Source organism: Oncorhynchus tshawytscha, linkage group LG13 (assembly GCF_018296145.1).
Source record: "Oncorhynchus tshawytscha isolate Ot180627B linkage group LG13, Otsh_v2.0, whole genome shotgun sequence".
NCBI classification, from domain to species: Eukaryota; Metazoa; Chordata; class Actinopteri; order Salmoniformes; family Salmonidae; genus Oncorhynchus; species Oncorhynchus tshawytscha.
Genome location: NC_056441.1, coordinates 13320644 through 13453269, shown reverse-complemented (window position 1 = coordinate 13453269; position 132626 = coordinate 13320644). Strand labels below are relative to the sequence as shown.

At 43.4% G+C, this 132626-nt stretch overlaps 2 protein-coding genes and 1 long non-coding RNA gene across 7 annotated transcripts; 2 read left to right on the top strand and 1 right to left on the bottom strand.

Annotated features, from left to right (window-relative positions):
- The first annotated feature begins 38005 nt into the window (after positions 1 to 38005).
- On the top strand, positions 38006 to 101941 carry LOC112264338 (protein tyrosine phosphatase type IVA 3). Of its 3 annotated transcripts, none has more exons than XM_042295205.1 (6): positions 38006 to 38141; positions 83599 to 84200; positions 85326 to 85418; positions 97120 to 97250; positions 99938 to 100012; positions 100292 to 101941. In XM_042295205.1, the coding sequence occupies exons 2-6, from the start codon at positions 84096 to 84098 to the stop codon at positions 100407 to 100409; spliced, it is 522 nt and encodes a 173-aa protein (XP_042151139.1). In that variant the 5' UTR covers positions 38006 to 38141; positions 83599 to 84095; the 3' UTR covers positions 100410 to 101941. The 3 variants fall into 3 exon arrangements, with proteins under 3 accessions (XP_042151139.1, XP_024296646.1, XP_042151138.1); XM_024440878.2 differs by lacking the exon at positions 38006 to 38141 and adding an exon at positions 82507 to 82719; XM_042295204.1 differs by lacking the exon at positions 38006 to 38141 and adding an exon at positions 82789 to 83035.
- Positions 101942 to 103860: 1919 nt separating this feature from the next.
- Positions 103861 to 126699, bottom strand: LOC112264337 (casein kinase II subunit alpha). 3 transcript variants are annotated; one of them, XM_024440877.2, is made up of 13 exons: positions 126555 to 126699; positions 112061 to 112195; positions 111373 to 111484; positions 109354 to 109557; positions 109203 to 109253; positions 109015 to 109074; positions 107328 to 107411; positions 106577 to 106687; positions 106053 to 106154; positions 105624 to 105724; positions 105231 to 105379; positions 104876 to 104965; positions 103861 to 104680 (listed from the first exon to the last, which is right to left on the bottom strand). In XM_024440877.2, the coding sequence occupies exons 2-13, from the start codon at positions 112159 to 112161 to the stop codon at positions 104568 to 104570; spliced, it is 1278 nt and encodes a 425-aa protein (XP_024296645.2). In that variant the 5' UTR covers positions 112162 to 112195; positions 126555 to 126699; the 3' UTR covers positions 103861 to 104567. The 3 variants fall into 3 exon arrangements, with proteins under 3 accessions (XP_024296645.2, XP_024296643.1, XP_042151137.1); XM_024440875.2 differs by having other exon boundaries at positions 109456 to 109557; XM_042295203.1 differs by lacking the exon at positions 126555 to 126699 and adding an exon at positions 126111 to 126218.
- A 4819-nt stretch (positions 126700 to 131518) lies between these two features.
- On the top strand, positions 131519 to 132117 carry LOC112265854. The gene is made up of 4 exons (XR_002955819.1): positions 131519 to 131587; positions 131727 to 131753; positions 131904 to 131936; positions 132058 to 132117. It is a non-coding gene; the product is annotated as an uncharacterized LOC112265854 (long non-coding RNA).
- The last annotated feature ends 509 nt before the right edge of the window (positions 132118 to 132626 follow it).

The window sequence follows — 132626 nt, the reverse complement described above, 5'->3', positions numbered from 1 at the left end:
AGGGAAGCCATGCCCCTTCCCTCAGCATTTCCGGATGGGATATTGGGGATCCTCTGCAGATGGAAAACACTATCTCTGTGTTGTTCAATCAATACTAGAACCAATACTAACTTCAGTTTGACCTCTGGTCAAAAGTAGTCCACTACATAGGGAATAGGGTGCTGATTGGGACGCAGCCATGATCTAGGGAGAGGTGCACTTGTACTTTTGTACTCTACTTGACTGATTCATACTGTATGTGGTCAATAACATTTGTAGCTTCTATGTCCTGATAGATCCTGTGTATACGATCATCCACACTTATTTGACAAATAACACAAATGTGGTTTCGTCCATAAACTGTTGAATTGGAATGACTGTGTGTCTGTGTAAAGTCTCTGGGGCAATACAATGCCTTCACTGTGGTTTTGTATCTGTGAGGCCCTCAATAGGAACACGTGGAATACAATGGATGCGTTGGATAGAAAATATAACCATTATGCTAATCACTAAGTCACTAAATACTAGACCAATAAACTGAATAAGAGCCAATGACGATAGATTCCTTACAACATTGTAGTTTCCCCGGCCACTTTCAAGTGTACTACAAATATAACTTCAGTGTTGAATAATGATTCTCAATAGATTTCATTTTTGATATTGTGAGTAGCTAATAGAAGTTTTAGGACTCTGTATTTGGGTCAAAGTGTCTCAACACTTGATAAGAATGGTGGACTTTTACCTGGCTGATTACAGTGTTTGTGAGAACATTCAGAAGACCTGTGTGTGTGTGTGTGTGTGTGTGTGTCGTGTGTGTGTGTGTGTGTGTGTCGTGTGTGTGTGCGTTGCATGTATGCATATGCAGCTGAAAGAGGGCTATGGACATGCCCTTGAAACCCACATACACTATCTGGTGTGTGACATGTACCAACACATGTCAGTGTGATATGTTAACCAGAGTCTGGGATAGTAGGACTTAGGTTATGTGGGGTGGTGTATATAACTTTATTATTTATTATTAATTATTTTATTCATCATCATCATCATATTGTAGTGTATGGCGGGAAGTGAACCTGATCGCTGGAGTGAAAGGCAAACACCCTAGCTTCATAGAGGATCAGTCTGTTTGAACTGTGAACACACTGGGTTCATTCATTCCTCTACTGCCTTGATCTTCACTGCAAATGCACTACATGTCCTCTTTGTCCCACCTCACCTCACCTCTCTCTGTAATGAGATGAAATATCTGTTGGATATGTAAGTTAACCTTTCTCCCCTCACCCCAGGTTCCTGGGAGATAAGGAAACAGGTTAACACTTCTCCCCTCACCCCAGGTTCCTGGTAGATAAGGAAACAGGTTAACCTTTCTCCCCTCACCCCAGGTTCCTGGGAGATAAGGAAACAGGTTAACCTTTCTCCCCTCACCCCAGGTTCCTGGGAGATAAGGAAACAGGTTAACCTTTCTCCCCTCACCCCAGGCTCCTGTGAGATAAGGAAACAGGTTAACCTTTCTCCCCTCACCCCAGGTTCCTGGGAGATAAGGAAACAGGTTAACCTTTCTCCCCTCACCCCAGGCTCCTGGGAGATAAGGAAACAGGTTAACCTTTCTCCCCTCACCCCAGGCTCCTGGGAGATAGAGAAACAAGTTAGAGTAGAGATAACCTTTCTCCCCTCACCCCAGGCTCCTGGGAGATAGAGAAACAAGTTAGAGTAGAGATAACCTTTCTCTCCTCACCCCAGGTTCCTGGGAGATAAGGAAACAGGTTAGAGTAGAGAGAACATTTCCCCACATCCCAGGCTCCTAGGAGATAGGGAAACAGGTTAGAGTAGAGAGAACCTTTCTCCCCTCACCCCAGGCTCCTAGGAGATAAGGAAACAGGTTAGAGTAGAGAGAACCTTTCTCCCCTCACCCCAGGCTCCTAGGAGATAGGGAAACAGGTTAGAGTAGAGAGAACCTTTCTCCCCTCACCCCAGGCTCCTAGGAGATAAGGAAACAGGTTAAACTTTCTCACCTCATCCCAGGTTCCTGTGAGATAGGGAAACAGGTTAGAGTAGAGAGAACCTTTCTCCCTCAACCTAAGCTCTTATGAGATAGGGAAACAGGTTTGAGTAGAGAGAACATGTAGGTCTTTAGTTTGTAGTACACTCTTAGAAAAAAAGGTGCTATCTAGAACCTAAAAGCGTTGTTTGGCTGTCCCCATAGGAGAACCCTTTAAATAGCCCTTTTTTGTTCCAGGTAGAACCCTTTTGGTTCCAGGTAGAACCATGTTGAATTCCATGTAAAACCCTTTCCACACAGTTCCCCTATGGGGACAGCCGAAGAACCCTTTTGGAACCCTTTTTTCCAAGAGTGTACTCTTCAGAGGAAGGATATTAATTCATAGACTTTTAGCAGACGTTTTTTATTCTTAAAGCAACTTACAGTAGCGTGTGCATAAGCCTGTCACAAAGTCATCAGGATGTCAGTTTTAGCCTGGATCAAACCAGCCATCAGCATTAAGAGGTAGAGTGATGCAACTGGGGTGTTACAATGACGAGGGCTTGTGACTCAGACACTTGTGACATGACAGTTACAATAGATTGCATTGTAAAAGCTGGCAAGGCCAATGGTGATAAGATAACTAATTTAGTGAAACTCTTTCCATTGATGGTACTTAGCATTTCCACAAGAACACAGAGACATCCAACATAAACAACCAGAGAAGGTGATTTTAGGGATGATGACACAGCAGTCTCTATTATTGTGCCATAGAAAACACATTTCGCCTTCACCCTATGACCTTATAAATTATGAATAGTGCCTCATAGACAATTCACCGTGCAGTATGATGTTCAACTGTAATCTCTACAGACGGATCAGCAGTTGTTGAGATTAAAAATGTGATATGTATGTATGCATGAGTATGTATGCATTCCAAATGGAACCATATTCCCTATGTAGTGCACTACTCTTCACCAGGGTCCTTAGGGAATAGGGTGCCAGTAGTGCACTCTGTCGGGAATAGCGTGCCAGTAGTGTACTATGTAGGGAATAGCGTGCCAGTAGTGTACTATGTAGGGAATAGCGTGCCAGTAGTGTACTATGTAGGGAATAGCGTGCCAGTAGTGTACTATGTAGGGAATAGGGTGCCAGTAGTGTACTATGTAGGGAATAGGGTGCCAGTAGTGTACTATGTAGGGAATAGGGTGCCAGTAGTGAACTATTTAAAAATATATATTTATTTAACTTGGCAAGTAAGCTAAGAACAAATTCTTATTTACAATGACGGCTTACCAAAAGGCCTCCTGCGGGGACGGGGGCTGGGATTAAAAATAAAATAAATAAAAATATAGGACAAAAAACACACATCACGACAAGGGAGACAACACAACACTACATAAAGAGAGACCTAAGACAACAACATAGCCTGGCAGCAACACATGACAACACAGCATGGTAGCAACACAACAGCAACATGGTAGCAACACAACATGGCAGCAGCATAACATGGTAGCAGCCCAAAACAGGGTACAAACATTATTGGGCACAGACAACAGCACAAAGGGCAAGAAGGTAGAGACAACAATACATCACGCAAAGCAGATGAGTGTCCATGATTGAATCTTTGAATGAAGAGATTGAGATAAAACTGTCCAGTTTAAGTGTTTGTTGTAGCTAGTTCCAGTCGCCAGCTGCAGCGAACTGAAAAAACGAGCAACCCAGGGATGTGTGTGTTTTGGGGACCTTTAACAGAATGTGACTGGCAGAACGGGTGTTGTATGTGGAGGATGAGGGCTGCAGTAGGTATCTCAGATAGGGGGGAGTGAGGCCTAAGAGGGTTTTATAAATAAGCATCAACCAGTGGGTCTTGCGACAGGTATACAGAGATGACCAGTTTACAGAGGAGTATAGAGTGCAGTGATGTGTTCTATAAGGAGCATTGGTGGCAATTCTGATGGCCGAATGGTAAAGACCATCTAGCTGCTCGGGAGCACCCTTACCTGCCGACCTATAAATGATGTTTCCGTAATCTAGCATGGGTAGTATGTTCATCTGTATCAGGGTTAGTTTGGCAGCTGGGGTGAAAGAGGAGCGATTACGATGGAGGAAACCAAGTCTAGATTTAACTTTAGCCTGTAGCTTTGATATGTGCTGAGAGAAGGACAGTGTACCGTCTAGCCATACTCCCAAGTACTTGAATGAGGAGACTACCTCAAGCTCTAAACCCTCAGAGGTAGTAATTACACCTGTGGGGAGAGGGGCATTCTTCTTACCAAACCACATGACCTTTGTTTTGGAGGTTCAGAACAAGTTTAAGGGCAGAGAAAGCTTGTTGGACACTAAGAAGGCTTTGTTGTAATGTGTTTAACACAAAATCAGGGGAGGGGCCAGCTGAGTATAAGACTGTATCATCTGCATATAAATGGATGAGAGAGCTTCCTACTGCCTGAGCTATGTTGTTGATATAAAATGAGAAGAGCGTTGGGCCTAGGATCAAGCCTTGGGGTGCACCCTTGGTGACAGGCAGTGGCTGAGACAGCAAATGTTCTGATTTATACACTGCACTCTTTGAGAGAGGTAGTTAGCAAACCAGGCCGAAGACCCCTCAGAGACCCCAATACTCCTTGGCTGGCCCACAAGAATGGAATGGTCTACTGTATCAAATGTTTTGGTCAAGTCAATAAAAATAGCAGCACAACATTGCTTAGAATCAATGGTGACATCATTGAGAACCTTTAAGTTTGCAGTGACACATCCATAACCTAAGCTGAAATCAGATTACATACCAAAGAGAATACTATAGACATCAAGAAAGCCAGTCAGTTGATTATTGACAAGATTTTCCAACACGTTTGATAAACAGGGCAAAATAGAAATGGTCCTATAACAGTTATGATCAGCTTGATCTCCCCCTTTAAATAAAGGATGCATCATGGCTGCCTTCCAAGCAACCGGAACCTCCCCAGAAAGTAGAGACAGGCTTGGCGATTACAGAGGCAGCAACCTTATAGAAGAAACATTTAAACCATCTGACCCTGATGTTTAATGGGGTTCAAATTTAAGAATCTCCTTTAGCACCTCAGAACCAGTGACCGCCTGCAAGGAGAAACTTTGTAGAGGGGCAGAGGAAAAGAGGGAGGAGCTGTGGGGTTAGTAGCATTAGAAGGGGTGGGAAATGAGGAAATGTTGGACGGACAAGGAGGCATGGCAGAGTCAAATAGGAATTCTGACTTCATGAGGTGGTGATAAAAGAGCTTAGCCATGTGCTCCTTGTCAGTAACAACCACATCATCAACTTAAAGGGACATGGGCAGCTGTGAGGAGGAGGGTTTATTCTCCAGGTCTTTAACCGTTTTCCAGAACTTCTTGGGGTTAGACCCACAGAAAGAGAACTGCTCCTTAAAGTAACTAACTTTGGCCTTCCCGATAGCCTGAGTGCACTTATTTCTTATTTGCCTGAACGAGAGCCAGTCAGCCTGAATATGTGTGTGCCGAGCCTTTCACCAAATGCAATTCTTGAGGTGGAGTAACTCTGCAAGGTCACGGTCGAACCAGGAGCTGAACCTGTTTTTAGTTATCATTTTTTTATGGGGGTGTGTTGGTTAACAATATCACTGAATATATTAAAAGAGAAGGTCCAAGTGTTTTCGACAGAGGGGGGATCAAGCTGATTCTGTACCAGGTCATGAAGGAAGGCTTGCTCATTAAAGTTTTTTAGCAAGCGTCTATGAAAAATCAGGACAGGTCGTTTCACTGAGCAGCCATTACGAACACAGGCTGTAAAACAGTGATCACTAAGGTCATTACAGAAAACACCAGACTGATACCTATCAGGATTATTTGTGAGGATAACATTGAGGAGAGTAGCCTTCTCTAGGTGTTTGGAGTCATACCTTGTGGGATTGGTAATAATCTGAGAAAGATTTAGGGAGTCCCATTGCTTTAGGACTTGGTCAGGTGGTTTAAGTATGTCCCAGTTTAGGTCACCAAGGACAAATTCAAACTTAGTGTAAAGGGACCAGGAGAGAGCTTAGGGCAGGTAGGGTACAGGCCGGTGCTGATGGAGGACGATAACACCCAGCAACAGTCAACAAAGAGCTAATTGAAAATTTAATGTTTAAAACCAGGAAATCAAATTGTTTGGGGACAGTCTTGTTGGAGACAACTGAGCACTGAAGGTGATCCTTGGTAAAGATTGCCACTCCCCCACCTTTGGAAGATCTGTCTTGCCGAAAAAGGTTATAACCAGAAAGGTTAACATCAGTATTCAAAACACTCTTCCTTAACCACGTCTTAGTAATGACCTACACATCTGGATTGGAACTGTAAACCCACACTTTCAGTTGATCCATTTGAGGTAATAAGCTTCTAGTGTTAACGTGCAGAAAACCCAGGCTTCAGAAATCAGTGAATCAGATATCAGAGCACAAGTGAGAATTGGGGCTAGCTACTGTAGATGATGGGCCAGGGTGTACATGCACATTTCCAGATATTATCAACAGTAATACAATCAAGGCACGGCAGAGGACAGGGAGAGCTCCGCAGTGTTGATTTATAACATTTGATTGTGCATTAGATGGCAACAATATCATATCATACAACAATTTCATCAGGTAACAAATGCCAGCAAGAGGTGGTTAGAATAGGATGGGAGGCCAAAAGTCTGTGTAACCAATAGAGAGTCAGAGTCCCGAGTGTGGGAACAAACAGACTGTCCCACGGTTGGGTAAACAAGAAAGTTCATAGTCAACAAAGCACGCAGGAGGCAATGAGGCAAATAGCAAAATGCACAATAAAAAAAAATAGATATATATTTCAAATATATATAACGACTTGGGGCTAACCATTGTAAGTTCAGAGTCACTCGCCCCAACAGTGCCTGTGTGCCCGGAGGCGAGCGAAAGCTGGGGAGAGAGGGGGGGGGGGCGTGTGGTGGAGGTACCTGTACCAGACAGGGAGACAACCAGGGCAGACGGTGAACAGATCGCCAGGTGGAATTTAAGCAAGCAGGCAACAGGAGTAGGTGTCATACCCACTTGGAAGAAACTTTTATTTCTGAAGGCAGAACTATGTAGGGAATAGGGTGCCAGTAGTGCACTGTGTAGGGAATAGGGTGCCAGTAGTGTACTATGTAGGGAATAGGGTGCCAGTAGTGCACTATGTAGGGAATAGGGTGCCAGTAGTGCACTATGTAGGGAATAGGGTGCCAGTAGTGCACTATGTAGGGAATAGGGTGCCAGTAGGTAAGCAAACAGATTATGCAATAGATTTGGCCAGATGTAGGTCACATCTAACTAGTGTTGTAAATGATGTACCAGGCAAAGCGTGGCCAAAACCATGTCCTTTTGTCAAAGATCAGGACGTGTGAATCATGTATTGAGGGAAGTCTGAAATAACCTTTTGATTTGCGCAATATAGCCTAATCATTTCACTATAACCGTCCTACTGATTTGTGAACAACTATGAGCAGGACATGACCTGTGTGTGCGGGTGTAAACCAAACTAAATATATGAGGTAAATAGGTTGTCAGTGGTGGTCTAGATGGCTATTACACACATACCTAGACCACAGGAGGCTGGTGAGGGGAGGACAGCTCCTAATAATGGCTGGAATGGAGTAAATGAAATGGTACCAAACACATGGAAACCATGTATTTGATGAGTTCGATACCGTTCCACTTATATCTTTCCAGCCATTACTATGAGCCTATCCTCCCCAATTAAGGTGCCACCAGCCTCCTGTGACCTGGATGGATCTGAATTTGACATTGATTCCTTGAATAAAGCTCTAGCTATGATTAAAAGGATAACGCTAGCTAGGCTAGAAGCCAATTCCCTATTTTCTTTTAGATTTATGCTTGTAAGTTACTGAATGGCTAACCTTGCTTGTTATTTTCAATCATGTACGACTGTAGTATCATTAAACCGTATCAAACTTTAAAGACAATTGTTTATCTAGATAGGGGTATCGTGTGTCAAAGAACTAAAACACACACACCGCCTGCTGAAATGTATGTCTTGTTTAGTTGAGCATTGTCACCTCTTGTGTATCCTCTTTAACAGTGTGTTAACATGCAGAGGTCTGAGTAATTACATCACATTTGAGATTAGATTTTCAGTTATCAATAAGACCTATTGTGAGATTCCGGTTTTGTGCCCAAGCACTGGTGTGTCAGCATCGGATGCATCCCAAATGGAAACCTATTATTCCTTATATAGTGCACTAAATGGGCCCTTGTCAAAAGTAGTGCACTAAATAGGCAATAGAGTGCTATTTGGGACACATGATCATATTTCTAGATAAAAAATGCCAGTCTGGTGACATTCTGCAGCAAGTAGGACTGATGACTCAGTATGGTCAGAACAGTCCACCAACAAAGGCCCTTTTGTTTTCACCCAACAGAATCAGATCAATATGTTGGTATCAAACAGAGTTAGAACACATGGTCAGAAAGGAAAGAAACTAAAATGGAATAATATCCAGGATTTTATGGCTGGTTTCCCAGACTTGAATTAGGCTAGATTAAGCATGATTCTGTGGGGGGCATGCTCAATTTAGACTCTCCACTGAAATATAATGTCTTTTTCAAGACTAATCTGGGTCCGGGAAACTGTCCGTAAGGGGGTTCTAACCAATATATCGGTTCACCAATATTATCGGACGATATTGGCCTTTTACAAATACATCTGTATCACCAGATAGTTATCGATATTTGATAAATAGTATGAAATACACCAACAAAAAAAATCCAACTTTATTATTACTGTTAGGAGGCTTAAACAGGAGGTTACCACAGGGATAGCGGGAAGTCGCTATCTCAGCAAAATCTCTCACAGACCTAGCCTGGTTCCAAATCGGCATGTGCTTCAGGGAAGAGAACAGAGCTGTGAAGGAGTGAATCCTGAAAAACACTGAGAACTGAGTGGCAGGTGAGGATTTGTGGTTAGGAGGGTGTTTATATTACGCCAACTGGAATTGGCACTTTTCCAGTATTATAAAAAGATAGTGTGTCAATATAGATACAGAGCTATGCTGGACTGTGCTAGTCTAGGATGGGATGGGCAGAGCTATACTGGACTGTGCTAGTCTAGGATGGGCTGAGCAGAGCTATCCTATGCTGTGCTGGACTGTGCTAGTCTAGGATGGGCAGAGCTATGCTATGCTGTGCAGGACTGTGCTAGTCTAGGATGGGCTAGGCAGAGCTACGCTATGCTGTGCTGGACTGTGCTAGTCTTTGATGGGCTGGACAGAGCTACGCTATGCTGTGCTGGACTGTGCTAGTCTTTGATGGGCTGGACAGAGCTATGCTGGACTGTGCTAGTCTAGGATTGGCAGAGCTATCCTTTGTTGTGCTGGACTGTGCTAGTCTAGGATGGGCAGAGCTATGCTATGCTGTGCTGGACTGTGCTAGTCTAGGATGTGCACAGCTATGCTGTGTTTAGGGCCCTCCCTGTCCTGTTTCAATTAAAGGGACAGGACCCATGTAAATCACAGAGGATAGACTAAGATAATAGGCCCCGCTGAGCCATGGGGTGGGATTCTGTTTTCTTCTCATCGCTCAAACTGGAAAATGACTATTGATCTGGGAAAAATACTTGATATATTAACACTGGCTACAGCTGGGCACAGTTCTCTTTAGTGGTCAGCACGAATGAGCGGGACTGGCCGAAATACCAGTCCCCCTGAAGACAGAGGGACACTGAGGGGGACAGATGGAGAGGATTGGGAGGGGGGACAAACCAGGGACCTTTATTTATTTAACTAGGCAAGTCAGTTAAGAACGACGGCCTAGGAACAGTGGGTTAACTGCCTGTTCAGGGGCAGAACGATAGATTTGTACCTTGTCAGCTCGGGATTTTGAACTTGCAACCTTTCGGTTACTAGTCCAACGCTCTAACCACTAGGCTACCCTGCCGCCAGGGAGAGAGTGGATACAAGAGGACTGAACACAAGCCCCCCCTAAAACAAATATAACAACAACAACAAAAGAGAAAAAAAGAAAGGGGGCCCCTAAAGAATGAGAGGGTCATGCCAGCGTAGCCTAGTGGTTAGAGCGTTGGACTAGTAACCGGAAGGTTGCGAGTTCAAACCCCCGAGCTGACAAGGTACAAATCTATCGTTCTGCCCCTGAACAGGCAGTTAACCTACTGTTCCCAGGCCGTCATTGAAAATAAGAATGTGTTCTTAACTGACTTGCCTGGTTAAATAAAGGTTTAAAAAAATATATATATATATATATATATATATATATCTAAATTGAAGACGGGGGTCGAGAGTACAGTAGGATGTTTTGCTAAACTGAAGCTGTAACCTGAGAGTCAAAGGTCAAATTAGGTGAATTTATTTAACTAGGCAAGTCAGTTAAGAACAAATTATTATTTTCAATGATAGCCTACCGTGGCCAAACCCTCCCCTAACCCAGACGATGCTGAGCCAATTGTGCGCCGCCCTATGGGACTCCCGATCACGGCCGGTTGTGATACAGCCCGAACCAGGGTCTGTAGCGACGCCTACTAGCACTAACATGCAGTGCCTTAGACGGCTGTGCCATTCGGGAGCCATAAATGTGAATTAGATAACGACTCATTAATAGCCGTCAATTCTGATACTGAGCAATATAACATTACATTACACAAAACAATGGTAACCTATTGTAATCTGGGAGATTCACTACTGCAGCCCTCGAGGACAAAAGAGTATATTGGTTTTCACTACAGCCCTTAAATCCTTGAAAATAACTGGTTTTTTTCCATCTTTGATGCACTCCATGTTATTCAGTAGATATGGATACAGACAGCCTTAACTAGTTTGTGACGGTGTTAATGATTACAATTTGGGGAGGAGTCGGTGGACACTTGGGCATTTGACCTAGATATTAGAAGAGACCTGTTAATGATTTTATTAACCTGTCCTAACCTCACAGTCATGCGATGCTTTGAGGTGTTTTTCACTCCTCTGCACACACACACACAAGTACACAAAACATGGTGACATGTATCACTGTGTTATAAACAAGTTGTAAATGTGAATACTATTGATAGAAGCCAATGGCTTCTCATCTCAAAATGTGACCATGTGACTTCCTTTAGACCTGCAGACACAACATGATGTTACCTAGTTCATGTTGTTGGAAGCAATTAGTGTCAAAGTCCAAACAAAAAGCCAATTCAAGTCAACATAATTGTAATTGTGCTCCTCATCTTTCAGCACTGAATATATTATTACCACGTCTCTAAGCAGCATTGGGCATTGACAAGTGTGAGCAACACATAGGCCTACATTCGGTTTATGAAAACATACAGTATAGGTAGCATAAGTAGAAGACAGAGTGCAGTAATTATAAGATTGTGATCATCACTGTTGGACTCTTCACCGCTTTTACGATGTTTCCTTTTATGGCCCGTGCAAATGCGCACGGCAGTGGGACAAGTTATAATCGATCTTGGAACAGATACGTGACATCTTTGTAACTCGCTCTCTTATTACACTGGGAAGCAACTGCGAGTGATTCAGGATGAGGCGTTGTCCCGACGTGAAAGACGTGCGCAACGTGACTGCCTTCTGTGCAATACTATTATTGGGCGGGTCGCAAAGAAAGCGCGTGTTTGGTGTTTATCCTGTGGCGCAACTCGAGGCAGTCGAATAGTACTTGCCCAGGTAATGGGTTCGGTTCATGTGTTGTATCAAATGTAACTCCTACATTCATAAGAAATGGATTAAAGGCAACCATTGAGATCATACCTTCAGCAGCCAATTGATCATACTATACGGACATCGTTCACAGGAACAGGAAGTTGAGAACTATTGTGTTATCACATGATAAAATGTTCATGCTTTCAAGAGTTTAATTATAATATTATTGAGTTGAATTAATCAATCACATTTATTTTATTAGGACCTTTTGCCACACCCTGACCATAGTTTGCTTTGTATGTTTCTATGTTTTGTTTGGCTACCTAAATAAGGTTCCCAATCAGAGACAATGACTAACACCTGCCTCTGATTGAGAACCATATCAGGCCCAAACACAGAAACAGACAAACTAGACATCCAACATAGAATGCCCACTCAGATCACACCCTGACCAAACAAAACATACAAACATACAAAGCAAACTATGGTCAGGGTGTGACACCTTTTTACAGAAAATATCTTTGGTTAATTGATTGATCTCAATAATAACAATTATGATATTATTATATAGGCTACCCAGTATGGTAATACATTTAATCCAGAGCCATCCAGTGTCATCCTATTACAGTGTCATCCCATCATTCCAGTGTCATTCCAAGCAGCAGTATTGTTCCATAGCCTACTTCTGTAGCCTATGTGTTGTTTGGTTTGACCCAGTTTTCCCACAGTTCGCTACAAGGACATGAGCAACAAATACAGTGAAAAGGAAAAAAACTACAGGTTTACTGCCAAAATGAGAACTATACTAGACCCTACTACACAACAGTAGCCTCTCCATTTGATGTTAACAAACTGAACCACAACAGCTGTCTTCAGATAAGCCAGAGTGGAACACAGACATGGGTCAGAGACACAAGCCAAAGCCATGGGTCTGGCCAGTCACAACCAGGTAATCAACTGACCAGTCATATAACAGATCACCATAGGCCCAGGCGTCAGGAACGTAACACAGCACAGAGCCATTCATCTCTCTCTCTCTCTCTCTCTCTCTTCTGTCTCTCTCTCCTCTCTCTCTCTCAGTCCTCGCTCTGTAAATCTGTCATTCTTCTCTCTCTCTCTCTCTCTCTCTCAGTCCTCTCTCTGTAAATCTGTCATTTTCTCTCTCCTCTCTCTCTCTCTCTCTCTCTCTTTCTCAGTCCTTGCTCTGTAAATCTGTCATTCTCTCTCACCCTCTCTCTCTCTCAGTCCTCACTCTGTAAATCTGTCATTCTCTCTCACCCTCTCTCTCTCTCAGTCCTTGCTCTGTAAATCTGTCATTTTCTCTCACCCTCTCTCTTTCTCAGTCCTTGCTCTGTAAATCTGTCATTCTCTCTCACCCTCTGTCTCTCTCAGTCCTTGCTCTGTAAATCTGTCATTCTCTCTCACCCTCTCTTTCTCAAATCCTTGCTCTGTAAATCTGTCATTCTCTCTCACCCTCTCTCTCTCTCAGTCCTTGCTCTGTAAATCTGTCATTTTCTCTCACCCTCTCTCTTTCTCAGTCCTTGCTCTGTAAATCTGTCATTCTCTCTCACCCTCTGTCTCTCTCAGTCCTTGCTCTGTAAATCTGTCATTCTCTCTCACCCTCTCTTTCTCAGTCCTTGCTCTGTAAATCTGTCATTCTCTCTCACCCTCTCTCTCTCTCAGTCCTTGCTCTGTAAATCTGTCATTCTCTCTCACCCTCTCTTTCTCAGTCCTTGCTCTGTAAATCTGTCATTCTCTCTCACCCTCTGTCTCTCTCTGAGTTCAGTTTAGAGGCTGGCATTAACTGCTCAGTATAAAGTGCAGGCCAGGGAAACAGATTAATGGCTGAACCAGTTTACAGACAAACCTGTAACAGGCCCTATCATCCCTGAAGGAACAATAGGGGGAATTGTTTCCATTTACTGTGATTGTTCAATTACAGTTAATACGTTGGAATAACCATGGCTATTTTCCAATTGAATTCATCTGGATTGGATTTGTTTTGCTAAAACAAAGAGCTCAGAGGGCGAGACCCATCTGGAGAGTAACACATCTCATTAATACGGTACAATGTCCAGTATCACATCAGCAAGACCATGGAACCAGGGTCAAAAGTAGTGCACTATATGGGGAATAGGGTGCCAGATCAGAACATGTACGCATTATAAGGTGGGAGCACAAATGGTTTTAACCAGGCTTTTTGGATAGGTAGGGGATATACTGTAATAATAGCGTGTGAAAAATACAGACCCAATAAAAATGTTGTGAGAGAGTGACAAAAGGGGGAGGGGGTGTAAGCGGAGAGAGGAAAGTAACAGAGCGCTAGAGGGGGGCAGGAGGGAGGAAAGTAACAGAGTGCTAGGGAGGAGGGAAGTAACAGAGCGCTAGAGGGGGGGGCAGGAGGGAGGAAAGTAACAGAGCGCTAGAGGGGGGGCAGGAGGGAGGAAAGTAACAGAGCGCTAGAGGGGGGCAGGAGGGAGGAAGGCAGAAGGGCGAAGAAGTTGGCGGTGTCAATCTAGGTCTGCCATCAGTAATCTCATAGAATCTCATAGAATGGAAGTATACGGTGGGCACAGAGTGCTGACTGACCGCACCACTGCAGTACCGTGACTAGCTCCCTCCACAGTCACACATTCACATGAAGCAGCTAAAACTATCAATAGTCTAATGTTATGCCCACAGATCTCTGTTCATTATAGGGACTGGTGTGTGGGAAGTCTTTCTTTTTAACTCACCCTTTCCCAGTCCCCTCCCACTCACAAGGCAGGCAATACGCTGACCTCATCTTTACTAGAGACTGTTCGCCTACTAGTCTCACTGTAAGCCCCTCTCCGGGTCTGTGATCACCAGGGGTTGGAACCGGTTCAGAGAACAGAACCGAAAACCAGAATATAACAAAAATGTTCTAGGAACAGGAACTGAACCGGGAACGAAAGTGACCCATACTGTCCCGGAAAATAACCGGTATTTTAAAAGCATGGAAACTGGTTAATAACGTTAGTCTACATTCCGGAATTGTTTTTCTAGTCCAACAAAAAAATGCTACAAACCGCCTATGCAAAGTCCTCACTCAGAAACGTATTCCAGCATCTGCCTGCAAGCTGGAAATCTTTGCCAGAGTGTGTGCATGTTTAGGCTACCTGCCCCTCCCCCCTCCGAAGCATAAGCAACTGTACTGACGTTACCATAGGCTACTGTACTGATGTTACCATAGGTTACTGTACTGACGTTACCATAGGCTACTGTACTGACGTTACCATAGGCTACTGTACTGACGTTACCATAGGCTACTGTACTGATGTTACCATAGACTACTGTACTGACGTTACCATAGGCTACTGTACTGACGTTCCCATGGCTACTGTACTGACATTACCATAGACTACTGTACTGACGTTCCCATGGCTACTGTACTGACATTACCATAGACTACTGTACTGACGTTCCCATGGGTACTGCACTGACGTTACCATAGGCTACTGTACTGACGTTACCATAGGCTACTGTACTGACGTTACCATAGGCTACTGTACTGACGTTCCCATAGGCTACTGTACTGACGTTCCCATGGCTACTGTACTGACATTACCATAGACTACTGTACTGACGTTACCATAGGCTACTGTACTGACGTTCCCATGGCTACTGTACTGACATTACCATAGACTACTGTACTGACGTTCCCATGGCTACTGTACTGACGTTACCATAGGCTACTGTACTGACGTTACCATAGACTACTGTACTGACATTACCATAGACTACTGTACTGACTTTACCATAGACTACTGTACTGACGTTACCATAGACTACTGTACTGACGTTACCATAGACTACTGTACTGACGTTACCATAGACTACTGTACTGACGTTACCATAGGCTACTGTACTGACGTTACCATAGGCTACTGTACTGACTTCAAGACGGGTCTCTCAACCAAGACTGCTCTTCTCCTGTCATTGCTATGCGGATGACCCTCAACTCCTTTTCTCCTTACCCCCCCGTTCTGCAGCTCCGGCTTAGCCCAGTCCAGCTCTTCTCTGTTCTGGCCCCCGCACTTGACTCTTTTTCCCCTTACTAGCTCTGACTTTGCTGATAGATACTTTATTGAGGAAAAATGTACTTACTTTGACTGTGATGTGTGGTTATCCCACCTAGCTATTTAAAGACAAATGCACTAACTGTAAGATACTCTGGATAAGAGCGTCTGCTAAATTACTAAAATGTCAATGTAAAATGTAGTCTCTTATACCAGGCTGACATCAAGGCTAATATATGGTGTAACAAGAAAAACATCAACAGAGATGGGATAGGTGTCATAATATAACATCTCATTCAGTGTTTGATTGTTCGTGTTTGTGGGTTCAATTCCCGCTGTAGCCACCGATATGAACAGTGTATGCACGCATGACTAAGTCGCTTTGGATCAAAGTGTCTGCTAAATGACATACATAGTTTGAAAGTCATTGGCTGAATTTTGTTCTTTCTGAGGATATTCAAACATTTCTCTGATATTGTTGTGGAACAAGATCTCCTACATGTACTGTAAGGTAGGATCGCTGCTCTTTCGTGAGATGTATCAATCAACCCAACTTTATTTATATAACACATTACTTACAGAAAATACAGTGCAAAGTGCTGAACAAATAAAATGGTAAAAGGTGAGACAGATAAAAACACAAAGGTGTGATGCATCGTGAGCTGCAGCCAACTAAGCCCCACCTGTGGACTGAGGCGAACAGCCAATGTACCAGTTAGCACAGATGCTGTTGTAATGTACACAAGGTAGCAGATACGTCTGACGCTGCTAAAGGCTTTGTCCCGTATGGAACCCTATTCCCTATATAGTGCACTACTTTTGACCAGCGTCTATGGGGCAATATTGTAAGGTGTCGTTTGAGATGCAGCCAAAGTCTCAAATAAGGTCATAAATATCAACGACATCCTTGATTGTGACTTTATAGCAGGACATTGACGGACAGGGAAACTTTATGATACATCCCACCTGTCACCTGTGGGATTGCAACTTTATCTTCTGAACAGTGGATGAGTAGGTCTACTGTACGACTGTATTATCTGAACAGTGAGTGTCAGAACAACAAATACAGTAACTGTAGGCCTACATGCCGTATTGGCATACACTAATGGAGAAAGGCATGTTTCTACATTTGCATTGCTCGCTGTTTAGGGTTTTAGGTTTGGTTTCTGTATAGCACGTTGTGACATCTGCTGATGTAAAAAGGGCTTTATAAATACATTTGATTGATTGATTTTGGGTTGTTTTAGGCATACATTTTAGTTCTTGACCTTCGGCCCTTGCACCTTCTGGCTGAATTAACTCTTGCATTGACCCAGCAAAGTTTGGTGTCATTCAGGAAGTGGTTGCATAACAGACTGCAGGCATAAAAGCACAGGTACAAAGGCACACTCACACACAAGCACAATGCCCTTCTACCCTCTCCAAACTCATCTGGCCTACAGTCCATATGAGGTCAGTGGGTGCAGTGCGGCAAGTTTCTGACCATGTACACACCGCACAGACAATTCTAGATAGAACCGCAAATACAGATTTCACTCACTCCATATTTGCTAACCTTGATGGTGGTCAGGTGGTCAGTCAACTTTGAATTATAACATCCTTCAACAGGATTGATAACTGGAGCCAAAAAATAACATTTCATCAAGTAGAATGTTCAGAAATTACGTCCTAATATTCCAGGAGGTTGCTAGTCTGGTACCAGTCTGTTTAGCTATCGTTCCACTAGTCTGATACCAGTCTGTTTAGCTATCGTTCCACTAGTCTGGTACCAGTCTGTTTAGCTATCGTTCCACTAGTCTGGTACCAGTCTGTTTAGCTATCGTTCCACTAGTCTGGTACCAGTCTGTTTAGCTATCGTTCCACTAGTCTGGTACCAGTCTGTTTAGCTATCGTTCCACAAGTCTGGTATGTCTGTTTAGATATTGCTTTGTTGCAAAATAGGAAGCCTAACAAGCCTAACTTTGGATTGGAGATGTTTGATGTGAGTCTGGAAGGAGAGTTTACAGTCTAACCAGACACCTAGGTATTTGTAGTTGTCCACATATTCTAAGTCAGAACCGTCCAGAGTAGTGATGCTGGACGAGCGGGCAGTTGCAGGCAGTGATCAGTTGAAGAGCATGCATTTAGTTTAACTTGTATTTAAGAGCAGATGGAGGCCACGGAAGGAGAGTTGTATGGCATTGAAGCTCATCTGGAGGGTTGTTAAAACAGTGTCCAAAGAAGGGCCAGAAGTATACAGAATGGTGTCGTCTGCGTAGAGGTGGATCAGAGACTCACCAGCAGCAAGAGCGACATCATTGATGTATACAGAGAAGAGAGTCGGTCCAAGAATTGAACCCTGTGGCAGCCCCATAGAGACAGCCAGAGGTCCGGACAGCAGACCCTCCGATTTGACCTACTGAACTCTATCAGAGAAGTATTTGGTGAACCAGGCGAGGCAATCATTTGAGAAACCAAGGCTGTCGAGTCTGCCGATGAGGATGTGGTGATTGACAGAGTCGAAAGCCTTGGCCAGATCAATGAATACGGCTGCACAGTAATGTTTCTTATCGATGGCGGTTAAGATATCGTTTAGGACCTGGAGCGTGGCTGAGGTGCACCCATGACCAGCTCTGAAACCAGATTGCATAGCAGAGAAGGTGAGATATGGTGAGATTCGAAATGGTCGGTAATCTGTTTGTTGACTTGGCTTTCGAAGACCTTAGAAAGGCAGGGTAGGATAGATATAGGTCTGTAGCAGTTTGGGTCAAGAGTGTCCACCCCTTTGAAGAGGGGGATGACCGCAGCTGCTTTCTAATCTTTGGGAATCTCAGACGACACGAAAGAGAGGTTGCACAGGCTAGTAATAGGGGTGGCAACAATTTCGGCAGATAATTTTAGAAAGAAAGGGTCCAGATTGTCTAGCCCGGCTGATTTGTAGGGGTCCAGATTTTGCAGCTCTTTCAGAACATCAGCTGACTGGATTTGGGAGAAGGAGAAATGGGGAAGGCTTGGGCGAATTGCTGTGGGGGGTGCAGTGCTGTTGACTGGGGTAGGAGTAGCCAGGTGGAAGCATGGCCAGCCGTAGAAAAATGCTCATTGAAATTCACAATTATAGTGGATTTATCAGTGGTGACAGTGTTTCCTATCTTCAGTGCAGTGGGCAGCTGGGAGGAGGTGTTCTTATTCTCCATGGACTTTACAGTGTCCCAGAACTTTTTTGAGTTAGTGTTGCAGGAAGCAAATTTCTGCTTGAAAAAGCTTGCCTTGGCTTTTCTAACTGCCTGTGTATAATGGTTTCTAGCTTCCCTGAACAGCTGCATATCACGGGGGCTGTTTGATGCTAACGCAGAATGCCATAGGATGTTTTTGTGTTGGTTAAGGGCAGTCAGGTCTGGGGAGAACCAAGGGCTATATCTGTTACTGGTTCTAAATTTCTTGAATGAGGCATGCTTATTTAAGATGGTTAGGAAGGCATTTAAAAAAAAAAAACAGGCATCCTCTACTGACGGGATGAGATCAATATCCTTCCAGGATACCCCAGCCAGGTCGATTAGAAAGGCCTGCTCGCTGAAGTGTTTCAGGGAGCATTTGACAGTGATGAGTGGAGGTCGTTTGACCGCTGACCCATTACGGATGCAGGCAATGAGGCAGTGATCGCTGAGATCTTGGTTGAAGACAGCAGAGGTGTATTTAGAGGGCAAGTTGGTTAGGATGATATCTATGAGGGTGCCCGTGTTTAAGGCTTTGGGGAGGTACCTGGTAGGTTCATTGATAATTTGTGTGAGATTGAGGGCATCAAGCTTAGATTGTAGGATGGCTGGGGTGTTAAGCATGTTCCAGTTTAGGTTGCCTAGCAGCACGAGCTCTGAAGATAGATGGGGGACAATCAGTTCACATATGGTGTCCAGAGCACAGCTGGGGGCAGAGGGTGGTCTATAGCAGGCGGCAACAGTGAGAGACTTGCTTTTAGAAAGGTGGATTTTTAAAAGTAGAAGTTCAAATTGTTTGGGTACAGACCTGGATAGTAGGACAGAACTTTGCAGGCTATCTTTGCAGTAGATTGCAACACCGCCCCCTTTGGCAGTTCTATCTTGTCTGAAAATGTTGTAGTTTGGGATGAACATTTCAGAATTTTTGGTGGTCTTCCTAAGCCAGGATTCAGACACAGCAAGAACATCCGGGTTTGCTGTTCTTTTTTTTAAGCCAAAGGACTTGCTTTATGTTATGACTGAACCAACTTTAAAAATATATAGCATACTCTGCCAGGGCTTTGTTGAAGGTTGTGGTAAAGTGTTCAAGTAGGCTTACTACTGCCATCTAGTGGTTAATCATATTACATGCAGTTGCAGTTTAGGTAAATAGGCCAGGCATATTACACATGACAAGACAGAATAGGCCTACTGAAATAGTATTCTCAGCCATAGAACATGTTAGCATAGGGAATTGGTGTTGGCAAACTAACTTGAACTACATTGTATAGGCCCTGTGATTGAATCAAGACTTAATCTATGGGTTGATTTTAATTTGTCCTACCCCATTTATCGGTTCAACAGTTAAAACAGGCTTAGTGATTATGCTACCTGTGTGATTTGCATGCAGTAAATATGTAAACGTTTTTCACAGGGCTATAACATTGGTACGTTTGGAATTTACAGTTTTGGCCACACCCACCTTTTGACTAAAAGGTCAAAGGACTTGAGTGGACGAATTACTGGGACATAGATGAATACAATTCTTGTCACGAGACCAGTTTTCCCAAAACAGAATTACATATACACAGAATTAATCATACCTCGATTACAAATTACATCATAAAGGAAAACGTCCCTAGCGGGCGGAACAGATATGACAGCTGGAAGGCTGAGGGACAAAGGGAGAAGCTGTGCTATACAGTATCTTATGCATTCTAAAAGAGACGCGTTCTGTCTCCTGGAGATGAAACCACTTTGGTGCGAAAAGTGCAAATCAATCCCAGAACAACAGCAAAGGACCTTGTGAAGTTGCTGGAGGAAACAGGTACAAAAGTATCTATATCCACAGTAAAACGAGTCCTATATCGTCATAACCTGAAAGGCTGCTCAGCAAGGAAGAAGCCACTGTCCAAAACTGCCATAAAAAAACCCAGACTGTTTGCAACTGCACATGGGGACAAAGATTGTACTTTTTGGAGAAATGTCCTCTGGTCTGAAGAAACAAAAATAGAACTGTTTGGCCATAATGACCATTGTTACGTTTGGAGGAAAAAGGAGGAGGCTTGCAAGCCGAAGAACACCATCCCAACCGTGAAGCACGGGGGTGGCAGCAACATGTTGTGGGGGTGCTTTGCTGCAGGAGGGACTGGTGCACATCACAAAATAGATGGCATCATGAGGCAGTAAAATGATGTGGATATATTGAAGCAACATCTCAAGACATCAGTCAGGAAGTTAAAGCTTGGTCGCAAATGGGTCTTCCAAATGGACAATGACCCCAAGCATACTTCCAAAGTTCTGGCAAAATGGCTTAAGGACAACAAAGTCAAGGTATTGGAGTGGCCATCACAAAGCATTGACCTCAATCCTATAGAAAATGTATGGGCAGAACTGAAAAAGCGTGTGTGAGCAAGGAGGCCTCCAATCCTGACTCAATTACACCAGCTCTGTCAGGAGGAATGGGCCAAAATTCACCCAACTTATTGTGGGAAGCTTGTGGAAGGCTACCCGAGATGCTTGACCCAAGTTAAACAATTTAGAGGCAATGCTACCCAATACTAATTGAGTGTATGTAAACTTCTGACCCACTGGGAATGTGATGAAAGAAAGAAATGCTGAAATAAATTATTCTCTCTACTATTATTCTGACATTTCACATTCTTAAAATAAACTGGTGATCCTACCTGACCTAAGACAGGGAATTTTACTGGTATTACATGTCAGAAATGGTGAAAAACTGAGTTTAAATGTATTTGGCTAAGGTGTATGTAAACTTCCAACTTCAACTGTAGCCATGTTATTTTCTACTCCCAATATATAGCCATGTTATTATCTACTCCCTATACAGTGGGGCAAAAAAAGTATTTAGTCAGCCACCAATTGTGCAAATTCTCCCACTTAAAAAGATGAGAGAGGCCTGTAATTTTCATCATAGGTACACTTCAACTATGACAGACAAAATGAGAAAAAGAAATCCAGAAAATCACATTGTAGGATTTTTTATGAATTTATTTGCAAATGATGGTGGAAAATAAGTATTGCAGTAACTCCATGTGTCTTCCAATGGTGGCTCCTTGCAGGGAGACAGCATTGTGCAGTTGATCTGAGTCTGCTGTGTCAGTCTTTACTTTAGTCTGCTGGCCAGTTTTTACTATCACGTTTCAGGTAAGACACAGATGCAGACAGTGTTGAAGTAGCAAAAGTGTATTACTAATACAGGGGCAGGCAAAACAACAGGTCAAGTAGAGGTCAGTAATAGATAGGGTTCAAAAGGTCTAGAACGGAGGCAGTCTCAGGGTCAGAGCAGGCAGGGGTCAATAATCCAGTGTGGTGTGGCAAGGTACAGAACGGTAGGCAGGCTCAGGGCAGACAAAGGTCAATACCAGGGAAAAACTAGAAAACAGGAACTAGAACAGACAGGCAACGGGAAAACTGCTAGTAAGTTTCACAAAACAAAACGAACTGTCAACAGACAAACAGAGAACACAGGTATAAATATACTGGGGATAATGGGGAAGATTGGCTACACCTGGAGGGGAGTGGAGACAAGCACAAAGACAGGTGAAACAGATCAGGGTGTGACACATTTCATTGATAGTCTACTACTGTTGTGTATGAAGTATGTGACTAATAAAATGTGATTTGATTTGAAGGAAGAAGCCACATGGAAGAAGTGGTAAGCAATTTAGGTTAACAAAATCGTTTCAACAAGTCAAATTAATTTATTGTGTTAGAGGTTTCATGATGCTTGTATCTAATCCAAAGTAGATCATTTTAAGATTGTTCTATAAATCAATTGGGGTCTCTATAAGCTTTAATGTGAGGTCCTAAAGCTAGCATAAAAGTGCCTTGTACTTATCTGTGTGGGCCATTGAGCCAATGGCCATGGGGTAAGTTGAGCAAATTTAAGTGTTTTCCTTCCAGGCAAAATGCAAGGCATTATCGCTGACATATGAGGTAAGACCAGGGCCTGGCCTGTGTTAAAAGTGATTTAAAAAGTACAAGCTTCAAGTTTTATTAGTTGCATGTACAGGATACGCATGGTAAGCATCGCCCAACGAAATGCTTACTTGCAGGTTCCTTGTCGACAATGCAACAACAATATGAACTAATAAAAAATAAGAATACGAACACAAAGTAACTGGCTCAGTAGAATAGAATAAAAAAGTGTTTGTTAAGTGTTAAGCCTGTATTAAAATATGATTAAAAGTGATTGTGTTGATTTGTTGATTTGGGAAATAAAGATAGACATTGTTTTAAAAAGGAAGTGGTAATATTTAATTCAGTACAGAAATTGGTAGGCATGGGGTAAACTGTGCCAAGAGACCACTTTTAAAAAAGCTACGTTTTCAAAACTTTAATGTTTACATTAATTCAGATTAATGGGGGGGGGGGTGGAAGGTGTTCCTAATGGCTTGTATCCTCATTGTATTTTTCCAGTTTGTGAATGTGTGATATGCGGTTGGGAGTCGTTACAAAGTAAAACTTTTATAAACAATGGGAACACTATCATGTTTCACTGAGCCTTGCTGTTGGAAAACCACATCAGTGTCTGACTTTAGGCTGTCAGATGCACCACACTTCACTCTTCAACTTTCTTCTGCAGTCGTTTGCTTCAACCCAATGTCATCACTTTTTCTGCTTTGCTGCAAGATGTATTACTCTTGGTCAGGTCATTAATGTAGAAGAGAATGGCCGTGTACGAGAGCATTAAAACGACTGCAGGCGACTGCCGACTGACTGATCTACAAATCTTCTTGTATCATAAATAACATTTAATTATTATTTGTATTGGTCAGTCTCACAATTTACCCATGATACACTGCTGTTTTGATCCTCTCGAACATGACCCATGTGTTCTCAATGACTTGTCTGCTTAAATAAAGGCAAATAAATCCAGAATTTATAGTTATGAGATGAAGTATGCTGATGTTTAATGTCCCCTTTTTGGCATTTAGGCCTAGAAATTGATCCCAAATTAGTGTTAGTAGTGTAAAATAGTATATTTATACCAATACAGCCTCCTCAAATCCCAGGGATGATGTGATTTGGGTAGGCTATTTTCCACAAACTAAGTTGTTTGTTAATGTAGCCTGAAGGCCCTACCCACATTCCAATGATTCTCACCCCATTTATCAGTTCCATTTTTCCAGGAGAAAAAAAAAACAGGACACTTTTCTTCAATTTTCATCTGAAATGACATACCCAAATCTAACTGCCTGTAGCTCAGAACCTGAAGCAAGCAATGTATATTTTTGATACCATTAGAAAGGAAACACTATGAAGTTTGTGGAAATGTTAATGTAGGTGAATATAACACATTATATCTGGTGAAAGATAATACAAAGAAAAAAACATGCATTTTCCATCATCTTTGAAATGCAAGAGAAAGGCCATGATATCACTTAAGAGTCTAGGCGCAGTTTAGATTTTGGCCACTAAATAGCAGCAGTGTGTTTGCAAAGTTTTAGACAGATCCAATGAACCATTGCATCACTGTTCAAAATGCTGTATCTAGTCTGACCAAATGTGCCGAATTGGTCAATTGATACATTTAAGTTTACACTCTCCCAGGAATGATGGATAATTAGCTTCCCTACAGAAAATACACGAACCTTCACACATCTAGATGGATTGGCCCTCAGGATGACAAATCAAAGCAAGATTACTGAATGTAAGTACATTATTTACCTTCAGAGGTGAATTTATCAAACCAGTTGCTGTGATAAAAGTTTTTTGTTGTGCACTCTCCTCAAACATTAGCATGGTATTTTTCCATTGTAATAGCTACTGTAAATTGGACAGTGCAGTTAGATTAATACGAATTTAAGCTTTCTGCCCATATAAGACATGTCTATGTCCTGGGGAATATTCTTTACTTAAAACGTCATGCTAATTACATTAACGCAGGTTATCTCATGGAATGTTTGTAATTCACAGCTTGGCCTAAATCTAACCCAACCAGATTAATTACCGGTTTTTCTTTAGTATTTAGGGACAATTATCGAAATAAGACGTTTGATCATACTACAAAATAAATGTAGGCTATAATATCTTAACAGCCTAATTGAAGGACAAACAGGTTGTTACGCACTTGGGCCGGGTGTATAGGTCTTATTGTAATTTTGTTTTTTATTTTGCACATGATTATCACACGCAGACATTCTGTATCACTGAGGTCAGTATCCTCATAAGAAATTTGAGTTCATGAATTCAATCAGACAAAATGTCCCTATTGCGCTGGGAAATTTCTGTTCCAACTGATGAAAATGGAAGAACCAACCAGGGGGTGGGTTTGGCTCGCCTCAGTTTGCTATGTGGCTTGACTCTTTGTACTAAACTACATGTTTACCCAAAACAGTGTGCTCCGCTTTTCAACATGCTTTGAGGTACGTTTCGTCTGATCAATATGGGTGTGACCATCTGAAATCGTAAAACTCGTGCAGCACACCATATGTTAATTTCCCTAATCACAACAGTTTTTCAACTGGTGGTTCAGTACAGTATTGTTTCCGTATTAGCAGTTAGTTTAGTAAAATAAACTTACATTTTGAGAGGACAAGTACTGATTACTGAACAACATGGAAACTCATTCCCACACGACGTGCCTAGTGAAAGCCATTACAGCTATGAATCATTGTGAATAAGATTCGACCAACTTTGCACATCTCTTATAGGGATAAATGTATCCATTGCTTCTGTCAAAATTGCTCAAGCTCAGTACATTTGGTTGGAAATCATTGATGGACAGCAATATTCAAATCATGTATCTGATTTTCAAGCAGATTTCAGTCAGGACTGAGAGTGGACTGCTCAAAAACACTCAAAACCTCTTGGAACACTTATCCATAACATGACGCTGCCAGCACAATACTTGAAAATATAGTGTTTTACTCTGTGTTGTATTGGATTTGAACCAAGCCTGTAGTTTTTATTAAAAAGATATCAGTCTTCTGAATACCTAACCCTGGGATAGAGAACCCAGCAGGATAAGAACACAAATGTGAATACCAAAGACATACCAGAATGGCTTTCCAATAGGTGTTGAGTGATCCCGAATATCTTTAAATTTAAATCTGATTGAGAAAAGAAAAAGCCCTCCCATAGATCTCACATTGAACTTTTTAAAAATGTCACTTTTGCAGGCCTACCCAAATTAGACTAAATGTGGGGTGGGCAGACTATAAACGGCCCCATACACTATATTTTCATATTTGAATATGTGAATTACACTATACATTCTAATATTTTTTTTTTGGGGGGGGGGAATTTAATCTTTATAGCTGTGTGTGTATCACCAGAGTAAAAAAAAAAGCATTGGGATACAAAATGTTTGATAGACTTTATATATCTTGGACAGGCTTAGGAAAAGTTCATACAAAATGTAAGAACCAAGTACTTAACCTAAATTTTCTCCTAAAATGACATACTCAAATCGAATTGCCTGTAGCTCAGGCCCTGAAGCAGGGATATGCATAATCTTGGTACCATTTGAAAGGAAACATTTTGAAGTTTATGGAAATGTGAAGGGAATGTAGCAGAATATAACGCAATAGATCTGGTAAAAGATAATACAAAGAGAAAAAAACAATGTTTTTTTGTATTTTTTTGGTACCATCATCTTTGAAATGCAAGAGACAGGCCATCATCTATTATTCTAGCCCATGTGCAATGTAGATTTTGGCTACTAGATGGCATCAGTGTCTGTGCAAAGTTTTAGACTGATCCAATGAACCATTGCATTTCTGTTCAAAATGTTGTATCAAGACTGCCCAAATGTACCTAATTTGTTTATTAATAATTTTGCATGTTCAAAATTGTGCGCTCTCCTCAAACAATAGCATGGTATTCATTCACTGTAATAGCTATTGTAAATTGGACAGTGCAGTTAGATTACAAACTTCCGGCGCCGACAGAAATGGCCGCCTCGCTTCGCGTTCCAAGGAAACTATGCAGTTTTTTGTTTTTTTACTTGTTATTTCTTACATTAGTACCCCAGGTCATCTTAGGTTTCATTACATACAGTCGAGAAGGACTACTGAATATAAGATCAGCGTCAACTCACCATCAGTACGACCAAGAATATGTTTTTCGCGATACGGATCCTGTGTTCTGCCTTACAAACAGGACAACGGAGTGGATTCCATGCAGCGACCCAAAAAAACGACTCCGAAAAAGAGGGAAACGAGGCGGTCTTCTGGTCAGACTCCGGAGACGGGCACCACTCTCTAGCATTCTTCTTGCCAATGTCCAGTCTCTTGACAACAAGGTTGATGAAATCTGAGCAAGGGTAGCATTCCAGAGGGACATCAGAGACTGTAACGTTCTTTGCTTCACGGAAACATGGCTCACTGGAGAGACGCTATCCGAGGCGGTGCAGCCAACGGGTTTCTCCACGCATCGCGCCGACAGAAACAAACATCTTTCTGGTATGAAGAGGGGCGGGCCGTATGCCTTATGGCTAACGTGACATGGTGTGATGAAAGAAACATACAGGAACTCAAATCCTTCTGTTCACCTGATTTAGAATTCCTCACAATCAAATGTAGACCGCATTATCTACCAAGAGAATTCTCTTCGATTATAATCACAGCCGTATATATCCCCCCCAAGCAGACACATCGATGGCTCTGAACGAACTTTATTTAACTCTCTGCAAACTGGAAACGATTTATCCGGAGGCTGCATTCATTGTAGCTGGGGATTTTAACAAGGCTAATCTGAAAACAAGACTCCCTAAATTTTATCAGCATATCGATTGCGCAACCAAGGGTGGAAAGACCTTGGATCATTGTTACTCTAACTTCCGCGACGCATATAAGGCCCCGCCCCGCCCCCCTTTCGGAAAAGCTGACCACGACTCCATTTTGTTGATCCCTGCCTACAGACAGAAACTAAAACAAGAGGCTCCCACGCTGAGGTCTGTCCAACGCTGGTCCGACCAAGCTGACTCCACACTCCAAGACTGCTTCCATCACGTGGACTGGGACATGTTTCGTATTGCGTCAGATAACAATATCGAGGAATACGCTGATTCGGTGTGCGAGTTCATTAGAACGTGCGTTGAAGATGTCGTTCCCATAGCAACGATTAAAACATTCCCTAACCAGAAACCGTGGATTGATGGCAGCATTCGTGTGGAACTGAAAGCGCGAACCACTGCTTTTAATCAGGGCAAGGTGTCTGGTAACATGACCGAATACAAACAGTGCAGCTATTCCCTCCGCAAGGCTATCAAACAAGCTAAGCGTCAGTACAGAGACAAAGTAGAATCTCAATTCAACGGCTCAGACACAAGAGGCATGTGGCAGGGTCTACACTCAATCACGGACTACAGGAAGAAATCCAGCTCAGTCACGGACCAGGATGTCTTGCTCCCAGGCAGACTAAATAACTTTTTTGCCCGCTTTGAGGACAATACAGTGCCACTGACACGGCCTGCAATGAAAACATGCGGTCTCTCCTTCACTGCAGCCGAGGTGAGTAAGACATTTAAACGTGTTAACCCTCGCAAGGCTGCAGGCCCAGACGGCATCCCACGCCGCGCCCTCAGAGCATGCGCAGACCAGCTGGCCGGTGTGTTTACGGACATATTCAATCAATCCCTATACCAGTCTGCTGTTCCCACATGCTTCAAGAGGGCCACCATTGTTCCTGTTCCCAAGAAAGCTAAGGTAACTGAGCTAAACGACTACCGCCCCGTAGCACTCACATCCGTCATCATGAAGTGCTTTGAGAGACTAGTCAAGTACCATATCACCTCCACCCTACCTGACACCCTAGACCCACTCCAATTTGCTTACCGCCCAAATAGGTCCACAGACGATGCAATCTCAACCACACTGCACACTGCCCTAACCCATCTGGACAAGAGGAATACCTATGTGAGAATGCTGTTAATCGACTACAGCTCGGCATTCAACACCATAGTACCCTCCAAGCTCGTCATCAAGCTCGAGACCCTGGGTCTCGACCCCGCCCTGTGCAACTGGGTACTGGACTTCCTGACGGGCCGCCCCCAGGTGGTGAGGGTAGGCAACAACATCTCCTCCCCGCTGATCCTCAACACTGGGGCCCCACAAGGGTGCGTTCTGAGCCCTCTCCTGTACTCCCTGTCCACCCACGACTGCGTGGTCACACACGCCTCCAACTCAATCATCAAGTTTGCGGACGACACAACAGTGGTAGGCTTGATTACCAACAACGACGAGACGGCCTACAGGGAGGAGGTGAGGGCCCTCGGAGTGTGGTGTCAGGAAAATAACCTCACACTCAACGTCAACAAAACTAAGGAGATGATTGTGGACTTCAGGAAACAGCAGAGTGAACAGCCCCCTATCCACATCGATGGAACAGTAGTGGAGAGGGTAGCAAGTTTTAAGTTCCTCGGCATACACATCACAGACAAACTGAATTGGTCCACTCACACAGACAGCATCGTGAAGAAGGCGCAGCAGCGCCTCTTCAACCTCAGGAGGTTGAAGAAATTCGGCTTGTCACCAAAAGCACTCACAAACTTCTACAGATGCACAATCAAGAGCATCCTGGCGGGCTGTATCACCGCCTGGTACGGCAACTGCTCCGCCCTCAACCGTAAGGCTCTCCAGAGGGTAGTGAGGTCTGCACAACGCATCACCGGGGGCAAACTACCTGCCCTCCAGGACACCTACACCACCCGATGTTACAGGAAGGCCATAAAGATCATCAAGGACATCAACCACCCGAGCCACTGCCTGTTCACCCCGCTATCATCCAGAAGGCGAGGTCAGTACAGGTGCATCAAAGCTGGGACCGAGAGACTGAAAAACAGCTTCTATCTCAAGGCCATCAGACTGTTAAACAGCCACCACTAACATTGAGTGGCTGCTGCCAACACACTGACAATGACACTGACTCAACTCCAGCCACTTTAATAATGGGAATTGATGGGAAATGATGTAAATATATCACTAGCCACTTTAAACAATGCTACCTTATATAATGTTACTTACCCTACATTATTCATCTCATATGCATACGTATATACTGTACTCTATATCATCGACTGCATCCTTATGTAATACATGTATCACTAGCCACTTTAACTATGCCACTTTGTTTACATACTCATCTCATATGTATATACTGTACTCGATATCATCTACTGTATCTTGCCTATGCTGCTCTGTACCATCACTCATTCATATATCCTTATGTACATATTCTTTATCCCCTTACACTGTGTATAAGACAGTAGTTTTGGAATTGTTAGTTAGATTACTTGTTGGTTATTACTGCATTGTCGGAACTAGAAGCACAAGCATTTCGCTACACTCGCATTAACATCTGCTAACCATGTGTATGTGACAAATAAAATTGGATTTGATTTGATTTGATTAGCACGAATTTAAGCTTTCTGCCAATATCAGATATGTCTATGTCCTGGGAAATTTTCTTGTTTTCTTGTTACTTACAACCTCATACTTATCACATTAGCCTACGTTAGCCCAACCATCCCGTGGAAGGGACATCGATCCTGAAGAAGTCTACCAAAGCGTATAATGGGAAACAAATCAACCATACTAAACGCATGAACTAGTTCTAGACAATAGCTATTAACATTATGAGTTTTGAGTTAACAGGCTTGTACGTTTGTCATATAATAATGTATTTATTTAATCATTAAAATTCTAGTATAAGACTGATTAACTAAAAATAAGAAGATTCTAAAGAGAAGGACAAACTGGACATCTACACCTCAGGGCCCTGTCCTGTTGAACACCTTCTCCCTGGTATTGTTCCAGCAGGACATATATTGAGAGGTTTGGGACTGCATCGTTCTAGATCCACAGTTCCACTGAGGAAGGTTCTGATATCAGTGCTCCGTGTGTGACTTGGTGTGAGAAGACCTCAACGAACAAGATGGAGATCATGACACAGGACATCAGGGGAACTCTCCTACCTTTCCAGGCTCCATCCAACAGTGTTCAGCAAAGGTAGAACCAATGTTAGGGCAAGAAGAAGCACACTACCGATCTGGGACTGATTGCTTATGTCATTCAGGACTCTCAAGACAAGATGCTGACATTTAGTCAGGTAAAACTAATATATTTTTGTAACCACTGTATAATTTCACTGCTGATGTAAAAATGAATATTGGTGGGTATTGATGAGTGCTAATATGGAATGTTATCATTTGCAGTTGATGGACAAGTTGGGGACATTCCTTGTAGGAGACAGAAAAGACATCAAGAACAACATTTTTTATTATTTTATTTCACCTTTATTTAACCAGGTAGGCAAGTTCTCATTTACAATTGCGACCTGGCCAAGATAAAGCAAAGCAACACAGAGTTACACATGGAGTAAAACAAATATACAGTCAATAATACAGTAGAAAAATAAGTCTACATATATATATGAGGTGAGATAAGGGAGGTAAAGGCCATGGTGACGAAGTAAATACAATATAGCAAGTAAAACACTGGAATGGTAGATTTACAGTGGAAGAATGTGCAAAGTAGAAATAAAAATAATGAGGTGCAAAGGAGCTAAATAAATAAATACCGTAGGGGAAGAGGTAGTTGTTTGGGCTAAATTACAGATGGGCTATGTACAGGTGCAGTAATCTGTGAGCTACTTTGACAGCTGGTGCTTAAAGCTAGTGAGGGAGATAAGTGTTTCCAGTTTCAGAGATTTTTGTAGTTCGTTCCAGTCATTGGCAGCAGAAAACTGGAAGGAGAGGCGGCCAAAGGAAGAAATGGTTTTGGGGGTGACCAGAGAGATATACCTGCTGGAGCGCCTGCTACAGGTTGGTGCTGCTATGGTGACCAGCGAGCTGAGATAAGCAGGGTCTTGTAGATGACCTGGAGCCGGTGGGTTTGGCGACGAGTATGAAGCGAGGGTCAGCCAACGAGGGCGTACAGGTCGCAGTGCTGGGTAGTATATGGGGCTTTGGTGACAAAACGGATGGCACTGCAATTTAGTAAATGACATCGCCGAAGTCGAGGATCGGTAGGATGGTCAGTTTTACAAGGGTATGTTTGGCAGCATGAGTGAAGGAGGCTTTGTTGCGAAATAGGAAGCCTAACAAGCCTAACTTTGGATTGGAGATGTTTGATGTGAGTCTGGAAGGAGAGTTTACAGTCTAACCAGACACCTAGGTATTTGTTGTTGTCCACATATTCTAAGTCAGAACTGTCCAGAGTAGTGATGCTGGACGGGCAGGCAGTTGCAGGCAGCGATCAGTTGAAGAGCATGTATTTAGTTTTACTTGTATTAAAGAGCAGTTGGAGGCCACGGAAGGAGAGTTGTATGGCATTGAAGCTCATCTGGAGGGTTGTTAACACAGTGTCCAAAGAAGGGCCAGAAGTATACAGAATGGTGTCGTCTGCGTAGAGGTGGATCAGAGACTCACCAGCAGCAAGAGCGACATCATTGATGTATACAGAGAAGAGAGTCGGTCCAAGAATTGAACCCTGTGGCACCCCCATAGAGACTGCCAGAGGTCCGGACAGCAGACCCTCCGATTTGACCTACTGAACTCTATCAGAGAAGTATTTGGTGAACCAAATTTCGGCAGATAATTTTAGAAAGAAAGGGTCCAGATTGTCTAGCCCGGCTGATTTGTAGGGGTCCAGATTTTGCAGCTCTTTCAGAACATCAGCTGACTGGATTTGGGAGAAGGAGAAATGGGGAAGGCTTGGGCGAGTTGCTGTGCGGAGTACAGCGCAGTTGACCGGGGTAGGGGTAGCAAGGTGGAAAGCATGGCCAGCCGTAGAAAAATGCTTATTGAAATGTTCAATTATAGTGGATTTATTGGTGGTGACAGAGTTTCCTATCCTCAGTGCAGTGGGCAGCTGAGAGGAGGTGTTCTTATTCTCCATGGACTTTACAGTGTCCCAGAACTTTTTTGAGTTTGTGTTGCAGGATGCAAATTTCTGCTTGAAAAAGCTTGCCTTGGCTTTTCTAACTGCCTGTGTATATTGCTTTCTAACTTCCCTGAAAAGTTGCATATCACAGGGGCTGTTTGATGCTAATGCAGAATGCCATAGGATGTTTTTGTGTTGGTTAAGGGCAGTCAGGTCTGGAGAGGACCAAGGGCTATATCTGTTCCTGGTTCTAAATTTCTTGAATGGGGCATGCTTATTTAAGATGGTGAGGAAGGCATTTAAAAAAATAACCAGGCATCCTCTACTGATGGGATGAGGTCAATATCCTTCCAGGATACCCGGGCCAGGTAGATTAGAAAGGCCTGCTCGCTGAAGTGTTTCAGGGAGCATTTGACAGTGATGAGTGGAGGTCGCTTGACCGCTGACCCATTACGGATGCAGGCAATGAGGCAGTGATCGCTGAGATCTTGGTTGAAAACAGCAGAGGTGTATTTAGAGGGCAAGTTGTTTAGGATGATATCTATGAGGGTGCCCGTTTTAAGGCTTTGGGGTGGTACCTGGTAGGTTCATTGATAATTTGTGTGAGATTGAGGGCATCAAGTTTAGATTGTAGGATGGCTGGGGTGTTAAGCATGTTCCAGTTTAGGTCACCTAGCAGCACGAGCTCTGAAGATAGATGGGGGCAATCAGTTCACATATGGTGTCCAGAGCACAGCTGGGGGCAGAGGGTGGTCTATAGCAGGCGGCAACAGTGAGAGACTTGTTTTTAGAGAGTTGGATTTTTAGAATTAGAAGTTCAAATTGTTTGGGTACAGACCTGGATAGTTGGACAGAACTCTGCAGGCTCCTTCTGCAGTAGATTGCAACACCGCCCCTTTGGCCGTTCTATCTTGTCTGAAAATGTTGTAGTTAGGGATGGCGATTTCAGAGTTTTTGGTGGTCTTCCTAAGCCAGGACTCAGACAAGGCTAGAACATCCGGGTTGGCAGAGTGTGCTAAAGCAGTGAATAAAATAAACTTAGGGAGGAGGCTTCTAATGTTAATATGCATGAAACCAAGGCTATTACGGTTACAGAAGTTATCAAAAGAGAGCGCCTGGGGAATAGGAGGGGAGCTAGGCACTGCAGGGCCTGGATTCACCTCTACATCACCAGAGGAACAGAGGAGTAGTAGGATAAGGGTACGGCTAAAAGCTATGACAATTGGTTATCTAGGACGTCCGGAACAGAGAGTAAAAGGAGGTTTCTGGGGCGATAAAATAGCTTCAAGGTATAATGTACGGTCAAAGGTATGGTAGGATGTGAATACAGTGGAGGTAAACCTAGGTATTGAGTGATGATGAAAGAGATATTGTCTCTAGAAACATCATTGAAACGAGGTGATGTCATCGCATGTGAAACATCAGGGTCTGCTTATCATCCAACGACTGTTTTGTCAAGGTACTGTATGTCCACAACAATTGTTAGGCCTATATCAGATATTATTTCTAGTCTCTTTCATTAAATCACCCTGAGGTCAACATACATTAGACGTGTTTATCTATTTCAGGTTCTAGTCAGTCCATATATGCCACACTCAAAGAATAACTTCTGGAAAGTAGACGAGAGTCTAATTAAAGCAAAAAAATTGCGACGCCACTTAAAGGGCATTAATGGACCAGTTCCGCAAGTTGTCCACCATTCTCCATCGAATCCATCCTGAACAGAGACATTACTTCTCTTCTGTGTCCAAAACCAACCCCGTTGTCGTTTGTGTCTAGCGCGCCACCGGATCAACTGCCATTGCGTGCGGAGAGAGGCCTTGGAACCAAGAAGAGGATGAGCTGGGACTCTCCGCCGGGGGAGATACACATTTTTCCATGTAAAGGTGTCGGTTTCCCCAGCTACGCCACAGGGGGAGCCACAGTCCATGGTCTCATTGGTGATGATGGTGGAAGACCCATCATGAAGATACGAGTGTGTGCTGAGCCCTCCTACCTGATCTACTCCAGACCCAGCGTCGCTCCTCGTTTTGCCAACCCTTCAACTATCTGTTATGTGAAGAACCCTGTGCCTACCTACATATGCTTATGATGATCACCATTTTAGATTGTAAAAAGTATCTTTCACTTTTAGATTGTAAAAAGTACCTTTCACTTATTATTGTGCACTTTTAACTTGTTAATATGTTTTCAATAAGGTTTACATAAAAAATAATGTAGCCTAGGCCTACTATTTTATAAGAATACAAGAAGTATTTATAAATCAAATCAATTATTATTCACATTCACATATTTGGCAGATGTTATTGCCAGTGTAGCGAAATACTTGTAATATGTATTCATCCTCTCAAATTGTGTTTATTTTCTTCCATTCTAGAAAAATAACTGGAAATGTTTATCAAATGGATGATTTCATTTGGTTCGTCTGCTAATTTCCACAAAGCAAAAAAAGAAAAAAAGAAGTGGTGCACATTCTAACAATTTTCACCTCACTCATCTCTGCCATTGTCCCAGGTTATTTGTTATTTAGCTACAACAAGGGCTTCTTTGGCATTTGCATCCACTAAATATGTATTGGAGATTCACAGGATTATGACATTGAAATGTTGTGAAGTGCTGCCTGCCTGGCTGGACACTCATTCATACTTGAATCCCATAGTAGAAGGTCTAAATACAATTACACCAATTACAGTTTTAAAAATGCTTGGCTTCTTGCCTGGATAGTTTAGACAATCCTGACCCATATAGTCTTCTCCATTCTGACTTTTCTATTGGGTGTGACACGAGATAGAAATGTAGGAAAGGACAGGAGATTAACTAATCAGACAAAATTAACCTAAATTCTAGACCTATACTGAGATGTTTTATAGGCTGATTGAAAGGGCAACTCTGCAGTGACGTCCAGTCTATAACTCATTAACATTATTTATTGATTCATTTTTCAAGACTATGAAGACTGTGTTTTGGAAAGCTCTAGGAAAAAATTTATTGAACCGGCTTGAACCCATCACATTACTCGGCTGTATTTACAGATACAGATACTGTAAATATCCATTGTCCGCTTCGAGTCTTATCTGGCCCACATAATAGTCCAGTCCAACCAGCCATTCGAATTCCAGCTCAAGCGACTTCATGCTTTTCCCATTTTCAGACATTAGTGTCATGTTGCACTCTCTACAACTACTGTGATTATTATTTCACCCTGCTTTTCATCTATGAATGTTTAAACATCTTGAAGAACAATCTGGCCTTAATGTCCATGTACTCTTACAATCTCCACCCAGCACAACCAGAAGACTGGGCCACCCCTCAAAGCCTGGTTCCTCTCTAAGGAGTTTTTCCAAGCCACCGTGCTTCTACATCTGCATTGCTTGCTGTTTGGGGTTCTAGTCTGGGTTTCTGTACAGCACTTTGTGACTCAGCTGATGTAAGAAGAGCTTTATAAATACATTTGATTTGATTGACAGGCCATTGCCTAGGGCCACCAAACATTTTTTTTAGGAACTAAGTCAGGTCTCAACCAATGACATATATATATATATATATATATACTAGATGAATGACAGGGGGCGCTTTTTTGAAGACACCCTGCCTGCATCTTGTAGTGCTGTGCGATTAACTGAAATGTTGGTTATTTTCTTGTTTTTAAACAAGTAGTTGACCAACAAAAGGAGTTATAGATTACAACTGGCCAGTATTCTACATAGTTTAGCGCAAAAAAACGTGATAATTAACTACAATGATCATAATCCATTGAGCATCCATTTGTCCGGCCTGTGTTTCTTTTACACCTGCTACAGGAGAGACAGAAGAATGCGCAATGATGAGGGTATATACAGTGCTTTCGGAAAATATTCAGATCCCTTGACTTTCCACATTTTGTTAGATTACAGCCTTGTTCTAAACTTGATTCAATGGTTTTATCCCTCATCAATCTACACACAATATCCCATAATGACAAAGAAAAAACAGATTTTGACATTTTTGCAAATTTTGTCAAAATAAAACTGAAATATTACGTTTACATAAGTATTCAGACCCTTACTCAGTACTTTGTTGAAGCACCTTTGGCAGCGATTACAGCCTCAAGTCATTTCTCTCTGCAGATCCCCTTAAGCTTTGTCAGGTTGGATGGGGATCATTGCTGCACAGCCATTTTCAGGTCTCTCCAGAGATGTTCGATCAGGTTCAAGTCCAGGCTCTGGCTGGGCAACTCAAGGACTTTAAGTCTTCTCCCGAAGCCATTCCTGCATTGTCTTGGCTGTGTGCTTAGGGTCATTGTCCTGTTAGAAGGTGAACCTTGCCCCAGTCTGAGGTCCTGAGCGCTCTGGAGCAGGTTTTCATCAAGGATCTCTCTGTTTTTTGCTCTGTTTATTTTTGTCTCGATCCTGACTAGTCTCCCAGTCCCTGCTGCTGAAAAACATCCCCACAGCATGATGCTGCCACCACCATGCTTCACCATAGGGATGGTGCCATGTTTCTTCCAGACGTGACGCTTGGCATTCAGGCGAAAGAGTTCAATCTTGGTTTCATCAGACCAGAGAATCTTGTTTCTCATGGTCTGAGAGTCTTTAGTTGCCTTTTGGCAAACTCCAAGCGGGCTGTCATGTGCCTTTTACTGAGGAGTCCAAACTTCTTCCAGTAAAGAATGGTGGAGGCCACTGTGTTTTTGGCGACCTTCAATGCTGCAGATATTTTTTGGTACCCTTCTCCAGATCTGTGTCTCGACACAATCCTGTATCAGGACCTCATGGCTTGGTTTTTGCTCTGACATGCACTGTCAACTGTGGGACCTTATATAGACAGGTGTGTGCCTTTCCAAATCATGTCCAATCAATTGAATTTACCACAGGTGGACTCCAATCAAGTTGTAGAAAGGGTTTGAATACTTATGTAAATAAGGTATTTCTGTTTTTTAACATATTTGCTAAAATAAAGAAAAATAGTTTTCACTTTGTCATTATGGGGTATTGTGTGTAGATTGCTGAGGATTTTTATTTATTTAATACATTTTAGAGTAAGGCTGTAACGTAACAAAATGTGGAAAATGTCATGGGGTCTGAATACTTTCTGAAGAGCAGCTGTTGCTTTGTGAGGTATGTGTACCTGAAAATACATGATCTTAGTGATTGATAGGTGGTATTCAGTAGTCATAAAAGTATGCCTTGTTTACTTTGAAGAACTACAAAATAGTGAATTTGTCAGACAGCATGGGCAGCAGCTCTATAGAGATGAGTTGATGACTTGGAATGACATTTTAAAAAGTCATCAAATAATAACCACATCTCGTCCATGGCCCCCAAAAACTAGGGCCGGCCCTACCCATTTGTCCCGACATCACGCTCTCAGAGTCCTGCCTGATGCACGTAGCCGGTGGGAGGAACTTCAGTGCACATGAACCCACTACTCCGTCCGCCTTGGTATTGCTAACCAATGGACCTACCGGTAGTTTCAGCCCAGATTTGATCGGCAGGAAAACGACTGGTGAGTAGACTACTAATCATAAACCTACAGCAGTACGCTACTAACTTGTTTAGACACTACTGTGAATAAAGAGTCTAATGCAGGTCAAACTGGTGCATTTAGCTCGAAATATAACGGTATGATGACAATTTCCAGCAGCCATGCACTAAAGACATCGCCATGCGATCTGCACAGGGTGTGTCTTCCTGCTGCTTGGCCAAGCAGGGTAGCCTGGCAACAGCTGTATTGTTGGCAAGCAGGTCTGAAATGATACAGAGTAATTAGATGGCTACTTAATTTGAGATTGTATCGCCTACTCGCACGAGCTCCAAATCACGACTTTTCGAATGCGGCTGATGCCGGACAACACCGGCATTCTAGTTCTGTCATCTAGTTTGTCGAAGTAACTATAGCAGCAGTGCGATAATGTGACATTGGACGGGTAGTGGAATGAATGTCTAGCTACTTTGTAACCATGTATAGTCTGTAAGTGTTTGATTAGGCTATGCATGACATTGTTACAATCATTGTCAGTCAAGGCAAAAGCAGGGAAGTTCTTGCAGGTTATTCAGCGACAAGACGAGTAGATCCTACCCAGCGGTGGCCCGCCCATTAAGGGAGGGCGAGGTGTGATTGTTTTTTACCCAACACTTATGATTGCTAAAATATATATATAATATAGTTTAAAAAATGTATATATACAGTGGGGGGGGGGAAAGTATTTAGTCAGCCACCAATTGTGCAAGTTCTCCCACTTAAAAAGATGAGAGGCCTGTAATTTTCATCATAGGTACACTTCAACTACTAACTATACAAAATGAGAAAAAGAAAATCCAGAAAATCACATTGTAGGATTTGTAATGAATTTATTTGCAAATTATGGTGGAAAATAAGTATTTGGTCAATAACAAAAGTTTATCTCAATACTTTGTTATATACCCTTTGTTGGCAATGACAGAGATCAAACGTTTTCTGTAAGTCTTCACAAGGTTTTCACACACTGTTGCTGGTATTTTGGCCCATTCCTCCATGCAGATCTCCTCTTGAGCAGTGATGTTTTGGGGCTGTTGCTGGGCAACACGGACTTTCAAATCCCTCCAAAGATTTTCTATGGGGTTGAGATCTGGAGACTGGCTAGGCCAGACCTTGAAATGCTTCTTACGAAGCCACTCCTTCGTTGCCCGGGCGGTGTGTTTGGGATCATTGTCATGCTGAAAGACCCAGCCACGTTTCATCTTCAATGCCCTTGCTGATGGAAGGAGGTTTTCACTCAAAATCTCACGATACATGGCCCCATTCATTCTTTCCTTTACACGGATCAGTCGTCCTGGTCCCTTTGCAGAAAAACAGTCCCAAGTGATGTTTCCACCCCCATGCTTCACAGTAGGTATGGTGTTCTTTGGCTGCAACTCAGCATTCTTTGTCCTCCAAACACGACGAGTTGAGTTTTTACCAACATTTCTATTTTGGTTTCATCTGACCATATGACATTCTCCCAATCTTCTTCTGGATCCTCCAAATGCTCTCTAGCAAACTTCAGACGGGCCTGGACATGTACTGGCTTAAGCAGGGGGACACGTCTGGCACTGTAGGATTTGAATCCCTGGCGGCGTAGTGTGTTACTGATGGTAGGTTTTGTTACTTTGGTCCCAGCTCTCTGCAGGTCATTCACTAGGTCCCCCCGTGTGGTTCTGGGATTTTTGCTCACCGTTCTTGTGATCATTTTGACCCCACGGGGTGAGATCTTGCGTGGAGCCCCAGATCGATGGAGATTATCAGTGGTCTTGTATATCATCCATTTCCTAATAATTGCTCCCACAGTTGATTTCTTCAAACCAAGCTGCTTACCTATTGCAGATTCAGTCTTCCCAGCCTGGTGCAGGTCTACAATTTTGTTTCTGGTGTCCTTTGACAGCTCTTTGGTCTTGGCCATAGTGGAGTTTGGAGTGTGACTGTTTGAGGTTGTGGACAGGTGTCTTTTATACTGATAACAAGTTCAAACAGGTGCCATTAATACAGGTAACGAGTGGATGACAGAGGAGCCTCTTAAAGAATAAGTTACAGGTCTGTGAGAGCCAGAAATCGTGCTTGTTTGTAGGTGACCAAATACTCATTTTTCACCATAATTTGCAAATAAATTCATTAAAAATCCTACAATGTGATTTTCTGGATTTTTTTTCTAATTTTGTCTGTCATAGGTGAAGTGTACCAATGATGAAAATTACTGGCCTCTCATCTTTTTAAGTGGGAGAACTTGCACAATTGGTGGCTGACTAAATACTTTTTTGCCCCACTGTATGTGAGCCTTCCTGGGTAAGTCTTTATGAGCTTTGCACACCTAGATTGTACAATATTTGCACATTACTCTTTTAAAAATTCTTCAAGCTCTGTCAAGTTGGTTGTTGAATGATGCTAGACAGCCATTTAAGTCTTGCCATAGATTTTCAAGCCAGTTTAAGTCAAAACAGTTACTAGGCCACTCAGGAACATTCAATGTCGTCTTGGTAAACAACTCCAGTGTATATTTGGCCTTGTGTTTTAGGTTATTGTCCTGCTGAAAGGTGAATTTGTCTCCCAGTGTCTGTTGGAAATCAGACTGAACCAGATTTTGCTCTAGGATTTTTGCCTGTGCTTAGCTCCATTCCGTTTCTTTTTATCCTTGCGGATGACACGCATACCCATAACATGATGCAGCCACCACCATACACTCAGTGATGTGTTGTTTTGGATTTGCCCCAAATATAACACTTTGTGTTCAGGACATAACATTAATTTCTTTGCCACATTATTTGCAGTTTTACTTTAGTGCCTTATTGCAAACAGGATGTATGTTCTGGAATATTTACTAGTCTGTACAGGCTTCCTTCTTTTCACTCTGTCATTTAGGTCAGTATTGTAGAGTAACTACAATGTTGTTGATCCTTCCTCAGTTTTCTCCTATCACAGCCATTAAACTATGTAACTGTTTTAAAGTCTCCATTGGCCTCGAAGTGAAATTCCTGAGCGGTTTCCTTCCTCTCCGTCAATTGAGTTAGGAAGGACGCCTGTATCTTAGTAGTGACTTGGTGTATTGATACACCATCCAAAGTGTAATTAATAACTTCACCATGCTCAAAGGGATATTAAATGTCTGCTTTTTTACCCATCTACCTATAGGTGCCTTTCTTTGTGAGGCATTAGAAAACCTCCCTGGTCTTTGTGGTTGAATATGTGTTTTGAAACTCAATGCTTGACTGCGGGACCTTACAATTATCTGTATGTGTGGGGTGCAGAGATTGGGTAGTCATTTTAAAATCATGTCAAACACTATTATTGCACACAAATGAGTCCAACTTTATTTAGGCTTGCCATATCAAAGGGTTTGAATACTCATTGACTCAAGACATTTCAGCTTTTCATTTGTAATGAATTTGTAAAAAATTCTAAAAACACAATTCCACTTTGACATTATGGGGAATTGTGTGTAGGCCACTACCAATAAAATCTGAATTTAATTAATACATTTTACATTCAGGCTCTAACACTTTCAAAATATGGAAAAAGTCAAGGGGTGTGAATACTTTCTGAAAGCACTGTATATCTTCTCAAAGAAACTAACGTTAGTTCGATAACTTGGCCTCATATTTCTGTCTTACTGCTTTGTTGACAACTCCAACCACCTAGCGCCCCAGGTATTCAGCCAATCAGCAACCCAGATAGTAAAACATTTCCTCTCGCTTGCTATTTGCCACTTTCCCTATGCCCAAAGCTATAACTTTCTACCGCCAGCGGGCAAATGGAGTTGTCATACAAGACGTGATTTGCATATTTGGCGTTTAGCGTCCACTCAGAGAACAGCTATAAGCCCTAGGCAAGCCATCTAGCCATGAGTTTATTTGAAAGAAAAGAGCAAGGAATTTCCCTAATCTCAAATTCGGCTAACCACAGCCAGCCAGAGGATGCAAGCTGTTTTTGTTGTTTCTATAAATACCTTACATTTGTTGTGATTTTAATTTGATTTATTTGCCAGTCTAAAAACACAATCCAACCACATGTAGACATTATGCATTTACAATCATTGAGGATGACACAAAAAACTGATACCCCAATTTTTTTTACTGTTTAAGTAGAATAATGATGTGTTGATTATGCCCCAAAATAGCCTGCATTTTTGCCATTGGTATAATCAAATCAAAACTTATTTGTCACGTGCGCCGAATACAACAAGTGTAGACCTTACTGTGAAATACTTACTTACAAGCCCTGAACCGGCAGTGCAGTTCAAGAAGGGTTAAGAAAATATTTACCAAATAAACTAAAGTAAAAAATAATAAAAAGTAACACAATAAAATAGAAATAACGAGGCTATGTTGACTCAGTACCGAGTCAATGTGTGGGGGTACAGGTTAGTCGAGGTAATTTGTACATGTAGGTAGGGGTGAAGTGACTATGCATAGATAATAACAGAGTAGCAGCAGTGTATAAAACAAATGGAGGGGGGTCAATGTAAATAGTCCAGTGGCCATTTAATTAATTGTTCAGGACTCTTATGACTTGGGGGTAGAAGCTGTTAAGGAGCCTTTTGGACCTAGACTTGGCACTCCTGTACCGCTTGCCGTGCGGTAGCAGAAAAACAGTCTATGGACTGGAGTCTCTGACAATATTTTGACCTTTCCTCTGACGCAACCTATTTTATAGGTCCTGGATGGCAGAAAGCTTGGCCCGTAGTGCGTACTGGGCCTGTCAGGATGCTCTTGAGGGTGCAGCTGTAGAACTTTTTGAGGATCTGGGGACCCATGCCAAATCTTTTCAGCCTGGGGAAAAGGTGTTGTCGTGCCCTCTTCATGACTGTCTTGGTGTGTCGCCAGCAAACTTAATGATGGTATTGGAGTCGCGTTTGGCCATGCAGTCATGGGTGAACAGGGAGTACAGGAAAGGACTAAGCGCATACCCCTGAGGGTCCCCAGTGTTGAGGATCAGCGTTGCAGACGTGTTGTTGCCTTCCCTTACCACCTGGGGGCGGCCCATCAGGAAGTCCAGGATCCAGTTGCAGAGTGAGGTGTTTAGTCCCAGGGTCCTTAGCTTAGTGATGAGTGTCGTGGGCACTATGGTGTTGAACGCTGGTCTGTAGTCAATGAACAGCATTCTCACATAGGTGTTCCTTTTGTCCAGGTGGGAAAGGGCAGTGTGGAGTGTGATTTGAGATTGCATCATCTGTGGATCTGTTGGGGCGGTATGCAAATTGGAGTGGGTCTAGGGTTTCCGGGAGGATGTTGTTGATATGAGCCTTGACCAGCCTTTCAAAACACTTGATGGCTACCGACGTGAGTGCTATGGGGCGGTAATCATTTAGGCAGGTTACCTTCGCTTTCTTGGGCACAGGGACTATGGTGGACTGCTTGCAACATGTAGATATCACAGACTCAGTCAGGGAGAGGTTGAAAATGTCAGTGAAGACACTTGCCAGTTGGTCCGCGCATAATATCGGCTACTGTAAGTATATTTGAAGCAATACTGAAGCTTCCTTTCTAAATGCCACTGAAACAGAGTTGTTCCGTCCCTTTCCTCACCCCAACCTGGGCTCGAACTATCGCTCCACAAAGCGGCGGCCCTTGCAGAGCAAGAGAAACAACTTCTTCAAGGTATCAGAGCGAGTGACATAACCAAATGAATTGCTACTAGCACACACTACTAACTAGCTAGCCATTTTACACTGGTTGCACCAGTCCCCCAAGTGTTGAGCGCTACCTACAGTAGGTGGTGGCACTGGTTAAACACCACAGAAGAAGCATCAACAGGAAGTTATCATTGCTCCCATCCTCCATCGTGTTTTCAAACCTGTCTTTGATGCTTGACAGCTAATTTATTTTGCTACAGATGACAATTTTCATAGCAATGTCACTGGATGAAGATGCTCTTCTGAATTTAGTAGTGTGTGGCAGAGTTCCCCCCTTGGTGCACATTTTGGTTTTTGCCATAGCACTGCACTGATTCAAATGACCAACTCAAATGACCAACTCGTTATTGACATATTAGTAATTTTAGCAGACTCTCATTTTCATACTTGTTTATATTGGTCCTCGGAGGGAATTGAACCCGCATTCTAAGTGTCATGCTCTACCAACTGAGCCACATGCTTTGAGTATTTGAATCAGCTGTGTAGTGCTAGGCCAAAAACCAAAATGTGCAGGGGGGGTGCCCCAGAACTGAGTTTGTGAAACCCTTGTGTATGGAATGATTGTTAATTCTGTTACAGTCTTAGAGCAATAATGTGAAATTAAATTGTGAGCAACATATAGCTGTACACGTCTCTGAGGTGACAACGCTTCTAAAGGTTTCTACTGTAATGATCCAAAACGCATCAGTGCATCAGCTTATGGAAAAGGAGGAGTGCGATTTCTCAATACACATTCTGACGAATCAAGAGCCTGGCTGTGTCCTTGTCAGTGGCCATATTAGCATGTAAATCTTGGTGGGGCAAACTCAAATTTTGCCATCAAAGAAAAATATTTACAACTCCGAGTTAGACGACCATTCAAAACTTATTTTCACAGTCTGACTTCCAAGTTGCAATGCTTGCGGTTAGCCACTGTCACCGATTCCTTCCAAACAACTCATTGTTGAAGTTGCGATTTCTAACTTGTTGTGTAATGTTTATGTCCAATGGCCGATAAGCACCGATACGTTTTATCTATATTTTCTCTTCATTATTTCTCTTCGTATGACAAGGATTAAAAATAATTTGCCAGTAGACTTGATTCACGATGATGACTGCTAGTTAAGATTTTGAAAGTATGATGTTGACGTGATCAGTCCAATCAAAGCTAATGTACATATAACGTGATTTGACTTAATTTTATCTGTGGCCAATGACCTTGAACCTTCTTGGAAGGGCACTTGTAATATAACTCTATGGTAGGACCCAAATGGCTGAAATTTTGGGTGTCTACCATTACTAAAGGACTGAAGCTTGGCGAATGTGCAAGGTCCCCATGAGTGACAGAATACTGAGCCAATCACGGCGCAATACTCCCATTTTTTGCTGGCCCGCCCCACCACCACAGAATGCACTGAGCTAGGCTGAAACACCTGCATTTTGGAGCTGCTTTACTCAAGAAAACAAAAAAGAGACCATGGTTGTATGTAGCTTTATTAACTCAATTATAAAGATACATTTTTACATTGTTTGCAAACTGATATGTGACACGTATTAATGCCAAAATAACATGTAAGCCCACCCCCAAAATATTATTATTATTTAATCATTTAAATGTGGGTCTCTAACAGGCTCTGCCCCACCTGCCCTGAATGACGGGTCGCCACTGGTCCTTGTGCTCTTAGATAGTTAACACTTGGAGACTGGAGAGAGTAAGAAAATTATATTTGTATATGGAAATGTGATCTCTACAAATATAGACAAATGCATATTTTGACATTCCAGTGAGAATAACTTGACTACTATAACATATTCTACACTTCCACCACGAGAGGGACCTCATGAGTCTCACAAGGAACTATACCAAGTGCTTTGGTCCTATCTGTAGAGCCAATGAGAATTCAGCTGCTTCTCGCCTTCTGCACCGCCACCCTATCCACCCCGCAGCCCCACATCGCTCTCCTCTGAAAGGGTCCCTAAATAAATACTTCCACATGACCCCCTGTCCCAATGCCAGAGGAAGGAGCGATGGTTTTCTCCACTTGATGTGTGGGTGATGTTGTCGGAGATTCCTCCAGCCGTCTGCTGGCGGTTGTGTTCGAGGTCTTGGCTTGACCAGGTGCCTGCTGCTGCAGTTGTAGTTTAAGCCTAGGGTCATATTCAGTTGGCACAAAACAGTATAGAATAGTGAGACACAATATGGAATAGTGAGACACAGTATAGAATAGTTAGACACCTTTCCAAAACACTGGTTTTAATTTTCCCTTATGCCCTAATGTACACAGCCCTGTATTTTAGCCTCTGGTTGTGGAGTTGCTGCTCTACATTCAGCTCCTGGAGGAAATATAGGGACTCCCAGTCCACACAAAACCAGGAGGCCGCATATAGAAGCCAAAGATGAAGATAGGCTCTCCTTCTGAATATCAAACTGTCAAATGAATCCACTGTTATAACAGCAGTCCTGGGTTTAATGGATTTTGGATTTAAAAATAAACCAGCCCTAGAGTGGTTTGTTAGTTTGTGTTTTCCTATAGTGAAGGGCATTCTATCGTATAGGACAGAGCCTTCAATTTAAATAAAAGGCTTGTGTGTAGGACAGACCACAGTCTTTTGCAACCACATTTTTTTAATGTGCCATGCGGTCGCTCACATACTTTTATGGTCACACTAGGTGCCACCTGTGGAAAATGAGAATCATAACAACTATTTACATGGCCCCAGTTGCGTTTGCATCCAAATAATTTTTCTGTGTCAATTCAACATGAATGGTTGCACACATACGGGATGATGTTTGACGTAAGCAGTGAGCAAAATTAACCACAACATTTCAAATAGACAGGAAGTGGGATTTCCAAGAGAAAGCAAAGACCCATGGGAACTTTGGGGCAGAGATTTTCATGCTCCAGACTTTATAATATTATCAGCATCCCCAGACCAAGAGAATGGGGGGTTTGTTGAGTTGAAGATTGTGTGGTGGTTGCTTCACTGTTGGTCATCAAAGATGAAATTGTATCAAATCAAATGAATAATTTCCGATTTACCGCCCATAATAGACTTTTTAAATTGAAATTATACAACAGCTCATACTTCTCTCTGGAAATGCTGCTTACATGATCTAGATATGAATATGAATCATTATATGAATCATTCAAGGGTGTTCAGTTCAAGGAGGCAGGCTACTGAATTAAAACAAAGGTGTTTTTCTTATTTTCTGTGCAGCTGTTGTCTTTTATCTAAAAGTGAGACTAGCTGCTGCTGTGGAGATCAAGGTGAAGTGATACAGGCAGGACTCCCTTTCACACCAGTACTTTTGTTGTCCCTGCCTCTAATTCATTATTATTTTATCCAAGAATAACTAATGCTACTGTTATGAACCAGTTTGCCCTCACTGCTTTGCTTTCTGACCAGAGTCTTCCACGGTAGCCTGGGCCCATCATCTGCTTGTGCTGCCTTGCCAACTCCTCCTATAGTCATTGTCACACCAAACATCTGGGACCAGCTTATGCCACAGTGGACCCTGAAGGGGAGTCCGTTGTGCCCCTCTGTGCCCACAATGTCAGAAGTGGTGCCAGTGGTGCTGGCATTGGGTCAATACCCTTCTCTTTAGGAAAGACGTGGCATAGCAAAATCAGATGTTGAATCTGTTTAGAAAGTCCCCCCTCTTTCTTCCTTGTGGACTCGATCCCTATCGGCCTCCACAGAAAGAGAAGTAAGTAAACATTTTTCCTCCACTGGCTTTGAACCGTCGGCCAGATCTGATTAGCATCCGTAAGCACTTGACCCCGGGAACGTTTGAGGTCACGTGATACGGTGTTGATAAGAGGTGATTAGCCACACGCAGAGCTGAGTGGAGAAGGAAGCCATTGGACTGGAGGACTAGTGATGGGGGTGGAAAGTCCATACAGTTACATATTGCAATATTATTTTGGACATTATTATATTGATACTTTGACTCCAAGTATCGATCTGTAAATGTTTTATTGTTGTTTATTATATTTATTTATTTTGCTAGGTAGCGTTAGCTAGCGCTAGTCGGCTGTACCTGCGCCAAAACTCTGGTATTTTTCATCCTATAACATCTTTTTAAATAGTGAACTAAGCATGTTGTTTTAGCACTTGTACTTCTATGACTGATCCCCCCCCCCAAAAAAAAAAATCTCATGTTCTCTCTGTAGCAGACATATAGCAATAAGTTTGGAACATCAAATCTCAATAAAATCGCAGTATCTAATCGTAATACATATAGAATCGTGAGAATCACAATACATATCATATTGGCACCTAAGTATCATGATAATATATTATCGTGAGGTCCCTGGCAATTCCCAGCCCTATGGAGGACTTGAGGCAAAACTTTGCACCTTTTTGTGTTGTTAACTCCCTAGGACAGCAGGTAGCCTAGTGGTTAAGAGCGTTGGTCCAGTAATCAAAGGGTTACTGTTCCAAATCTCAGAGCTGACTAGATGGAAAATCTGTCAATGTGCCAATGAGCAAGGCACTTAACCCTAGTTGCTCTAGATAAGATCATCTGCTAAAATGTAAAACAATTTTGTATTGGAGGTGAGCCCTGGGGTAGTACAAAACGTATGCGACCCTAGAGTCGATCTTCCAACCTGGTTTTAATGTAGCCTATGTTACTGTTAGCCCTACAGGGACTCTTGACCAGGTTGGACAACACTCTTATGTCCCATGATTTCTCTGAGTTTCATCATGAGGTCTCTCTCTCTATGGTTTCCCGGGAAATGTGTCCCTCGGGACTTGTTGCCGTCCAACCAAGAACGGTCAGACCTCCGTTCCCTGAAACTGTAATTGACTTGCCCCTCCACCAAGCAGGAAAGAGTTGATGATAACAAATAAACAGGTTGAGAGATCAAATCCAAACATGACCTTTGACACTAAGTTAGGTGAATTTCAAAAAGGGGAGGGTACTCAAAGATTTTGGTTATCATAAAGGAAAAGGAAAAGCTTTCAAAAAGGTGCATTTTCAAATGTGTCAAAAGAAAACACATCAAGTAGCCCAACTTCTTCAGATTTCTTTCAGAGCATTGGTGTCCAAGTAACGTTTGTTGTCCCCAGCGTAGTTAATGGTATCCTCCGTGTTGTCCCCAGCGTAGTTAATGGTATCCTCCGTGTTGTCCCCAGCGTAGTTAATGGTATCCTCCGTGTTGTCCCCAGCGTAGTTAATGGTATCCTCCGTGCTGTCCCCAGCGTAGTTAATGGTATCCTCCGTGTTGTCCCCAGCGTAGTTAATGGTATCTTCCGTGTTGTCCCCAGCGTAGTTAATGGTATCCTCCGTGTTGTCCCCAGCGTAGTTAATGGTATCCTCCGTGTTGTCCCCAGCGGAGGTAATGGTATCCTCCGTGTTGTCCCCAGCGTAGTTAATGGTATCCTCCGTGTTGTCCCCAGCGTAGTTAATGGTATCCTCCGTGCTGTCCCCAGCGTAGTTAATGGTATCCTCCGTGTTGTCCCCAGCGGAGGTAATGGTATCCTCCGTGTTGTCCCCAGCGTAGTTAATGGTATCCTCCGTGTTGTCCCCAGCGTAGTTAATGGTATCCTCCGTGTTGTCCCCAGCGGAGGTAATGGTATCCTCCGTGTTGTCCCCAGCGGAGGTAATGGTATCCTCCGTGCTGTCCCCAGCGTAGTTAATGGTATCCTCCGTGTTGTCCCCAGCGTAGTTAATGGTATCCTCCGTGCTGTCCCCAGCGTAGTTAATGGTATCCTCCGTGTTGTCCCCAGCGGAGGTAATGGTATCCTCCGTGTTGTCCCCAGCGTAGTTAATGGTATCCTCCGTGTTGTCCCCAGCGTAGTTAATGGTATCCTCCGTGCTGTCCCCAGCGTAGTTAATGGTACCCTCCATGTTGTCCCCAGCGTAGTTAATGGTATCCTCCGTGCTGTCCCCAGCGTAGTTAATGGTACCCTCCGTGTTGTCCCCAGCGTAGTTAATGGTATCCTCCGTGTTGTCCCCAGCGTAGTTAATGGTATCCTCCGTGTTGTCCCCAGCGTAGTTAATGGTATCCTCCGTGCTGTCCCCAGCGTAGTTAATGGTATCCTCCGTGTTGTCCCCAGCGTAGTTAATGGTATCCTCCGTGTTGTCCCCAGCGGAGGTAATGGTATCCTCCGTGTTGTCCCCAGCGGAGGTAATGGTACCCTCCGTGTTGTCCCCAGCGTAGTTAATGGTACCCTCCGTGTTGTCCCCAGCGGCGGTAATGGTACCCTCCGTGCTGTCCCCAGCAGAGTTAATGGTACCCTCCGTGTTGTCCCCAGCGTAGTTAATGGTACCCTCCGTGTTGTCCCCAGCGTAGTTAATGGTACCCTCCGTGTTGTCCCCAGCGTAGTTAATGGTACCCTCCGTGTTGTCCCCAGCAGAGTTAATGGTATCCTCCGTGCTGTCCCCAGCAGAGTTAATGGTACCCTCCGTGCATAACAAGGCCTAACAGGACACTAGGGAGGACGTCCTCTGGGGGTGCTGGTGTGTGTATACGGCAGGCTGTTAGGGTGATGATGATGAAGCATGTCTTAACTAGGCTCTTATTAGGTGGCCTGATTTATAAAACTACATTCTGTGTGTGATCATTTAGTAAAATATTAGTTTATGTAATGTCTACACCCATTCAAATAGTTGTATTGGTCACAAATAAACATGTTTAATTTATAAATTACATATTCAATGCTAAATCTATGTAAATAACATATTTTCATGTCATGTTCAAGATGCATTTCGTCGTACGAAAGTTTTCTAAACAAAGTCCCTGGTGCATCTTGCTCCTTATCATCAACGGCTGAGGATGAGTGGCTGGTATCACTATTGAACCACCGTTGGTTTGGCTGCATGTTTATTGGACTCAGCCTACAGTGACAAGAAAAAGTATGTGAACCCTTTGGAAATACCTTGATTTATACATTTTCATGTCTTTATTGAAAACACCATGTAAACATTCACAGTGCAGGGTGGGAAATGTATGTGAACCCTTGGATTTAATAACTGGTTGACCCTCCTTTGGCAGCAATAACCTCAACCAAACATTTCTGTCGTTGCGGATCAGATCTGCACAAGGGTCAGCGGGAATTTTGGACCATTCCTCTTTACAAAACTGTTTCAATTCAGAAATATTCTTGGGATGTCTGGTGTGAACTGCTCTCTTGAGGTCATGCCACAGCATCTCAATCAGGTTTAGGTCAGGACTCTGACTGGGCCACTCCAGAAGGTGTATTTTCTTCTGTTGAAGCCATTCTGTTGTTGATTTACTTCTGTGTTTTGAGTGGTTGTCCTGTTGCATCACCCAACTTCTGTTGGCCTTCCGTAGACTTGTCAACAGAGATGTTAGCATGTTCCAGAGATGTCTGTAAGTTTTTAGCTGACACTCTATGATTCTTCTTAACCTCATTGAGCATTCCATCTTTATAGGACGGTGACTCCTAGGGAGAGTAGCAACAGTGCTGAACTTTCTCCATTTATAGACCATTTGTTTTACCATGGACTGATGAACATCAAGGCTTTTAGAGATACTTTTGTAACCCTTTCCAGCTTTATGCAAGTCAACAATTCTTAATCTTAGGTCTTCTGAGATTTCTTTTGTTCGAGGCAATGCTTCTTGTGAAATTCTTGTGAAACCTCAAATTTTGAGTGTTTTTTATAGGGCAAGGCAGCTCTAACCAACATCTCTCTCGTCTCATTGATTGGACTCCAGGTTAGCGGACTCCTGACTCCAATGAGCTTTTGGAGAACTCATTAGCCTAGGGGGGTTCACATACCTTTTCCATCTTACACTGTGAATGTTTAAATTATGTATTCAATATAGACAATAAAATTAAAATGTGTGTGTTATTAGTTTAAGCACACTGTGTTTGTCTATTGTTGTGACTTAGATGATGATCAGATCAAATTTGGTGGCCAATTTATGCATAAATCCAGGTAATTCCAAAGAGTTCACATACTTTTTATTTTTCAATTATCTCTCCTACCTCCCAAAGTGTGCACTATTTCACTTCCATTCGCTTATTTGAAAAGAAATGACTGGTAGAAACAATATGGTATGAACTCCCCCTAGACTATCCCGTGCCTCCACCAAGACAATGCTTTAGATTTGTGAAAATAAGTGAATAAGTCAGTGCAACACTTCAGGCGGAAGAAGATATTATTGGGAGATAACTTAATGCTCGGAGGAAAGGATGTGGAAGTTGAAAAGTCTGGCTGTAGATTACAAGCAGTTACCATAGTGGAACGTTCCATGGTGAGCTCAGCCTTTCCTTCTGTCTTCTCTCCAGAATTCAGTCAGTTTGGCCAGATGGCTGTCATCCCTTGTATCTGATTCAGACCTGGGTTCAAAGTCTTAATTCTATGTGAAATCTTTTGAAATACTTGAAATACATTAAACCTCTCTCTAAAAGCCTCCTTTGTACCAGAATTGTATCAAAATCCAAATGGGTTTTCTAGTATTGTACTAAGAGAGGCCCATCGTATGTTTAAGAATGGGCTCTTTGCCTTTTTGAAGATTAAAACCAGACATTTACGGTGGATTGACAATAGATCACTGTTTACAGTGTCCCCCGTTTTTACAGAATTGGCTACAATTTAAATGTCATCTTCTTCTGTCATGTACTGACAGAGAAAAAATACATATTGGAAAAAATACATATTGGAAAAAATGTGCAAGAATGGTCAAATATTTATGAAGGACATTTTAAACAAAGATGGTAAAATGATGTCACACAAGCAACTAACAACAGCGTATGGAGGTGTATGCTCAATACAAAATTGTAACGAACTCATCACGGCCCTGCCACAGAATTGGAAGAAAGAGATAATTACTTAGACAAATTATTTAATTTCTTCTTTGTCTGCCACCCATAGAAAATCGTAAAAGGCTTAAAATGATTAGTAAAAATCAAAACATTTCAAAAGGTTTGTCAGCGATGCCATATATAATTTACGTCCGTATGGAACAGGTCTTTAATGTCCCAATACTTTGGCATTAGGTCTATAAACTGACATATAAAACAACAATTGACACATCAATCTGTTTGTTTCAATTGATGCTATTATATAAAATACTTGCAAAAAAAAGAATGCTCTATATATGGGGCATTGAAAAGTCAGCCTTGTGCAGACTCTGCCACGAGGAAACAGAATTAATAAATCATATTTTCTGGTACTGTCCATCGGTGTCTCGCTTTTAGAGTCTGGTCCAGGAATTGTTGTTATGCTAAACTATCAGGGTTCAGATGAACCTGCAAACTGTATTGTAAGGGGATATGAAAAACCAAACCAGTCAATGGGAAATATCATTGGATAAACTCTACTCTTGGATAAAGTATTTATTTTTTGGGCAATATCAGTTGAGATGTTATAAATAAGGAGGTTCAGGATCCCCGTAAGACATCATAGAAAAATGTATTGCAAAAGGAAATGGCAAAATGGCATTATACTAGGAAAGATGGGTTCATCTGTGTACATCAGACGGTTGGAGTTCAGATCAGAATGAATGGTGGATTGGCCACTGTGGGTGAAAATCCAGCACTTGCACAAAGAGGAAATATTTGTGTAATTATGTAACTACAGGTACCGTACATGTGAGCGAAAATAGCTGAAAGTAGCAGTAGAAGTATTGTTGTCTGTTAGTTGTCTGTTATTCCAATCAGAGGAGGGGTGGTAGGGTTTGAAACACACACTCTCTGGCTCGTGCCAGACAGCCCTATGTTTTAGCCCAGTATTTTTAACCATCACCAAAGTTCTGTTACAGTATGATGTCAGATCTTTGGGGTTAAAAGTTCTGCAGTGAAACGTGGGGGTTTGTGTGGCACAGAGGATGTGTTGCGCTAGAGTGAGATCTCAGACTGGAGATTTAAACAGCTCTGGTAGGATTCCCCGAGGAGTTGGCCTCTCCCCTTCTCCCTCGCCCTCCAAGCATTGTAGATCACCAGTTCAACTCTCAGACTTTGGGGCACAATGAAGTAGACTGCACACACACATGAATAGACGTATACATACACTCAAGATAATTTCCAGGAAAGTGAATACATTCCTAAACTCACTTTGAGGAATGAGACTTGGCCTTAATCCTTAAAGCCAATTTTGAGGAAGCAGAATAAATGCAGATTTGAGGTGACCCTCCCCTCCAACAAGGCAGTACTGGGGTGAGGCTGTGGGGAGAGAGACTGGAGAGTATGTCTATGTTTCTCTGAAGTTCAAACAGACAAGGGGCTGAGGAGGGGGGTAGTTTCCCCGCTGCCTGGTCCTGGTCTTTTCCCCTCTCTCATGATGTGTATCCCAAATGGCAGTCATGGTGTTTTCTCTGCAGATTGGGGCTCCAGTGGCTCCAGCTGTGACTCTCTGAGACAGGAAGCTCTGTGACATTAGCCTAGCTTTGTGTGTGTCATTTGAAATCTTCCAGCTGCAGATGCAGGGAATGGGAATATCCCCTTGAAAACACAGCAGGAATGTGAGCTGCTTCCTTCGGTTTCTGAAGCAAAGCTATAGTGTAGCCCAAAGCCGGTGCAAGTGGGAAGTATTGGTGAGGTTGAGTTATCCTCATGTCCACTGAGAGGAATAGGACTATTTTAATTCTCAGTAATGCTGTTTGGTAATTGTAAACATTCAAAGTAATGTAAATATTTATGGTTATTCATACCAAATTAAAGCATTTTAACTTCTATTCATGTTATTAATTCATGCAAATAAACATGAATTCCCATCTGATGGCCTTTCTGTGATGGTGTGTGACAAGGCTAGCCCTCTGTGATGGTGCGTGACAAGGCTAGCCCTCTGTGACGGTGCGTGACAAGGCTAGCCCTCTGTGACGGTGCGTGACAAGGCTAGCCCTCTGTGACGGTGCGTGACAAGGCTAGCCCTCTGTGACGGTGCGTGACAAGGCTAGCCCTCTGTGACGGTGCGTGACAAGGCTAGCCCTCTGTGACGGTGCGTGACAAGGCTAGCCCTCTGTGACTGCGTGACAAGGCTAGCCCTCTGTGACGTGCGTGACAAGGCTACCCCTCTGTGACTGTGCGTGACAAGGCTACCCCTCTGTGACGGTGCGTGACAAGGCTACCCCTCTGTGACGGTGCGTGACAAGGCTACCCCTCTGTGACGGTGCGTGACAAGGCTACCCCTCTGTGACTGCGTGACAAGGCTACCCCTCTGTGACGGTGCGTGACAAGGCTACCCCTCTGTGACGGTGCGTGACAAGGCTACCCCTCTGTGACGGTGCGTGACAAGGCTACCCCTCTGTGACGGTGCGTGACAAGGCTACCCCTCTGTGACGGTGCGTGACAAGGCTACCCCTCTGTGACGGTGCGTGACAAGGCTACCCCTCTGTGACGGTGCGTGACAAGGCTATCCCTTGGTACAATTCCAGGGAAGCCTGAGGGAGAGAATACTGTACAAGGAAATTCTCATAGCTGCTAATGAGAACCTTGACGACCTTGTACCTAGCCGGTGGGGATTCCAGTGGGGTGCCCCCACTCAGGCAGTGGCAGTGCAGGCAACACTAGCTGCAGTAACCCATGGGGAGGGGGGGGGCCCACCCAGACAGTGGCAGTGCTGGCAACACTAGCTGCAGTAACCCATGGGGAGGGGGTCACACTCGGACATTCAGAGAGGGGGTACATTATTGTGACCCTGGTGGCACAGAATCAAAGTTGGACTGCATGGAATATGGTCAATACGGGTGACCGTATTGTGGGTGTTTCAGGGTAGAAGTGTACATTTGACCTCCATCATCTAGGATGTGACAATGGTAAATAAAATCTCTTAATTGCCTAATTTGTTGTGCGGTCTTGCAGGCCTTCTCGTGCAGCTGCAACTGCGAGTACATTTGTAATTCAAGACCTGTCTTGAGTTGGGATCTGGGGTGGTGCAATTGTTGAGTAAGTGAGCTTATGGTTGTCTAGGGGTATGGGTTGAGTGTGTGTGGGTGTATGTGTGTATCCCACAACTGTTGCGAAGAAGTAAAAGATGTTAGGGACAATAGAGGATGATCCACAGCTATATATAATACAAAGCGAGGTGAGGGCAATGGAAATGCATTTGGCAGTTAATCTACTTCAATTCGGTAAATGGCACTGTGTGCTCTTTCCAAAGGATGGAGCCCAGTCGGTTATGGGTTATGGGATACAGGGGGTCGAGGGTGGTCTGCCGGGCATTGGGATGACAAACCAACTCGGGATGAGGAGGGCTTTTAGCGGGTGGAATAGTAGGGACCAATTGGAGGTTTACTTAGTAGAAAGGCAAAGATCATGGTACAGCTATATAGACACTCCATCATCATGTTACTTTTTAATGGTATGTTTACAAACATATATTTTGATGAATAGAATTGAAAGTTGTGTCTCATTATGGTAAGTGGTGAAATAAGTATAGCCAGTTACAATTGTAATGGCCTAGCAGATAATAAGAAAAGACAATCAGTATTTAGCTGGCTAAAAGAGAAGGAATATAATATTTATTGTTTACAGGAAACCCATTCAACAGTTTTAGATGAAGTTTTGTGGAAAAAGAACTGGGGGGGGCGAAATATACTTCTTCCATGGGCAAAGAAATTCAAAAGGGGTGATGGTTTTAATTAACAATAATTTTGATCCAAATTTTTTTATTTTACCTTTATTTTACTAGGCAAGTCAGTTAAGAACAAATTCTTATTTTCAATGACAGCCTAGGAACAGTGGGTTAACTGCCTGTTCAGGGGCAGAACGACAGATTTGTACCTTGTCAGCTCTGGGATTTGAACTTGCAACCTTTTGGTTACTAGTCCAACACTAACCACTAGGCTACCCTGCCGCCCCAAATGTGCAAATCGTCCAAACAGATCCTCAAGGTAGATGGATTTAAAATATGTTATTGGACAATAAACAGATATGGCTTATTAACCTATACGGTCCAAATAATGATGATCCAAGCTTCTTGAAAATATATATAAGAATCTATCAACTCTACAAGCAACACTAGACTCTATTATTATGGTGGGAGATTTTAATACGGTCTTAAATACCTCTATGGACCGGAAAGGAAATCACACTACAAATGATCACCCTCAGGCACTTAAGGAAATCATGAATGTCATGGATATATTGGAATTAGTGGATATATGGAGACTTAAATACCCTGACCTAGTGAGATATACATGGCGGAGGATTAATCAAGCTAGTCAAATCAAATTTATTTATATAGCCCTTCGTACATCAGCTGATATCTCAAAGTGCTGTACAGAAACCCAGCCTAAAACCCCAAACAGCAAGCAAAGCAGGTGTAGAAGCACGGTGGCTAGGAAAAACTCCCTAGAAAGGCCAAAACCTAGAGAGGAACCAGGCTATGTGGGGTGGCCAGTCCTCTTCTGGCTGTGCCGGGTGGAGATTATAACAGAACATGGCCAAGATGTTCATAAATGACCAGCATGGTCGTATAATAATAATAAGGCAGAACAGTTGAAACTGGAGCAGCAGCACGTCAGATGGACTGGGGACAGCAAGGAGTCATCGTGTCAGGTAGTCCTGGGGCATGGTCCTAGGGCTCAGGTCCTCCGAGAGAGAGAAAAAAAAGAGAGAATTAGAGAGAGCATATGTGGGGTGGCCAGTCCTCTTTTGGCTGTGCCGGGTGGAGATTATAACAGAACATGGCCAAGATGTTCAAATGTTCATAAATGATCAGCATGTTCAAATAATAAGAAGGCAGAACAGTTGAAACTGGAGCAGCAGCACGGCCAGGTGGACTGGGGACAGCAAGGAGTCATCATGTCAGGTAATCCTGGGGCATGGTCCTAGGGCTCAGGTCCTCCGAGAGAGAGAAGGAGAGAATTAGAGAACGCACACTTAGATTCACACAGGACACCGAATAGGACAGGAGAAGTACTCCAGATATAACAAACTGACCCTAGCCCCCCGACACATAAACTACTGCAGCATAAATACTGGAGGCTGAGACAGGAGGGGTCAGGAGACACTCTGGACCCATCCGAGGACACCCCCGGACAGGGCCAAACAGGAAGGATATAACCCCACCCACTTTGCCAAAGCACAGCCCCCACACCACTAGAGGGATATCTTCAACCACCAACTTACCATCCTGAGACAGGGCCGAGTATAGCCCACAAAGATCTCCGCCATGGCACAACCCAAGGGGGGGCGCCAACCCAGACAGGATGACCACATCAGTGAATCAACCCACTCAGGTGACACACCCCTTCAAGGGACGGCATGAGAGAGCCCCAGTAAGCCAGTGACTCAGCCCCTGTAATAGGGTTAGAGGCAGAGAATCCCAGTGGAAAGAGGGGAACCGGCCAGGCAGAGACAGCAAGGGCGGTTCGTTGCTCCAGAGCCTTTCCGTTCACCTTCCCACTCCTGGGCCAGACTACACTCAATCATATGACCCACTGAAGAGATGAGTCTTCAGTAAAGACTTAAAAGGTTGAGACCGAGTTTGCGTCTCTGACATGGGTAGGCAGACCGTTCCATAAAAATGGAGCTCTATAGGAGAAAGCCCTGCCTCCAGCTGTTTGCTTAGAAATTCTAGGGACAATTAGGAGGCCTACGTCTTGTGACCGTAGCGTACGTGTAGGTATGTACGGCAGGACCAAATCAGAGAGATAGGTAGGAGCAAGCCCATGTAATGCTTTGTAGGTTAGCAGTAAAACCTTGAAATCAGCCCTTGCTTTGACAGGAAGCCAGTGTAGAGAGGCTAGCACTGGAGTAATATGATCAAATTTTTTGGTTCTAGTCAGGATTCTACTATGACTACTTTCTTATACCATTCTCTCTGGCACTAAAAGTTTTTAAAAAGTGTTGATAGGGGACAGAATGCGGTCGGATCATCACATAATTGGCATATATATTTCTCTTACCTTAATTTCCATGTGGGCGAGGATATTGGAATTATAATATTGGAAATTATTGGAAATTTTTAGCCTACTAAAAATCACCCTGATTAATTCCTTAGTTATATCACAGTTTACCTATTTGCTTATGGTTTTACCTACACCTAGTGACCTGCTTTTTAAATTATATGAACAAAAAATATTAAATTTTATTTGGAACGGCAAACCAGATCAAATGAAAAGGGCCTATTTATATAATGAATATGAATTTGGAGGCCATAAATGATTAAATATTAAAGCATTTGACCTCTCACTAAAGGCATCAGACAAAAGTTATACTTCAATCCAAACTGGTTCTCTAGTCAATTGGTACGAATGTCTCATCCTATATTCAGGAAGGGCCTTTTCCCCTTTATTCAGATTATACCTGCTCACTTTCGGTTGTTTGAAAAGGAAATAATCTCCAAAATATCTTTATTTTTTAAACAAGCCTTAGAAAGTTGGTTGCAATTTCAGTTTAATCCACCTGAAAGGACAGAACAAATAGTACAACAAATATTGTGGTTAAACTCAAATAAACTAATTGATAAAAAAAACTGTATTAATCGAAGAAATGTTTAAAAAAGGTATAATTTCTGTGAATGATATCATAAATAGGACTGGTGGAGTTATGTCACACATGCAGCTAACACAGACATATGGAAATGTCAGCTCTACCCAAAATTACAACCAACTAATTGCAGCATTAACACAAAAATGGAAGAGGCAAGTAGAAGGGGAAAAGTAAGGAACTTGTATGTCGGCCCTGCATTAAAGAACATAAATAGTTAACGAAAAGTGTGATAAATAAAAACATATGCCAATTTAATTTAAGGACCAAAAGACTGACAGCTGTGCCATATAAATGGGAATATAGTTGGTAAGAGATTTGCGATGTACCCGTTCCATGGCACATGGTTTATGAATTGATATGCAAAACAACGCCAGATTCAAAACTTCAAATTTTTCAATATAAATTACTATACAAAATTCTTGCAACTAATAGAATGTTATATATATGGGGGATACAATCTTCACAGCTCTGCAGATTCTGCTGTGAGGAGGCAGAGTCATTAGATCATTTCTTTTGGTATTGTCCATATGTAGCTCATTTTTGGTCACAGGTCCAGGAATGGCTGAAGAATTGCAACATTTACCTAGAACTAACACTACAGATAGCAATACTGGGTGATTTGAAAAGCCATAGTCAATCAATCAATAATATAATAATTATTTTAGCAAAAATGTTTATTTTTAATTTACAATCTGTAGAAGCTGTGAGAATAGAAAGTTTCAGTACTTTTGTGAAGCATCACAGCACAGTTGAAAAATATATGGCAAATAGAAATCTGAAATGGATGATGTTGAGAGACAGATGGGAGGGGTTGAGTGGGGCTGAAGGGTGGGACTAATAACAAGATAAACAATGTAGGGCATAAGGGATCTGTAGAATGTATAAAGGTTCAGAAATGTTGTGAAATAGCACAGTTACAAATAGAAATCAAACTGGATGGACATCAGAAATAGAGGAAGGACTAAGAACAAACAAGAGAGAACTATTGTAAAGTAGACTGTGTCTGTAGAGTATCTGTAGAGTGTGTATAAGATGTATGGATTGAAGGTAGAAGTAGAAGTGTTTATTAGTTTACTCCAATTGGGGGATCGGCGGAAGGGTTTGCAGAGAATAATAATAAAGGTATATTATTTTTAAAAGTATGTATGTCTATATAGGTATGTGTATGTATATATGTGTATATATATGCATGCGTGTATGGATATATATATATTTACCCAAAAAATATGGGGGATTGGAAATGATGCAGGCAATTACATTGGAAGCAACATTTTTTCCGCAATATTAAGCTGATCCACCCTAAGAAAAAATAAAAGAAAGCCTGAGCAGCTCTGTGTAGGGAGACTTAGGCCTAGTAGTCCTGTTGTGAGTTCAGCTCCTCCTATCGACCAGTACTTTCTGTAGCTCTCTGGGGATGCTGGCCATGATGACTCGGGACGCACTGTTGACCCCTTACTGACAGCACGAGGGGGGCGAGGGAAGGGTCTGAAAGGGGACTGAGCGGGGACTCAGGGGGGTCTCTCTGCGGTGTGTCCATGAGTGTTGCTGATGTTTCCCCTAGGACAGGCAGAGGGGCTTCCTGTGGTGTGGTTATCCTTCCCTAGACCTCCCTAACCCCTCCACCCACCAAAACCACGATGGGACAATCATGACCTACTGATTACTGTGGGAATTCCGAATCCGAGAGCAACAAGGAAAAACATTCATTAAATAGAAAAAAAGGTTTTGATTTTATAATACAGATTGATAAAAATCTCTCATTGTCAAATCCCCGGCCCTTTCCTTCTAGCCTACATAACTCCTCTCCATCTCTTTCACTTTCTTTCCTCTCCCATCACTCTCTCTCTCGACCCCCTCTTTCTCCCTCTTCCTGTATTTCTATTCTCCTTCCTCCATACCTTCACCCTTTGCCCCATACCCCTTCCTCTCGCTCGCTCTCTCGCTCTCTCTTTCTCTCTCTAGGGGAAGCGGTGCTCTGCTGTTGTCTGGTATATAGTGTGTATGCCTGCCAGTAACTCTGGACCTGTTCTTCTGCACCAATAGCCTTGACTTTGACACAGTTCACAGTCAAGTGAGCACGGGGTTAAAAACAATTTTGATTCAAAACAATGACTGGAATCGGCATCAGATTTGGCTGTCAAAAACAAACAAAAAAAGGACGTGCTAGGTAGGCTTAGGCGGTATATCTTATATACCTGGTATTTGGAAAAAGCCACAAAGGTTTTTCAGTACTGTCAACACAAAAAAAATAATAATAATATTATTCAAAAAATATTTGAAGTTTTCAAATACATTTGAATATTTGTAGCTACTTTCTAAGTTAGTATCTGCAGTCAACTTGTGTACTGCATTAGGAGATAAAGCAGATTGCGTTCTTCATTTCACCTGTCACATTATTTTACATTATGAAGCTTACCGTAGTTCCCCAGAACAGTTAAGCCAGTCACTTGTTTGTTTGTAAATAGCATGTTGTCTGTACAACTGCCATTTTCCCCCTCTGCTTCATACTAGTGTTTATTTTCTTCTCCCCCTGCTCAGTGTACACATGCAGCTCTTCCTTCAGAAAAGCATGCATCACAACGTTGTTCATTTGCACACAAAAAAAATGGTTAACTTTCGCTTGTAGATGTCCACACTCACTGAAAATGACATTAGCTACTAGCTATGCTTGTATATATACACATATATACATACAAAGACAGGCTGGATTTGCCTGTCTTTGCAATTTAGTTTGTTTGTTTTCACTTGTTAGCATTTAGCTAACAGCGTCTATGTGATTTCCCTATTAGTTTATGCATTTTTCTTTTAGCGTTCCACCAACCATCTTCTAATTTTAGTGTGATTTGATTTCCCCTGGTACCTCTGCTGCTGCGAGCGTTGTCGTGTCAGAGATCTGTTTGCCGTTCTGCTCGCACATGGAGAGCCAGTTCCGTAATAGCTGACTGAATTGACATTCATAGAGGGGGAGGGAAAGAAAGCAAGGGAGAGGGAAACGAGAGAGAGAGAGTGGTGGGGAGGGGAGGATAGAGGGTGAGAGAGTGGTGGGTGTGGGGAGGGGAGGATAGAGGGTGAGAGAGAGAGGTAGAGTGGTGGGAGTGGGGAGGGGAGGATAGAGGGTGAGAGAGAGAGTGGTGGGAGTGGGGATGGAAGGATAGAGGGTGAGAGAGAGAGAGTGGTGGGAGTGGGGATGGAAGGATAGAGGGTGAGAGAGAGAGAGTGGTGGGAGTGGGGATGGAAGGAGGATAGAGGGTGAGAGAGAGTGGTGGGAGTGGGGAGGGGAGGATAGAGGGTGAGAGAGAGAGAGTGGTGGGAGTGGGGAGGGGAGGGGAGGATAGAGGGTGAGAGAGAGAGAGAGTGGTGGGAGTGGGGAGGGGGGGAGGATAGAGGGTGAGAGAGAGAGAGGTGGGAGTGGGGAGGGGAGGATAGAGGGTGAGAGAGAGAGGTGGGAGTGGGGATGGAAGGATAGAGGGTGAGAGAGAGAGAGTGGTGGGGATGGAAGGATAGAGGGTGAGAGAGTGGTGGGAGTGGGGAGGGAGGATAGAGGATGAGAGAGAGTGGTGGGAGTGGGGAGGGGAGGATAGAGGGTGAGAGAGAGAGTGGTGGGAGTGGGGATGGAAGGATAGAGGGTGAGAGAGTGGTGGGAGTGGGGAGGGGAGGATAGAGGGTGAGAGAGAGAGAGTGGTGGGAGTGGGGAGGGGAGGATAGAGGGTGAGAGAGAGAGAGAGTGGTGGGAGTGGGGAGGGGAGGATAGAGGGTGAGAGAGAGAGTGGTGGGGGAGTGGGGAGGGGAGGATAGAGGGTGAGAGAGAGAGAGTGGTGGGAGTGGGGATGGAAGGATAGAGGGTGAGAGAGAGAGAGTGGTGGGGATGGAAGGATAGAGGGTGAGAGAGAGTGGTGGGAGTGGGGAGGGAAGGATAGAGGGTGAGAGAGTGGTGGGAGTGGGGAGGGGAGGATAGAGGGTGAGAGAGAGTGGTGGGAGGGGAGGATAGAGGATGAGAGAGAGAGTGGTGGGAGTGGGGAGGGGAGGGTGAGAGAGAGTGGTGGGAGTGGGGAGGGGAGGATAGAGGGTGAGAGAGAGGTGGGAGTGGGAAGGGAAGGATAGAGGGTGAGAGAGAGAGAGGAGGGAGAGGGGGGGGAGGATAGAGGGTGAGAGAGAGAGGGTGGGAGGGGAGGAGAGAGTGGTGGGGAGGGGAGGATAGAGGATGAGAGAGTGGTGGGAGTGGGGAGGGGAGGATAGAGGATGAGAGAGAGTGGTGGGAGTGGGGAGGGGAGGGAGGATAGAGGATGAGAGAGAGAGTGGTGGGAGTGGGGACGGGAGGATAGAGGGTGAGCGAGAGTGGTGGGAGTGGGGAGGGGAGGGTGAGGAGAGAGAGTGATGAGAGAGGGAGGGGAGGATAGAGGGTGAGAGAGAGGTGGGAGTGGGGAGGGAAGGATAGAGGGTGAGAGAGTGGTGGGAGTGGGGAGGGGAGGATAGAGGGTGAGAGAGAGAGAGAGGGGGGGGAGGATAGAGGGTGAGAGGAGAGAGAGATGGGGAGGGGAGGAGAGAGTGGTGGGGAAGATAGAGGATGAGAGAGTGGTGGGAGTGGGGAGGGGAGGATAGAGGATGAGAGAGTGGTGGGAGTGGGGAGGGGAGATAGAGGATGAGAGAGAGAGTGATGGGAGTGGGGAGGGGAGGATAGAGGGTGAGAGAGAGTGGTGGGAGTGGGGAGGGAGGGGAGGATAGAGGGTGAGAGAGAGTGGTGGGAGTGGGGAGGGGGGAGGATAGAGGGTGAGAGAGAGGGGGAGGAAGGATAGAGGGTGAGGGGTGGGAGGGGGAGGATAGAGGGTGAGAGAGAGAGAGGTGGGAGTGGGGAGGGGAGGAGAGAGTGGTGGGAGTGGGGAGGGGAGGATAAAGGATGAGAGAGAGAGTGGTGGGAGTGGGGAGGGGAGGATAGAGGAGAGAGAGTGGTGGGAGTGGGGAGGGGAGGATAGAGGATGAGAGAGAGAGTGGTGGGAGTGGGGAGGGAGGATAGAGGGTGAGAGAGAGAGTGGTGGGAGTGGGGAGGGGGAGGATAGAGGGTGAGAGAGAGTGGTGGGAGTGGGGAGGGGAGGATAGAGGGTGAGAGTGGGGGAGGGGGGAGGAGGATAGAGGATGAGAGAGAGTGGTGGGAGTGGGGAGGGGAGGATAGAGGGTGAGAGAGAGAGGTGGGAGTGGGGAGGGGAGGATAGAGGGTGAGAGAGAGAGAGTGGTGGGAGTGGGGAGGGGAGGATAGAGGGAGAGAGAGAGAGTGGTGGGAGTGGGGAGGGGAGGATAGAGGGTGAGAGAGAGAGTGGTGGGAGTGGGGAGGGGAGGATAGAGGGAGAGAGAGAGAGTGGTGGGAGAGGGGAGGATAGAGGGAGAGAGAGTGGGAGTGGGGAGGGGAGGGAGGGAGGAGAGAGTGGTGGGAGAGGGGGAGGATAGAGGGTGAGAGAGAGTGGTGGGAGTGGGGAGGGGAGGATAGAGGGTGAGAGAGAGTGGTGGGAGTGGGGAGGGGAGGATAGAGGGTGAGAGAGAGTGGTGGGAGTGGGGAGGGGAGGATAGAGGGTGAGAGAGAGTGGTGGGAGTGGGGAGGGGAGGATAGAGGGTGAGAGAGAGAGGTGGGAGAGGGGAGGATAGAGGGTGAGAGGTGGTGGGAGTGGGGAGGGGAGGATAGAGGGTGAGAGAGAGGTGGGAGTGGGGTGGGAGAGGGTGGGAGGGGGAGGATAGAGGGTGAGAGAGAGAGGGTGGGAGTGGGGAGGGAGGATAGAGGGTGAGAGAGAGTGGTGGGAGTGGGGAGGGGAGGATAGAGGTGAGAGAGAGTGGTGGGAGTGGGGAGGGGAGGATAGAGGGTGAGAGAGAGAGTGGTGGGAGTGGGGAGGGAGGATAGAGGGTGAGAGAGAGTGGTGGGAGTGGGGAGGGGAGGATAGAGGGTGAGAGAGAGTGGTGGGAGTGGGGAGGGGAGGATAGAGGGTGAGAGAGAGTGGTGGGAGTGGGGAGGGGAGGATAGAGGGTGAGAGAGAGAGTGGTGGGAGTGGGGAGGGGAGGATAGAGGGTGAGAGAGAGAGAGTGGTGGGAGTGGGGAGGGGAGGATAGAGGGTGAGAGAGAGAGGTGGGAGTGGGGAGGGGAGGATAGAGGGTGAGAGAGAGAGTGGTGGGAGTGGGGAGGGGAGGATAGGGGTGAGAGAGAGATGGGAGTGGGGAGGGGATGAGGGTGAGAGAGAGGTGGGAGTGGGGAGGGGAGGATAGAGGGTGAGAGAGTGGTGGGAGTGGGGAGGGGAGGATAGGGGTGAGAGAGAGTGGTGGGAGTGGGGAGGGGAGGATAGAGGGTGAGAGAGAGAGTGGTGGGAGTGGGGAGGGGAGGATAGAGGGTGAGAGAGAGTGGTGGGAGTGGGGAGGGGAGGATAGAGGGTGAGAGAGAGTGGTGGGAGTGGGGAGGGGAGGATAGAGGGTGAGAGAGAGAGGTGGGAGTGGGGAGGGGAGGATAGAGGGTGAGAGAGAGTGGTGGGAGTGGGGAGGGGAGGATAGAGGGTGAGAGAGAGGTGGGAGTGGGGAGGGGAGGATAGGGGTGAGAGAGTGGTGGGAGTGGGGAGGGGAGGATAGAGGGTGAGAGAGAGGTGGGAGTGGGGAGGGGAGGATAGAGGGTGAGAGAGAGAGGTGGGAGTGGGGAGGGGAGGATAGAGGGTGAGAGAGAGAGGTGGGAGTGGGGAGGGGAGGATAGAGGGTGAGAGAGAGTGGTGGGAGTGGGGAGGGGAGGATAGAGGGTGAGAGAGAGGTGGGAGTGGGGAGGGGAGGATAGAGGGTGAGAGGGGAGAGGGTGGGAGGTGGGGTGGGGAGGGAGGATAGAGGGTGAGAGAGAGGGTGGGAGTGGGGAGGGGGGGGATAGAGGGTGAGAGAGAGAGGTGGGAGTGGGGAGGGGAGGATAGAGGGTGAGAGAGAGAGGTGGGAGTGGGGAGGGGAGGATAGAGGGTGAGAGAGAGCTGTCAGTGAATCATGTTTTTTGTGTTCAGTCACGACTCAGCCTGACTGACCTGTTTTTCCTCAGACTACGTAACGTAGTCGCACACAGAGAATGAATCACACACACGCTGAATAAGTCAATGCCACTTAGATGCACAAAGCCCCCCTGTTTAACACACACCAAGTCATTGTGAGGTGTTTTGTCTGAAAACGCCCTCCTGGCCTGGGGACGAAGGCCAACTTGCCAAGTAGAGGTTTTAATATGGTCCTGTGGCGTGTCTGAGGCACTTGGCTATAAACAGAAATTAGCCACTAGGCTATAGCTGTTAAGCCAGTGTTTTTAGCCTCATAACAATATGAAGGCTTATCCTGGTGTAATGTCAGGCACATCCTAACTGGGTCTAGTTAATCACCTTAGGATGTTTTGGTTTTGGGTGGAAGGAGTATATTAACCGTGATTGTGTTATAAGATTGAATTGTCACCTTATCTGCTAGGTTGCAGTGTCAGGAGTGAACATTTACATTTTTAAGGAGAAGTGACATTTTAAGTGGATCCCTGCTGTAAATGAGTGGTTTCTATAAAGTCACTCCTGTCTGCAGAAGCTACTAACACCTCACAGCAGTGGTGTGTTCCAAATATCTCTCCTTTCTCTTCTAAGTGTGCACTTGTTCACTTCCGTTAATGGATTTGAAAGGAAACTCCCGCTAGCCCCATGTAAACACCAATCCAATTAGTTTAATAGTGTGGGGATTAGTGAATGAGTGCAGACTTCAGGAGGTAGGAGAGATGATTTGGATGCATCCACTGTCTGCCTCACAACAGGTTACAGACAATCTCCATTATGGGCCTATGAAGGCAACCCTATTCAGATCAGTACTTATGGCCTCCCAATCACCATCATTACTCTGGTAATTTAATCAGCAACGATGACTAATGTGTTTCACTGTGGGTTGCTTGCCAACTTGGCCTACTCAGTTTACTATGGAGGACATGTTGTCTTCATCTGTTTAGGACATGGACATACCATGGCTGGTCTTTTGCACCAGTTCTGTATGTTGTTGATCGATGGCGGGTGTCTTTTTTGTTGCCCTCGTGATGACAGTCAGTTGAGGACTGCCTCAGTTGGGAAAGGTCACATTCAAAGGTCAAGGGTCAAGTTATGTAAATGTCAGATGAGGGAATTCGGGAGCCATGTTGAGGGGATGAAAGCCAAAACCATTTTCGCCTGAACCCCGAGTCCCGACTGGTAAAAAGGACTAAAAATACTAACCCCCACCATGTGACAGGTTACATAAGGCATTTAGGTGGCCTAGTTCAGGGCCATGTTCAGCAGGGCACACCATAGTGAAACATTTTGCAATAGAAGGCCAGAATCTGTGTGGATTCATAATGGATCAATTCAGTTAGTCCTAGTCGAAGTCCATTTTCAAAATGTCCTCTCCCCTCTGCACACGACCCAGCCATATTGTATATTTCAGATCTTCTGTCATTGCTCGAGACCGGTGCGACTTAGAAGTAAAGCGTCACTTTGAATGAAACTCACCTGTTTCGTATCAATAAGAGAGGATAGGAAACAAGACAATATGGTGGCGGTCACATGGTTGGTTTACCTCATGGAGTAAAAATGGATTACATTTAATAACAGAGCATTTTGTACATTCTTACGTTCCACCTGCAATTGTCACTTCCTAGTTGAGAGGAAGTAACGTTATCGTCATGTTCATTTTAGACGAACAATTCCTTCCGAGGTGTTACTCATAAGGGAGCATCACCTATCCCGTTACAATTCTGTAGCTAGTCCTGAACATGTTAGGTATTTGATGAAAATGAGGATTTGACCCTCCATTTGAGTCTCCATTTCCATGCCAATAATATTAATTTTCTAATATCCCAGTTTAGCCTATGCCATCTTAATTTTCACTTTTTCAAAAGGCAGTGGTCAGTGGATTGCTCAAACTTCATGGAGCGCATCTTTGATTTCAAAACAAGTGCACACACACACACACGCACTCCCCTCCCCACTCTCCCATGCTATCTCATACTGTGCAGCCCTCAGCTTTCTGTACCCGCAGGCCTAAATGCATCAGAAAGCAGCTGCCAGGTTTATTTTTAGTTCAGTTTCAGTCGAGAGAGCATCAGGTCCCCGTTCTTCAAAATAGCCTCACTGAAGTGCCGGGTGTCAAAACAACCCTGTTGAACATGGAGGTTACACACTGTAACACACACACTAGAGGTCGACCGATTACGATTTTTCAACACCGATACCGATTTTTGGAGGACCAAAAAAGCCAAGATTTTTATTTATTTATTTGTAATAATGACAATTACAACAATACTGAATGAACACTTATTTTAACTTAATATAATATATAAATTAAATCAATTAAATCAATCAATCAAGTAAATAATGGAACATGTTCAATTTGGTTTAAATAATGCAAAAACAAAGTGTTGGAGAAGAAAGTAAAAGGGCAATATGTGCTATGTAAGAAAGCTAACATTTCAGTTCCTTGCTCAGAACATGAGAACATATGAAAGCTGGTGGTTCCTTTTAACATGAGTCTTCAATATTCCCAGGTCAGAAGTTTTAGGTTGTAGTTATTATAGGAATTATAGGACTATTTCCCTCTATACCATTTGTATTTCATTAACCTTTGACTATTGGATGTTCTTAAAGGCACTTTAGTATTACCAGTGTAACAGTATAGCTTCCGTCCCTCTCCTCGCTCCTACCTGGGCTCGAACCAGCAACACAACGACAACAGCCACCATCGAAGCAGCATTACCCATGCAAAGCAAGGGGAACAACAACTAGAAGGCTCAGAGCTAGTGACGTTTGAAACGCTAAACGCTAACTAGCTAGCCATTTCACTTCTGTTACACCAGCCTCATCTTGGGAGTTGATAGGCTTGAAGTCATAAACAGCGCAATGCTTGATGCACAACGAAGAGCAGCAGGCAAAACGCACGAAAGTGCTGTTTGAATGAATGTTTACCCGCCTGCTTCTGCCTACCACCGCTCAGTCAGATACTTAGAAACTTATATGCTTGTATGCTCAGTCAGATTATATGCAACGCAGAACACGCTAGATAATATCTAGTAATATCATCAACCATGTGTAGTTAACTAGTGATTATGATTGATTTTTTTATAAGATATGTTTAATACTAGCTAGCAACTTACCTTGGCTTACTGCATTCGAGTAACAGGCAGTCTCCTTGTGGAGTGCAACGAGAGAGAGGCAGGTCGTTATTGCGTTTGACTAGTTAACTGTAAGGTAGCAAGATTGGATCCCCCGAGCTGACAAGATGAAAATCTTTAGTTCTGCCCCTGAACAAGGCAGTTAACCCACTGTTCCTAGGCAGTCATTGAAAATAAGAATGTGTTCTTAACTGACTTGCCTAGTTAAATAAAAGGTATAAAAATTTTAAAAAATTCAAAATAAATCGGCAAACCGGCGACTGTTATGAAAACTTGAAATCGGCCCCAATTAATCGGCCATTCTGATTAATCGGTCGACCTCTAACACACACACACACACACACAGGCACCCAAACCACTTACAATCAGTACAACTGTCACCCTACCGCATGATGCTACACTCACTTGTCCTTACACCTCTCATATCGTGTGTCTCCACAGCGATTAAACCATCACACTTTGAAGAGGTCACTCTCATAATAAGAAACGGCAGCATTTTAAGGAGGACACCATCTCGGCACAGTCATATGACTTGGCATTTCAAAATAGCAAATCGACCTATCGGACCAACCACACGCCAAGTCTGAGTGTCCTCCAAATTTAGAAAACAGATTCTGAGCTGAGACCTCCAGGCAGGCCTCTCTGTGACCATCACCACCGTCAAGGTGCAGAAATATATATCTCCAGATTCCATAGGAACACGTTGCAGCAATGTGACATGGGTGCACGAGCACTAGGGATGCATCTGTTCCTCCTCTTCCTCTTACTCATCCTCCTCTTTCTCCTCATCCTCCTTCTCATCCTCCACCAATCCCCTATCTCTTTCACGTTGAGGTTTATTTAAGGTTCATTTAAAGTTTATTTGAGGTTTACACGTTCACGGTGAAGTTTATTTAAGTGCTGTCATACCCGGGTCCCTGATACCAACAGCTGCTCTTAAAATGGTCACTGTAAATATTTATTCATGTTACCCTTGTGGGAAACAGCTGGGTAATTGTCCTGAGGGAGGAATAGACTGCCAGTCCGTTTTATTAAGGGCGTAGGAGCCCAATGGAGGATAATGCATGTGTGAGTGGGTGTCTCTACAATAGTAATAGAATGAAAAATAACTCATTCTAGTTATGTGGGTTTAACACCCCTAGATACTTAAAGCTGGAATCCTTAGTAGTGAAACAGCCCCCTCCCTCGGACATCCTTGCACATGCGATAGAACAGCAGAATATATACTGCAATTTGTTTACCATGTTGGATGAAGCTCCTCACATCCGCTTCGTCAACATAAACAGTAACAACGGCCTTGGGGTGGACAGTGGCACTATTTCCTCTACCGCAGATTCCATCTATTCATTTAGCCAGTCAGTCCACCTGTTGTTTGTGTGCACCCATCACCCTTGTACCTTCTAAGGATGTTTACTGATCTCTGTCCCGCTCTCTCTCTCTCCTGTTGATTGCATGTGACCCTTGAGTCTAACTGGTACAAACACACATCACAGCAACACACAATTAAGCTCCACCATAGTTCCCGCTGTACTGCACTGACTTCTGGGAACTGGGCCCTACTCTGGGACCTCAGCCTGTAATTGTGTTCTTCTGTTTGTTTAATTTTGCCTGTTCTGCTCATCTACCCACCTAGAATCCCAGTTTGTCACTTCACTTTAAGATTATAGGGCTGGGACTTCATTGTTTACTCAAGCATCAAGCATGATTGTCAGGGTGGTATAGAGTAGTTTTTCTATTTACTTGTGGTTCAGCTGCCTGGGCATGCAAGACGGGTAGAGGCCAGGCCTTAGAACTGTATGGCTGATGTTTAGACAGGGAGCTAAGGGGAAAAAGAGAGATCTGCTGGACAGACGAGGCATCGAAAATCACAGATGGGAAAGTTAGATCACTTTACTCTCATTGTTTATTTAGAGTGCAAATGACCAGCCAAACATGTAATGGATTTTTTTGGTGGAGGACCTGACCCCTTAATTGACTGTTTTACTGCTCACTCCCAGTGCTCTTTTTAAGGACAGGGTGTTTTCCCCTGAGCCCTCATGAAATGTCGGGTCAGCATCTTTCTTCAAGCAACCCAATTCCTTATTTAGCTTAATCTAGCATGAGCTGTCATATCTCCCTTCTTCAAATTTACTTTACTGGATATTTGTTCATTTATTGGGTCCAAAGAGGCACTTGTAATGTTTAAAATGGGACCTCTTTCAATAATATCTCATTCACAAAATGTCTGGAATTGATGTGACATTGCCACAGATATTAACCATGCTTGGGAATGTAGAGTCATTCTCCATTCAGAACTTCACTCTCTCATAGTTGCAAAGGTTGCAAAGGGTCGTAAACTTTCTGGTAAATTTCTGGAATGTTGCCTGAAATTTTCCATGGGAAGTTAAGCCCTGGAATTTGGGGAATTTTGCTTAAATTCATCAAAATGTAGCTTATAACAGTGAACCTTTTTTGTTGGATACACATAAGGCAATTCTAGGTCTTGTGGCATATTTTGGTTCAACTATCCCCAATTCAATGGAATTGCAACCCTCTGCATGCACAGTGCATTCTTCCATCACATGTAGAGCTGATTCTCAAGATCTTGAACACTAATGAGATGCTGTTGAGCCCACAGTATTACACTGTCTGAGCCAAGGACTACATGTTTCCTGGTACGTTTTGATTACAATACCGGGTGGGGTGAATATATGTTATAATGACAGACATGATTTTTTGTTAACTAGTAAATAGTAGCTTACGGCAAAGTGTGCTTAAATAATTTCTTACATGTTAACAATTTCTGCTAGTTAGTTTTTGCTACCATGTGGGTTTTAGCTTGCTTGAGCCTGCTAACTGAGGAGTGTTAATTCACCTGTTTCCATACATGTTTCATTTTAAAACATTTATCTTACAAATTAGTTGTTTAATCTAACTGCTTAACAATTTATCTGTACATGGAATTGTATTTGGGGCTTTTTTTCCTATTTTTTTCCTAATCTTTACAGGAAAATGCCAAGGGTGATGTGTGGAGACATTTCACTGCAGCTAATGTAGAAGGAAACACTGTGTACATTTACAAATTCTGTGCCAAATCATATGTGAAGAATGCAACAAAGATGCAGAATCATCTGGCCAAGTGCATAAAGTTCCCTCAGCGCTCACAACAAGCAACCTCTGACAAAAGTCCCTCTACTTCTATTTGAGGTGAAAATTATGAATTAGACACCTTATCGATAGCAACAGCTCATGGTCCTCCTGTTTTTTTTTACTGAATGGAGGAACGTCATCAGAGAAATGCTGATGAATGTCTTGCTCGAGCTGTGTATTTGAAGAGATTTCTGAATGCTCTTCGCCCAGCATATACACGCCTCCAACCAGACATGCTTTATCTACTCATTTGCTGGATGCAGAGTTCAAGTGAAGGTCAAGCAAATCATAGAGAAAGCAGACTGTATTGCGATCATCTCTGATGGGTGGTCTAATGTTTGGGCAAGGAATAATTAACTACTTCATCTCCACCCCTCAACCAGTATTCTACAAGAGCACAGACACAAGGGACAACAGACACACCGTTCTTTACATTGCAGATGAGCTGAAGGCAGTCATCAATGACCTTGAACCACAGAAGGTATTTACACTGGTGACAGACAATGCTGCGAACATAAAGGCTGCTTGATCTAAAGTGGAAGAGTCCTACCCTCACATCACACCCATTGGCTGTGCTGCTCTTGCATTGAATCTGCTCCTCAAGGACATCATGGCACTGAAAACAATGGATACACTCTAAAAGAGAGCCAAGGAAATGGTTAGGGATGTGAAGGGTCATCAAATTATAGCAGCAATCTACCTCACCAAGCAAAGTGAGAAGAATAAGCAGCACATTGAAGCTGCCCAACAACACCCGTCGGGGTTGTGTTGTCATCATGTTTGTCAGTCTCCTGGAGGGGCAGGAGTCTCCAAGAAATGGCCATATCACATTCTGCCGATATGGACAACCTCATCAAGAGGATCCTCCTGGATTATGTCTTTTGGGAGAGAGTGGTAAGTAGCCTAAAACTCCTGAAACCTATAGCAGTAGCCATTGCATGAATTGAGGGAGACAATGCCATCCTGTCTGATTAGACTCTGCTTGCAGATGTTTAGGCTCTGCTTGCAGATGTAAGAGAAGAAATCCGTACTGCCCTGCCCACTTAACTGTTGCTCCAAGCAGAGGAAACTGCAGTTCTGAAATACATCAAAAAGCGTGAAGACTTCTGCCATTTTTAATTTTACCTTTATTTAACTAGGCAAGTCAGTTAAGAACAAATTCTTATTTTCAATGACGGCCTAGGAACAGTGGGTTAACTTCTTGCGTCGAGCCATCCCGGATCCGGGATCGTGAATACAGCCTCAAGCTCATTACCATAACGCAACGTTAACTAACTACTACTATGCTTCTCAACCATAGCAAAACAAGCATTTGTGTAACAGCTAGTGCAGCTAGCGTAGCATTTAGCATTAGCATTAGCAGGCAACATTTTCACAAAAACCAGAAAATTATTCAAATAAAATCATTACTTTTGAAGAACTTCAGATGTCTTCAATGAGGAGACTCTCAGTTAGATAGCAAATGCTCAGTTTTTCCTGAAAGATTATTTGTTTAGGAGAAATCGCTCCGTTTGGTGCGTCACGTTTAGCTACGAAAAAAACCTGTATCCAGGAGTGTAATTATCCCCGCAACTCATTAGCATAGCACAACGTTAACTATTCATGAAAATCGCAAGTGAAATGAAATTAATATGCTAGCTCTCAAGCTTAGCCTTTTGTTAACAACACTGTCATCTCAGATTTTCAAAATATGCTTCTCAACCATTGCAAAATAAGCATTTGTGTAACAGCTAGCGCGGCTAGCGTAGCATTTAGCGTTAGCATCAGCAGACAACATTTTCACAAAAAACAGAAAATCATTCAAATAAAAGCATTACCTTTGAAGAACTTCAGATGTTTTCAATGAGGAGACTCTCAGTTAGATAGCAAATGCTCAGTTTTCCTGAAAGATTATTTGTTTAGGAGAAATTGCTCCGTTTGGTGCGTCACGTTTGGCTACCAAAAAACCCAGAAAATTCAGTCTTCAAAACGCCAAACTTTTTTCCAAATTAACTCCATAATATTGACTGAAACATGGTAAACGTTGTTTAGAATCAATCCTCAAGGTGTTTTTCACATATCTCTTCATGATATATCGTTCGTTGAAAGCCTCCTCTCTCCTCTCAATCACTGGATGACTGCGTGCAGCTTGTAGATTACGCACCAATTTAGACAAAGGACACCGGGCGGACCCCTGGTAAATGTAGTCTCTTATGGCCAATCTTCCAATGATATGCCTACAAATACGTCACAATGCTGCAGACACCTTGGAGAAACGATAGAAAGGGCAGGCTCATTCCCGGCGCATTCACAGCCATATAAGGAGACAATGGGAAACAGAGCTTCAAAAATTCTGCCCATTTCCTGGTTGAAGTTTCATCTTGGTTTCGCCTGTAGCATGAGTTCTGTGGGACTCACAGATAATATCTTTGCAGTTTTGGAAACCTTAGAGTGTTTTCTTTCCAAAGCTGCCAATTACATGCATAGTCGAGCATCTTTTCGTGACAAAATATTGCGCTTAAAACGGGCACGTTTTTTTATCCATAAATTAAAAGAGCGCCCCCTGTATCCAAGAAGTTAACTGCCTGTTCAGGGGCAGAACGACAGATTCGTACCTTGTCAGCTCGGGGGTTTGAACTTGCAACCTTTCGGTTACTAGTCCAACGCTCTAACCACTAGGCTACCCTGCCGCCCCATCTCCAAGATGGCATAGCAAACGGACGTCTGTTTTGTCTCGTCCCGTCCCATGTATATATAGTTTTCTTCGTATATATTTTGTATATACACAAAATATATATATACATTTTTAATCTCAATTTCCATCTACGGACTGAACATATTCTCCTGCAACCCGCCTCACCCAATGTGGTACGGATCTGCTATTTTTTTACACTTTAGAACCAGAACCCCCATCAGCAGCTTGCCAACTAACTAGCTACTAACTAGCTAGTAGTCTGTTAGCCACTGCTAGCGGTCATCCCCATTAACTCGGACATCAACCAGCTTCAACCCGGTCAATTCCTACCAGTCTGCACAGCGCGATATCAACCCAGAGCATATCGGACTGCTTTTTCTCTACCACATCTCCGAATTCCTACCGCAAGCTCTGAACCTTTACACTGGATCATCGCAGCTAGCTAGCTACTATCAGAGTGGCTACTCTTGGCTAACGTCTCTGTCCCAAAGCAAACACCTGTTAGCCTGGAGCTAGCCTCGAGCTAGGCCCATCTCCCGGCTAGCGGAAGAGGTCCATCAGCCAATTCTTGGGTTACAAAACCTATTTGGTCAGTTGGCCTGGACCCCTTTACTGCCGACACAGAGCCCCACCTATCCATCACGACTGGTCTGCCGACGTAACTGTCCGAGGGGGTTTCAACAGACTCTTCCATTCCAACGTCCCCCAGGGGCCCATCTGCTAGCCTGCTAGCCCCAGCCCGTTAGCTGTCTGAATCGCCATGTCTCCAGCTCGCCTAGCTACTCACAGGACCCTATGATCACTCGGCTACACATGCCTCTCCCTAATGTCAATATGCCTTGTCTATTGCTGTTTTGGTTAGTGATTGTCTTATTTCACTGTAGAGCCTCCAGCCTTGCTCAATATGCCTTTGCTAGCTCTTTTGTTCCACCCCCCACACATGCGGTGACCTCACCTGGCTTAAAACTTCTTAGGGCTGCAATCCCATTAATGGGATTGATATGACAACAGCCAGTGAAAGTGCAGAGCATCAAATTCAAACAACAGAAATCTCATAATTAAAATTCCTCAAAGATACATGTATCTTATACCATTTTAATGGTAATCATGTTGTTAATCCCACCAAAGTGTCCGATTTCAAATAGGCTTTACAGCGAAAACACAGAAAAATTCAGCCATTTTTTCAGCCAAAGAGAGGAGTCACAAAAAGTAAAAAGAGATAGAGATAAAATAAATCACTAACCTTTGATGATCTTCATCAGATGACACTCATAGGACGTCATGTTACACAATACATATATGTTTTGTTCGATAAAGTGCATATTTATATTTTTAAAAATTCAGTATACATTGGCGCTAGTTCCAAAAACATGCAGTGATATTGCAGAGAGCCACATCATTTTACAGAAATACTCATTATAAATGTCGATGAAAATATAATTGTTAGACATGGAAATATAGATACACTTCTCCTTAATGCAACCGCTGTGTTAGATTTCAAAAAGCAAAACATGCAATAATCTGAGTACAGCTTTCAGACAACAAATACAGCCAAAAAGATATCCGCCATGTTGGGTAGTTAACATTAGTCATAAATAGCATTATAAATATTCACTTACCTTTGATGATCTTCATCAGAATGCACTCCCAGGAATCCCAGTTCCACATTAAATGTTTGATTTAGTTCGATAATGTCCATCATTTATGTCCAAAGAGATAGTTTTGTTAGCACGTTTGGTAAACAAATCCAAAGTCATGAAGCGCGTTCCCTAGTTGCAGACGAAATGTCAAAAAGTTCTGTTACTGTCCGTAGAAACATGTCAAACGATGTATGGAATCAATCTTTAGGATGTTTTTAACATAAAACTTAAATAATATTCCAACCGGAGAATTCCTATGTCTGTAGAAAAGCAATGGAACGAGAGCTAACTCTCTCGTGACCGCGCCTCAGAGCCTGTGGCACACTGCCAGACACCTGGCTCAAACAGCCCTTATGAGCCCCCACTTCACAGTAGAATCCTCAAACAAGTTTCTAAAGACGGTTGACATCTAGTTGAAGCCTTAGGAAGTGCAACATAACCAATATCCCACTGTGTATTCAATAGGGGCTGGGTTGAAAATTGACCAACCTCAGATTTCCCACTTCCTGTTTGGATTTCTTCTCAGGTTTATGCCTGCCATATGAGTTCTGTTATACTCACAGACATCATTCAAACAGTTTTAGAAACTTCACTGTGTTTTCTATCCAATACTAATAATACTATACAAATATTAGCTACTGGGACTGAGAAGCAGGCCGTTTACTCTGGGCACCTTTCATCCAAGCTACTCAATACTGCCCCTGCAGCCATAAGAAGTTAAATGGTGCCTCTAGAGACAAAACCTCTCTCATCGTCACTCAATGCCTAGGTTTACCTCCACTGTACTCACATCCATCCATACCCTTGTCTGTACATTATGCCTTGAATCTATACTTCAGGGCCCAGCAATCTGCTACTTTACTCTTTGTTCCGAACGCACTAGACAAACAGTTCTTATAGCCTTTAGCCGTACCCTTATCCTACTCCTCCTCTGTTCCTCTGCTGATGTAGAGGTTGACCCAGGCCCTGCATCCCCCAGCACCACTCCCATTCCCAAGGCGCTCTCATTTGTTGACTTATGTAAGCGTAAAAGCCTTGGTTTCATGCATGTTAACATTAGAAGCCTCCTCCCTAAGTTTGGTTTATTCACTGCTTTCGCACACTCCGCCAACCCAGATGTACTAGCCGTGTCTGAATCCTGGCTTAGGAAGGCCACCAATAATCCTGAAATTTCCATCCCTAACTATAACATTTTCTGACAAGATAGAACTGGCAGAGGGGGCGGAGTTAGCCTGCAGAGTTCTGTCATGCTATCCAAGTCTGTGCCCAAACAATTCAAGCTTCTTCTTATAAAAATCCACCTTTCCAGAAACAAGTCTCTCACCGTTGTTACTTGTTATAGACCCCCTTCAGCCCCCAGCTGTGCCCTGGACACCATATGTGAATTGATTGCCTCCCCCCCATCTATCTTCAGAGTTCGTACTGTTAGATGACCTAAACTGGGACATGCTTAACACCCCGGCCGTCCTACAATCTAACATAGATGCCTTCAATCTCACACAAATTATCAATGAACCTACCAGGTACAACCCTAAATCTGTAACCATGGGCATCCTTTTAAATATCATCCTGACCAACTTTCCCTCTAAATGCACATCTGCTGTCTTCAACGAGGATCTCAGCGATCACTGCCTCATTGCCTGCGTGCGTAATGGGTCCGCGGTCAAACGACCACCCTCATCATTGTCAACCACTCCCTGAAACACTTCAGCGAGCAGGCTTTCCTAATCGACCTGGCCCGGGTATCCTGGAAGGATATTGACCTCATCCAGTCAGTAGAGGATGCCTGGCTGCTGTTTGAAAGTGCTTTCCTCACCATTTTCAAAAAGCATGCCCCATTCAAAAAATGTAAAACTAAGAAGAGATATAGCCCTTGGTTCACCCCAGTCTTGACTGCCCTTGACCAGCACAAACACATCCTGTGGCGTTCTGCATTATTTTAATTGTATTTTTATTTCAACTTTATTTAACCAGGTAAGCTAGTTGAGAACAAGTTCTCATTTACAACTGCAACCTGGCCAAGATAAAGCAAAGCAGTGTGACACAAACAAGGGCACAGAGTTACACATGGAATAAACAAGCGTACAGTCAATAACACAATAGAAAAAAAATTAAGTCTATATACAGTGTGTGCAAATGGCTTGAGGAGGTAAGGCAATAAATAGGCCATAGTAGCAAAATAATTTCAATTTAGCAGATTAACACTGGAGTGATAGATGAGCAGATGATGTGCAAGTAGTGAAACTGGTGTGCAAAAGAGCAGAAAAGTACAATATGGGGATGAGGTAGGTAGATTGGGTGGGCTATTTACAGATCGACTATGTACAGCTGCAGTGATCGGTTAGCTGCTCAGATAGCTGATGTTTAAAGTTAGTGAGGGAAATGTAAGTCTCCATTAGCATCGAATAGCCCACGCCATATGCAACTTTTCAGGGAAGTCAGGAACCAATATACTCAGTTAGTTAGGAAAGCTAAGGCTAGCTTTTTCGAACAGAAATTTGCATCCCGTAGCACTAATTCCAAAAGGGTTTGGGACACCATAAAGTCCATGGAGATTAAGAGCACCTCCTCACAGCTGCCCACTGCACTGAGGATAGGAAACACTGTCACCACCGATAAATCTACGATAATCGATCATTTCAAGAGGCATTTTTCTACGGCTGGCCATGCTTTCTACCTGGCTACCCCTACCCCGGCCAACACCTTAGCACCCCCTGCAGCAACTTGCCCAAGCCCCCCCGCTTCTCCTTCACCCAAATCCAGACAGCGGATGTTCTGAAAGAGTTGCAAAATCTGGATCCCTACAAATCAGCTGGGCTAGGCTAGTCACTCTGGACCGTCTCTTTCTAAAATGATCTGCCGAAATTGTTCCAACTCCTATTACTAGCCTGTTCAACCTCTCTTTCATATCGTCTGAGATCCCCAAAGATTGGAAAGCTGCTGCGGTCATCCCCCTCTTCAAAGGGGGAGACACTCCAGACCTAAACTGTTATAGAACTATATCCATCCTGCCCTGCCTTTCCAAAATCTTTGAAAGCCAAGTTAACAAACAAACCACCAACCATTTCAAATCCCACCGTACCTTCTCCACTATGCAATCTGATTTCCGAGCTGGTCATGGGTGCACCTCAGCCACGCTCAAGGTCCTAAACGATATCATAACCGCCATCGATAAAAGACAATACTGTGCAGCCGTCTTCATCAATCTGGCCAAGGTTTTCGACTCTGTCAAACACCACATTCTTATCGCCAGACTCAGTACCCTTGGCTTCTCAAATGACTGCCTCACCTGCTTCACCAACTACTTCTCAGATAGAGTTCAGTGTGTCAAATCGGAGGGCTTGTTGTCCAGTTGTTGTCCAGACCTCTGGCAGTCTCTATGGGGGTGCCACAGGATTCAATTCTCAGGCCGACTCTTTTCTCTGTATATATCAATGATGTCGCTCTTGCTGCTGGTGATTCTCTGATCCACCTCTACCCAGACGACACCATTCTGTATACATCTGGCCCTTCTTTGGACACTGTGCTAACAAACCTCCAAACAAGCTTCAATGCCGTACAACACTCCTTCTGCCTCCAGCTGCTTTTAAATGCTAGTAAAACTAAGTACATGCTCTTCAATCGATTGTTGCTCGCACCCTCCCACCCGACTAGCATCACTACTCTGGACGGTTCTGACTTAGAATATGTGGACAACTACAAATACCTAGGTGTCTGGTTAGACTGTAAACTCTCCTTCCAGACTCACATTAAGCATCTCCAATCAAAAATTAAATCTAGAATTGGCTTCCTATTTCGCAACAAAGCCTCCTTCACTCATGCTGCCAAACATACCCTCGTAAAGCTGAATATCCTACCGATCCTTGACTTCTGCAATGTCATTTACAAAATAGCCTCCAACACTCTACTCAGCAAACTGGATGTAGTCAATCACAGTGCCATCCGTTTTTTCACCAAAGCCCCATATACTACCCACCACTGCGACCTGTATGCTCTCGTTGGCTGGCCCTCAGTACATATTTGTCGCCAAACCCACTGGCTCCAGGTCATCTATAAGTCTATGCTAGTTAAAGCCCAGCCTTATCTCAGCTCAATGATCACCATAGCAACTGGAACGAATTGCAAAAATGTCTGAAGCTGGAGTCTTATATCTCCCTCTCTAACTTTAAGCATCAGCTGTCCGAGCAGCTTACTGATCACTGTACCTGTACACAGCCAATCTGTAAATAGCACACCCAGCTACCTCATCCCCATGTTGTTACTTATCCTCTTGCTCTTTTGCACCCCAGTATCTCTACTTGCACATCATCATCTGCACATCTATCACTCCAGTGTTAATGCTAAATTGTAATTATTTCGCCTCTATGGCCTATTTATTGCCTTACCTCCCTACTCTTCTACATTTGCACACACTGTACATATATTTTTCTATTGTGTTATTGACTGTACGTTTGTTTATGTGTAACTCTGTGTTGTTGTTTTTTTTACACTGCTTTGCTATATCTTGACCGGGTCGCAGTTGTAAATGAGAACTTGTTCTAAACTGGCCTACATGATTCAATAAAAGTGAAATAAAAATGAAATACAAGCCCATACACGCTGCAGCGTACATGTTGGACCCCAAGTATGCTGGCAAGAGCATCCTGTCTGGTGCAGAGATCAACAAGGCCTATGGTTTCATCTCTACCGTGTCTCGCCACCTTGGCCTGGATGAGGGCAAGGTTCATGGCAGTCTGGCAAAGTACACTTCCAAGCAAGGGCTTTGGGATGGAGATGCAATATGACTGTCGTGCCAACGTATCTCATCAGCTACCTGGTGGAAGGGACTTTGTGGATCTTTCCCCTGTTGCCTCCATCATCCTCCAAATTTCACCAACATCAGCAACCTCAGAGCGCAACTGGTCCTTGTTTGGGAACACACACACAACAAAGCATGCAATAGGCTGACCAATTCAAGGGTTGAAAAATTGGCGGCCATCCGAGCAAAGTTGAGGCTTTTTGAGCCTGACAACAAGCCATCCTCAACAAGGTTGAAAAGTGACAGTGAAGATGAGGCCTCAGAGTCTGATGTTCAAGAGGTGGACATTGAGGAGGTCCAGGGAGAAGACATGGAAGCCTGAGATTAACACAACCAAAGCTCTAGTTTCTAGACTATCATTTTACAAACAGTTGAAAAGGTTTTTGGGAGATGCGATGGATCATTCAATATTCTCTTTCTTTTGTTGTTCAGTGAAATCATCCCATGGGAAGACTCAACTCATTTAATTCATGTTCAATTCATAACTACATTTTTTTTCTTCAAGTGGAAGGATGTAATCATTTGCAGTTATGTATACTTATAAGGTAAAAGGTTTATGTTTCTGTCTCCATATGATATGGTAAATATATCCAATGCAAAAAAAATCATTTAAATTGTATTAATATTAATTTGCATATATTTCCGTTAATTCCCATATATTCCCACGGAGAGTTTCCACCTCTGAATATTCCCCAAAATGTGCAACCCTACTCTCTCATAACCTCAACGAACTCAGGCGACATGAATGCGTCAAGTAGAATAATAAATACAAGATTTATTAGTGGCAGAAAGTTTAAGACATTCCTCACAATGTTGATTTCGTGGTGCAAGTGAGCAACTTTTTGGCAGTTTTGCATTGGATATACTTACCAATACTGAGATGAGAACTGAATCATGAAAATGGGATGGAGTATATAGTTGGGGGTGGCTCTCCCTCCCTCTCGTATGGGTAGAGGAGGCTGTGTCTGCTTTGCTGTGATAGGAGTTGCAGACCGATGGAGTGTAGCGGAGTAGGCGACAGTGTACTACGTGCCATAAATCAAGTCTGAACCGTCTCAACAGAGTCTGAGAAAAAAAGGCATTTTGGTGTCGGCTGTTTACCTCCTCTTATTCTCTTGGGAACAACAGGATTCCGATCAGGGAGCTGCGTAAGGTAAGCGGCACGGGGAGGGGATAGAGCAACGAGAGAGAGGTAGAGACGGGCGCATAAACTCGTTTGGCCACATCGGTCTCTTCTCATTTATAATCAGCGTGCGCTTGTTCTTCCAGGGTTATGTAGGGTTTATTATCGACCCTGTACACACTGAAAGCTGTTTGGTCTGTCTGTGTCCTATCCATTATTCGAGGAGCAGTTGGAAGATTTTGTGGATGTGGACCAGAGCCGTATTGTTCTAAATATATGGCTATGATGTGGACTAGTATTATGTTTTGTTCACACCGGGAGTTTTAACTCGCCGGAGTGAACAAAGGTGCGCCTTTTTTTTTTTGGGGGGGTCGTCTTTTTTTGCACAGATTTGAATTATATTTTGAGGATATAAATTAATCTGTATAAGTGTGTGTGTGTCATCAATGCAATGTTCCACAATGCATAGCTGTAGGCTAGTAAATGTTATTATTGAATCAGGATGGATGTGGGCAATTGTAAATCATGTTTTTCAAATGTTCGTTTTTTTGCACACGAAAAAATATTGTAGTTGGTAGAGCAGATGATAAAGTCAGTTATGTGATTTAAAAAAAATAATAATTGGCATGCTTGTTATTATGTTGATTTCCAGCATATCTAATGTATCAAATTAGTTAGGGAAATAAAAACAGTGACTGGAGGTGAAATTAATGCCCTTGTTGCTCATTGAAACATTAGACCATTATTTGATGTTGCACATCATCAATCAGTTTATTTACATAGTGCTAGTTGGGGGAGTGAGAGAAAGCAGGGAAACACCATTGTCCTTCACCGGGAGGCAGCCAATGTCTTAGATTTATCAGCGATAACTCTCTTCTGTCTTCCTTTGCCCCTTCCCCTTTCACACAGTTTTACATCCTTGGCGCTGTGCTTTTGATGGCGTTCTTGCAGAAGACTGGAGACTACTGCCACGCGCAACATCCCAGAGCATAGACTGATCCAGGGGAAGATGCCCACTGTTTTGCCTTCTCAGCCTACTACCCTGCACTGAAGGGCTCCCTGCATCCCAGGACTCTCCACCCCCGTAGATCTCTCACCGTAAGACCCTCTCTCAGGAACTCTAATGGGGTGATTGGACTAACTATTCCACTACTCTTCAGTGAAAGCACCAAGCCCATGGCTACGCTCTTCCTCATCTAAACCAACCACAGTGACCCCAGAGGATCGACCAACCCGAGGGCGGATCTTTTCAAAGGAGGGAAAGGACTGAGAAGAGGATTGAAGAGGAGTTTTCGGAGGAGTTCAGCCCACCAGTTACCGTGGCGTCCGTGGTCCACCAGTTTGTGTCCCCTGTGCGTCCCTGTCCGTGTTGCATTCGCACCCCCAGCTGGGTAACGGTTGTCAACATGGCCCGTATGAACCGTCCGGCGCCTGCCGAGGTGTGCTACAAGAACATGCGGCTACTCATCACGCACAACCCCACCAACTCCACCCTGAACAGCTTCATCGAGGTGAGGACTGCTCTATCCAACCCTCTCTTTCTCCCTTGTTCTTTTCTCTCCTTTATCTCTCATCTTCCCTCTTTGTTCTCTCTCTCTCTGTTCTCTCTCTCTCTCTATGTTCTCTCTCTCTCTCTCTCTGTTCTCTCTCTGTTCTCTCTCTCTCTCTCTGTTCTCGATCTCTCTCCCTGTTCTCGATCTCTCTCCCTGTTCTCGATCTCGCTCCCTGTTCTCGATCTCGCTCCCTGTTCTCGATCTCGCTCCCTGTTCTCGATCTCGATCTCGCTCTCTCTCGTTTTCTCTCTCTCTCGTTTTCTCTCTCTCTCTCTCTCTCGTTTTCTCTCTCTCTCTCTCTCTCGTTTTCTCTCTCTCTCTCGTTTTCTCTCTCTCTCGTTTTCTCTCTCTCTCTCTCTCATTTTCTCTCTGTTTTCTCTTTCTTGTTTTCTCTCTCATTTTCTCTCTCTCTCGTTCTCTCTGCGCACGCGCGCTTTGGCTGCACTATTACATTATGTCGATACAGCTCCAAGCCCCTCCTCCCCACACTGCTTCTACACTGATAAAACAGTACAGAGGGATGATAACAACAGTGCGCTCGCGGCTCCTGATTTCACAAAGCCTCCGTTTCTATGGCGACGTGTCCTGGTGCATCCTTCGGACACCTTGCGGTGAGAGGAGCGTGCCGCATGGTCAGACAATAGCAGAACTACCGCTACACTTCTCAGAACAACATGTGGGCCACAGGTGCGCTCTCAAAGTGTACCACAGACAGACAGGCGGACGGACAGGCACAGACAGGCGGACAGACACAGGCAGAACCCTTAAAAATAACTCAATCAGACTCCTGTTTGTTTGTTTACTCCTGTTCTACCATATGAACATGTGCATGCAGACATAGGCTCTATTTGTATACATACGCGTACCTCCCCCCTCTCTCACACACACACACACACACACACACACACACACACACACACACACACACAGTGTGAGTTACTTTTAACCTAACTTGTCCCCTCCCTCCTCACACACACACACACACTGTGTGAGTTACTTTTAACCTAACTTGTCCCCTCCCTCCTCACACACACACAGTGTGAGTTACTTTTAACCTAACTTGTCCCCAACCCTCCCCCTTAGGACCTTAAGAAGTACGGAGCCACGACGGTGGTGAGAGTGTGTGAGGTCACCTATGACAAGGCTCCGTTGGAGAAGGACGGTATCACCGTGGTGGTGAGTACAGCCCACAGTGTCACATGTCCCTCACATTTCCCTGTGAAGAGTAGAGGGGAGTGTCTCAGACAGGACTTCCCTTACTGATTCCCCCGAAAGACACGACGAGGGAGGGAAGGAGGGGGCAGAGTGTTATCAAATAAACTGCTCTGTGTTCAGTGGGGGCTGAGGTAGATGGGCGGGGGGGCAAATTCCTGGAGCACACCCGGTCCTTATATGCACGTAAACACAGGCACACATGCATGCATAAGCACTGATATACACCCAACATCCTGATAACAGCCAATACCCCTTCGAAGACTCATCTGGGTCCCCCCTAAACACACAACTCGGACCAGTATCTGTATCTGAACGCGAAGACACTGTTTCTGATTACCCATACGTCAACGTTCCATCGTTGCCATGGCAGCTGCAGAGCCTGGTTACTCCACACAGCCTCCACATCTCCATTTTTTTCTCTCTCTCCAGTTACGTAAGCACTAATCTTGTTGCCAGACACTTCCACCCAAATGGGAGAAGAGTCTGGTGGTCCAATGTGTCAAACTGGGCCTTTTGTTAGCCCGATACAGAAAGATATTGGCTTTACCTCCCACAACACACAATGATGACAAATACTTAGCTCAGTAGGTCACCCCCATTGAATTCTATGGTCACTCCCACTAAGGCCAACTTTTAATCGTTGATATCCCAGTCTTATATGCGCCATGCGCAATAGCCTGGGGACGAGGTTAAGTAAACACAAGACCCTGGATTTTTGTTTACGTGAAGGACATACTTAGCTTTCTGCCAGAGCCCTGGAAAACATTGAGGATCATGGCAATTGGCAATAGCTCTCCAGCATCCAGAAAAACAGAAGTGAATGCCTGGGAGGGGGTAGCCTTTGTCTTGGGGGCGTCATGCACCCCAAAAATCTGAGGGGGCACAAAGTACGTGAGGACGGCTGGGGGGATGTCTGGAGTGGGGCTAGGCCCCCTGTCCTGAAGTTGGAGAATTTCACATTTTTCGAACACCTGAAACCGGTTTTTCCCTGCAGCTCTGCAGAGTGGTCACTAGCTGGCACAGCCACAGTCATACAATCTGATTCTAACCTTAACAACACTGCTAACCCTAATGCCTAACCCTAACCACATTGCTAACCCTAATGCCTAACCCTAACTTTAAATTAAGATTTTTAAAAAAGCACAATTTTGTTGTCATTAATTTTTATAATAGAGCCAATATTGACTTTGCAGTTGGCCCATCTAACGCCCAGTTCTGTCTACAGGGTAAGATTAAAATCAAATTGTATTTGTCACATGTGCCGAATAGAACAGTGGAATACTTACTTACAAGCCCTTAACCAACAATGCTTTAAGAAAATACAAAAAATACAATACAAATAAAATACAAAAAAAAATACAAATAAGTGTACATTTTTATTTTTAGTAAAAGTAACAAATAATTAAACTGCAGCAGTAAAATAACAAGTGAGACTATATACAGGGGGTTACCGGTGTGGGAGCACTGGAGGTAATATGTACATGTAGAGTTAAAGTGACTATGCATAGATTATAAACAGCGATTGGCAGCAGCGTAAAATAGGGTTCTGCCAAATCTTTTCAATCTCCTGAGGCGGAATAGGCTTTGTCGTGCCCTCTTCACAACTGTCTTAGTGTGTTTGGACCATGGTAGTTTGTTGGAGATGTGGACACCAAGGAGCTTGAAGCTCTCAATCTGTTCCACTACAGCCTTGTTGATGAGAATGGGGGCGTGCTCGGACCTCCTTTTCCTGTAGTCCACAATCATCTCCTTTGTCTTGATTACGTTGAGGGAGAGGTTGTTGTTCTGCCACCACACGACCAGGTCTCTGAACTCCTCCCTATAGGCTGTCTCATCGGTGATCAGGCCTACCAATGTTGTGTCATCGGCAAACTTGTTGTTGGTGTTGGTGAGTCGTGCCTGGCCATGCAGTCATGAGTGAACAGGGAGTACAGGAGGGGACTGAGCACGCACCCCTGAGCGGCCCCCGTGTTGAGGATCAGCGTTGCAGATGTGTTGTTCCCTACCCTGCTAGAAAAACAGTCCTGTAGCTTAGCATCTGCTTCATCTGGCCACTTTCTTATTGATCTAGTGCTTCCTGATTTAGTTTTTTCTTGTAAGCAGGAATCAGGAGGATACAATTATGTTCAGATTTACCAAATGGAGGGCGAAGGAGATCTTTATACTATGTATAAAAAGGTGGTCTAGAGTTTATTTATTTAATCCCCCCCCCCCCTCTGGTTGCACATTTAACATGCTGATAGAAATGAGGTAAAACTGATTTGAGTTTCCCTGCATTAAAGTCCCAGCCACTAGGAGCGCCGCCTCTGGATGAGCGTTCTCCTGTTTGCTTATGGCCACATACAGCTCATTGAGTGCGGTCTGAGTGCCAGCATCGGTCTGTGGTGGTATATAGACAGTTATGAAAAATATAGATGTAAATAGACCGCTCCTGCTGTCTCTAGAGTTGAAAACAGCAGGTCTGGGACAGGTAGCACGTCCGGTGAACAGGTCAGGGTTCCATAGCCGCAGGCAGAACAGCTGAAACTGGAGCAGCAGCACGGCCAGGTGGATGAGAGAGAGAGAGAGAGAGAGAGATATATAACAGGCTGATCCTAGCCCCCCGACGCTTAAATATTGGAGGCTGAGACAGCAGGGGTCGGGAGACACTGTGGCCCCATCCGACGATACCCCGGACAGGGCCAAACAGGCAGGAAATAACCCCACCCACTTTGCCAAAGCACAGCCCCCACACCACTAGAGGGTTATCTTCAACCACCAACTTACCATCCTGAGACAAGGCCAGGTATAGCCCACAAAGATCTCAATCATAGGACCTACTGAAGAGATGAGTCTTCAATAAAAACTTCAAGGTTGAGACCGAGTCTGCGTCTCTCACATGGGTAGGCAGACCATTCCATAAAAATGGAGCTCTATAGGAGAAAGCCCTGCCACCAGCTGTTTGTTTAGAAATTCTAGGGACAGTTAGGAGGCCTGCGTCTTGTGACCGTAGCTTACGTGTAGGTATGTACGGCTGGACCAAATCAGAGAGATAGGTAGGAGCAAGCCTATGTAATGCTTTGTAGGTTAGCAGTGTAACCTTGAAATCAGCCCTTGCCTTGACAGGAAGCCAGTGTAGGGAGGCTAGCACTGGAGTAATATGATCAAATTGTTTGGTTCTAGTCAGGATTCTAGCAGCCGTATTTAGCACTAACTGAAGTTTATTTGGTGCTTTATCTGGGTAGCCGGAAAGTAGAGCATTGCAGTAGTCTAACCTAGAAGTGACAAAAGCATGGATAAATTTTTCTGCATCATTTTTGGACAAAGTTTCTGATTTGTGCAATGTTACATAGATGGAAAAAAGCTGTCCTTGAAACAATCTTGATATGTTTGTCAAAAGAGAGATCAGGATCCAACGCCGAGATCCTTCAGTTTTATTTGAGATGACTGTACAACCATCAAGATTAATTATCAGATTCAACAGAAGATCTCTTTGTTTCTTGGGACCTACAACAAGTATCTCTGTTTTGTCCAAGTTTAAAAGTAGAACATTTGAAGCTATCCACTTCCTTATGTCTGAAACACAGGCTTCCAGCGAGGGCAATTTTGGGGCTTCACCATGTTTCATCGAAATGTACAACTGTGTGTCATCCGCATAGCAGTTAAAGTTAACATTATGTTTCCGATTGACATCACCAAGAGGTAAAATATATAGTGAAAACAATAGTGGTCCTAAAATGGAACCTTGAGGAACACTGAAATTTACAGTTGATTTGTCAAGAGGACAAACTGATATCTTTCCAACAGATAAGATCTAAACCAGGCCAGAACTTTTCCGTGTAGACCAATTTGGGTTTCCAATCCCTCCAAAATAATGTGGTGATCGATGGTATCAAAAGCAGCACTAGGGTCTAGGAGCACGAGGACAGATGCAGAGCCTCTGTCTGATGCCATTTAAAGGTAATTTGCCATCTTCACAATGCAGTCTCGGTGCTTTGATGCGGTCTAAAACCAGTCTGAAGCGTTTCGTGTACATTGTTTATCTTCTGGAAGGCCGTGAGTTGCTGCGCAACAGCTTTTTCAATTTTTTTTGAGAAGGATGGGAGATTCGATATAGGCCAATTTTTTTTTTTTTTAGTTTTTAAATATTTTCTGGGTCAAGGTTTGGCTTTTTCAAGAGAGGCTTTATTACTGCCACTTTTAGTGAGTTTAGTACACATCCGGTGGATAGAGAGATGTTTATTATGTTCAACATAGGAGGGCCAAGCACAGAAAGCAGCTCTTTCGGTAGTTTAGTTGGAATAGGGTCCAGTATGCAGCTTGACGGTTTGGAGGCCATGATTATTTTCATCATTGTGTCAAGAGATATAGTACCAAAACACTAGCCTGTGATTTAGTAGCCTGAAATGGCTTCTTGGTAGCTAGTTGGCTGGGCTAGCTAAAGCCAACTTCATACAATTGCTAGGTGGCTAGTAGTATTACAGATACATTTATTTTGAACAGGACAAATCTGAGGGAGCACGTGCCCCCTATGGGAATGACACATCTGCTACCTCCCACCCTCTCCTTTATCTCTATAGGGATATTGGGGAAATCTGGAGAGATCTTGTCAAAGGGCTCGTACTCTATTAAGCAATCAGCTGTCCAGTGCCCCAAAATATTGACAACAACAATGAAGCTAGGGCCATACAGATGGATAGAGCTGTACTCTGTTATCATAGCTCTATCTGTCTGGCCTGCAGGGTGTTTGGCCTAGAACTCCGCTCACATGGACGGAGACCTGGGAGGATGGCTGTTCTTCTTAAAGGCTGCTTCAACTGTTGAATAACTGTTCTAATAGGGAAGAAACAGGTGACGTTTTTCAGTTGGGATATCGCTGTTAACTAGGAATTGATTATAGTGACTTGTTATAGTGAATTGTATGTTTATTCAATATCTCCACTGCGATTTGATGTTCTGGAGGCAGTGAGTTGCCTTGGCTACAGGATTTCACAGCTATGGTCTCATAATTGGATAGTTAATGTGAACAGTGTGTTCTGTGTGTTGAGAGCATGGTATTGGAGCAGGTCATCTTGTATCTATGACATTCTAAAAAGCATTCCGAGGTCACGTTGACCGGAACGGAAGCCTGGGTGTGTGTGTGTGTGTGTGCCAGCATGCGAGGTGAGTGCGCGTGTGATCATACCTCGTTTCCGGAGTAGGCCAGTGCTGCTGTTGTTGAGCCCATATTACCTCAGCCAACATCATGCAGCAGCTTACAACATGTACTACGCTGCAAATATTTAGCCTTCAGGAGCTGATGCTAGAAAGCCTAGGAAAACAGTAAGACACGGCCCAAGGCAAATAAATAGCCTAACCCCCAAATGAGAGATGGTCTGTTTTGGTGGTGGCTGCCGCATAAGCTGCCTGGTAGGGATTGTGTGTGTGTGTGTGTGTGTGTTTGTTTGTGGGGGTAAGAGGCTCTTGGTCTCTGCTTCCTCATGAAAGGCCAACTCCCTCCTCTGTTAGGTGTTACTATGGTAATTCCACACTGTTTACTATAAATGACACACCTACAGTACCAGTCAAAAGTTTGGACACACCTACTCATTCCAGGGTTTTTCTTAATTTTTTACTATTTTCTACATTGTAGAATAATAGTGAAGAAAAAATAATTATGACATAACACATGGAATCATGTCGCCTTGATGACAGCTTTGTACACTCTTGGCATTCTCTCAACCAGCTTCATGAGGTATTCACCTGGAATGCATTTCAATTAACAGGTGTGCCTTAAGTTAATTTGTGAAATGTCATTCCTTATGTGTGTTTGAGCCAATCAGTTGTGTTGTGTTGTGACAAGGGGTGGTTTACAGAAGATAGCCCTATTTGGTAAAAGACCAAGTCCATATTATGGCAACACCATAATACGAAACAACAGTCCATCATTACTTTAAGACATGAAGGTCAGTCAATCCAGAAAATTTCAAGAACTTTGAACGTTTCTTCAAGTGCAGTCAGAAAAACCATCAAGCGCTATGATGAAACTGGCTCTCATGAGGACCGCCACAGGAAAGGAAGACCCAGAGTTACCTCTGCTGCAGAGGATAAGTTCATTAGAGTTACCAGCCTCAGAATGCAGCCCAAATAAATGTTTCAGAGTTCAAGTAACGGACACATCTCAACATCAACTGTTCATAGGAGACTGTAAATCAGACCTTCATGGTCGAATTGCTGCAAAGAAACCAGTACTAAAGGACACCAATAAGAAGAAGAGACTTACTTGGGCCAAGAAACACGAGCAATGACATTAGACTAGTGGAAATCTGTCCTTTTTGTCTTATCCGAAATTGTATAATTTTGGTTCCAACCGTCGTGTCTTTGTGAGACACAGAGTAGGTGAACAGATGATCTCCGCATGTGTACATTTGTACCGTGAGGCATGGAGGAGAAGGTGTGATGGTGTGGGGGAGCTTTGCTGGTGACACTGTCAGTGGTTTATTTATAATTCAATGCACACTTAACCAGCATGGCTACCACAGCATTCTGCAGCGATATGCCATCCCATCTGGTTTGCGCTTAGTGGGACTATCATTTGTTTTTCAACAGGACAAAGACCCAAAACACCTCCAGGCTGTGTAAGGGCTATTTGACCAAGAAGGAGAGTGATGGAGTGCTGCATCAGATGACCTGGCCTCCACAATCACCTGACCTCAACCCAATTGAGATGGTTTGGGATGAGTTGGACTGCAGAGGGAAGGAAAAGCAGCCAACATGTGTTCAGCGTATGTGGGAACTCCTTCAAGACTGTTGGAAAAGCATTCCAGGTAAAGCTGGTTGAGAGAATGCCAAGAGTGTGCAATACTGTCAAGGCAAAGGGTGGTTACTTTGAAGAATGTGAAATCTAAAATATATTTTGATTTGTTTAACACTTACTTCAGGTTACTACATGATTCCATGTGTTTTTTCATAGTTTTGATGTCTTCACTATTATTCTACAATGTAGATTATAGTAAACACAAAGAAAAACCCTGGAATGAGTAGGTGTGTCCAAACGTTTGACTGGAACTGTATTTGGGACTATTGTTGAGAGGTATGAGTTAGTGATACATTTTAAACGCTCCCCAGACAGCCAGCCCTCCCTGGAGATCAACAGGCCCTGGGTCCAGACTACTGTGGCTGATACTGTGACTAGATCAACAGGCCCTGGGTCCAGACTACTGTGGCTGATACTGTGACTAGATCAACAGGCCCTGGGTCCAGACTACTGTGACTGTAGATCAACAGGCCCTGGGTCCAGACTACTGTGACTGTAGATCAATAGGCCCTGGGTCCAGACCACTGTGGCTGATACTCATTCCAAAATCATTGGCATTAATATGGAGTTGGGCCCCCCACATGGAGTTGGGGACCTTTACACCACTCCAGCCAACACATTGCGCATGGTGATCTTACGCTTGTGTGCAGCTGTTCGGCGGTGGAAACCAATTTTATGAAGCTCCTGACAAAATTATTGTGCTGACGTTGCTTCCAGAGGCAGTTTGGAACTCTGTAGTGAGTGTTGCAATTGAGGACCGATGATTTTTACACGCTTCAGCACTTGGCGGTCCCGTTCTGTGAGCTGGTGTGGCCACTTCGCGGCTGAGCTGTTCCACTTCAAAATACAAGCACTTACAGTTGTCCGGTTCAGCTCTATTAGGGCAGAAATTTGACAAACTGACTTGTTGGAAAGGTAGCATCCTATGACTGTGCCATGTCAAAAGTCACTGAGCTCTTCAGTAAGGCCATTCTACTGCCAATGTTTGTCTATTGAGATTGCATTGCTGTGTGCTTGATTTTATACACCTGTCAGCAACGGGCTTGACTGAAATAGCCAAATCCACTAATTTGAAGGGGTGTCCACATACTTTTATTCAGTGCCTTCGGAAAGTATTCAGACCCCTTGACATTTTGCACGTTTTGTTACGTTACAGCCTTATTCTAAAATGTATTAAATACTTTTTTTTCCCTCATCAATCTCCACAAAATACCCTAAAATGACAAAACAAAAACAGGTTTTTAGACATTGTTGCGAATTTTATGTATATATTTTTTTCAACATACAGTTGAAGTTTACATACACCTTAGCCAAATACATATAAACTCAGTTTTTCACAATTTCTGACATTCCCTGTCTTAGGTCAGTTTGGATCACCACTTTATTTTAAGAATGTGAAATGCCAGAATAATAGTAGAGAGAATTATTTATTTCAGCTTTTTTTTTCTTTCATCACATTCCCAATGCGTCAGAAGTTTACATACACTCAATTAGTATTTGGTAGCATTGCCTTCAAATTGTTTAACTTGGGTCAAACGTTTCGGGTAGCCTTCCACAAGCATCCCACAATAAGTTGGGTGAATTTTTGCCCATTCCTCCTGACAGAGCTGGTGTAACTGAGTCAGATTTGTAGGCCTCCTTGCTCGCACATGCTTTTTCAGTTCAGCCCACAAATTTTCTATAGGATTGAGGTGAGGGCTTTGTGATGGCAACTCCAATACCTTGACTTGGTTGTCCTTAAGCCATTTTGCCACAACTTTGGAAGTATGCTTGGGGTCACTGTCCATTTGGAACCAAGCTTTAACTTCCTGACTGATATCTTGATGTTGCTTCAATATATCCACATCATTTTACTGCCTCATGATGCCATCTATTTTGTGAAGTGCACCAGTCCCTCCTGCAGCAAAGCAACCCCACAACATGATGCTGCCACCCTGTGCTTCACGGTTGGGATGGTGTTCTTTGGCTTGCAAGCCTCCCCCTTTTTCCTCCAAACATAACGATGGTCATTATGGCCAAACAGTTATATTTTTGTTTCATCAGACCAGAGGACATTTCTCCAAGAAGTATGATCTTTGTCCCCATGTGCAGTTGCAAACCGTAGTCTGACTTTTTTATGGCGGTTTTGGAGCAGTGGCTTCTTCCTTACTGAGTGGCCTTTCAAGTTATGTCGATAAAGGACTTGTTTTACTGTGGATATAGATACCTTTGTACCTGTTTCCTCCAGCATCTTCACAAGGTCCTTTGCTGTTATTCTGGAATTGATTTGCACTTTTCTCAGCAAAGTACATTCATCTCTAGGAGACAGAACGCATCTCCTTCCTGAGCGTTATGATGGCTGCGTGGTCCCATGGTGTTTATACTTGCATACTATTGTTTGTACAGATTAACGTGGTACCTTCAGGCGTTTGGAAATTGCTCCCATGGATGAACCAGACTTGTTGAGGTCTACAAAGTTTTTTTAACTTGTGGAGGTCTTGGCTGATTTCCATTGATTTTTTTTCCTATGGTGTGAAGCAAAGAGGCACTGCGTTTGAAGGTAGGCCATTAAATACATTCACAGTACACCTCCAATTGACTCAAATGATGTAAGTTAGCCTATCAGAAGCTTCTAAAGCCATGACATCATTTTCTGGAATTTTCCAAGCTATTTAAAGGCACAGTCAACTTAGTGTATGTAAACTTCTGACCCACTGGAATTGTGATACAGTGAAATAATCTGTAAACAATTGTTGGAAAAATACTTGTGTCATACACAAGGTAGATTTCCTAACCGACTTGCCAAAGCTATAGTTTGTTAACAAGAAATGTGTGGAGTGGTTGAAAACAACTTTTAATGACTCCAACCTAAGTGTATGTAAACTTCCAACTTCAACTGTACCTTATTTACACAAGTATTCAGACCTTCTTTTGCTATGAGATTTGAAATTGAGCTCAGGTGCATCCTGTTTAATTTGATCATCCTTGATGTTTCTACTACTTGATTGGAGTCCACCTGTGATAAATTAAATTGATTGAACATGATTTGGAAAGGCAAACAACTGTCTACATAGGGTCCCACAGTTGACAGTGCATGTCAGAGCAAAAACCAAGCCATAAGGTTGAAGGAATTGTCCGTAGAGCTCCGAGACAGGATTGTGGCGAGGCACAGATCTGGGGAAAAGTACCAAAACATTTCTGCAGCATTGAATGTCCCCAAGGACACGGTGGATTCCATCATTTTTTAATGGAAGAAGTTTGGAACCACCAAGACTCTCTTCCTAGAGCTGACCAAACTCAGCAATCGGGGGAGAAGGGTCAGGGAGGTGACCAAGAAAACGATGGTCACTCTGACAGAGCTCCAGAGTTCTTACGTGATGATGGGAGAACTTTCCAGAAGGACAAACCATCTTTGCAGCATTCCACCAATCAGACCTTTATGGTAGAGTGGTCAAACGGAAGCCACTACCCCGTAAAAAGCACATGACAGCCCGTCTGGAGTTTTCCAAAAGGCAACTATAGCTTCTCAGACAATGAGAAACAAGATTGAACTCTTGGGCCTGAATTCCAGCACCACGTCTGGAGGAAACATGGCACCATCCCTACGGTGAAGCATGGTGGTGACAGCATCATGCTGTGGGTATGTTTTTCAGCAGGGTTGTTGTGTTTTTTTTAAAATCATCAATTTTAGAATAAGGCTGTAACGTAACAAAATGTGAAGGGGTCTGAATACTTTCCGATTGCACTGTGTGTATATATAGTGTATCTTGCTGTGCTTTGTAAGCACAGATCTAAAATGCTTCTTATTGTAATTTCTGCTCGGCATCATACTAATTCTGTGCTTCAGATGAGCAGACAGCGCTCTAACTGATTTGTACTGTAGCTACTGTTCTCCAGTGCTTTTCTAATAGGCAGCCTATTTCTCAGGTAAAATGCAAGATTAACTTTAAGCAAAAAATTGGAAATATAGCTGGCTACATTGTTTATGATAGGCCTAAACATTAGAAATATGATGGACATGCATAGTGTTAGCTTTTTCATTTTAAGCTCATTTACCTTTGGCTGCCAGCCAAATAGCATTGCACTTCTGTTGTCATCTGATGAAAATGAATCTATTTTCTGCTGAATGTGTTGCATTAATGCATTTTCTGTGAAGGAAAACTATAGCTGCACGTCCCTGATCACTCTGTTCAAGCAACAACAACAAAAACTTTCAACATAAAACGTGACCCCTGTCAATACACAGCCGGACTCACCTGCTCCCGCTTTCTCACGTTGTGCTATTTACTAACAAACACGTGACTGGATAAACTGTTCTGGGGAACTAAGTAAGCATCATAATGTGACAGGTGAAATGAAGAAGGCAATCTGCTTTATCTCCTAATGAATTACACAAGTTAACTGCAGATATTTACTTAAAAAAATAGCTACAAATATTAGAATGTATTGAAAAACTTCAAATAAATAGTTTCAATGGTATTGAAAAACCATCCCAAATACCCTGGTATACTGTATACGGTATACCGCCCAATCCTAGTGTGCTTGGCATTGCAGTGGCATGCAAACCAATGTTTTGCCCACTGTGGTCACCTGAACTTTCATTTTAAACAACTTTGTGAAGCTTAGAAAATGACAACAGAGAACACTTCCAGTACAGTCAACACAACATTCCAAAGTGCTATGCATGAGATTCCAAATCATACTATTTCCCAGGAGCATCGTGTCATTAATGCTCGAACACATCGCACCGAAAGTAGATCTAGTGTTAATCTGCCGATCGTTTTCACAAGATTCTACATGTAAAATCCGCTCGATAATTATGTTTAGAGGTGCTAAGTACTCTCAGCCAGCAAATTCTATTGGTGTGTCTGAGCCCTAAGGCCGCAGTCCATCTCTCTCCCTCCCCAGGACTGGCAGTTTGACGACGGCGCGCCCCCTCCCTCTAAGGTGGTGGAGGACTGGCTGAGTCTGCTAAGGTCCCGTTTCCTAGAGGATCCAGGCTGCTGCGTAGCTGTGCACTGTGTGGCTGGACTGGGCAGGTGAGGGGATCAGCTCAGTTGGTAGAGCATGGTGCTCATAACACCAGGATAGTGGGTTTGTTTCCCGGGACCACCTATATTTAAAATGTATGCACACATGACTGTAAGTCACTTTGGGTATATGCATCTGCTAAATGGCTATTATTATTATTGATACTCTGTATTAGGGGACCAGTAGGATGCGCTGTAGTGAATGGAAAACAGTGTTTGAGTATTCATGCATATCATTGCCTATAATCAGATCAAGGGGACATTTTTGATTTAAGGTTAACAAGGTATCACAGGGAACTGGATCCAAAGAGGTTGTGTTGACTGTCACTGAGCTTTGCACAGTGCTTACCAAGTTTATCTGCCAGTCAGTTGGTTAAACCTGGGTCAAGGGAGGCTCATTCTCACTGTACCCACACCTCTCCAGGTTCAAGGATAGGCACCTCTGGTTGCATCCCAAGTGGCAGCACTATATATGATGCCGTTTGGGACACACCCATTGTTAATCTCTAGGGGAAAGAAAAGGGGCCTTCTGAGTAAGATAATGGCGGCGAGTATCCTTCTAGCTCAGCGCTTCAGCGTGAGTTTTCCCAGTACCCACTCTTCCTCTACACAGCCACAATGAGGTAGCCTGGTCCCAGATCTGTGTGTGCTGGTGTGACAATAACCAAAGGAGTTGGCAAGAAATCACAAAAAGATATGGGACCAGGCTACTGCGTAGCTGCCCACCCCATCAAAATGAACAACCTCTTCTAGACCGGTGTCTAGACCCCTCCCTGTCTCCCCTTCTCTCTGAGGGCTGGCTAGCTAGCTAGCCTAGCACTGGGCCAAAGTCAACACAAACAGACCCCTTGGTGCCCCCGTGCTGCAGCAATTCAGTAATCCCACAGTATTATTAGAGGCACCGGGGGGTGAATTCTGAAGACGAAACAGGAAGGAGGCATTTGTTTTTGCGGTCCCCTCTTCACTGTACGTACGCTGGGCTCCTTCCATGACCTTTTAGCTGGGATCAGGCCCGACCCCAGTCGGAGCAGAGCGGGGGCCAATACCCTATAATTGAATCTGCTGTTCCATCCCATTCCATCTAGTGTTTATATCAGGCCACAGCCCAGCAGCCCAGTAACTAGAGATGACCCTGGATCCACCCCTCTGTCTGCAGCAGGGATAGGCTAACTTTCCCTCCTGTCGTTTTGAAGCTGTGAAGGGAGAAAGTGAGCCATTCTAGCTAGCAACCGCCCCACTGGGACATGTTTTTGAACAATAGGACAGTATTATACTGATCAGACTTTGTGTAAACACACAGTATGGCTGCTGCTCTTCTTCTTATTACACACACAGTCCAACAGAATGTAGTAGGGGTAGAGTCATAAACCGAGTGACATGGGGGGAGGGGGCCCCTGGCCCTGGCAGTCTAGTTTGGGGGCAGTATAACCCTGGCAGTCTGGGTTTGGGGGCAGTATAACCCTGGCAGTTTGGTTTGGGGGCAGTATAACCCTGGCAGTCTGGTTTGGAGGCAGTATAACCCTGGCAGTCTGGGTTTGGAGGCAGTATAACCCTGGCAGTCTGGGTTTGGAGGCAGTATAACCCTGGCAGTCTGGGTTTGGAGGCAGTATAACCCTGGCAGTCTGGGTTTGGAGGCAGTATAACCCTGGCAGTCTGGGTTTGGGGGCAGTATAACCCCATCTATGACGCACATCTCCCTTCCCCAAGGAGCTAGCCTCAGCTTTTGAAATGGTGCCAATGTTTTCTTGGCCCAACTTATTTATTTTCATACGTTTCAAATGGGAAAGACTGTTTCAGCACCCTTTTTCTCTGAGCGAAGGCTCACTAAGAGGGGGTTACAGGCTTACGTTTAGGTTGTGTTTTGGATGTGTGTGTCTAACAGTAAAAACCTTAATGGCCCATGATTTGATTTGTTTTGAAACGTTCACATCTTTATCCCCGCTCCTCATTAAAAAGACCCAAAACTCTGAGGTTATGGCGGAACGAGCCCCCTTAACCCTATTAGTAAGCAGTGTTGAGCTAAAGCTTTTGTTGATTCAACAGGTTAGTGGAAGTTTGTCTGGCTGAAAGCACATAGCTCTGTCTGTGCCTTGTAAGGGGATGCTCTGTTTGAGAAGGTTGTGTATGGGAGCACACCCACACCCACACCCACACCCACACACAGCCATTGTCTCACACTTTGCCTTTCTATGTCCCACACACTCTGGGGGGAAGTTTTCATCTGGGTACAGATCTAGGATCAGCTTCTCCTTCCCCAATCCTAAACATAACCATTAGTGATGGAAATGCTAAACTGATCCCAGATCAGCATCTAGGAGCAACTTCACCCTCCACGTCCCAAGCTTTCACTGTTTCAGTAAAGGGCACCACTCACCAGCCGTACTCTGGTCCTCGTATTCAGGAGTCACCACTGTCCTATCCAGCCACACGTTATTCTGTTCTGTACAGTAAGGTATAGCAGTGCGTCCCCTACCATTTGTAGTTGGCCTTAGCCCCCTATCTATCCCCTCTATTGTTCCCTGCCTAAAATCATTTTGGTTTCAATAGATCATTTTGGTGCCGGGGGGCCTGAATGAAGCTTTGGGACCCTTTGCATCCCATCTGGAAAGGAATCTAAGAAAAAAAGTCAACTTTCTATATCAGTTAGTGATGTGATTGTTTCTGACTGGCCTGCTGTGGATGTTCTGTCTTGGCAGAGCCCCGGTGCTGGTGGCGTTGGCACTGATCGAGAGTGGTATGAAATATGAGGACGCCATCCAGTTTATCAGACAGTGAGTATCCCTCACTCTCTTTCCATCTCACTGTTCTTCTCTTCTGTATCTGCCAAACTCTCTTGATCTACTGCGGTCATGTTATGAAACTTGTTGCTCTTGCGTTCATTGTCATGGCTGTCAGACACACCTTTTTTGACTGATTTAAATGCTTATGTATCTGTCTGTTTTGAACAAGTGGCCCTATTAGAGGATAAGAACCTCTACAGATGAGGTCTGTTGAGCTCAGTTTTCTTACTGTAGTTCGTTCTTGAATATCCATGTTTTTTTGTTTTCCAGGAAGCGCCGAGGGGCGATCAACAGCAAGCAGCTGACCTACCTGGAGAAGTACCGACCCAAACAGAGACTGCGCTACAAAGACCCACACATCTTCAAGAACAAGTGCTGCATCATGTGACCCCCCCCCCTCTCCTGCTCAGCCAATCATCTGCCTGCCACCGACTGATCTGACCCGAATGGATACCGACGACGACGGACGAGTCCACAGCCAATGCACTTTGTGACTGAACTTTTGGATTTATAAATCATGAACTGAGCTGAGCAGCTCCACCAAAGGAAGGGTGTGATGTCTCCCTGGTGCCTAATGACAGCGCTTAACTGAGGGGATCGATGGATCCAGCCAAGACCTCCTTGAATCTGACTTTTTATCCAAGAGCCAGGCGAAGGTAGCTTGGAATGGATGGTGGCAATAGGACGTTGACTCTCGCCACATTGAACTCCATCATAACCATTGGGTGGTGCCTCGCCGCAAATGACTTGGTCATTGTACCTCCAACACCCCTTGCTACCAAATGGTGGTAGCGCCTCAACTCATGGTCTGAAAGACAGCCAGCTTTAGCTGTATGAATATAAAACCAATGTGAATCATGGGATTTTTTTTTTTTTTTGTGCCTCGTTGCCCTTTTTTGCCCTGCCTAGAGTAGGTACTGGGCTGTTCTGTTCACTCCTTGTTCCAATGACCTGATGATTACTGTAATATATTTTTGTCATGATGCCCCTTTCTAGCTTGAATATTCAGTGGGCTTGCAGATGAGAACAGAGGGGTTGGGATGGTTATAGGGTGGGGTGCACTTGGATGATGACCAACAGGTTTATTTGTACTGTACCTCAATTTTGTAACTGATGTTAGGCTAGGTAGGACTGTTATTCACTTACACTGGCTCACGGGTGTATGGGAGGAAGCAGAGTTAAATTTCCCCTAGACTCTGATCTTGGGTCAGTTTTGCAGTTTCCCCACTAATGTTAAGGTTAGGATTTGGGGAGGGGAAGCTGATCCTAGATCTGTACCTAAGGGACAAAAAGCTACAAAGTGCTCTACGGTCATATCCTGTACTGAATACGTGTCCCTCTCTCTCTACCATACTCTTTGTTACACGGCAGCTGTGCATTGAGTCTACTCGCAGGGAGTTAAATGCTGTTGCTGAATTCAAGGGTCACGTCAAAACACTTTGGTTTACCCCACCCACCCCCATTGGCATAGTTGGTTAGGCCAACCAGAATGAATGCACGTTCTGCATTTGTTTTCTAGCCCAGTTTCTCTATCAGGTCAACTCTTGTACAGGTGTAGTCAGTTTACACCTCACCAGACACACAGCCTTGTCTCTGTTTGCCGCATTGAAGTCTGCCTTTTGAAGAAACCACCTTCAGCTGTATAGAAATAAAGTGTTTGTCATGGAACTGCTCATTCCTGGTGCGATGAGCTGAGTGGGAGTAGTGTTAGACATTATGTAAGAGGAGCGTGAAAATATGACACAGCAGTAGCAGTCATCCACTTTGTTTTGATTGACTCACTACTTTAATTACTCCCCACAATGCTTCCACCTGCTGGATGTAATGAGTAGCTACAGGGTGTGGATTTAACTTCGATGGACTCAATCCAAAATATGGTATAATTAGCTGTATTAATAATAAACTATTTTGTTATCAGAGTATGACAGTATTTCAAATCTCTGAACAGTAAAAATACCTGTTTTGCCAAGTAGATGGTGCCTTTGAGTTATGGGTTGACAAAGGGGGATTGACCTGAGGGAAAGGGTTTTCAAGAGCCCAGTTTATACCTGGTGTTAACATGTCCCCTGATCTTGGCCAGATGTTTAGGTGTAGACGAGTAAAATAATTGATTGTGGTCAGATACTCACCACCTTCAGAGATTGATTGGATGAAAAGGGCTTTATAAATACATTTGATTGATTGATGAAAGAATCCCTTTCTCAAATGTGGTAGGGGCCCACGCTCATATTCCATTCTTCCACTTCAACAGGACCAGGGCCCTGTGAATCCTGGGCCATGTTTCCCTTCCTAACCTTGCCCAGATGGGAGAGACTCTGGGCTAGCCTGGGAATCCAAACTGTTCGGTTTCGATTCCCAGCCTGTATCCCAAATGGCACCCTGTCAAAAGTAGGATACTATATAGGGAATAGGGTGCTATTTAGAACTGATTCAGTAAAGGATATCTGTATCAAATGAACCAGAAGACTTAAAACAATATCCTCCTTGTGACTCCTATCCCTGCTGCTGTTGAATGCCCCCAACTGTAACGCCAGGTCTAGACTTGACAGTTCATGCAGCTTTTGTATTCTGATCATGGAAATCCAAACAAGACATGCATCCGCACCTATATTTAAATGCATCCAGTGTCTAGATGCCATTTTCCCACGCTATATTCAAATGCAGTATGTAAATGGAATAGGCTAAATCTGACAACACAACAACTTGATGGCAGTAGCCAGCTAGCCTTTACGAAGCTACAAAACACATTCTCAAAAGCTAGGCATGAAAAAAGGTCCCTCTTGCGCCAACAACACACCTTTGTGGGCGGAGTGTTGTTGCCACTGTATGTGGTTTCAGTAGCCTGATCGCATCAGCAATGTGTCCCTGACCACCACCTGAAGTTTTCCGCCAGATCTGTCTTTTCAATGTGATATTCGCATTCACGTGTGGGCCAGGGCTTTTCCACTTAAACCTGCAATATGTCACTTTTTGGGCTACCTGACCATATAGAAATGTGAGTTATAGATCTGTTTCTATGCTTCCTGTTAAGTGACATTTTTTCTTTGTACACTAGGTTCAAAACAGCTGAAAATATTTCACAGAGGTTGAGATGGAACAATTACTCTACACCATACTTGTTTTATCGCAAACTGAAAATAAGCAGACTATTCGAATTTTTGCAACCAGTTCATGGCTGAGCGATTTCTGCATAGTGTATAACCAAATCTACTGGGCCTTCTGGGTAATGATTCAGTAGGGTACACCAAAGCAAAGGGTTTTGCTATAAAAAAAAACACTTATTGGATAAGTTCAGGTTGTAGCTCCCAGTAAAAAATATATCCCTTCTGAACAACCCTTAATTTCCCCACCCGACAGATACTGAACCCTAGTCCTTAGATTTGAGTAATTTAGCAGATACTTATCCAGAGAGACTTGAGTGCAAACTCTGCTTCGCCCACTGTTTGAGCTGCAGCCTCACACTAACTCTTATGAATCCATTTAATCTCAGGATTGGAACTCATGATAACCCTTTAGCTACGGAGTGAAAGATTCCATTCCTGGGCTCATTGATATATACTTACATGGTTGTTTAATTATTCAAATTGTACAAAAAAAAGGAGATTCAATAATTAATGTTGGTGCTTTTCCGGAAGGTAAGAAACTAGCAGACTTCGGTTTCTCTAAGTGTATGATCATTTATCCAACTGGACTTTCTCCATCTCAGCTTCAAACAAGTCAACTCCTCATTTAGTAAAACTGGGACAGTGAGGTCTCTTAAACTAAAGTAAAACAATGAGCCAGTGAAGTCTCAACTAGCCAGTAAACTACACTGGATAGTAAAAAACAACAACATGGGCTTATTGAACACATTTTATAAACACAATGTCATATGTCACCTTAACTCTTGTACAAAATGGTTGTTCAATGAGCCTTGAATAGCCACAACTAAATAACAAGCATAATCATTGTGAAAATGCCTCGTGATAAGAACACTACGGATAACATTGAAAATAACTACGGGGGGGTGCCGTTCTATAGACAGAAATTCAATGTTGAAACTATATGACCAACAGAAGAAATGTATTTAACAAACAAAAAGTGACACATGCAACCCATGAGTCATTTCATGTGTCCACTAACAGTTGATTAGAAAACAAAAACACTAGAAAATTATAACCTCTGGCCCATAGAAAACCACCTCAAACAAAAGTACTTTAGGGACATATAAAATACATTTTATTATCCATTTTGCTTAATTTCTACATTGTAGTTGCATTTCTAGACACTCATTATGAAAGAACGCAGCTACTGTTTTTATCCGGACACAGACGCAAGTAATGTTTGTTTTATCTTCTTTTTTCTGTCTCTCGTTGTGCGCCCGGATCTCAATATATAATTATTGTATGGTAAAAGAAAAAAGGGGAACCTAATATCTTTTTTTTCTCTCTCTCTCTTTGTTATACTCAACATAAAAATGATTGTTGCCTGGACCTGCTGAGGGCTTGGTAGGCCGGGCCAGACGGGGGCAGTGGGTCCGTCCCGGGCCCCAGGCTGAGAGCACCTTTCAGGGCTGGGCCCCGGCGGCTGGGACCTGCGTGGCCAGAGCACTGGGGGAAGAGATCACAGGAGAGCCCGCCACGTTAGCCAGGGGCTGCGACGAGGACATGGAAGTGATGCCTGGAGAAGAGGAAAACAGGGTCAGAGGAAGAGTCTGGGGTCTTCCCTAAGAAGAAAATATTCACATAAGAACTGTTACTATTTTCTATAATTAACAGTCCTCCTTGGCCAGCTGTAGAATCATCTCTTCAGAACAGCAACATACTGTTATGACCCCTGCAGACACCTCATATCATCAGACCCCGTGTTTGTTACCTGTCATCATACTGGAGGAGCTGACTGGGGTAGAACCAGTCGACAGCCCTGATATAGAGCCCATCCTCGCTTGGTCTTTCACAATGGGGTCTGAGACAGAGAATGACAGAGAAGCCCATGAATGATAAGCAAAAAAAGCTAAGGCCACAGAGATGCAGCAGATATTTCAGACACAAACGCAGCTATGCATCACAACCGTGACCTCAGAGTTCAATACATTCCTGTGAACAATGGGAAGAAGTGTATATATAGAACGGTAGGAATGACTCTCAGCTCACAGAAGTAGGAGGAATCAATGGCCTCCACTCTGACCATGCGTGTTAAGTATGTATGCTATTTAAGAGGTGGAGCTCACAGAAGTAGGGGTGTTCCATGGCCTCCCGGGCGGTGAGGCGGGCGTGGTGGTCGTAACGCAGCAGCTTGTCCAAGAAGTCCAGTGCCTCGGTGCTGACCAGGTGCTGGTTCTCACTGTGGACAAACCTCTCCCACCGCTTACGGGAATGCCTGGGAAACAGACTAAACGGTCAGACAGAACACAACATGGACACAGCCTCTTCCTCACGGTCAGACAGAATGCGCAGAATCTCTGAACTACATTGACTATCGCAGCCGGAGTGCGCAGAATCGCTGATCTACAAATCACACTGCATCCAAAATAACTAGTCATTGTGATTCTACGCCTTGTCTCATTGCTCAAACTGACTGACAGACTCAACACTAACAAATCTGCGATTTGAGACCAACCTACCTGCCCAGGATGTCATTGAACCTTGGGTCTAGTTCGATGTTGTATTTGTCGATGTAGTCATACAGGTCTTCTGTGCCCAGGACTTTTGCGATTCGTACAAGCTGCAAAACAAACGGGACATGACATGCATTAAACAATGGAGGGCAGCCCCGGCTGTCTGAACATCACCAGAACCACTACTACTAGTTGTCTATCAGAGGGGATAAATCAGCAGACATGCCATTGGACAATAAAGTAATGTTATAATCAAATCAAATTTTGTCACATGCGCCGAATACAACAGGTGTACCTTACAGTGAAATACTTACAAGCCCTTAACAACAATGCAGAGTTAAGAAAATATTTACTAAATAAACTAAAGTATCTATAAACAAATACAATTGATTGATGTATAGTTTGGTTGATTTGATAGGATGACTGAGCTCTCACCTGGTCGTAGTTGTCGTGTCCGTGGAAGAAAGGCTCCTTCCTGAAGATCATACTGGCCAGCATGCAGCCCAAGCTCCACATGTCTAAACTGTAGTCGTACATCTATACAGGGACAGTCAACAGGGAATGGTGTCAAAACATCAGACCACAGAATAAGTCAAGGAAAAGGCGACAGTAGAATTAAATTAGATGTAGGTTATTGAGGTGAATTTTGAATAAAACAAAAAAAATTATCCCTTTTACATTTTGAGTGGGGTTTTTTTCGGGACGGTGTTCTGGGCAGATGTGAAACGACATCTGCTCTGACTGCATGATTTATTTCCTGGATAAAATGTGGCATAACCCTACATTGTACAGAACAGATGCATCTAATTCAATCTTCTGAGGACGAAAGTAAACCAAGAACCATAGCTATACGACAGTCGATTGTTCCCCAGATCATGCAGTAGGAATACAGTATATCGTCTTTAGAAGAAAGCTGACAAAACAGGGCCGTGTTCAATGGGGCACGACGCCTGACTGACCTGGTAGTCGACCAGCAGCTCTGGACCCTTGAAGTATCGGGAAGCCACTCGTACGTTGTACTCCTGAGCAGGGTGGTAGAACTCTGCCAAACCCCAGTCTATAAGGCGAAGCTAGGAGACAGAAGATGAAATCCAGTTAGTTTGAAAACATTATTAGAATCCAACGGCCAGGACTAATATTCATATAGATGGTTTAAATCAACACACTCAGGACTTTGTCAAAAAATGTGTGTGTGTGGGGAGTGCATGAATTGTCATTTGTATATACAGAATCAGATAAATTATCTATTAATTTAGGAGATTTCTAATGTTTACAAGTCACAATGGGGGACCGAACCTTAGTAAATAAATATGATTAATGTTTTATATCATATTAGAAAAATAAACCAAAGGCTATCTCTGAAATTTGTCTTACCTCAGGAAGCAACATGAATTATCCTACCAAGTGAATGAAAAGGTCCCATTAGACCCCTCAGAGGGGTTGTGCTGAGTAGTTCTCTATTGGGGAAAGATTCATGTTGAGCTTTCTACTGTGGTGGTTAAACACTCACAAGCTAGTCAACGATTGGCTAAATTTCTTGTATGCCACAATTGGACCAATCACAGATGAGTGCTTTGTGAACCAACTAAACCCAACAGCAGCAAACTGTCAGGCAATACTCCGCCCATAAGTTGGTCTCTGTGACCACACGTACATTAGCCAATCAGAGTAGAGAAGGGAGGGAGGGAAAAGGGAGAGATAGGCCAGTACCTTTCTGTGTTCGTGGTCGATCATGACGTTGTGTGGCTTGACGTCTCTGTGCATGATTCCCATACTGTGACAGTAGTCCAGAGCCTGAGGGTGTGAACAGAAAGGAGAAACAGCTGACAACTGGCTCACGTTCACTACGGCACACCGTGGAAAAACGTTTTGCAACAGAAAACAAAAAAAAGCAAGCATTTCTCATCGGCCAAGTTCAGATAGTACCTCCCTGTTTGTGAGCGTTTTGTGCGTACTGAACATAGCCACGGTGCTCACAGGTGGATAACAGGTTTCTCTAACGTATTCCAGCCAATTAAGTGTGGAGAAAGACCTTGCGAGTCATCTTTATGGCTGCATTAAGTCCTAGTGTCCAAAACATAATGGAAAACACTTGGCTCAGGCATAGTGGTTTTCCTGTAGCCAGTTGAAAAGCAGCCACGTGAGGAGCAGCTGTGGTATAAATACTCCTGGCTGAGCTGGGGCTGGAGATGGGTTGTGCTGAGCTTGGGCTGGAGATGGGTTGTGCTGAGCTTGGGCTGGAGATGGGTTGTGCTGAGCTGGGGCTGGAGATGGGTTGTGCTGAGCTGGGGCTGGAGATGGGTTGTGCTGAGCTTGGGCTGGAGATGGGTTGTGCTGAGCTTGGGCTGGAGATGGGTTGTGCTGAGCTGGGGCTGGAGATGGGTTGTGCTGAGCTGGGGCTGGAGATGGGTTGCGCTGGGGCTGGGGTTGTGCTGGGGGCTGGGATGGATTGTGATGGGGCTGGAGATGGGTTGTGCTGAGCTGGGGCTGGAGATGGATTGTGCTGAGCTGGGGCTGGAGATGGATTGTGCTGAGCTGGGGCTGGAGATGGGTTGTGCTGAGCTGGGGCTGGAGTTGGGTTGGAGATGGGTTGCGCTGAGCTGGGGCTGGAGATGGGTTGTGCTGAGCTGGGGCTGGGGGCTGGAGATGGGTTGTGCTGAGCTGGGGCTGGAGATGGGTTGTGCTGAGCTGGGGCTGGAGATGGGGTTGTGCTGAGCTGGGGCTGGAGATGGGGTTGTGCTGAGCTGGGGCTGGAGATGGGGTTGTGCTGAGCTGGGGCTGGAGCTGGGGCTGGAGATGGGGTTGTGCTGAGCTGGGGCTGGAGATGGGGTTGTGCTGAGCTGGGGCTGGAGATGGGGTTGTGCTGAGCTGGGGCTGGAGAGGTGCGACGTGTCAGGCCTGTCCACTCAGATAAATCCTCGTCTTTAACACGTCTCCTCCATATGAGGCGCCTCTCTCTCGCCTGTCCTGATCTCCACGGTGAAGAGTGAGAGGCCCTCAGCAACAGCCGGAGTGGGGCGGGGCGGGATTAGGCTTTAGCCAAAATTCAGCTATAAAATAAAAATTCTTAGCTCCGTTTACATCGTTCTCTTGCATTCTGTAAATGGCTAAACATCGTCTGTCACATCACGATGACGTCACCATCGACAATTGCCGTCAATCATCTTCCGTATCCGATACTATCCTAATAAATCACCCAACTCTATAGTGCTGCGACTTAAAGCGGAAGTCCTGAACAACATAACTATTTTAATCAGGGGGGATTGGAGAAGCTCCAGTCTCAATCACCCAGACGGTGTCCCTAATTGCACCATATTCCATTATAGCTCACTATATAGAAAACAGGGTGCCATTTGGGAGGCACAACCAGTTATAGGTTACAATAATGGGGTCTTACCTTCAAGATCTCATACATGTAGAACCGTATGTCGTAGTCGGATAGCGTTTGATACAATTGCTGCAAAAAGAGAAGAAAAACTGAAGACATTTCAGCAGAATGCTACCATGAGGGAAGTAATAGAGGCATGTGGTCAAAGCTTCGGCTTCCATTTTGACTGGATAAAAATTAACTGTGATTCTTCTTACCTTGAAGTCTGTGTTGTTGACGTGTTCAAAGACCAGAGCTGGAGTCCGAGACTGCAATAAAAAAATACAATAAAAAAAAACTATACAATTTCTTTTGAAAAACAGACCAAATATGATCAGTATAAACTACCATTTAATAGCAGATTCATACCAGATTCAGCTGGATTTTCAGCGAGAGTGGTAGCCAAAATGTCATATGATATGTACCGAGCAGCATGATGGCATGTATTATTGGTAGGTTGATGAAACTGACCACTGGATCCTTGACGATGTCTAGAAGTGAGATGATGTTGGGGCCGCCTCGCAGGTTTTCTAGAATCTTGATTTCTCGCTTGATTTTCTTCTTTTTTACTGGCTGTTGAGCACGAGAGAAGAACAGACCGAGAGATTGGGCAAAGAGAATGTTTGACAGAGCTTCTGTCAATTAACAATTAAAATAGGCCGCATATTGGGGAACCCTGCTATATGGCCCATACATAATCATCAGTCATTGGCCAAATAACAGGCAAAAGACTAGCTGCCAATCTCTTAGTGAAGCCCATCCACAGCTTCAATAACTTTGGGTCTGAGTTGCAGAGCCTGTGGTCTAGAGGTAGTATGTATGTATGTATGTCTCTCCCCTGCAGAGACACGCTCCACCCCTGACTCCAGCCTTCCCACTGTTACTCCCACAAGCCCATCTCCCCCTCTGTCTTTAGCTTCTTTAGGGTAGGGGGCAGCATTGGGAATTTTGGATGAAAAGCGTGCCCATATTAAACTATGAATATGCATATACTTAGAATATACATATAATTAGTAGATTTGGATAGAAAACACTCTGAAGTTTCTAAAACTGTTTGAATGATGTCTGTGAGTATAACAGAACTCATATGGCAGGCGAAAACCTGAGAAAAAAATCCAACCAGGAAGTGGGAAATCTGAGGTTTGTAGTTTTTGAAGGTATTGAAGATACAGTGGGATATTGGTCCTGTTGCACTTCCTAAGGCTTCCACTAGATGTCAATCGTCTTTAGAAGCTTGTTTGAGGCTTCTACTGTAAAGGAGAGGCTTCTAAGGGCTCTTTGAGTCAGTGATCTGCCACAGGCTCGTGACACTCGTTCACGTGAGATGTAGCTCTCGTTCCACTGCTTTTCTGAAGACATAGGAATGCTCCGGTTGGAATATTATTGAAGATCTATGTTAAAAACATCCTAAACATTGATTCTATACATCGTTTGACATGTTTCTACGGACTGTAACGGAACTTTTCGTCTGAACTTTTGCCTGGACCTGCCTGCGCGTCGTGAGTTTAGATTGTGTACTGAACATGCGAACCAAAAGGAGTTATTTGGACATAAATGGACTTTATGGAACAAATCCAAAATGTATTGTGGAACTGGGATTCCTGGGAGTGCATTCTGATGAAGATCATCAAAGGTAAGTGAATATTTATAATGCTATTTCTGACTAATGTTGACTCCAACATTGCGGATATCAATTTGGCTAGATTTTTTCATCTGGGCACCATACTCAGATTATTGCATGGTTTGCTTTTTCCGAACAGTTTTTTAAAAATCTGACACGGCAGTTGCATTAAGGAGAAGTATATCTTTAATTCTGTGAATAACACTTGTATCGCTTATCAATGTTTATTATGACTATTTCTGTGAATTGATGTGGCGCTCTGCAAAATCACCGGATGTTTTGGAACTACTGAACATAACGCGCCAATGTAAACTCAGATACATGTATTGTGTACCATGAAGTCCTATGAGTGTCATCTGATGAAGATCATCAAAGGTCAGTGATTCATTTGATCTATATTTCTGATTTTTGTGACTCCTCTCTTTGGCTAGAAAAATGGCTGTGTTTTTCTGTGACTTGGCTCTGACCTAACATAATCGTTTGGTTTGCTTTCGTCGTAAATCCTTTTTGAAATCGGACACTGTGGCTGGATTTACAACAAGTGCATCTTTAAAATGGTGTAAAATACATGCATGTTTGAGGAATTTTAATTGTGGGATTTCTGTTGTTACTAATTTGGCGCCCTGCAGTTTCACTGGCTGTTGACAGGTGGGAAGCTACCGTCCCTCGTACCCTAGAGGGGTTAATAAAGGGTCAAAAAAACATTCAAAACATATATTTGAAAGAAACACACTGGGTCTCAATAGGGTGAAGTCCTGCGCCAGTACCTTGAGTATTTTGACGACTACTTTCTCGTTGTTTGTGATGTTGATAGCTTCAAACACTTCGCTGTATTTGCCCCGGCCGAGCTTTCGCACCAGCTGGTAGTCATCTTGATTCCTGAGGGACAGACAAGACAAATATAACAATGAGTAATATTCGCAACGATGTTAACACAGATGAGCCCTGATTCCCCCAACCGATAGTTAACACTGATACCTGATGATAAAGCTGGCACATTCCACATTTTAGATTAGACCTGCAATGCACCAGGGCCATGTTCAGTAGGCAAACGTTGTGGAATGTTGCAGATAGAAATGTCACGAATAAAGCCCACATGACACCTTGTTCTACATTTCAGAGATTGTTTGTTCTACTTCATATATTTCTATCTGAACATTCCAATTCCACACAGTTCAGCCCCGCTCTGCTGAACTTGACCCTGATAAGTCTCTGTTGTGGTGATTCCTCACAAATGATGGTCAATTATGCTTTTATATACACATGACAAATATATGTCAACAACCCTTCATCCAAAGGACCATTCTATGCATTACATTTTGTGGAAACCCCCCACCCCCCAAAAAAATCAAGGTATTTTTTTGGTCCTGCTGCTGTGTCCAACACCGAATGGGGTAAGGGTGTGGTGCTGCCGCCACCGACCAATCAGATGGCTTGACGACTAGCTCAGCTCACCCCCACTCCACAACGTGTGACTCGTAGTCCCAGTACTCCCGGGGTCTCTGTGTGTTCACATCGGGGTAAACCCGGGATCGGCTGGTGACCGGGCCAGACATCTTCAGGTGGAAGCAAAGGCTCTCTCCTCAGGACCTGCGGACAGTGAGAGAGAAGCGCACACACACTTTAACATGGATGGACCAGTGTGGCGAAGCCGCCAAACTCCCACGATGCACTTCACTGGCTGCATTGACATGGCTAAAGGCATAATGACTCCTATGACCTACTTTGAGTCCAGACTCCAGATAATATCAACTATAGGTTGAGCGATATGAAACCAGGGTGTTTTTGTCATCACATCCTATCTTAGAGCCTCAGCATCTCATTCCAAATGGTCACCATGTGGGCGGTTACTCTGGAAACATTTTTATTTTGCAGGAAATTTGACTGGGCCTACTCTGAGCCAATTGGATTTCAGCTCCTGAATCAATAAACCGGGAAAAACATGGCCTCCAGCCAATATATAGGTGAAATAAAAAACAACATTTAACCTAGCAACAGAATGAATGCATTGTGTTCCCCAGGCAACTAGACACAATAGCTGTTTACACTATGGTAACTGGGAGGCTACCAATGTCATTTTAAAAAGGTGGGAGGAGGGGAGTAGCACAGTCTTGAGCTTAGCTTCCCAGTCAAACATTTTTGTGAAATGTATTTTCATTTTGGTCTACGGCAGATTTTTTCCTGCTGTTCATACACACCAAAAAAATTTAAGAAGTTCGGCAGCCAAAGTCTACACCCCTTCGTCTGTGATTGTACTACTCCCAGGAGTGGGAACTATGGACGGAATTCTTCAATTAAGTGTTTGTTGCCATTCAATGAGAGACGACTAGATTTCATGCAATTTTTTCACTTCAGAAATACTGCACCGAACATCTTAGATGTAAAATTGCACGACTAAGCTCTCATTGGCAAAATATATATATTATTATATATTTTTTTTTTACAGATTTCTTGATTAATTCTGCCCATTTTGAGGAAGTGTTACTGGGTATGTTGTTGCTACGGTGGCTCAAAAGTGACAAACTGAGCTTTTTTCAAAATTTGCAAGCTAAGGTCTTTAAGGAGTAGGCTATGCGAGCACATACATTTGTTTCGTCTAGCTGAGTTCTGCTAGAAGCAAACCGAACTGATGTATGCTGCAGGGTCTCCGTTAGGAAAGTGTGGTGCCGGACAACGTGACCGTGAAGATTTTAATTTACCGGCCATTTGAGACATTTACTGGACCCATATGTATTGGGTGCAGAATCCATGAGGTCGTCCACCCACGGTATGCTCCAAAATCACATTTACATTATGGTAATGCATCTTTACAGAAATGAATGAAGCAGCCAATAAAAATGCAATTCATGGGAAAACGCCATTCTAAAACAGAACACATGGGAAAACGCCATTCTAAAACAGAACACATGGGAAAACGCCATTCTAAAACAGAACACCTGGGAAAACGCCATTCTAAAACAGAACACCTGGGAAAATGCCATTCTAAAACAGAACACCTGGGAAAATGCCATTCTAAAACAGAACACCTGGGAAAATGCCATTCTAAAACAGAACACCTGGGAAAATGCCATTCTAAAACAGAACACCTGGGAAAATGCCATTCTAAAACAGAACACCTGGGAAAATGCCATTCTAAAACAGAACACCTGGGAAAATGCCATTCTAAAACAGAACACCTGGGAAAATGCCATTCTAAAACAGAACACCTGGGAAAATGCCATTCTAAAACAGAACACCTGGGAAAACGCCATTCTAAAACAGAACACCTGGGAAAACGCCATTCTAAAACAGAACACCTGGGAAAACGCCATTCTAAAACAGAACACCTGGGAAAACACCATTCTAAAACAGAACACCTGGGAAAACGCCATTCTAAAACAGAACACCTGGGAAAACGCCATTCTAAAACAGAACACCTGGGAAAACGCCATTCTAAAACAGAACACCTGGGAAAATGCCATTCTAAAACAGAACACCTGGGAAAATTCCATTCTAAAACAGTGTACCTTATAGCAGTTCCATGTATGACAGATGAAAATCTCTGTTAGAAACTTAGAAAGAGAGGGAACCTAAAGATGAATGGGTTGCTAACATGACTAGGATTGTGACTTTGGCTTCGGGACATCGAAAGAAAGTTGATATGAAAACCAATAGAACAGGAGAGAAATGGCATAGCGGTGGGTCCAATAGGAATATTATATATAGTTACTCCTGTCTAAAATATGTGAAGATAATGTCTCAAGTATAATTTAAAATGTTGAGACAAGGGGAGGGGTGTGTTGAAGATCTCTCCAGAATGTCTGAGCTGTCTCCCGCCAATTCTTGAACATTCATCGTTTCATTGTGTGAATTATTTTTGCCCTTTGATTCTTAAATTATTTTTAAAATCCTAATTTCATGCCACCAATACTACATGTAACGTTAATCCCTGTCATTTGGTTACATTCATTTCTGTTAATTCATGTATTAGTCATTTACCGTTCTCCATCTCGGAGGGGAAACGGTTGTTTGCAGAGTTCACAACCACTTGTGAGAAAGAAGTCTTGGTTTATTTCATAGACACAATTTAGGAGATTTGTCTATTTCTTCCATTGTCTTTTGTTTGGAGTGCTTCATGTGAGCATGTGTCTGGTTTCTCTGTCCTGATGTCGAGGGAGCGCGCATAGAAGTACCTGGACTGCTGCGCGGTAATGTAGAATTTTGTATGTTTTTTTTAAATCATGCAATTGCGAATTATAATATCTTAAAGATCAGATCATCAACTAGATTCAGCCGCAGCCTGATTTCTTCTTGAGCAGATTGGTCGGGGCGCCGGAACATAATTACAAATCATTTGACGACTGCAAATTGACCGCAAGAAACCCAAACAGATATATTTGACAAAAAACATTATTTCAAACCTTGCTTACATTTGTCCATTATGCGTGGAAATACTTGGGAAAAGATTTTCCAAATAAAAATCACTTGGAGCTAAACAATGTTGTTGTTTTTTTTGCTCAGAAAACTGGGGGGGAGGGGTCAAATAAAACGACCCACAGACCAAATTCAACATGGAAAGATTTTCAAACGGCTCACTAACAATCTCCCCCTCGATAAGCACCAATCCTCGGTGTGAAAGAGCAATGGATGCTATAGGCCTACTGCTGCATTTGCCTGCATATAGGCTATGAGTTCCATGCGCTCATTTCTTTAGCCACCAATGGATCACAGTGTTTCAATGTGTCCGTATGGCAGAAGCTGGTGACCTCGCATTAGTTGACTTTTCAATTTTTCATTTTAATTCAGCTTTTTATGATTAACCATGTGACAATGATTTTGAGAAACAAAATCGGTATTGAAATGAAACTGTTCCACAGAAACGCGCATATGAAAATCACTGGCACCACAGAACATCAGAAATGGTCAGATAACTTGAAACGCAAGTGGTCGGATTTTGCCTATAGGCTACATTGAAGCAAGGCAAGGCCTCATAATATGAAATAAAACATTCAGGTTTCAAACAATTAAGCATGTTTTCAAAATGCATACGGCATTCAGCTCATTGTAAAGTAGTGGGTGACTTGCTGACAGCCTGTTGCCTGCACCGGAATGGGAGGTGTGCTTCAATTACCAGTTAAGAAATAAAAATAGTAGCTCTTTTTAAGCGGGCACCAAGTTTCTAACCCTCGATTGCATTTAGAATTGTTGTGCAATGAAAGCACATGTATTACTCCAGCAGCAACCAGCTGAGGAGCTGCAGGAGAAATCCCACTCAAAATAGGCTCTGTATGCTGTGCGCATGTGATAGTCGTGTTGGACAAATAAGATACATGATGACCAATGTTCCCTCAACGACAACAAAATAAATCACCACTGGGCAAATTTCAGGTCTGCTGAGCACAAACTTGAAAGCTATGAAAATTCTGTGCAACTTCAGGAGAGCTTTAAGTTACAGTTTAAACAGTGGCCAAGTAGGCTACAGTGGCTATTTGATCATAATGTAGGCCTACCAGAGTGGCCTACCATCAAAAACAATGGAGAAAAACACATCCCATAACCAGGGATGCAAACTGGCGAGGGCCCAAGTTGGTGACTTTTTTTATTTGCACTGAAACATGCCAAACAAAATCCCTGCTAGGGGGAAATGCAGATTTTAACTAATTAAACAACAAAGAACATGATCTACATGACCAGTCTCTGTGTGTAAAATAAAAAGTGGTTAATGTGAACCTAACTCACAGCTAAAAAATGTAAAGCAAGCAATCCAATGTTATTTGTTGCCTAGAATTAACTGCAAATGACACTCGAGTCTTGAGAAAAAACCATACACTAATATTGCAGTTAGCCATGACAGCCTTTATAATAGAATGCTTGTGACCACACACATCTAAATATCGCACTTGAGAAAACATCTTAAAAAGTAGAAATAGAATGAAACAAACAGGCATTGTATTTTTGCCCTATTATAGTGGCCCACTATAGTAGACATCGATCAAGTGCACAAGGCTACATGTGTGCAAAAATAACATTCACAGAGTAAAAAATGTAATAATTCCCCCTCCCCCACACACAAGTGTTACTGTCAAGTTCAACACAACAAAAGCCATATATTTGGGCTACACTGCACGTTATTACATTGCGGACAACTGTTCTACAATGTGCCAGCAGAACATGAGACCCTTTGTTGGCATAATTGATCTCTTTCAGGCAGAGAGTACACCTGGCACACCCCTTTTTATCCACTGTATTGAAAGAGGGAAAGTGTGTTTCTTTCACCTCTATAGTGGCATCCAGCTTAAGCCAGGCCCGGCTCCAGCTACACTTGATCCCTGAATCCACTTGTTTAACAAGCAACACCTCATTTTCACCTAATTCTCTCATTCTGAAAATTAACCACATAATGTAGAGTGAAAACAGTTCACAGATAGTCGTTCTTTCGTTAAGCTAGTTAACATTTCACACAGATCGCCAGGGTCCAGTAAGCAACTAACACGTTATAATTTGAGGAACGGCAAGGAGTCGTATACCAATTAATACTATAGCGAATTGGTTAGGTTACTAACGTTGGCTCATCTGATGTTGTCTGATTTTATTAGCCAGCTAGTTTTCACACCATAAACTCAATTATTTGATAAGTTAAGTTGGCTAATGTTGCTCAACATTTCTCTGGCTAGCTAATGGAGAATACGATCCAGATAGTAAGATACTTAACAATGCTAACAATACTTGTTCCACCATCCTTTCTCCCTCACCTCAAACTTTCCAAATTACCATTTTTCGGTTACACCTCATGAAGTACACTTCATCACCTTCTCACCCCCGTCTCCGTGGTCAGGCTTCTCACCTACCTCTTCGTTATCGTTCAGGGGACGCGCTGCTATAACTGGAAAACTGCTTTTCCACTCCCTGCAGTCTTTCCAGAGCACACCCTGATGCTGTAACTAGCAAATTGGTTGTCTCTTCAGTCGCTTGCTGCATTCTGATGTTATATGAACGATTGGCTGAGCCTTGGATACAGACAGTATTGCTCCAAACGTGCATCACTTGTTCGCTCACAGCCAGTAGTGACCTAAAGTGACCTCTCCGCCTACACTTTTCTCATCGGATCTACACAAATCACGTAGGTCACCTATTTTGGATACAAAATGGCAAATTTCGACGAAAGGTGACTAGTTTGCATCCCTGCATAACATTTTAACATGGAAATAGAAGTTCTATCATTCAGCCTACAGTAGCAGCCAATGTGTGGTGATCAATGCCTACATTCCATGAGATTTTTGAAGAGAAAAAAACATGCAGGGCTTGACATTACCCTGCTACCCACTTGTCCTTCAGACAATGGGGTGACTGAAAATGTTGTGTTTGATACAAGAAACCACTTTACAAAATAAAATGTATTATTTTTCCCCATACCAAGACAGTCTCAAAATACAACACTGCCCCTTTAATACCCCTTCTTGGCTCAGGGGCGGTATTTTCACATCCGGATGAAAAGCGTGACCAAAGTAAACTGCCTGCTACTCAGGCCCAGAAGCTAGGATATGCATATAATTGGTAGATTTGGATAGAAAACACTCTAAAATGTTTTCAAATTATGTCTGTGAGTATAACAGAACTTATTTGGCAGGCGAAACCCCGAGGACAAACCATCCAGGAATTTTTGTTGTTGTTGATGTGATTGTTTTCAATTGGTTTTCTATGTGAAATTGAATTGAAGTTAAATATTTCGAATACGTTTTTTTGAATTTCGCGCTCTGCAATTTCACTGGGTGTTGTCGAAACGTTCCGCCAGCGGAACCCCTAGCCACAACAGGTTTAAAACAACTCTTTACCCGACTCACTTTTCAAAGATGGCTTGAAATGTATTTTGTGCTCTAGTAGGAAGCAACTGCTCCCCCCATTGTTGACTAGAAATTAGCTATAACTGGGCCAATAACTCATTCAGTAATGAACAATATGAACAAATGTGCCTCACTTTGATCTCAAAACAAGCCCACCTACTCGCTGGCTAGCAGCATACCACCCTGCATACCACTGCTGGCTTGCTTCTGAAGCTAAGCAGGGTTGGTCCTGGTCAGTCCTTGGATGGGAGACCAGATGCTGCTGGAAGTGGTGTTGGAGGGCCAGTAGGAGGCACTCTTTCCACGGGTCTAAAAAATATCCCAATGCCCCAGGGCAGTGATTGGGGACACTGCCCTGTGTAGGGTGCCGTCTCTTGGATGGGATGTTAAACGGGTGTCCTGACTCTCTGAGGTCATTAAAGATCCCATGGCACTTATCGTAAGAGTAGGGGTGTTAACCCCGGTGTCCTGGCTAAATTCCCAATCTGACCCTCAAACCATCACGGTCACCTAATAATCCCCAGTTTACAATTGGCTCATTCATCCCCCTCCTCTCCCCTGTAACTATTCCCCAGGTCATTGCTGTAAATGAGAATGTGTTCTCAGTCAACTTACTGGGTAAAATAACAGATAAATAAATAAATAAATACTGTAGCCTAAACACAGTTCCAAGTGAAAGGCACAGATCCATATACGGCGATTACTATTTGCATATACAGTTTAAGTCGGGAATTTTAATACGTTGAAGTCATTAAATCTTGTTTTTCAACTACTCCACAAATTTCTTGTTCAATCGGTGAGTAACACTTGTATCTTTTATCAATGTTTATTATGAGTATTTCTGTAAATATATGTGGCTCTGTGCAAATTCACAGGATGTTTTGGAGGCAAAGCCAAATCTAAACTGAGGTTTTTGGATATAAATATGAACTTGACCGAACAAAACATACATGTATTGTGTAACCGTGAGTGTCATCTGATGAAGATCAAAGGTTGCTGATTAATTTTATCTCCATTTCTGCTTTTTGTGACTCCTCTCTTTGGTTGGAAAATCACTGTATGCTTTCTGTGACTAGTTGCTGACCTAACATAATGATATGGTCTGCCTTCCCTCGAAAATATTTTTTGAAATCGGATTAAGGATAATTTTTTTTATTTAAATGGTGTCTAATACTTGTATGTTTGAGAAATTTGAATTATGAGATTTCTGTTGGTTGAATTTGGCACCCTACAATTTCATTGGCTGTTGGCTAGGGGTTCTGCTAGTCCTAGACAGGTTGACAAACTATAGTTTTGGCAAGTCAGTTAGGACATCTACTTTGTGTATGACAAGGAATTTTTCCAACTATTGTTTACAGACAAATTATTTCACTTATAATTCACTGTATCACAATTCCAGTGGGTCAGAAGTTTACATACACTAAGTTGACTGTGCCTTTAAACAGCTTGGAAAATGACAGAAAATTATGTCATGGCTTTAGAAGCTTCTGATAGGCTAATTGACATAATTTCAGTCAATTGGAGGTGTACCTGTGGATTTGAGGTCGACCGATTATGATTTTTCAACGCCGATACAGATTATTGGAGGACAAAAAAGCCGATACCGATTAATCGGGCGGTTTTTTAAAATGTATTTGTAATAATGACAATTACAACAATACTGAATGAACACTTATTTTAACTTAATATAATACATCAATAAAATCAATTTAGCTTCAAATAAATAATGAAAGTAAAAGTGCAATATGTGCCATGTAAGAAAAATAATGTTTAAGTTCCTTGCTCAGGACATGAGAACATATGAAAGCTGGTGGTTCCTTTTAACATGAGTCTTCAATATTCCCAGGGCAGAAGTTTTAGGTTGTAGTTATTATAGGACTATTTCTCTCTATACCATTTGTATTTCATATACCTTTGACGATTGGATGTTCTTATAGGCACTTTAGTAATGCCAGTCTAACAGTATAGCTTCCGTCCCTCTCCTCGCTCCTACCTGGGCTCGAACCAACAACGACAACAGCCACCATCGAAGCAGCGTTACCCATGCAGAGCAAGGGGAACTACTCCAAGTCTTAGAGCGAGTGACGTTTGAAACGCTATTAGCGTGCACCCCGCTAACTAGCTAGCCATTTCACATCGGTTAAACCAGCCTAATCTCGGGAGTTGATGGGCTTGAAGTCATAAACAGCGCTGTGCTTGCGAAGAGCTGCTGGCAAAACGCACGAAAGTGCTGATGGAATGAATGCTTACGAGCCTGCTGCTGCCTACCATCGCTCAGTCAGACTGCTCTATCAAATCATATACTTAGTTATAACATAATAACACACAGAAATACGAGCCTTAGGTCATTAATATGGTCGAATCCGGAAACTATCATCTCGAAAACAAGACTTTTATTCTTTCAGTGAAATACGGAACCGTTCCGTATTTTATCTAACGGGTGGCATCCATAAGTCTAAATATTCCTGTAACATTACACAACCTTCAATGTTATGTCATAATTACGCAAAATTCTGCGGCCCAAACTGTTGCATATACCCTGACTCTGCGTGCAATGAACGCAAGAGAAGTGACACAATTTTACCTGGTTAATATTGCCTGCTAACGTGGATTTATTTTAGCTAAATATGCAGGTTTAGAAATATATACTTCTGTGTATTGACCTTAAGAAAGGCATTGATGTTTATGGTTAGGTACACATTGGAGCAACGATACACACCGCATCGATAATATGCAACGCAGGACACGCTAGATAAACTAGTAATATCACCAACCATGTGTAGTTAACTAGTGATTATGATTGATTGATTGTTTTTTATAAGATAAGTTTAATGTAGTAGGCTTCTACTGTATTCGCGTAACAGGCAGGCTCCTCGTGGAGTGCAATGTAATCGGTGGTTAGAGCGTTGGACTAGTTAACTGTAAGGTTGCAAGATTGAATCCCCCGAGCTGACAAGGCAAAAATATGTCGTTCTGCCCCTGAACGAGGCAGTTAACCTACCGTTTCTAGGCCGTCATTGAAAATAAGAATGTGTTCTTAACTGACTTGCCTAGTTAAAGATTAAATAAAGGTGTAAAAAAAATAATTTAAAAAAAGGCCAAATCGGTGTCCAAAAATACCAATTTCCGATTGTTATGAAAACTTGAAGTCAGCCCTAATTAAATCGGACATTCCGATTAATCGGTTGACCTCTAATAAAAACTGAAGTCAAATGTAGAGAAAAGACAACATTTTTTACGTACTTAGACACCGGAGTGTCCGCTATAAAAAATAAAATAGGCTTTAGCTATACGGCCTAGAACATCCGACATTGAGAGAAAAAATACAAATAATTGACTGGACATTTTGCGCCACTTTAGTGAAAATCTTAGCTCCGCTTACATTCTGTTAATTGTTTCTACCATATTTTTTTATGCGGGCTATAGCAAAGGAATAGGCCACTTGGCATGGCCCCGTTGTGGGCTGCCCAGTCATCGCTTTACTGCATGGTGCCAGTCATGTTGAAATTGGCTAAACATCGTTCGTCACATCACGATGATGTAACCATCAACAATGGCCATCAATCATCTTCGATATCCGAAACTATCCTAATAAACATCGCCCAACCCTAACGGGCATTCAACCTGTCATTACTGCAACAAAGGGAAACACTAACACAACCCCATATTGCCTCACAATATGACAATGGCACACAATCTCACAATGGCTTCAAATCCAAAACTTGAAACAAGTAGACACATTCCACTCAAACCAAAACACCAAAGCTGTAACTGCTCAGCCTCCGACCGCAAGGCACTATAGAGGTAGTGCGTGCAGCCCAGTACATCACTGGGGCCAAGCTTCCTGCCATCCAGGACCTCCATACCAGGCGGTGTCAGGGAAAGGCCCTAAAAATTGTCAAAGACTCCAGCCAACCTAGTCTGCTACCGCATGGCAAGTCGCAATTCAATGGCTCAGACATGAGACGTATGTGGCAGGGTCTAAAGGAAATCATGGACTACAAAAAAGCCACGTCACGCTTCCAGACAAACTAAACACCTTCTTTGCCCGCTTTGAAGATAATACAGTGCCACCGTCACGGCTCGCTAACAAAGTCTGACCCCCCTTCTCAGTGGCTGACGTGAGTAAAACATTTAAACATGTTAACCATCGCAACGCTGCTGGCCCAGATGGCATCCCTAGCCTCAGAGCATGCGGAAGACTGCCTCAACAGGTCCACAGACGATGCAATCGCCATCACACTGCCCTATCCCATTTGGACAAAAAGAATAGCTTAGTAAGAATGCTGTTCATTGACTACAGCTCAGCATTCAAAACCATAGTACCCTCCAAGCTCATCATTAACCTGGAGGCCCCTGGGTCTAAACCTCTCCCCAACTGGGTCCTGGACTTTTTGATGGGCCGCCCCCAGGAGGTGAAGGTAGGAAACAAAATCTCCACTTAGCTGACCCTCAACACTAGGGCCCACAAGGGTGTGTGCTCAGCCCTCTCCTAGACTCCCTGTTCACCCATAATATCTGCGTGGCCATGCACACCTCCAACTCAAATCACCAAATTTGCAGACGACACATCAGTAGTAGGCTTGATCACCAACAACGACGAGACAGCCTACAGGGAGGAGGTGAGGGCACTCAGAGCGTGGCGTCAGGAAAACAACCTCTCACTCAACGTCAATGAAACAAATGAGATGATCGTGGACTTCAGTAAACAGCAGAGGGCGCACCTCCCTATCCACATCGAAGGGTCAGCAGTGGAGAAGGTGGAAAGTTAAGTTCCTGGGTGTACACATCACAAACAAACTGAAACTGTCCACCCACACAGACAGTGTGGTGAAGGCGCAACAGCCCTTCTTCAACCTCAGGGGGCTGAAGAAATTTGGCTTGTCACCCAAAACCATGACAAACTTTTAGAGATGCACAATGGAGAGCATCCTGTCGGGCTGTATCACCGCCTGGTACGGCAACTGCACCACCCACAACCACAAGGCTCTCCAGAGGGTGGTGCGGTCTGTGCAACGCATCACCGGAGGCAAACTACCTGCCCTCCAGGACACCTACAGCACTCGATGTCACAGGAAGGCCAAAAAGATCATCAAGGACAAGAACCACCCGAGCCACTGCCTGTTCACACCGCTATCATCCAGAAGGCGAGGTCAGTACAGGTGCATCAAAGCTGGGACCGAGAGATTGACAAACAGCTTCTATCTCAAGGCCATCACACTGCTAAACAGCAATCACTAACTCAGAGGCTGCTGCCCACATTGAGACACAATCACTGGACACATTAATAAATGGATCACTAGCCACTTTAAACAATGGCACTTTAATAGTGTTTACATTACTCATATCACATGTATATACTGTATTTTATACCATCTACTGCACCTTGCCAATGCAGCTCAGCCATCGCTCATCCATATATTTATGTACATATTCTCATTGACCCCTTTAGATTTGTGTGTATTAGGTAGTTGTTGGGGAATTGTTAGATTACTTGTTCAATTTGTGTGTATTGGGTAGTTGTTGGGAATTGTTCGATTATTTCTTAGATATTACTGCACTGTTGGAACAAGAAGCACAAGCATTTCACTACACTTGCATTAGCATCTGCTAACCATGTGTATGTGGCCAATAAAATTTAATTTGATCAAATGGCTACCCAGACTATTTGCATCGTCCCCTCCCTCTTCTACACTGCTACTATCTAAGCATAGTCACTTTAGTAACTCTACCTACATGTACATAATACCTCAATTACCTCGACTAACCGGTGCCCCTGCATATTGACTTTATACCGGTACCCCCTGTATATTGCCTCACTATTGTTATTTTACTGCTGCTCTTTAAATATGTTACTTTTATTTCTTACTTTTTTTGTATTTTCTTGCATGGTTGGTTAAGGGCTTGTAAGTAAGCATTTCACTGTAAGGTCTACTACACCTGTTGTATTTGGCGCATGTGACATCAAATTTGATTTGTACGAGGTGAACCAGAAACAACAGCTACTGTGTTTGGCAGCATAACTTTTTGGAATGAATACCATTCCAGAGATTCCAAAGCCCCCTTTCCAACAATCACCCATGTTTCCACACTACCTTAAAGTCAGCAGTCTTGCTTAACAGTAAGTACCATGGTTAAACTAACTTCAGGTCACTTAGATTAAAAAGGGAAAATATAAAGCTAGGGAGTCAAATCTAAAATACCCAAGAAATTCAAAGGAAAAACCAATGCAAAGGGATCTGGATCTCAGTATTTTAGACTGTACTGTATGAGACCTAGGCAAGATCAAAACATAGGCTACATTCAATTTTCTTTCAAAGTTTGAAACCGACCGTCTCAATTAAATATCAAATTATTGAATAGGCATAGTCCGAGATAGCATGGCAAAAAAACTGGGTTTCATCAATAGAAAGACAGAGGGGCATTAGCCTAATGATCATGGCAGACATGATCCGTGAGAGTACACCTAGCCTACATAGCAGCTGACAAATATTGCCGTCCAGGTAACATGGTTTCACCTTGAATGGTAGTTAGAGGAGCTACTCAGGGCGAGAAAGGTATATTGGCAGGAGAGGTTTAGTATCAAAATCAAATGCCAGTTGAAGGTTGAACAGTAAGGGCCGTCTGGATTCATAGAAGCTGGTTTTGGTGGGGGCAATACAGAAAATGTAGGCTAGTCCTAGCTACCATTACAGCTACCATTGCAAACCAAGAAGTGAAGCCCAAAAATGTGATTGAGTCTGGAACATAGCCAAAATTTAAGAAGGTCTACATGAGTAATAACTAACATATTGGCTACATTTGTGGAACTTGGTTCCATTTCCTTAATTTTCCTATCAGAAGTTACTCTGTCTGTATGAACACAGAAAGAGAGCAATTGAAAAAGATGGGGCGGCAGGTAGCCCAGCGGTTAAGAGCGTTGGGCAAGTAACAAAAAGGTGCAGGGTGCTGGTTCGAATCCCAGAACCGACTAGGTGAAAACTCTGTTGATGTGCCCTTGAGCAAGGCACTTAACCCTAATTGCTCCTGTAATTCGCTCTGTGTAAAAGCGTCTGATAAACGACAAAAAATACATGTTAAAATGTGATATCTAACTTTAGCTAGTTACCTTGCTATAATTCCCCTGTAATACAATTAGCTACAAGATGTAGCCAGAGCTTGCGCCGAGCTTGTGGTCATTCAATAAATTCAATTTTTGCTGTACAACTCATGTGATTTAATGGCTTCTAGAAGCAAACATTTGTATTATTGTAATTGAACAGTAGTAAGTAGTAAGACAAGAGACATTGCATAAATTAGCTAGCTACAGTAGCTATCGAACAAAATGTCCTCTTTACTTTAGCTTCAGACTGACTCAACATTTATCAGAATGTCAGCTGTGAATATGTAAACCCAACTAGCTAGCTAGATATGGCCATTCACCTGTACAAGGCACTAAATGATTACAACAATACACAATAAAGTTAATCAATAGATCCCTAAATATATATTTATATTCAATATTAGTTGGTACTAGTAGCTAGCTACCTACTTGATAGCAGCATCAACTAGTTAGCCGGTTAGCTAGACATTCACCAATGCTTTGTTAGTTCCTGGTAGTAGCTATAGCTTAAAAATTGTAACATCTTTAAAAGGCAATCATTGCCCATCACAGTGGTATTCTTGTTACCGTTACCAAAAAGCACCTTTCATTGATTGATAACCGCACGGTCACAAGGCCGCACAGGCCTCAGGTTTTCCTGGCTCAAGTCTGGGTCTGGGATTAGTCGATGAGCCTAGCACAGCCAGCGAACTGGTGCTTCCCTACAGTAAAATGTCAACATTTAGTGATTTTAAAACTAGTGTGTGTTATATTCTAGCTATGTGAGTAGGATATGTCATAGTCATTTCTATCCTGATGCCTTAATTTACGCCTTGCCACAACGATAAGAAATAGCTTGCTAACTGGCTAAAGTTAGCCGCTCACTAGCAAGCCGTGGCCGGGGAAAAACTCACTTCACAGTAAGTTAGCTAGCAAGCTATCACATCCATTCCACGAGACGATAATGACTCTAACCATTCATATGTATTCTATTTGAAATGGGACAATTAAACGCTGGTAAAATCGATTAAAATATACAGTATATTACCTCTCAGAGCTTCGGGATGACAATATGGCGACACTGGACTCCAGCAACCAGTTTTCGATAAAGGAGGGCAGTTACTCAAGACCTCCACTCCTCGGGGTGGCGCATGTCAGCACTCATTTGATGGGTACTACATAGACAAGAAGGCTAGTAGCAGCGAAGCAGATCAGAGCCAAGGGCAATGCAACAACATGAAAAGATGTTAGTAAACCCCACACTGAAATTTAACTATATTACCACAAGACTGTGTTAGCTCGCCAAGCTAAAGCATTCACTCACAGAGCTAATGCAAATCTTCAGATATCAGGCAAGGACATACTGTATTACATCATTCAAGCATGGTTCACTGAACCACCTGCAACTTCACCCTCTGACCCCCTCTTCTTCACTTAGGACAATCCAAGTCAAGGTACCAACCAGCGGGGAATCGAACCTCATCCTCTGCGCCACAAGACCAAACCAAACACCACCATTACATATAGTTGTTTATAAGATTAAATCCTGAAATGAATGAAGTTTTTGCCTATGTAGGCCTACATTCAACTGTTAGAAGTGTTCAGTCTGTCCATTGGTCAGGACAATGGAGGACTCTATCTGATGAGACAGTTGATAGACTGTAGTAGTCTGGAACGTGGTTGCATTGCACAATGTTCTTGTTACACTGACCTTGATATATATAAAAAGTTTAATCCAGTGCTGTTGTACAACACAATTTCCCCCAAAACAAAGTGGTCTCTGTCTGTACCATAAAGGCAACATGAGTACTTTTAAGATAATCTATAGGCCTATTGATATAAAATCTTGACTTGTCTGCATATATCATATGTTATAGGTGTTCCCTTCATAAACGGTGTTGAACATGTCACTCAGCACAACCCAAAAGATAGGTAGGCCTACGTATCTATACTGTCCATTACAGTTGGTGAGTCCATAAATGATACAGTCCACAGATATTCCTCTGCACAATAAAGACGATACATCATGATTCAGGTTCATTCTTAGGCCTACGTGGGACACTATATATTAAAAAGACATTCAATACCCTCCCCACTTGAATAAATCCTGTCTGGTATGTGCTAGTCATAGGGTCTGATTCTTCATGGTGATGGAGAGTTCTAGAAATGGCAGCTGATAGGCAATTTACAATGTGGGCACCAAACGATCATATTCAATAGTATCTGAGAGGACACTGGAGACCTGAGAGTGTTTGCTCTTATGTCATCACATCGTATTCAAAACAGATTATTACAGTGAAAGTCGAGATGTATCAAGTCGAGATGTATCAAGTCGAGATGTATCAGGTCGAGATGTATCAGGTCGAGATGTATCAGGTCGAGATGTATCAGGTCGAGATGTATCAAGTCGAGATGTATCAGGTCGAGATGTATCAGGTCGAGATGTATCAAGTCGAGATGTATCAGGTCGAGATGTATCAGGTCGAGATGTATCAAGTCGAGATGTATCAGGTCGAGATGTATCAGGTCGAGATGTATCAAGTCGAGATGTATCAAGTCGAGATGTATCAGGTCGAGATGTATCAGGTCGAGATGTATCAGGTCGAGATGAATCACTATGTCTTGTCTTGAAAAATAAAACTGTGATTTTTTAATTAGTATCACGAATAACTCAAGGATCTGTATGTTGTTTAATAAACAGTAAATAAAAAATAGTGATTTTAATGAGTTCGTTATAATGTGTTTACAGTCTCATGGACTTTCCCCAAGAGGGTTCATTGCCCCCGTCGTTGATATACAGTGCGGTAATCTTCCTATTATTTTTTTGCTGTACAATGTTCCCTACTGTACAGTGAAGTGAGGACACAGTCCTTTCAGTCCTTGGGTTGGAACCCTAGTAGTCCAGTGCACCCAATGGGCTTCCTCCCTATGCACATGTAAATCAGACATTACCAGCTTTCAAAGGCTTTTCAGGCCAATGTTTGCCTTGAAACGATCTCTCCAAACGGCCTGATCAGCCGCTCCATAATGAAAGAGAGAGAGAAACGTCTAATTATCTTTTAACATTTAAAGAGAGAAATCCTTTTAGTCAGAGCAGACAGAGGACTCCTTTGATACCTGGGCCGGAGAAGGCTTAAATAACAAAGCAAGAGGACGTGTGAGATGTAACTGTACTACAGGGGGACTACGTTCTCCCTTTATCAGCACTCTAACCTCTGTTCTGCTCTGGAGAGGAGCCTTCCTTTTTGCGTCGGCTCCCCATAGAAAGCCAGGAAAGGTAAAACCCAGATGGTTAGACTTCGTGTCTTGTCTAAGGAAGGCCAATTCATTTCCATTAGCATTTGTTCCTTCTGATAAAAAGCAAAATAACCCGGCAGATCGGATGACGACGGTGGACGAGATGAGAATGGGAGGGGGGATTTACAAGGGCATTAGTCTTAGCGGCATGAGCTTGTGAAATCGACGCTGTCTGGTAGTGGGGTGTTCTTTCTCCTCTTTTCCAGGTTATTTTGGATGCACATGAGACAAACTTTATCGCAGTCTGGGGCTCAAAGTTGCCTTTATTCTCCAGAGAGTAATGCCCGTGTTGCTGTTGTATTCAGACTGGGGCAATGAGTTCACATAGCTACTATTACTCTATACTTGACTTATTCACTGAAATTGCTATCTGTATTGTGCTGGAGAAGGTTTTCATTCATTAAAAGCTGGTTTTGTTGAAAAAGTGCTATCTCATATTCACACATCAGACATGCAATTGGATTTGTTACTAAGTTATAATTCTTAACTGTACTTTACGATTGTATCTGCTGCTGAAAATGGAACCTGTTATTTTATTTTGTGTGTAATGTATTTTGTTTGTGACTCTTTATAATTCTTATAAAAAAATAACTAAAAAAAACAGACTTCCAATTGGATTTGGCATCTGTGAATCAAAAGCCTGCATATACTATCCTTAGGTCAGTAAGGGCCTGGGGCCCTTTTCCATAACTCTCGTGACTATATAAGCTACCCTGAGGCTACAAAGTCTGCATTGCAAGGCGATATCCTACTTCCACGTTCACTGCACTTTAAAACTAGTATAAGCTATGTAGAGAGTTTGAAGAGGAATACCAAATGATGAATAAAATCTGCCTGTGCCAAGCTAAGCCTGTTGTTAAGTTTGATAGAATCATGGTTCAGCCTATCAAGCCCATCTACGGATACTAGCTCCTTAGGATTATGTTAGAATGAAACAGACCCTTGTAACCTTATTTCACCAACTGTTTGGACCAAAATCAGACCATTTATCCTGACCTTCCCCTAGTCTGGGTTTGCCTTACTTGTTAAATTGGTTTAACATTTCAGTCCAGGATGCCTATTTGGGACCAGGGAATTCCCCCTACCAAGATGCTGCTGTCCACTAGCCTCAAGTGCAGGAAAGTACACACATTTCTCAGGAGAAGTAGTGACTGTTATCCTGGCCAGGTGGTCTGATCTGGACAGAGACTGTTCAAAGCTTCCCATCATCAGGGAACCAAATGATACTCTACTCCTTATTTAGTTCACTACTTTACTGGCTCTGGTCAAAAGTAGCGTACTAAATAGGGAATAGAGTACTATTTGGGATGCAGGTCTAGCAATCATTCCACTATGCTTTCCACTATGACCTCACTACTTGGCACAGGTTCCCAACACCTCCTCAGAGAGTAACTGTAGCGTAGAGCCTGAACTTTAAAGGGACTGTAGTGTAATGTCTCCTTCAGATAAAAAAAAACACACATAGAAAAGAGAGGGGAAAAGGAAGTTCGAGATACTCCCATGTAACAATAGGGTTTCTGTGATATTTATGTGTGCCTTTTGGGGGAATGAGAGAATCCTTTGAGAGAATGTATGTAGGTAGGAGACATACAAATTCTTACATTAAACCACACAATGAAATCCAATAGGTATGTCACCATTTTTTCCTCTTTCACAGGTTGTCCACAATAAGCAGGCCACTCCTCCTTCCATCCCCAATGGGTGTTGGGATAGGTATAAAAACATCACCACCCCCTTCTGCATCAGGACCAGTTGAAGTGCAATATTGACACCTTTACAGTACAATTCAGGATCCAGACTCTAACCTCAAGGCATGTTGACCAGGTAAGTCAATTATCATTACTATGAGCATGTTTGAGGGTTATTAAATGTATGATGCAGAATGTGCCATGTCTTAATGGACGCTACGTGATTTTAATGAGGTTTACATCTTTAATTTGAATGTTATTTTACGCATTTTACTTATTTTTGATGCCACTATACCTTTGCAATGAAACATAAAATAAAAAATGTAGGTGGGGGTGGCGCCAAGAGTGTGCAGAGTTGTCATCAAGGCAAAGGGCGGCTATTTGAAGAATCTCAAATATAAAATAGATTTAGATTTGTTTAACATTTTTTGGGTCACGACATGATTCCATATGTGTTATTTCATAGTTCTGATGTCTTCACTATTATTCTACAATGTAGAAAATAGTAAAAAATAAAGACAAATCCTTGAATGAGTAGGTGTTGTAAAACCTTTGACCGGTAGTGTAGGGTTTTTGAATAGAACGTTGATTTAAAATGCACCATTAAGATGCTACATTGATTAAAGAACCAGGTACGCTTTCAGGTCAATGTGAAAAGGTTGCGGACAATTTCAGAAGTCCTTCGGCTGGCACTTCAACTGAAATAAACATCAAACAGACAGTTGATTAGAAGGATTTGGTGTCTGATTGGAAATTGGAATTCAGAATAACAGATTATCTTAAAATAACAGGCATGCAGTACCAAAGTGAAAGAGTCTGAAATAGAGAAGCTGTCAAGGCCAGTGATCAGCACTTAGCACCCTAATCTGCTCCAGGGCCGCAGTACTAATATGGCTGACCCTGTAAAACAACACATTTCACTGCACCTATCGGGTGTATGTAATAATACAAAATATAAATAAATACTATCTAGTCTGCAATTTGCAGAGCAAAATTGGTTTTAAATTCCTCTTTTGAAATTCTGTTTCCAGGAATTTTCTCATCCTCTGCTCTCTGGCAGCTGTGCTAGTACAAGCTGACTTTGATACTAATAGCAGTAAGTGTTGGCATAATGACTGAATACAGTAACACAGCTGCTGAATCAAACAGTATGTACAGTAACATTAGCAGACAGTAATTCATTGTTAATAATTAGTCATTTACACTACCTTGTGTGTCTCGTGTGATACTTTCAGATCATGCTGCCCAAGCCATGTCCACAGGTAATCACAGACGTCTGAGCGACGTTCTTCTTTTGCTGAACTTCTATGCTGACCTTTGTGCAACTTTAAAATCATTCCAATTAATAGCCCATGTAAAGAAAGACCCATTGCTGTCTTATTCTGAACCATACTGCCTTTTCTTACAAACAGATAAGGACTCAACCTCGGATGAAGCACCAACAGGTAAGAGCATCATCACCTCATTGGCTGACTCTTTACAACCAATGCTCAGTAAGCCTAGTCTTATCTATAATCCGTGGTCAATATACCCATTCATAACGGTAAATCTCTGCTTCTTCCACAGAGATCATGAACTCCATCTCCTCGTACCAGTCTAACCGTGAGCACAGTATAGAGGGGAGGGGTGTGTTGTCTGACCTATGGGAGAGGGGAAGCTCTGGCCTGGTTCTGACTCTGGCAGGGAGTGTGCAATTGCACACGTTGGGAAGAGAGTGGATGATTGGAATGCAACCTATCGTCCTCAGTAAATATGGGTGGGTCTTGTAGTCTTGACTAGCCCAGGTCAGATGGTTGTTTGTCAGCTGAGTCACATACCATATAAGCATTTCACTGTTGTATTCGGCTCATGTGACAAATAATATTTGATTTGATTTGAGTCACAGACCCCACCCCTTGTGACATGAGACTGGGTACACTTGCTTGTAAACTCAGGCAGGTTGAGACTGGTTACTCGAAAGTCAAATAAATCAATTTTCTCAAGAGAGTGGAAGTACAACAGTGGTGTAACTATGGCGACTGTGTGTAAGGGATAAACAGGTATACCATGCACTCTGAAAGTTACGTTTTTATTATTTGTTGCTGTTAGAATGAGCTGAATTAACATGTTTTATCTACAAATCTATGCCAAAGAAG

What these genes read in the sequence shown, in the direction of transcription:
- LOC112264337 (XM_024440877.2), bottom strand. Translation starts at nt 112,161, where the DNA reads ATGTCTGGCCCGGTCACCAGCCGATCCCGGGTTTACCCCGATGTGAAC. An exon ending in TGAAAATCCAGCTGAATCTG is followed by an intron (nt 109,254 to 109,353) that starts GTATGAATCTGC and finishes TTTTTATTGCAG; the next exon opens with TCTCGGACTCCAGCTCTGGT. An exon ending in AGCTGCTGGTCGACTACCAG is followed by an intron (nt 106,155 to 106,576) that starts GTCAGTCAGGCG and finishes GTCCCTGTATAG; the next exon opens with ATGTACGACTACAGTTTAGA.
- LOC112264338 (XM_042295205.1), top strand. Translation starts at nt 84,096, where the DNA reads ATGGCCCGTATGAACCGTCCGGCGCCTGCCGAGGTGTGCTACAAGAAC. An exon ending in TGTGTGGCTGGACTGGGCAG is followed by an intron (nt 97,251 to 99,937) that starts GTGAGGGGATCA and finishes CTGTCTTGGCAG; the next exon opens with AGCCCCGGTGCTGGTGGCGT. An exon ending in GCCATCCAGTTTATCAGACA is followed by an intron (nt 100,013 to 100,291) that starts GTGAGTATCCCT and finishes TTTGTTTTCCAG; the next exon opens with GAAGCGCCGAGGGGCGATCA.